Raw genomic sequence first — 131,308 nt, forward strand, 5'->3', positions numbered from 1 at the left:
TGGACGTAATTGAATTTGCAATATGCAATCCAGGACATGACTACTTCTCTTTAGCACCATATATTTACGTGAATGCAACATAGTTTTCAGCAATATGAATCCTCCACTCTTGGAGTCTCGGATACCTTTGATCAGGTTTGAGGAGAATCAAGGGTGGTGTTGGTTGTTTTATGAGCTCTATAAACTCGAATGCCTTCGCCTCAAAACCTGATGAAATTAAAATTCCAGGAACAGCCGGATGAAGAAGCCATTCTTGATAAGCACAAGGCGAGTGATCGGCCGGCCTACTCTTATTTGAACTCCATATATGAGTTCCCGAATGTATGCCTATGAACTCCCCCTAAACACCTTCGAATTTAAGAATAATGCAGCAAAGGTTATTAGAGGCTTCCTTCTACGTTCAAAACTTTGCATCATGTTTTGGCAAAAAGTGATCCGAAAATCCAAAATAATCAGTAATGGCACTTGCGGCAGTCTATCTTTCTAATGCGACTCCAGGAATGAAGACATGAAAAACGATCTTGTTCTTGCCGGAGAGCTGAATTGGAAGCGAGTCACTAACATTCATTATGGTTGAGGGTCTACTACTATTGTAAAACACCCAACATGCTTCGTTATCATGTTTCGCGGATAAAGACCCCAAAAGTGAGCAATAGCTCTGCTTTTGTTTTCCTCTAATCTTCTCTCATCAGGACTTTCATCAGTTTTCAAGATCATTATTACAGCATATACTCTTTTTATACAGTGCAATTGATGCAAGTCTAGTTATGCATCATCTGACAGTAGCTCAAATATGTAAAGCTATCAAATAAGCAAATGTATCAACTGATGAACTTGAAAAGAAAAGAAAAAATGAAAGTCAGAGTTTCAAGTGTCTGACCAATTTTAGAATAATGGGATGATAAAACGTCCAAAAAATTCGAATAACTCATTGTTTACCAACTGCAGCATCAGTACAACACAGTTTAGCTCGCTGGATTGTCAAACGGAGGCAAACCCCACTCACTTGGGTTTAAATCCAACAAGGACCCCAGAACTTGGTCTGCAGCATCATGAAAAGAGCTGTCCAACCTTGGATCTGGAACCATTACAACAGACCTACAGTCATATGTGAACATATTAGCAACTAAGAAGAAATTAAGGTCAAATCAAAGACCCATATGTTTTTTATTTCCTAGACAGATTTATCAGGCAAAAAAGTGTTGCTGTTCTGGGTAAGTGGGGAGAATAGAAGAACAGGCAAAACAGGTTTTAAGTGTTAACTGACAATCTGACATAAAGCTCAGTTTACTTATATTGGTGCGTAGCAATTCTAAATTCTATCTCTTCTCAAAAGTTTGATACCAAGAACAATGAAAAGCTGTAGAATCTAATGCGAAGACAAATTGTCTTTAGCATTGATTAAAGATGTTGGTGAGGTTAGTTTTCAATTCCCAAGCATGGTCCTTGTGAATAAAATCATCCATTCATACATGGCCATTCCACCAATTTCTTAAAAAGGGTTTTCCCTGTTAAATTGGAATCAAGCCATTTCTGGGTTTGTTTAAGTGGTTGCCTTATCCAAGTACAATTGAGTGCTACTGTTCTATTTCTTAGACAGAACTTTATCAGGCACTAGTGTTAATGTTCTGGGTGAGAACAGAAAATACAGGCGATAGTGTGTTGTAATTTTAAATGCTACCTCTTCCAAAAGATTTCAAACAATATCAAGAACAGAAGCTGTAGAATCTGTCAATCTAATGCACAAAGGAAAATTTTCTAATATGAAAAGGGTTTTCCGTATGTAATTGGAATCCAGCCATATCTTGTCTCAGAGGTTAACTTATCCAAATCCAAATCCAAGCAGAAATTATCCAAAATTAAGGTCTTCATCTCCTCGAGAAAGATTTTCTCCCCTTCTATTAGCATTTCTTCCCTAAACACCTAAATGAGACCGTGCTTGTCAATACATATGACCCTTCAAAATCTTAAAGATTAAGAAACTTATATCAGATTGTTCACCAATGTAACAGTATAAAAGCAGATAATAGAAGTTTCAAGTTTCAACTCCCATGAAGCTCCAATGACCTCTATTGGTTGCTTTAAATTTTAGACGTTTAATAGAACCAGTCTCTGTTCTACAAGTAAGCATGGACACCAATACAAAAGCCGGATTCTCTATTTGGTTTACTGGATTTATATTGGAATTAACATACCAACGCATGGTTGAGCTTATTCATAGGTCATCTAATCATTTTGCATTCGCAAGCAAAAGCCATCCACTCTATTAGGTCACCTAATCACCTAAGGCGTTTTATACAGTGAGAAAGATTCAAATTCCCTTTAAACAGGTTTTTTTTCTACCTTGAATGATTATTTCTCACTACATAATACCCATCCAAATCTTGACGATTAAGAAACAAAACCTGCGCTAGAGACCAAATGCTGCTTTGTTGCAAATTATACCAATTAAAGTTAATAAATAAAAACTAAAACCATAGAGTTCTATAACACAAATACTATTACTTCCTAATGCATGACTAGTGACACAATAATTCAGGATCAACTCTCTTGCTGTGATAGAAGGGTAGTTAGATGTGACCTAAGTTAGATCTTAGGGCTAAATTCTTGAAATATGGAATTGCTACTATAATTAACAATTTAACATCTAGTTTGCAGGCATCCTCTTTCTTCTTTGACTACTGTAGTATATAAGTTCTAGATTAATTTTACACACAACCCGAAGTGACTATACTTCAAAACAAATCAGCCAACTACTTTCATGGAAAGAACTTACCAAATAAAGACAAATATTTTCAAAGTTGTAATTGTTAATGCATTAGAAGGAACTTTTCAAATGCAAAACAGATAAGAATGACACCAAATCCCTCACTGAGCAGACATCAAATGTAACAATTATTTGTAGCAATATAAACACTTATCAATCAGAACAGCACAGGTAATACTCATTTATGGCAATCCAACACTTATCAATCAAAACAGGAAACATAAAACTCAGTTCTAGTAATAGCGCCATATTTTTATGGTCAATCAACCTTTTACATAATCATCAGAACTGTAGATTTTATATAAAACTTTACCATACAATAAGAAACTCACATTCCTTTAAGTAATATTAATTTCTTCAAAAGCAAATTAACTATTTTGGAAATGTGTAAAAGATTTACAAAAAAGCACTTACATTCCAGCATTCTTAGCTGCATGAACTCCAGAGGGTGCATCTTCAAATACCAGACATTTACTTGGATCTACCTGCCCACCCTGTTTATAGAACATTTCTGGTGAGCTACATCCACATATGATGACTTAAATTATGAACAAGATAAGAAAGTAATAGCTGAAAATTCTGTGTGACTGTGTATAAAATCCACAACAACCCTATTATCATAAATGAATATATGTAACATGATTATACCTCAAAACGTTTGGATGCTGCAAGGAAAATATCTGGTGAGGGTTTGCCTTGTTTAACTTCTGGATCGTCACCGTTGACAACATGATGCATCAATGAAAAAAGTTCACGATGGCTTTGTGTTTTCAATTTGTAATGTCGCTTATTAGAACTGCAAGACATTTTTCAAAAAGTGATCCGTGTGGCCTTATTTATGATGTTACAATTTTTATGATTGCAATCATGGTAACAGAGGTAGGAAGGTTAGAAGTAGATGATCATGCTTAAGAAATGCACAAATCTCCTCCATTTGGAAAAATTGGTTACAAGTACAACACAAAAACTATATGAAGGAACTATACCCTGTTGCCAAGCAAAAGGGTATTGATTTTGCATGCAGATGTCTGATCAACTTGCTGGCTCCTACAAGTTATTACAATAATTAGATTCAAACTAGAAGAAGCTTTCTATAAAAATATTAAGATCCCCGAGTCAAAAGTGATCTGAGAATTAGGCAACAGAAATCATAGCATGCTGATCAATCTGATGAGCATTCATATTACGAACACAGTAGACCAAAAGAGTGAGACCCCATACATATCTAGAAGGCCAAACCAGATACAGTTAAGTTTTTTATAAAGTGTGAAGATTACAAAATCTAAGTGAGCATAAGAGTGCTAATTTTTGTGTTTGCTATACTAAATTGTACCTGGCATCAGCTCACTTGTTGGAAACAATTTCTGCAGCATTGCTTCTCTTTCAACTAGAAAGGCCTCAGGTGTAAGAGAGTCACTAAGTCCGGTCTCTTCAACAAAGACTCGAGCAGCTTCTATTGCTTTCTTTCCCATCATCTTTGCTTTCAAATTCCAATCAAAGGTTTTATTGAACCTAGCAAGTATAATTTCCTGGACTTCAGTATAGAACTTCTCTGTGTCTGAGACAGCAAAAATTACTTCAAACCATCAGTTTCTTTCCTAGAATCTGGAGATAATCTATAAGCCACAAACTCTAAGAACTAAGTTATCGGCAAAACTCATAACAACAATAAAAATGAGAATAGTAGAAATCAACTAAGCAAAACTCATAGCAACAATACAGATTTTTGTACACATAACACAAAAGACATATTGCACTAAACTTGGTCCATACAATAACTGAAAACAAAGACTAACTGAAAATTTGTAATGCTTCTAAATAGATATGATTTTTAAGCAACCATTCTTTGTATTAATTAAGTTGATAGTTCTAAGGACTAGTTCACTTTGTGATCCTTAGTAACACGTCAAGCAAACTTGCAAACCAAATGGTTCTGGTACATGAACTTCCAATGATTAATTCCAGACAACCTAATGCTTATCTATTCAATGCCTCTAACTTTCTTTTTTACTAAGCTGTCACAAATAATAAATCAGTAGCATCCGCCAATGAATAACGATTACCATATCTATTGTGATGCACAATTCAACCACCGAACACAAATGAAAATTTAAATGAATTATTAATTCAAGTCATTCTATTTCAAACCTCAAAAAGGTTCAAACTTGGTAACCAGAGTCTGAAGGAGTCTAATAGAAAGAAATAACTTGTTGAATATGGATCAACTGACTGGACTCTTAACCACCATCCAAGCCCAAGTAGTTAGATTCTTTATGGGCATGCCAGGATTATGTCATGCCAGCATATGTTTCAGGTAGGATTAGTTTGCCGATTTTTTTTTCTAACTTTTTTTTATCACTACAGCATCATAGTGTGTGCTTGCACTATTACTTTGTATACTTGGTGTTTTTATCTACTTATTGTGCAGCAGAGCCTTAACTTTTACTATCAATAATTCGAAAGAGTTCTATTGTTCTCAATAGCCCCAGAGAGCATAAACTGTATTGACATTGTAGAAAAGCTTAGTCATATATAATATTAGCCAATCTCTAATTGCGCAAAGGAAACCCAACAATGATAGTCAATATAACAAGAACAACTTCACACAAAACACATGAACTCAACTTGGTCCATACAAACTATGAGAAACATTATCTAAGTTAAACAACTGAAACACAAAGAATCCCAGATATGTGAGCAGCAGACAAGTTACAGTAAAATGAAGAGAAAGGTGAGAAGAGGGGGCAATGCAGGATGAAATTACCGAGTAAGAGGCCGTCCATATCGAAAATGACATGGGTGATTGATGCTTTGGGTGCAGAGAGATTAGCCATGGCCAGATGAGGTGTTGGGTTTACGGGAAAGTTGAGAGATTTGGTGGAGAAGTGCGGAAAAGGTTTGGGTGAAGTAGTAGCTCTGATGGGAATTGGGAAAGCTAGTCGTTGGCAGCAGAGGAGTCTTGGCATAGAGAGATCACCTGGATCCAAATTGCAAAGGAAGATGGACTGGCGGCGCTTTATATATTTAGTTCACTTTCCCCTTCAAATACGAGAGACAATTAGCAACACAAATCAAAACCCAATGGAAAGGAAAATTCTAATATATGAGTAAAATTAGAAAAATAATATTTATTGTTAATCGTAGATGTAAAATGTATAATATAGATTGATGTATAGTAGATTAATTCTAATGGACAACCTCGAATCATTTTTCCACTAAAATCTTGATCCAAAATAGACAGACATGAAGATTTTCAAAGTGCCTCATTGCCTGTTATAATCTAGAGTTATAAACAACTTATCACCAGAAAGAGTCGAGTTGGAAAGCTTGAATCCCGCCTAAAAAGAAATTGGGGCAAAGGATTATAGGGTTTCTAGACATTTTTTTAAAAGATAATTAAAGAAATATAATTAAAAAAAATTGATTAAATTGAGTACAATATGATTTATGGTCTACATTTATCCCTCTACAGTTTGGTATGATACGGGCTTCAATCTGTTAGACCCCATGAGTTTGGTTTCCACTGTTGTTATTAGAAAGTTTCAGATTGGATTGCCACAAACAGTCTAATGGAGGCCATTCTTGGTTTGTTCTGGCCCTGTGTGGGTAATTAGTTGTTATGTTTCACGTGCACGTCTCAAAGGTTAAGTTGCATGTGAAGTGTCGTACATGAGAGAAGAGATCTTATATCAGTGAGATATTAAAATAGATTTTTTTAGTGAATGAATCATATCCAATTGTATTTAGATCTTTATGATTCAAACCTCACACCTTAGCGTAGCGGGTTAAGTTGAGATGGCATGGGTTGAATGAATTTTCATGGCCACGTTTGTCGGTATGTATTTACCTTGGTGGTAAACAATGGGTGGCTTTTGCCTCTAGGCATTGTATCTCAAAGCTAGGAATTTAATTTCAATAACGACCCGGCGACCCCCTCCATCGATTCGTGAATTCTGCCTGGCCAACTCTTTCTTATGGTCTGTCCGACCTTATGAATTATAGTTTGTAAAGTGGAGAATCGGGGAGTATGTGCCTCATGCATGCATGGACTTTTGTGTTATTTGACTTGTATAAAGTATAAACTACTCATCGACTAGGTCATAATCTTATCTATATTCTCGAGCTTATTAGAAATAACTAAAACCAGAGTACCAGACAATAACATGCATAACTGGAAAATGGTTTTGCCGCTATCGGATTCTATATTTGTCGGTTATATATATGACTTAATAATGAATCCAAGTAAGTCTTCATCATATACAACCCCTAAGTCTAGTTAATTAATCTTTGTGAAACACATAGCTCGATCTATGGATTATACTATCAAGTTGGATCAAATAAATTTGCCTGTAGAATAATGTCCGAATAGCTAAAAAAATTGCCATTGATTGTTCTCTAAGTGTACTCTAGAACATAAACTAGGATCGATATACACCTTTTTTTTGTCTATGAGCCCATGACACAACTTAATTTATGTTTAAATTACGATCAAATATAACCACAATTCAGAAATCCAAACGTAAATTTAAATTCTAAGACTCCTGAGTCCTGAACCTGTTATTATACATATAGATTTTGTATCTCCATCCCATGAAGTTAAAATCTAACCTCATTTTAGTTATTGATCATTCGTAAAAAGATCGACTACCATCCCTAGTCCCATGGCCTCCTGAATGTCGTCCAACACGGAATGGTTGCCCTCAAGAACTACGACTGCAAAGGCTTCACAAATGTGTTACTTTATGTACGTTGGGAATCAAAATAAAACTACGCAAGTAAAAATTATTGAACAATTATAGCCTTATAGGGGAATGCAAATTGTAAAAAGGGGACTGAAAATCGAACCCTAGATAATTTATCATTACATAATTTAAGAATATTTGTAGAGTTTTATGTTGGTGGTGCAATACCTAGCTTAGTACGTATTAATGTTTAGAGAAGAGTTTAATAATATAGACGAGAATAACTTGGCATGCTTAGCTCTGTTTCCGCTAGCACGTTGTGCCATCACTCATCAATATCATGGATAACCACATCTTTTAAATTATGAGCTCCTCCAATTATGCTATATTTTTTTTTTTCATGTTTAAATTGAAGCGATGTCGCAACGGGGTCATGGGTACTACTCTTAACTGGTCGTATGAGTAATGAGTGATGACCTACCCTGTTTTGGTATTCAAAAGCCGCCCTCCCAAGGAAAGACCATTTTCCACTGCAAAACATTTAATCTTTGATGACTTCAACCAAGAACTAGTACCTTATGTCTTGTAATCATTGACTAGCAATGCTAAGCTGCAAGAGGTACCCTAAATCTTCCTCCATCTTCTTTAATTTACCTTTGATAATAAAACACCACACTCCTCTCTAGTTAATGAGATAGGAAATTCTCCATCTTGTTTACTAAGTCTGGTATATATGAGGTTAGCTAGTTAATTACAATATTTGGTAAAGTACTCTCCTCTCCTTTTCTCTTTTGATTAGTCTAGACTCTTTTTCATTTCAAGCGAAGGAAATATTGCCTTTTCTCTATCATCTTATCTCATCTCTTCTGGAAGCTCATAACACCCCAAAATATATGTCGCTTTATAAAACTCCAAGAGATAAAAAAAAATAGCCTTAATAATATTCCAAAGGAATCATCTACATAACACCCCTCTTCCCCCTATTTGTGTATATATATACTCACCTCGGTCTCTCCTCTTTTAACAATTTCAAACCGCATTCTTCTTCTTCTTCTTCTTCTTCTTCTTAGCACTCTCTATTTCTCTCTACAATCTAATCTCCTCAACCTCAACTATGGCCGCCGATAGTACCAACAACGACACTGATTTTCAATTTCAACTAGTCCCCTACGAAGACGAAGAAGCTGAGGAGGCACTTTCTCTCTGCGACCTTCCACTGGACAATGAAGCTCAAGAGTTCCACGAATTGTCGTCCAAGTTCCTAAAGGCTCGCTGCTCGTCCTCCGAGTTCTTTGAGTTCTTCAGCGAGAACAGCTCCGATAGTTTCATGTGTTCCGCCGAAGACATCATCGTATGTGGGAAACTCATACCCTTCAAAGAGAACACACCTACTCCTCAAGCCCCAAAGTCTTCTTCGAATTCCAAGCATGATTATCAGAAGAAACAAACAGGTTTTCGACGACGGTCTGAATCACTTTCCGGGATACAAGGCCCCGTCACGAGATCAAACAGCACTAAAAACAAGATCATGATGACCAACAGCCGATCATTGGATTACAGGAAGCTTCAGCGCCAAAGCTCGATGGTGTCACCGGTGCCGGAGATGGAGCGTAACCCTTCAGTGAGGAGTGTGGGATCGTCAAAGTCCGATAAGAAGAGTACAAGTAGTGGTAAGCCAAAGTGGTCATTTCTCATGTTTGGAATTGTCAAGTTTCCGGCGGAGATGGATCTGAGCGATATCAAGAGCCGGCAGGTGAGGAAAAACCCGTCTACCTCGCTGTTTCCCGATACTTCCGTCGGGAAGTGCTCGTCGGTCAGTCGGAGCAACTCCGGTAACAAGGGCTCTTGGAAGCTTCTCAGGGCATTGAGCTGCAAGGACCATGCGAGTGTATCTGTAACGGCGTCGTATTACGTCGCACAAGTATGAGAGAATGTGTCACGCAGCATTTCTGTGCCTATCACCCATTGTATTATAACCCTAAAGCCCTAGCTAACCCATTAATTTTACTATTGAGTATTGAGTGAGGTATTATTTCCTCATGCTTGTAAGATTTGACAGTGTTATACAATTAAATTTTCGAGTTGGATCTCAACGACGCAATATATTTCAATCAAAAACAATCTAATTTAACAACATGACATTACACCTCGGTTCTTGTTAGATGACCATAATTCACTTGATTTTTCCTAGAATTAGAGGTGTGATAGTGATTATAGTATATTTCAATTAAAATTTAGATTTACAGTTTAACATACATCGCGACATTACATTTCAATTCTTGATGTGGAATGACTATAATCCACTCAATTTTTTTTCTAGAAATAAAATAGAGGTGTGATAGTGAGTTGCATGAGAGCTAGGGAAATATTATGGTTTAAAACTTCTTTGACTTGCTTGGGACGTGAGGATAAATAGATATAGAATCATGAGTTATGACTTTCCGTGAAAGCAAGGATTGTGTACAGTAGCAGAAGCATGGTTGTCGAACTACGATTGTGCCATATTCCTGATCTTTCTGTCTCTCTGGCTCTGAGGTTGAAGCTAGCCGGGCTTGTGTTAGGTGGCCACAGAAATAAGAAATGAATGAAATTCACGAGAATCTTGATTATGTCATTTAATTCTCAATAAGTTGTTTCTATATTATTTGTACCCATTTATCAGTTTCGGATTTTTATTTATTTCATTACATTTAAATATCGATTCACTTTAATTTTCTTGTCATTACTTGTCAGATCAAGACAAGAAATTGATTAAGATTACTTTGTAATAATCTGATGATCAACATTGTAATCACTTATTAATGTTCAATCTCATACCTTTCGGATTTTGAATGGCTCATCAGCACAACAACTACATGAAGCTAAAAGTAAATCATATTAGATGTATTAGATTTAATTCGATCGGGATTGTGGTCGTTATCGACAATGTTAAATTTTAGTGATTAGTGGCTGGCATATGTTATGTCATATGTTTTGATAATGACTAAGAAGTTAGTAAAAAAAAAGAATGTAATTAGATCCAATTAGTATAAATTATGTAAAAAATTATACGATGTTAAGTACATAAATCCACCATTGATTGTCAGCTAGCTAGGTATGAAGGGATATTTTCTTTAATTTTATGTCTCCTTGTTGTGAGCACTGTTAGGCCGACTTTAAGTAAAACCTTACTTAATTAGCAAAAGAAGTACAACATTTGGTTTTAGATCATTGTATATTGAAACCCAAGTTGATTCAATTCCATTTCCAAGTCGATCAGATAATTGATGTTGAATAATAACAAACGAGATCGTTAATCATGTGAGTTGTGGTTTAGGGTTTAAGTAATTGGTCAACATCATTGAGGTTATGAGGTCAAACTTCAAACAACACTGACATACGTAGAAATTGGATAGGTTAATAGATTTTAATAAAATGAAATTTGTTAGAATGAAAAAAACACTAATCATGTGTATCATCTCGCATTATGGAAAGTAAAACAAGGAAGCTTTATTGTCATATAGTCTTTGCGTGCCATGTTTGTTTTAATCAGCGTGTTAAGCTATATGACTCACTAGGAATTAGTAATAAAAACTAAAATATTGGAACAAATTATCAACTGGGATAATGTTAATTATCTGCATCATATGGTATATATCAATATTACATCTTTGAACGAGGCATTGGCTACCCTTCTTTCCAAGTAAACCTGGCATTTTCTCTCACACAGTTTAATATATAATGATGATGTGGGTTTTTCTCAAAAAACAAAAAAATGATTATGTGGGCTATTAGAGGGTGTGATTGCAACTCTTTGCTGTATTTGCAAGTAAACAATTGATTTTTTTTTTGAGAAAAGTAAAACAATTGATTTAACTTCATCATGATGTGTTATAACCAAATACTAGTTGCTGTATCAGCTCCTCATTCTAGAATGTGTACGTCGTATAGCATGTCACATCTTTCTTTCTTTTTTTGGCATTCCGGCCATGAAGGCCTTCAAATTAATGAGTATGTTTCATTTTTCTTCGTTCAACTTCATATGACTTGTCGTCGGCCGTCCTCTCATGGTGGGAGATTTTCTGTATCTGGCCAGCAAAGAAAGCCGGCCAGCGATAGAATTGATGCTCTCAAGCCGATCAGATTGAGCTCAACTGGTGTATATATAGCTTATCATAATTCTCAAGTGTAAAAGTATGATCATCAAATGCAGAAGTATAATATAGAACCCTAACTGTATATAGCTAACTAGGTAATCATTTACCAAGTAGCTAGCAAGACCAAGAGTTAGCTAACATCTTGTATAGAATCACCGGTCAAATGGATCAAAGGAGATGATAATTCTCAGGCAAATTGTGCCAATTGTTCCAACGGATTGGGAAACCAACACCACTCTCATCGATAAAAAACACTTGCAACAGTAAAATCTTAATATATAGCTAGTTTGAAGATTCAGTAGTAAAGAATTCTCAGTTTCGATTAGGGGTGGCAATATTATATAATTTTATTCCAACCAATTCATATATCAACCGTATTAAATATATTGGTATACCACCAAATTGGTATTTGATACACGATACAGTATATCGTACCATACTTCAAAAGATGGTTAGTAGGTGGTACAAATTTTTCATGTACCATGATATGCCGTACCAACCGAAATATAAGTTTTATGAAGAAAAAAAACGTAATATATGCATCCATGGTGAGTCGAATTTGGTCTTCTTCCATGCAAGTTGAAGCCAACTACCACTAGGCTATCATTACAATTACAACAACTCATGCAAAATAATATATATATTCTTAAAAACTATATATATCCATAAATATTTCAGCCGTAGATTTAGTGAAAAATAAATCTCAACCGTAGATTTTTGTTAAATTTATAATTTTTGGACTTTGGCATGTTTAATTTATGACTTTGTACTTAGTAATTTGGTTGAAGTTGTATAAAACTTTGTATTTGTGTTGTTATTTGCTATTACTTATTTGGATTGAACCCTTAAATTTTTGGGTCATAAACATATTGATAGAAGCCCATTACCAACTGTACCAATTAGTTGGTATACCAACGTTATTGGTTGGTTTAAATAGTGAATTTTTCATACCAATTATATGTTTGTTGGTACATGGTATTGGAAAAATGAGGTTGGTATATATACTCACCAATCCATCCCTAATTTCGATGGCTTTATGATAGATTGTCCCATTGAAGAAAAAGCTAATTAAGTGATTCAACTATAACAAAAAAATTCTCCCTCGAATGTCGATAAGCGCTTGGATAAGGTTATTCCCCGGCAGCAAACAATTAACGATATACAACGCAAGAGTAGCTAGGGCTTCTGATCGATCGTTCGGACAGTATTACTGATAGATCATTAATTAAAACGTCTATAATAAACCATGTAAAACATCATCGTTAGTATAGAAGAAACATGGATCGTTCTTTCCGGGGATTTGAAGGGAACTGTAAACTTTTAGTGTTAACAAAAAATGGGTGGTTTGAGATTGATTATTAACTACTAAAACCTAAATTACTATTTACATGATAGTCTTCTCTTTAACAAACTTGAACCAAATTTACCATTACACCACATAATTACAAGTTCGAACCTATCATGCATTCTAACTTGACCAATTACATACTTTTTAGACACCAATACAATTAGAGCCTTAGGGGATCATCTAATCATGCAAGATTTCAATTAACATTTAGATTGACTTAAGATGTAATCTAAATTTGCTTGCAATCGAACTCAATAACACTTAGAGTAGAAATCAAACAAGATTACATTTAAGCACCAAATTTTTATTGGAGACATGTTTCATGTGTGACGTCACCCACCATAGTTACACATGAAAATTTCCAAAATTTTTACCACTTTTAATCAACACAAACCGAACCTACTTAGGGCATGATTCGATTGGTGTCAATATGGGTGATGAATCTAGCACTCAAACACAATTTTAGGGACTACATCCAAGTACTAAATTCATATGCACATATTTGAAAATTATTTAAAAGTATTGGAAAGATGATTAGAACACAACAATAGAAATACAAACTCAATAATTATAGGAAATCATCAATTCGGCAATGATCCAAAAATCCAATAAAATAATTTGAAAATTTCGATTCTTAATACAAAACAATAATCTCACACAAACATCATGCTACAATCTTCATAGACAAAGTATCGTAAAAAATCAAAAACGAACAAACCCGTGGAGATGAGTTCCGAGAATCACACGTTATCGGAACCTTGGAAGTGTGTCTTCAATGGTGATTTCGGTGGAGATGAAATTTGTATATGGGGGAGAATGACCTGCTGTTTTGGTGAATGATGTTTGAGGTAGTATTTTGGTAGAGGTTTGGCTCTTGAATGCAAAGGAGAAGTGGTCTTATTTGAGAGATGAATCCATGTATATAGAGGAAAGAAGGAGGGTAGTTGCATCTTTCCTCATATTATAATGTCATGTTTTAATCTCTTAAATCATGTCAAGTTTTATTCCCTAAATCATGTCATGCTTTAATTTATTTAATCATGCCATGTTTTATTCCCTAAATCATGCCATGTTTTATGTATTTAATGATCATCTTCTATTTAATTGTTGCATGACTTAGCTCCATCTCTTTTTCTTTAATTATCTCTTCAATCCAATCTGAAAATAAGAAAAAAAATCATAAGTAAGAGATAATTAGTTTCAAAACCTAATAAGGATTCCTAATCAAACTAGGACTCTAGACCAATTATGCGTTTTTAACTCATGTAAGCACAAAAAATGCATCTAATACCGCTCAAGACTCTTACTACGACTCAATGACTCAATAGTACAACAATAAGGACTAAAAAAATACAAATTGAGGTAAAAACATGTTAACAACGTCGCACAAAGTGCTCCTATCAATTACCAGCTAACTTCTGTCTAAATTAATTGGTGAAGCCTTAACCTTACGTTTCCTTGCATAGACTTAATGCTTCCAATCAATGCAAAAATGATTATGCATTAGCACGCGAAGAAACTAAGCTAGGGTTAGTACTTTGGCTTGTTTATCGGTTTTAAGCTATATTAATCATTGCCGGAGAATTATGTTGTCAACAGATTCATAATGCTGATCATCATGTATAATGACCATGTTAATGAAAGAAGCTACAAACAAATGAAACCCGATACACGTACCAATTATATGATCACCATCTTGGTTTGATGATCTAGCAGTGCACGATCGATCGATTATATAATATAATCAATATAGATCACAAGGACTTAGCTACACACGCCTCAAATTACTAAATTTTTTATCTTTCTAGTTAAATTTTAGTGTAAAAATGTAAATTTTAAATATTAGTTCATCCTAAATTTTTATATATATTTCATAAATAATCGTAATTTTTTTTCTAGTCCAACCCACTATAAAATTTTGGCTCCGCCCTTGATAGATCGATTGATCATAATAATTGATATTACAACCCTGATAGCTAGGAACTGAATCATTCACATTGGAATATATGTATGCGTAGAAAATTAATCGATATAATTATGGGTAGTTTACGGTTTTGGTTGCATATTGAATAGAATGGATTTAGAGCACCGACGAGCCTTGCACCAGAATAACTGAAGTAGCTAGTCTTTTGGGTTATTAGAAAAAATGTTGGAAACAGATTAGCACATGGATCACTTATTGGTGATGGCATACAATGTACTGATACAAGTGCATTTCAGTACGTACGTACGTAGAAGAATTTTCAGTGCTGAATTAGAATTGTTCCGTATGGCTGATTATGCGAGCTTGTTCTTCATCTATATATCACTGTCGTAAAGCTTGTGATCGAAAGCTAATGAGAAAAATGATCAGGTTAAGGGAAAAGCATGTGCTACATAATTATCAAATAGGTCACAATGTCACATAGACGAAACTTGGTTGTTGTCCATCAGTTAATATCATTATGTATCAATGTATTATGTATTATTAGTCTTATCGTTTGATGATATATATAAATAAAGATGAAAACAAATAGAGTATAAAAGAAGAATTTTAAAGAGACTTCAATATATGCTTTATAAACAACATTTCCGTGAAACATAGGAATAATAGTTCGGATTATAGCATATATCGTACTTATTTTTTTATGCAATTCTCTACTTTGCAGGAAATCGAAGAACGTACCATTAGTAAATTTATTCCAAGTTGAAATTGATTATATATCCATTGTTGTTCAATGATATGAATTGTTGTTACAGGCTCGTTAAACTTCTCAATTCTGTTCTCCATCGTGCTAATTAAACTCCATATATAGGATCATTAGTTAACTTATCCTGAAAAAAATGTCTAATTAGCACATTTCTAAAGAAAAGTCTAATGAGCATAAACCAGCTAGTCCAAAAATTATTTCAACTCTACTAATAATATGAAGTGGGATAGTGACAGCCCCCGACTTAAAAATTAAGTTCAACCAACGATTTTGCAGTCTAAATTCTTCCTCCATGGTACGTGGGTTCGTCTTCATCATCTCCATGCCAATAATGCAAACAAGCTTCAGAATGTTCTTAATTATTTTTTTTTGTTACTTGTTAGGCGGGACTAATTAGAAGGATTGCTACCTGTTCATGTCTCAACTCCCCCCCATGCAATTATGTCGACCATTTTCCTGGCAATTAATTAGAATCTGGGGGATCTGTTTAAGGGCTCTAGTGGACTTTGTGAGAGGTGAAGCCGGCCAATTGATCATTCTGGGGTCCACCTTTTGTGTTTGATAAATTTGATGTTGATCGTATGAGCTCACTAGTGATTCGAAATATATAGTGTTGACTAGCTATATATTCAACACTAAGGGAAAATTTTACAAAGAGTACATGAAATTAGGTCAACTATTAATTACAATACATCAAGTTACAAATTATATACTTTAGTACATAGACTTGGAAACTCAATTCACAATAGATACATGCCGTCAACTCTAATGTTATCAATCAATTGACATAGGGTAATTTAGTAATTTGATGCTCTCTCTCTCTCAGACCTCGGGTTCTTGCACAGACCTCTAACCTCTTCTCCACAAGACCCAGTCTCAATGTCATTCTTCATAAAAATTCAGAATTGATGTTGTGCTCAATGACGCCAATTGGGTATTAGTGTACTATTCATCTTTTGTCAATCTCAATCGATAGTTCAAAACCCATGGCCAATTGGCTATCATTGCATTGTTGCCATTGTCAAAAGCCCATTGTAGACATACCATGAGATTTGCATCAATCGGCATTCGGTGCACCTTCTACCTGCTCATTCCCTCTGTGCTTCCACTATAATCTAGGGATGTTAATCGGTTTCGGTTCCTTGGAATTTAACCAATAAATCCTAGTTCAGTTCGGTTTGTAGGGAAAAAATGAAGGTATAATAGTAGAACCGTATCGTTTGAAAACAGTTCGGTTCGGTTCTAAATTCTCAAATGCATAGGAACCGTTGGATTCTAAGTATAACAAATAATAACCGTTAGATCTTAATCAGACCCACTTTCCCTTCACTCTTCACTTACCCAGTTACCCTAATCGAGTAGTCGCAGCCTCAAGCCTGCACTCCCGCAGTCTCCCCCCGCAGTCTCTACTCTCTAACTCTCTATCTGAGTATATGTCTCTCTCACTCTCGAAGTCTCAATCTCATTCCAAAATCCAAACTATCAGCCCTCTACAGAGATTGCAGTCTGCCCATAGCCACGAAGACCCAAACTCTCAGTCCTCTGCCGCCCAGTTGCACCGGCCAAAGGACCGCTCAGTACGCACCGCCAGATTGACTCTGAGTTCTCCACCTCCCTCATCCGCCCCCACCTCCCTCATCCACCTCCACCCTTTGGACAAGATTTAACCTTCCACAAACAAACATTCTCTGCTCATTTTGAAGGTAATCCACGAGTGAATACCTATTTCTAGTCTCTTTACTATGATGCTGGAGCTGTTTGATTCGCAAGATTGCTACTTTTGTTTGATTTACTTGTTGAAACTGAGCCCACCAAATGTTCCCTTAGGTTGAAATTTGATGTGATTGCAAGATGAAATGATGTTAATTATGATATAACATAAACAACGTTGGGAATTGTTGGGACTATCTGATGCCCTGGACTTGTTGGAGAGAGGGAGGGAGTTTCAGGCCAGTGGTGACTTTCACCAAGCTCTTCTTAGCTTTACTCAGGTAAACCCATTTTATGTTTTGCATTCAATTTAAGTTTGAAGTGTTTGTTTGGTTGAGTTGGGTCTTGTTTGGATAGATGGGTTATCAAATAACTACTGAGATTTTATCATGTTTGTGGTAACTTAATTTAATCTTCTCTTAACTAATTAGTAATTCATAGTTGTTTTGATGTTTAACCTTCTTGAGGATTATTACACTAAAAGAAACTATGGAAGCTAATCTACACCTTGAAGTTTATGTATTTTGAACTCGTTTTGTTTTGCAATCATTTGCTTACTTTTGTGTGATAAGTTGAGGGGTTGAAGGTGGGGAGAGGGGGGAGGTAAAACCTATTAAAATACCCAGTGAAGAGGAGGATTGGGGGATTTTAAACTGGTGGAAGGTGAATGGAGATAAATATCCAAACTTGCAATCACTTGCAAGAGATGTACTTGCAGTACAAGTGTCTACAGTTGCAAGTGAGTCAAGTTTCAGTACCGGAAAAATGGTGATAGATCCGTATCGAGCCTCTCTACTACCTAAGACTGTTGAAAATCTTATTTGCCTTCAAAATTGGCTGAAGTCTGATGCAATTATGGGGCTGAAATACGTTCCAGAACCAGGGGAAATGGAGACATATCAAGCCCTTGAAGCTGGTATTATTCTGATTTGTATTCTTAACAATTTAAAGAACAACTTTATTTATTTAATGTCTTGAAGTTGATATGTATTTAGTATTTACATTCTTCATTCTTCTCATTAATGTGTTTTTTCTTGGTGTAGAACATATAAAATAGGCTTTTAACAAGGCAACTACTCCAACTAGTGCTGCTTGTGCATCTACATCCGCACCAAGTGTGAGAACTACCAAAAGTTCGGAGGCTTCAGTTTCAACCTCTACACCTACCAACATTAGGAAGAAAAGGCAAAAAAAAAATTAAATGCGGAGAATCATAAGCATTTGGGAAGGTATGAACTGAAGATGTTATAGATGATTAACATTGTAATTTGCTATGCTTTCTTGACTCTTTGATGAATTTGGTACTGTGGTTTGTTATTTTGTAATCTGGTGAGTCTCCTTAGTTTACCACTGAGACTTGACTATTTGATGAGTTTGGTACTTTATGAAGAAAACTTGAATGTTGATTGAATGATTGTAAATTTGTAATCATGAAGCAAATTACTCTAGATAGTAGCAGTATTAGTTGTATTAGTTGATTTACTTTGTTACAGACTTCCACAATTGCATATTGCCAATATCATCAAGAAACATTGATGTTTCATTGTTTATACAGAGTTTCAGCTACAGGTTTTTTTTGGAACCGTTTGGAACCGTTTCGGGACCGGAACCGTAATGGAACCGTTAGGAACCGAACCAAACGGTTCCTATTATGAAAAATACAAAAACCGAACCGTTTAAATAACACGGTTCGGTTTACGATTCCACATATTTTTGATTGTTTTGGAACCGTTTACAGCCCTACTATAATCGGTATATTTAAAAATCCTTTCTGTTTTCGATCTGGAGCTGAACTTGCTGAAGTGGCCGTAGTGGTCGCAATCGATTTGGATGTCAATGATTCTATCTCAATCAGTTTGGGAATTTGGATGATTTAGCTCTATAGAGAAGTTCCAGAAAATAAGCTCTACAGTTGTCGCAATCCTCTTCATCCTTTGCACCGACTCACCCCTCCTCACCTCGCCCAACCACGTCGCCGCCACCATCTTTGCCACCGACGATATGTCGTCCAACACTGCCACCGACCCTACAGGCGGCTACGACTCCTTCCCTTTCTCTCGCTCTCTACTGCTCCTGCTTGTGCGACATACCAACTGGTGCGTCAAGTTGATTGAGCAGCTGGAGAGAGATCTAGGTTCTCACAGCAGGAGAAGCTCTTGAGACTCTCTGAGTAAACAGGCAGAAAACTAATGAGACCAAATTACCCTTTCAATCATGACATCTTTTAATAAACTAACGGTGTGAATGACGTCATGTATGGTTGTCGGCTTGATATTGAAATCTGATGTAGGCCTCATCATTTAGCCCGCGGACCCGAAAAGCCCGCGGAGGCCCGCAAGCCCGACGGGCTTTTACCCGGCCCGCGAGAAAGCCCGCTTCCGTGGGTAGATGGCCGGGCTTAAATTAAAGGTGTGAAACCCGGCCCGGCCCGTCAAAAGCCCGCAAGGCCCGTGAGGCCCGGCCCACCAAAAGCCCGCAAGGCCTGGCCCGTAAAAGCCCGCCAAATAATAAAATATTATACATACATATTTTATTAGGTTTAGAATAAAACTATTCCATTATGAAGCAACTATATTAAGGAAACTTCTTGGGATCGATCGACACCAGTAGATATGATCGGTATATATATTTAGTGACCCTGTAAAAATTTCATCTAATTCGGAACTCGTTTGACCATCGAAATTTCCGGTAAACCGAAAACAACACTAATATGTCATAAGGGAAGACCCATTACCAAAATGCGAACACCAAAAGTCGTTTGCATATCTGAAATCACCTAATTTTTGTCACCGATTGTGTGTGGTCGCACCAAGGAAACCAATTTGGCAAAGCCCCGGTCAAAGAGGATTTTAATATGTCAAAACGCCTTTTTCTTTGTTAATCGTAGGTACGGACGGTCAAACAATATCCAAAACGGACGAAATTTTTACGGGTTCCCTAAATATATATACCGATCACATCTACTGGTGTCGATCGACCATATTTCGAACTAGAGCTATTGATCGCCGAAGCGTCAACTAATATATCATACCCTTTATATTAGGTTTATATTAAAACTAACGCATTATGAAGCGACTATATGAAAGAAACTTGTCGGGATCGATCGACACCATCCGATGTGATTGGTATATATATTTAGTGACCCTGTAAAAATTTCATCCAATTCGGTCTTCGTTTGACCGTTGGAATTTTTGGTAAATCGAAAACACCACTATTATGCCCTAAGCGAGGACCTATTACAAATATGTGAATGCTGAAAGCCGTTTGCATATATGAAATCACCTAATTTTTGTTACCTATCATGCGCGGTCGAACTGAATAATTCTATTTGGCAAAGCCCCGGTCAATGAGGTTTAAATATGTCAAAACGCCTCTTTTTTAGTTGACCGTTGGTACGAACGGTCAAACCATGTCCAAAACGGATGAAATTTTTACATGTTCCCTAAATATATATACCGATCACATCTACTGGTGTCGATCGACCATATTTTGAATTTGAGTTGTCGATCGCCGAAGTGTCCACTAATGTATTATAACCTTGTATTAGGTTTATAATAAAACTATCACATTATGAAGCGACTATAAGAAGGAAACTTCTCGGAATCGATCGACACCATCCGATGTGATCAATATATATATTTAATGATCATTTTAAAATTTCATGCAATTCGGACCTCGTTTAACCGTCGGAATTTCCGGTAAACCAAAAACAACACTAATATGCCCTAAGGGGGGACTAATTACCAAGATGCGAATGTGGAAATTTGTTTACATATTTGAAATCACCTAATTTTTGTTACCTATCGTGCGCGGTCGAACTGAATAAATCTATTTGGCAAAGTCCCGGTCAATGAGGTTTAAATATGTCAAAACACCTCTTTTTTAGTTGACCGTTGGTACGAACGGTCAAACTATATCCAAAACGGACGAAATTTTTACGGGTTCCCTAAATATATATACCGATCACATCTACTGGTGTCGATCGACCATATTTTGAATTTGAGTTGTCGATTGCCGAAGTGTCCACTAATGTATTATAACCTTATATTAGGTTTATAATAAAACTATCACATTATGAAGCGACTATATGAAGGAAACTTCTCGGAATCGATCGACACCATCCGATGTGATCAATATATATATTTAATGATCATTTTAAAATTTCATGCAATTCGGACTTTGTTTAACCGTCGGAATTTCCAGTAAACCAAAAACAACACTAATATGCCCTAAAGGAGGACCAATTACCAAGATGCGAATGTGGAAATTTGTTTACATATTTGAAATCACCTAATTTTTGTGACCTATCGTGAGCGGTCGAACTGAAGAAATCTATTTGGCAAAGCCCCGGTAAATGAGATTTTATTATGTGAAAACGCATTTTTTTTGTTGACCGAAAATTCCGACGGTTAAACAAGGTCCGAATTGGATGAAATTTTTACACGGTCCCTAAATATATGTATCGATCACATCTGTCGATCGACAATATTCGAAACTAGAATTTATTTGTGACTTTTGTTTTAGAATGTTTTCTAACAATTCTTTTATTGTTTCAAACCCTTAAATTAGAGTATTATATTATTTTTCTAATACAAGCCCGTAAGGCCCGGCCCGTAAAAACCTGCAAGGCCCGGCCCAACCCGGCCCGCAAAAACCCGCCTTAGGTGGGCGGGCTTGGATGTTCGTATTTTTGAAAATACCCGGCCCGCCACTTATTGAAATTTATTAAGGCCCGGCACTCACGGGCCGGGCCGGGTCGAACCCGGCCTGTTGACGAGCCCTAATCTGATGTACCAATGGTTATGTTTGAAACTTCGTATTCATAGTGGCCTATAGGCTATAGTTGATGTACTCTTACTAAAATCTTACTGTAAAATGCGAGCATTCTCGAACATTATGTTTTCCTGTATGTGATGCCTCGATCATTCCATGCCCTAACAAAAGAAAGAATAAGATCTATTGTTACTAGTGATGAAGATAGCTCATTACCTTGATTTAGATTTGTCCGAATAGAATACGTGACGGTGATGTGTCTATTAGATAAAATTGCGTTCAAGAGCTAGAAGTTGTCCAAATTCCCAGTCTTTAGCTTAATTCTTTGGCTTGTCGGGTTCATCTTCATTTATGTACCCAATTATGTACAAATGCTTCTATTCTATTTCTTTCCTTTTCAATTTTTTCCCCAAGTGTTCATTAGCTTATCTAATTATAAGCACACTTGTCCAATTGTTCTAAATATCTATCGGTGGAGGAAATTGTAAGCAACCATCTAATTATTTATGTTTGGGACTGAATAATGGCTGCTGCTACTTGTTTATGTCTCAACTCTCATATACAATCTTCTAAAATTTCTTGGGAACCAATGAAAGCATGAAAATTTAATCGAAAAGAACTAGAGCACTAGCAGTTTGTCAAAGGATATAGTGGACTTAGCGAAAGTAAAAGGCTTGTTCTTCAATCTGTAATTTTGTTCTTATTTAATTTGCTGCTTATTAGTTTATATACAGTTGATTGATTGATCATATTCATTGGGTTGACTATAATTAGCTGGTTTTGGATATTATTTGTACGAAAATATTTGTGTACATACAGGTATGAACGCACTCGTCCACACCCTCTCTTATTTTAATACTTTTAATAGTGTAATTTCATAATGTTAACCATTCAAAAATTTAATGAATCAGATCATCTCTGTAAAATATGAATTGAAATAAAAATCGTTTGTTAAGTCGATTACATCAAACAAATAAACGGTACGTGTGAAAGTTAGTAGTCTCATAACCAGCTGTCTGTTTGTTTGATACAATTGGCTAAACAAACGATATTTGTTTAGATTGATTTTTTTACAAAAGTGATATTTATTGATTAATAAAACTTTTGAACGATTAAAATTTTGTATTAACACTATCAGATGTATAGAAATAAGAGGAGTTTGGACGCACACGTCCATACCGGTATAACTACAAGTACTATGGACGTGTGCGTCTAAACTCTTCTTATTTCTATACATCTGGTAGTGTGAATGCAAAATTTTAACCGTTCAAAAGTTTTGTTAATCAATAAATATCACTTTTATAAAAAAATCAATGTAAATAAATATCATTTGCTTAACCAAATGTATCAAATAAACAGATGGTTGATTATGAGACTACTAACTTTCACAATTACCATTTATTTGTTTGATATAATCGACTTAGCAAACGATTTTTGTTTCAATTCATATTTTACAGAGATGATTTGATCGATTAAACTTTTGAACAGTTAATATTATGGAATCACACTACTAAAAATATAAAAATAAGAGAGGGTATGGACATGTGCATCCATACTGGTATGGATACAAGTATTTTCCTTAAAATGTAAGGACGTTTCTCATGAACTTCTTTGTCAGACATTTTAAATTTCTTTCCAATGAAGTCAATGTTGTTTTATCTACAGAGGAAACCAAGAGCAGGTCGTCGGATAAGAACATCATGGCTAGTGTCACACGGGCACAGTCGATACCAAAACATTTTCCCTATGTGATGGCGCTAAGCAACCCACACTACCTAGCCAGCCTACCCACTTCTCTCACTCAATTGTCTATTGCATAACAGAAACTATCTAATAAGCGACGATGAGCATACAAGCCACACACACACACACAACACAAGTGTTTACGGGAGTCCGCTCCCAACCTTTAACTCATTTAAAGGATCAAGAAGATTACAACGAGTACAAAGAGTGTTTTCAGCCTTGATCTAAACAAACCCAATATGCCTAGCCACTCACTTAGTGCGCCTACACTAATCACTCAACCTAAGGGTACAATGAAGCTTACAGCCATCACAATTTCGACATACCCTATCTACCTAGCTCTCTATTATGTTTCCCTCACCCTTACAATTGTTCTCTCGCTTGTGTTATCACACTCTCGATTGATTGTGATGACACCTCTCGTCTTACCAATGACAACCCCATTGGCCTAGGTTATGTTGCACTGCAATTGTGCATGGCGGTTGACACCCCCAACCGCTCTAGGGTGATGTGGCAGCCTGCATGCTTGCAAAGCAAGCCTAATAACTTCCATGACATAGTCCACTAACCTCACTACCTTGCATGAGTAACTACTGGTCCTATCTTCAAGCATGGGTAACCACCTTGCATGAGTAACCACCCACTAACTTGGATAACTGCACACTGCTTTGGTAACTGTTTTGGATAACTTCCCACTACTTGGTAACTTCCTTGCATGCTTGATAACCTCCCATTACATGCTTGCTAACTGCCCACTACTTGTGAACTGCTTAGTAACTGTCGTGTATGAGTCATGCATGCCCCTGCACGCCAAGTATCGCAACCACTACCGTCGATTTGTATGAACGTTGCACGCGCATGCTTTCTTGCTGCATGTGCTTATCTGCCACCGTACCCTCCCATGCGTGCTGCTGTTTTGCATCCACGCCTATGATCAGTGCTAGCGAGGCTAATCTCTAGCATATAAGTCTGCCTGCTCTGTGCTAGCGAGGCTAAGATCTAGCCAACTACCTGCCTAGTGCTTGCCGAGGTCTGCTGGCGAGGCTAATCCCCCTGCCGTGTTAGATCTGCCCACTTCCTTACTAGTGAGGCTAATATCCAGCCTACAGGTCTGCTAGCGACGCTAATCTGCCTGCATCTGCTAGCGAGACTAATCTCCAGCCTAGCCCTTGCACTTGTCTCCGCATCTGCCTTGCATGCTAGCGAGGCTAATATGCCTGCATCTGTCGAGGCTAATAACTCCGCATCATTTGCATTGCTTGGCACCTGACTCCGTGTTTGCTAGGCTCCTGCTAGTGAGGCTAATACTCCGCTACTGATCTGCCTTGCTTCTTGCATGCATTTCCTTACATGTGTGAGCCTCACTGAGTCACGGCCCGAGGCACGGCCCAAGGCTCATGCCATGCCCAGCCTATCAGGCTCTAAGGTTGTAACAGCTAGCCACTATCATTGGTCTTTTCTGTAGGAGCAGACATAGATTGACTCTAGCTAGGCTCTCGTTGGCAGCGATTTTTTACCCCAGAAGGATGCTATTACTTTGGACTTGAGCTATGATTGGTATGGCAAGGATTGCAGCCTATGTAACTTGGTTGTTTGCTACTTGTTTGTAGATCATTACAACGGTATCAGGAGTTCAGGACATGAGTTCAGTAAATTTATTTGTAGGGTTCAGTCTGTTTAGTATCGCATAATTGCTAACAGCCGAAATTACTTGTTGCCTCTTGTGTAGTAGTATCTAGAAAAAGATGATGTACGTTTTGTCATTCTCTAATGTAGTTTACAAGACATGTCCCTCTTTCCCTAAATAATGCCTAAATGAACAAGTTTAGGCAATCTTTGGATGCCTGACAATATCACTGAAAATTAGAGGCTCAGTTTTGAAGAGTTCTCAAAGGAGAGAAAGATGGGACTTCCAGCTTGATAATACATCTGATTATAACCACATCTATATACAATGGCAACTACCCAGTTGAGTCTAATAAAGAGGAAAATATCATCACGATTAATATAGCTAATGTATCTGTCTGTTGGTCCATGGTGTTTTGCATAAGTAGCTGTTGTAGAGAGGGAAAGCGAAGTAGGATAAATGTCACCCCTCTACCATGAAAAATCTCATTTTATGAGAGCTAGGAATAGAGTTTCCACCTAGCTAGTTCCAGTCATCTTTTCAAGCTGAGGGCTGTGATTAGTTGAAGAAAGTATCAAGTAGGTAAAGAATGATGGTTTTCATTTTCAGAATGTAGAACAAATATCATGTGAAATACTGAAAGCAACTTCTAACAACAAAAAATGGCACCAAACTAAACTCTGCAGTACAGAAAAGTATCAGTAATAAGTGTTGCCCCATAACAACAGCCATTCCCAGCTTTGATTTGAAGAACATTGAATGCTGCATTCACATCACCATCTCTTTATCATGATCAATCTACAATGCAACATCTTATAAACACACAATGCCACAATAGGTAGCTAGCTCATACCCTCCCAGTTGGGTAATTGCAAACAGCAAAGTACCTAACAAGCAACATCTTATAATTGATGTTCCGATAAATCTACTTAATGTTCCAACAAATCAACAAATGTTCAAGCTGCTTTGCAGCATACATTTAATAGGAAAGGAGGGTATTATAACAGATATAATATGTTATATATATTGCTATTGTAATATGGCCAACAGATATAATAGATAGAAGTTTGCAATGTGATGGAAACTGAAATTGCAGAGCTTTAATCGAAATAAAGCCCGAAACAGTGTACATAGCAGATCAAGTCTAGTTCAAAACAGATTAATAATACAATGTATGAAAGTGCTTGACTGATCAGTATCAATAACAAAGAGAAAACGAATGATCATTCTCCCAACCTAATAGTTTCTCATCCTCAAAATATAAGAAAACCATCTGAAATACATATAATCATTTCTTGTTCATGACCAAATATATAAATTCATTCCGCAAGAACCTCTAGCATAAAAGAGGACCGGTGACTCAGCTTCACCTGGGAACTCTGGGTGTAAACAACTTTCTCTTTTCTATGCAGGTGAAAAAAAATCATCCTTTATACCCATCGGATTCACAATTTCTTCTGGTCTAAGATTTGCATATCAGATGCAACTACAGTACCACCCATCAGATTTCCAACTTCATTTAATCTAAGATTTGCATATCAAAACAAACTACAGTCATTGACCAAGAAAAGAAAACTATAGTCCAAAATCCTGTTCCCAGTGAAAGCAATTTTTTTTGCTTCACTTTAGAGGCTCCAGAGCCCAAAAGATAACAGTAACACTGTAACCAAAAGTCATTTCTAACATGTGAATTATTACTCCCAACTATTAATAAGGACTCTATCTATGAACAGATCATTACAGGACTCTATCCAATTTTAATGAAAAGTTAGACTTCCCGATGTAGCACAGATTCATTAAAATTGCTGATGAAATGAACTTACACCAGTTGCGCAGAAGATCTAAAAATTGCCAAGAGAATGTATAAAACCTGGTTTCCTAAAGTCCTACATTTTGATTCTGTTAAAATTTAGATATCCCCTGTCAAATCATTTACTTTCTTATTATTTGTAGATACATATATATTAAAACGAGATCCATGCAAATAATCCCAGTCCAGACACAAACCAAAACGGCTTATCTGGAATTCAATGCAAGAGAAACGATGTTGGAGAAAAATTGGTCCTCATCCAACATCATATCGGAGCTAATTCATATGTTAAGATGGAGAATCGTCAGCAAAAGCAACAGTTTGACGAACTAAAAACTTCAAATCGCTAAAAGTTAAACATTTCCTGGCTAGACAGACAATATTCAAAACATGATACTACAAAGCTGAAGTCTAAAGATCTCAAAGTGGAAATTAAGTTTGCAGGATATCAATATTCCACTTGATTTATGAAACCATATGGATTTCCATCCTTTAAAGAAATTAAATCTATTTAACAACCAAAATTGTCACCAAATTTGCTGGATTCAAAAACAAGAATTCTATCAGCATTTGAGACACTATACACAACTGCAGCAACCATGTATCCCTACATGCCTTATCAAGGAAAACTGGAAAAGCAGACTGGGAGTGTGGGACTTGACTCAAGCTGCTAGCATGCTAATCTTGATATGTGTAATGAGTTACAAAAGGAGCACTACAAAATAGAACATTTAGAGTACCCTAGTTTGGCCTAAGAAAAAAGAATGGATAAAACATTCACTTGTAACATGAATAGCACAGCATGTACAATAGACAAAGCGGTCATTCAGAGATTACACAATCCCCTGTCAAGCAAAAAAAAAACATTTTCTTTTTTTAGACTGCAGTTACAACCTTTTTTCAAAAGAATAAGACTTCTCAACCCTCATAATTTCTGCTAACTAAATTATGTGCTAGCCTGATTCCCACTTATTCCAGCAAACACTTGAGCTACCATATTGGCTACAAATATAACCACACTCAAGATGAAAGAGGTTCACCAAATAACATTCCAATTGCAAGCAGACAATATGAAATCACTCTAGATAGAACTTAACAACAAAGCCAAAAAAAAAAAGGATACATAATGTCTCTATAGAAATACAACATACGAAATAACGTAAACAATAAGTTACAAGAAGACCAATATTTACTAATGAACCTACTCTTTGCTGTCTTTGGCCTTAAAGTAAACAGAGCAGAACGCTCCGTCCGTAGAGAAAATATTGAGGTAGAGGCAATAACTATCAGATTTCATTTTACTATGACAATCAAGTTTTCTTCTAATGCTAAGTGAAAACTTGGATCCAATTGGTTACCTGCTTGTCTTAAACTCCTTATAAGTATGTTTTTTTTTTTTGCAGAAAAAAAGATATTAAAGCCTCTCCAGGAGAAACAGCATCAGTGGTAACATAGAATGAGTTAAAAAAGAACTGCAAATTAGAACATAAAAAGTACCCTATTTTGGCATAAGAAAAAAGAGTGAACATACAAAGTGGTCATTTTCAGATTACAAAATGCCCCGTCAAGAAAAAAGAAAAAAAAAACACTTTCTTTTTCAAACTGCAGTTACAACCTATTTCAAAAGAAGAAAAAACAACCAGATTTGCGAACCCTCATAAGATGTTAACTGCAAACTAAATTCTGTCCTAGACTGATTTCCACTAATTCCAGCAAACACTCGAGACACCCTATTGGCTACAAATAAAGCTGCACAACACTCAAGATGCAAGAGGTTCACCAACTAACATTCCAATTGCCAGCAGACAATATGTATTCATTATTAAATAGAACATAACAGCAAAGCCAGAAAAATGATACATTATGTCTTCAAAGAAATATAACACAAGAGATAACTTGAATAATGAGTTACAAGCAGACCGAATGTACCAATGAACCTGTTAGTTATCAAAAGAAAGAAATCTCTGGCATCTTTAATCCTTTCTCAGCCCTGACATCCCAAGGAACAATAATCACTCTTAGAAACATTCTATCGGATCATTCCAAAAGTGAAGTAACCTGTAACCTAAAATGATGAGAAGTGAAGCTTCTTCTGGTAAGCACAGACTTCTTTCCCCTGCCTTTTCCCTTAAATAAATAAATAAAACAGAACGCTCCGTCTATAGGGAAAATATTGACGAAGAGGCAATAACTATCTAATTCCCTTTTACTTTGCTAATCAAAATTTTCATTGATGTATGCCAAGTCCAATTGGTTGCCTGCTTGTCTTACAGTACGCTTTTTGCAGACAAAAGATAGTAAAGCCTCTCTAAGAGAAACAGCACCACTATCACCAGGTAGTCAGGCACATTTCTAACATATGACTAACTTTCCAAGAAATTGAATGATGATCTTATTTTAAAGTTGAACCTGACTAAAGACTTAACATAACCCAACTCTCAAAGACCTCGAATACTACATCTATACAATGTAAAATCAAACATCGAATAAGCTTCTACCTGTTTGCAGTAAAACATACAGACAGCACAACCCAAATAAATTTCGCTCGCATAATAATTTATTGCAGCATATATGATGCAACAGAAGATTGGATATATGGTAGCCTCAATGGTGCACATCTAACATCCATTTCAGAGCTGATTCATCTGTTAGAAAGCTTTAATTCAAAAATGTGTATTTCATTGCTAGAAAGAAAATATTTTCAAGTTATATACTATAAAGTCTCTCTGAATCTCAGATGCTGACAAGCTGAAATGAGGTTGAATGAAAATACAATTCATGCAAGTGCATCAACTGATAAAAGCCTTTGGCATAGTTAGACAGACAAAAGCTTAAACTTATTTTACGCATAATACACACCACTGAGTTCCTAGATTCCTTTGTTTCACCAAGGAAAAGGCATACATACAGGAAGCTATAGTTTTAAAATGCCTATTTTACATTTCTAAAGAGCAAACACTTTCAAATTACTACACCAAAAATGTCAAACTCTGAATTTCAGATGCTGAAAGTTTAAGCATAATATAGACCACTGAGTTCCTAGATTCCTTTGTACCAAGAAAGGAAGGCATACAGGAAGCTATAGTTTAAAAATGCCTATTTTCCATTTCTAAAGAGCAAACACTTTCCAGTTACAACACCAAAAAGTCAAACTCTGAATTTCAGATGCTGAAAGTTGTACTAACTTTGAACGAAAATACAATGCATACATGTCATAAAAGCCTTTCAAATGTTTTGTTGTCAAAATTTTAATCTATTAAGCAAAGAATAAACAAATGAGTCCATATGTACCTTTGTTTCACTGTGAAAGAGGGGAAATACATTACTTTGTCACTGTGCTTCTGCATTTTACTTAAATTACAATATAATAAATGAAGCTTGTACTTGCAAAAATCAGGTAGTTTATATATGCAATTGTACAGAAACATGGTAACATTCAATGTAAAAAATCTATAACTTGATAAGTAAAACTTTACTTGTAAGGAACTTCATATCCCTAACTTATGAGCCATCTATGCTGTCAGGCGTCAGCCATGCCAATAAGTTAAGATTTAGAAGATTGAATCCTTATGCTCACCTAGTTATATACAGATATATTACAGTACAAGGCTCATGTAGATTTCTTGATAATTATTGCCCAAGCCACAGTTATATATGAAATTAACTCATTCATGGTTTCTTGGATCACCTACAAGTCCATGAAATAATAATAACAAAATAAAGCGCAAAGAAGAAAATTAGAGATATTCATATATCCATTCATGAAAATGAATAGCAGATACAGAAGACACAGCTTTCTCACGGAGGAAAACCTAGGCTACAAGCTCAATGTAAAAAAAAAAAAGCTACAATCACAACCAATCGACAATCTATCAAAACAGAGGGAAAAAAACAGATACAAATTCTCTACAAGTTACAATGTAAAAGTGATTTCATCATGGGTCAATTGCACATATATACCCCACTCTCATACCTGTGATTAACCTCATAAAAGTCTGCCACACCCTCAGAAGCTGGCCGCAGAGAAACTCCAGATAATGATCTGTTTCCTTGCCAAGAAAACTTCACATAGGCAACAACTTCAATCTCCTCACCACCATCTTCTTCATTAGAATCTACAGGCATCCTTACCCTCAACCGACCAGATGGTCCATTCAATGGAATTTCAGGCACATGCCATTTCAGTTCTTTTTCAGACCGATTTAATACAGCTTTCGGTGAGACCTTCAACAATGTAGGATCAAGGGGTAGTTGCACAACAAATGTCACATCAGTCAAAGGTGCTGGCAACTCAGGGTTCGACACATATTGTATCATCACTGACAGCAAGCTCCCCGTGTGACGTTGCACAAGACGAACTCTCAAAGGCAATGGGGTCAACCTAGGTTGCAGACTATACTTCAATATGGGTAGAGGCTCATCAGAAGCAGCGGTCCTCACATGAAACATGCCATTGCCTAGATTACTAATCCGAGAATTCTGCATAATAAACCTCTTAACTGCGCTGGTTCCCTCAACCTTAAAGGAAAACTCGGTTTCCTTATCCCCACTAGTTTTGGTCGGCAGAGTTTTCAAATAAACAACACCCTTCAACGCTACTCTAGCAAGTAATGACTCCCTAAACTCCACGCTGATCTCTTCCACAATGTTCATCTCAGGACCCTTCATTTCAGTTTTCCCCACAAGCTCCTCGAGAGGAGTACCTGCCGCAGCAGCCTTAGGAGGATCCGGTCCGGTCTGCAACAATTCCAGGCCACCAAGCCCTTCTGATTTCTTCTCCTTCTTCGTCCCAACAAACTCAGAAGCATCCAGACCACCACCCCAAGCATCAGAGAACCCTTCGAAAGCCTCATTCAAAGAAGCCTGCTTCTCATCTAGAAACTCAATGCCACCATACTTGCCTTCAAACCCTTCGACGGCAATGTGAGTGGACTGCGTGGCCTCTGCAGGGGGCAATTGAGTCATGTCAAGGGTAGCCAGAGCCAGCTGTAAGTCGGCGGCCGAAGGATCCTTGTTCTTCTTGAAACCATCCACCAATTCTGGAGGCTGATTAATCTTCTCGCTAGCTGCGAATGGATCCTTCTCGGCTTCAATCTCTTCCTCCACCTCCTTCTGATCCCTCTCGTCGCCCTGCACAGCCGGCGCCAGGCTCGCCGCCACCTCGTCCCCGGCGGCGATTGTCTCCGGCGGCAATTCGAAGGCTGTGCTGTTGAAGGCGGCAATGGCGACGTCGTGGTCGACGGCGAGGACCTCGAGGCCTCTCCAGCTCTCGGCGCCGCGGATCTTGTTCTCGGTGTCGACGGCGGAGTGGACCATCTTGGCAATGCCGTCGCCGTGCATGGCGGAGAGCATGGCGGCGAGGCGGATGTTGCTGACGCCGCGGAGGACGATGTCGAGGGCCATGTAGACCTCGGCGTACTTGCGGGCGAGCTTCTCGGGGGTGACGTCGACGCCGCGGCAGGCGGTGACGACGACGCTGACGGCCTGGTTGACGATGTGGATGCACTCGAAGACGTTGATGGAGTTGTCGTGGTCGGCGGTGGTGATGCCGAGGACGTAGATCGAGTTGACGAGGCGGTAGACGACGCGGAAGCGGCTCTCGACGCCGACGATGAGCTGGCCGGAGGAGGCGGCGAGGGGGTCGTCGCCGAGGGAGGCGATGGAGTCGGCGGAGGAGGAGGTGGTCTGGTGGTGGTGTTTGGAGGCGGCGAAGGCGAGGCGGGTTTCGCGGAAGGAGGAGACGGCGACGAGGGCGCAAGCGGGAGGGAACCATTCTCGGGTTTGGAGGAGGATGTCGGATCCATTGGCGGGTTGGAGAGAGAGGGCTAAGCAAGACATGGTGGATCAGAATTTCAGATCTGATCCAGAGACCGAGATGGAGTTGCAGAGAGAGAGAGAGAGAGAGAGAGAGAGAGAGAGAGAGGAGGATGACTCGGGTTAGACTCCGATGGGAATTTCTTCTTCTACGGAAAAAGAGTAGCTGAGGGGAAAGTGGGGGTGTGTGGATCCCAACTCAAATTTTAACGGGGCATCTAACATCAACATAATCAAATTACACGACTCAGTACGATTTAAACAGTGAGTTTATGACTCGATCCAAATTATTGGAAGAAAATTAACGCACACACAAGCACGAAATGAACTCGCTCTTTTTTGATTCAAAATCGAAATATTTTAAATTAATTAGCAACAAGTACATATTGAAAATAGCATCAATCGCACTCTTATCATCTATAGAGAAAATTACTTATTGGTACTAGATCAAATTTAAATTAATTAAAAACTCATTTTTTATAATTTTTATATAAATTAGGACATAAGTTCAAACTAAAAAAATAAGTAAAACAAAACTGATTAATTAATTATGTAAAAATATCCAAAATACTCTTATTTTCGTGAAAATTACCAAATGTCACTCCTAGATCTAACAAATTTCTCTCTCATCATTTTTTAGTTTTTTTTTCGACAAATTTAAGTTATCCAGTTAAACTACCAGCAATTTGAAGATGAGCTAATATATAAAGTTGTTCTTTATGTAGTTATGTCATATGATTTTATTTAAGTACCATATTGCATATATTTTGAGAAATTTTAAAATTTTGAAATTTACTTACCAAAAACCACAGTACTAGTTAGTTTCTCAGTCGACAGTAGCAACTAGATTTATAGTTGACAGTAGCAGATACCTTCCAAGTCGACAGTAGCAGTTAGATTTATAGTTGACAGTAGCATGTACCTTCCAAGTCGACAGTAGCAGCTGATTTTTAATCCGACAGTAGCAGTTAATTTTTATAGTCGATAGTAGCAGTTAATTTTTATAATCGACAGTAGCAGATAACCTCTTCATTGATGGTAGCAAACACTATGGGTCAAAGGGATAAAAAAAGTAAAATATTTTATGACATGTGACAACTTGTCATCATTTGGTCTTTATTTAAATTTTTGTCTTTATTTGTTCTTTCAAATTAAGTAGTTAGTTATTTATAAACTAAATTGTTGTGTGATACATTTGAGTTATTTGTTTTAATTTATATAACATAAGTGTAGACATGGGCAGAATGTCAAAACTAATCAAAAATATTGGGCCCAGCACACCCAACGCAAATAGTCTAGGCCCAAAAACCTTGGTCCCAGTCCAAACCCGAGAGACCCAACACCACCAGGAGAACGCCTGCCACCAACTTCCGGCGCTCCAACCAATCCACCCTTCAATCGGAGGAGATCTGACCTTTTCTGCACCACCATTCTCCAGACTATATTTAGGGTTTAGCCTAGCACAATAAGCCTTCAACCATCCAATATAGCATGTAATTGTTCAAAGATCGAGTCGAATTCACTCTTTCTTATATGAAACTGTTGTTATATATATCGACATATGCGACTCGTGTCAAAAAGTAATATTGTATGTATATATGATTCTGCCATTCAGGTGTGCTCTCTATCTAACTTCGTTAACACTTCATTTCCTTATTTGGACTTTATGATTCGATACTCTACATTCAAAGTTAAACCTCAATTTCAATTACGTATGTCTTGAGAGATTTTGATTTTATGATTGTGTTATATTCAAAGATGTCAATGGCTAAGCTTAGAAAAGTGAAGAAAATGCTAGAGAAGCCATGAAATGTAAAATCATAAATAATTTTATCACATATAAATACTATTTCAATACATGAACTAGGAGACTCACATACAATTCAAGCTTCATAGCTATTGGAAACCTAACATTAAAACATATGTTGAATTTCTAATAAACCAAAACGAATATCTTCATTGTCTTACAATCTTGTAACTTGAAAATATAGAAGTATAGAGCATGTTTACACTTCTAAAGAGACCTGAACAACAGTAAGACTCATCTCATATATGGTAGAAGATGATGTAAGTCACTGAAGGGATATCTCATATGTTCCGGAACTTGCTTCGGAGCTTTTGAGACTTGCACAAACTTGACTTCATATTCGTCTTCTTCTGTGGTTTAGTCAAGCTTAATTAGATCAGGTTGATCAATTGTAGCTTGAAAACTAATTAGCTTTACTTCGTCCATTGGTGTTAACTTAAAAAAGCTCCCACTAGCAGATTTGTCTAAAATGTTCTTCTCACAATCTAGTAGCCCAAGATAAAAGTCTTATTTGTGACTTCAAGTGCACTATAGATTGAAATCTCTTAAAAGTAATTCAAATAAAGTTCATCAACTCATTGCCTTATGGAGTTAATAATCATTTTTCGTTTGATTCGTCGTATTTGAAATCTGTATAGAAAGTGTTTCCCCAAAGGTTTCCAAGAAGTTATAAAATCATTTGAAAGAGATAGAAACGACTTGTTGGCTACTTGGCTTCGTCCATTAATGAGTATGGGAAAAACATTTAAGCTTCATGAGCACAATGTCCACGTTAGAGCGCACCAAATTAGTGAGACACATTCCAATCTCTTCAAATGTAGGATGTGATCTTCTTCTCTAAGCCCAGGAAACACAGATAAGTGCTTTATGATGTAGCTTTCCAACCCGATGACAATTTTTTCAAGTGCAAGGTACACGTAAGTTTATGCATCATGGGCGGAATTCCGAACTCATCCTTCTGATTTGAATATCATCATGAGCTATTTAAAAATCTGCATGATAATGGAAGCATGTAATTGACATACAGTATATTTGGATAATTAAGAATTATGAAATATATGATATTAAAAATAAGAAAATGAAAGCTTAAAACTAAGACATGCTTGATTGCTCTAGAAAACTAAACAAATACTTAATTTGCATATAACTCTAAAATTCAAATGAAAAAGAAACCGTATTGAAAAGAATAATATTATTAATACTAACAAGTATTGGATTCGACAATAAACATGGATGCGACTATTGTTACCACACAGTCCACTTTATTCACCCCACAACCTATTGATTTATTGAAAGACTGTAATACCATGATGTAAAATTACTGTAATAGACAATAATTTATTAAATTTGTAATTCATTTTTGTTATTTCACAAAACACACATCTATTAAATAGTTAAAATTAAAACTAATGAAAAAGATCGAAATTCTTATACTTATGCGATATTGTTAAATTGAAGAGCGTGTTCTTGTTTTTTTTCGTTGGGATTTAGATTTCAATGTGATCAAATTTGTTTTCTTAGCTAATATTTTTAACTTTAACTAAATCATACTATTGATATAAGTACAAAGGAGAAAACTACAGTACGTGACCCCATTTTATATTTACAAAACCTAGTTATATACAGTAGTAATTGCAAGCTTTTTTCTTAATAGAGATTGTCAAAATAAATCTGAACAAAGTATGTTTAGAAATGAAAAAAATTATGAAATGTAAGAAGAGAATGTAGGATGAACAAAACAAGCTTAAAATTGAAGAACTAAGGTTGAGTTATTGAAAAATGGACAATTTAGGTATTATAAATTAGGTGAACAAAGTAATTTAAAAATAGACAAAGATATACGTGAGGTGAAGAGAGAATGTGGAGTGAACAAAATAGACTATGGGTGTCAATAGCTGCACCTAATAAACATATATATAAGGTTTATGGTTATAAAAAGATAAGAAAACTTGAACAAAAATTAGAGGAATAGGTTGCGCGCGACAATGGATGATGGATGGAGTTTACGTGTGAATTCAAAGTTTGAAGGTTGAAGGATGAAGAATTTAGAGAAATAAGAGGTAGGTATATGGGTTTAAACTTTGTTTTAGGATTTGTAAGATGAATACATTGTACCATAATCCCTCCAATATATATAGGAGATGAAGGGGGTACTCTAATAGTCAATTTGGGTAAAAATGTAAGGGTGATTTTAAGGTGGATAAAAGTAACTGTTCAATTTTAATGACGTGTCGCATTACTATACGCTCTTAGTGACATAACATGCACCGGCACCTAGCAGATCATTTGTTCCTTCAACCACTCTAGTCTCACGCGCATGCAATTCCTAGAAGAACACAAAACTCGAAATCTAGTTTTTTTGCTGGTTGCGGTAGGGAGAATGCCTTCTCCTCATGTAACAAATAGTAATGAAAATCTCCTTGAGTCTTATTGTTGCTCAGATATTTCGTTTGAGTTGATTTCTTTGAATCTAGTTTGTGGTGAATTTGAACTTTATTGAGTTTCAAATCCAGGTTGATTTTGATGCTATGGTTGACGCTTTGAAGCCACTGCTTTTGTGTTGAGAAAGCAGTGGCTGCCTAATACAAGGCTGATGGATACATGATTATTTCAGGATCTGACTTTTTCCACTTCTGGTGTGATTAGCGGAAATAGCAACAAAAAAGACACGATATTTAACGAGGTTCGGCAAATAAGCCTACGTCCTCGGGGCAGCAGTAGTACTTTCTTCCACTATACTAAATAATGAGATTACAAGAAACAACTCACTCTAGACTAACTAAAGTGGCAACACACCTCTCTCTCTCAAAAGGAATTTTCTTCTCACTAATTGAGACACTCTTTATTTCAATCTATCTAACTGAGGATCACACTACTACACATACAGTCTAAGGTTTGTATCTCTGCCTTTTGTGATTTATTTGCTGCAATATTCATGCCTTTATATAGGCAAATGGCTTCATGCACCATGTTATGCAACTCATGCAAGTAACATGCAATTGGAAGCAAAGTCAAATGTCTTCTTCATTTCATGGTTCAATGTTTGCATGCTCATTAATGCATACTTCTTCCATCTTCGAAATTGTTGCCACTTTCCTCCATCTTCAAAAATTGCTGCCACATTCTCACATATGTTTATAGGTTTGTTTCTTCATTTTCAAACTAAGCTGCACCCCCATGCTATATGAATAGAAAGCTAGCCTTGTGTAAGTCAATGATCATCAAGGCTCTTGCAACACATGCTTATCTCATGTAGTAAATCACCACACGAATTTCTTCCTCCAATTAAGGAGGGACTGACCCATCATTTTGTCCATGCTCGAGAAAGCCAAGTGGCCACAATCCAGCAGTTTTGTCTTCACATGCTGAGGCACTGGGAATGCAGCGAGGCAATCGTACACGGAGTCGATGGTACCAAAAAGAGCTTTTGTATTGATACAGTGGTCAGCTAGCTCAATATACTGGCAGAGGTCAGTTTCTTAACACTGCTTTCTAAACATCATTAACCTTAATTGTGAGCCCCTTAAACTTTTCATCATTTTCTAACAGTTAGAACACAGTAACCGATATTTTTCTAAGATGTTATATATGTAGTTTAATATTTTTATGTTAAACTATACTTTGCCAAAAGCGCGGCAGTATTTGCGGAATATTTTTTCAACACTCGATTTGTTTTCTTTGATTTCACCAAGTTTTACGGCTTTTGAATGTTTTAGTTGTGTTTTCAGAAATTCCTTTATTTCAATTTTAAATCTGATCGTTGGTTCATTTTCTCTTCTTTTAATATTAGTCGTCCATTTTCTTTTTCAAGGGCCCAAGCCCATTTCTCTTCTTCCTCCCTCACCCCGACATCTCTCCCGGAACCGAAGCACAACACAGGCGGACTGTCGCTGCCTTGCGCCTCTGCTGTCCAGCCACAATTTGCCATGGGACCACAACCAAAATCTCTATTTCCTTCTTCTCTTTAAAACCCATGCCTTGCATGTAGGATTTAACTATCTATTTTTTTTCAATCGAAGTTAGTAGTAGGGCAAGCAACCAAAGGATCTTCACAATGAATCGGAGCTCCGGTCACCTCTCTTTCTTCCTCCATGGTAACTCCATCTTCCTTGGTCAGTTTCTAAGTTCTTTTCCCTTTCATTTGTCGAGAGCCCAGCCCTGATGACATTCTCTTCTTCTATGTTTCGTCTCCGCCTGACTTCATTGAACGCCAGTGACATCCATCCCTGATCATAGACGACAAGATGAGTTTGGAAGAAGACATGCAACTTTTGGGCAGTAGCACATACAGGGCACCGAGGAGCCTTGGACAAGCAACAACAACTCAGAGACGACGATGGTAGCCATTGCAACCATTGTTCTCGTTTTTATGATTCATCGAGGATATCACATACGTTTGGAGCATGTGGATCGGGATATGGAGCACGTTGACTCCAATTCGACATATCAGGTAATGGGTGACCCGCTCGCTAGAGTGAGTTGTTACCTTTCTGAGTTAGTGACGTTTTTAATTGTGGTGCTTAGTTTTATTTCATTTATTTACTTTCTTGCCATCATTTTTATTATTCATGCATTTCTTTAGTCGACGTCTTGAGCACTTCACTCGAGTTAGATAGTAAATTTATTTGGATACTTTATAAACGGTTAATCCAGTCTATGTCTCGAGCCATCCACTTGAGACTAGATAATATAGTTATAAATTTAAGATTTTATTTATGAGTTCTACACGTTGTCCTGATTTTCGGTATCGTTACTCATAATTAACTAGTAGTTAGTACTCAGTTCACCTGAGCAGGTGAACCGTGGCACCTGTCACTAGGGATTACATACTATATTTATCCATACACTATATGTTTCTGTTACTCATAAATCGGTGAGTCTGTTGTCCTAATGTTCGGCACCAAGTATACTTTATCTATAGTGATTCTGTTGTCCTGATATCTGGTACCATGCTTTGTTATCAGTGATTATGTCGTCCTAATATCCGGCACCGTATCTTATTTAGTATTGGTGATTTTGTTGTTCTGATGTTCGACAACATATTGTATTGTCGGTGATTCCATTGTTCTGATAGCCGGCATTGACTATATTTATCTACGGTGATTCTGTTGTACATATATCTAGCACCGTATATTTAATCGTGAGTGGTGCCGTTATCCTGATGTCCCAGTACCGTGACTCATGATTAGATAGTACTTGACACTAGGTTCACGGATCACCATTCACCTGAACGTGAACTGAGGCGCTGATTACTAGGGGTGTTGATGTCCCTGTGATTTTCGTTAGTTTATTCCCTAACAGTGGCATTAGCCCTTTTTCACATATAAATATCAATAACCAAACATTGTTTTGCTTATCCCCTTATCACGATTTTTTTCACTTTCTACTCGAGCGCTCATTTATATGTTTTTTTTACATATGAGCATTGCACCCTTATTTTATTTTCTTTCGTTTTCAAACCCTACCTCAGTAGGGTATCGACCCCAAAATGGGTTAGAGAGGACGAGTGCTCACCCCTCGTTTTGCAGGTACGTAGTGGCGTTGGTTTGGAGATTAGCAGCTTGGTGGTTCGTCGATCACTTTTGGTTTCCGGGGATCTTCTCATCTTATGGTGTTTCAACGTTCTGATCTCTGAGTTGGTTTCGAATGACGCATTTAGGTATACTCTGGTGATTCTTGTCTTTCGCCTTGTTACTAGTTATTCTTTGGCCCGTGCTTGACTTTGAGACTGAGACATGTCTTTTCTTTGATTGTCTGAGTCTCCTCTACTACCTTCTGCATTTGTATTTGTTTGCATCTATATTTCAATTGCTCCTCATTTTTTTTTGGTTTGTTCATATTTTATCCAAAGCATTGTATTTTCGAGTCAATAGGTGATTGACATGTCGGTTGCTTATTAACTCGGGGCTACTGTTGCATTCTAGTCTAAGAAATGGTCCGAGGGTGTGATATTGATCTTCTATATATCGCAGTTCCGGGTGATATATTCTATAATGTAATCACTGATAAGAACTTCAATACAGGAGATGGTTGATCTTATGATGCACGACGAGCCTATATTTCAGGACAATCTTAGAGCTACATGATATAAGTAAATTCTGTTCTCTAACACACATAGGATTAATAGGCATATCATATAGATTTGATTCACATACACATTCGTTACGGTGTCATTTTTAGTGATAGCCTTGTTGTCATCGAGACACTGGATAAGTGCCTGCAAGATCAAGAATGAATGGACTGCTCAATTGAACCAGTTGTGCAGTCTCATGATAGTTCCGGAGCTTACATCACTTGGTGAGCATGCTGCAATTGACACTTTGATTTGTAGTTACCAATCGAAATGGTGTTTATTTATTTTTTATTTTTTGTAATGAAATATCTAATGATCATAAGTTAAGACCAATTAATATTAACCTATCTCATGTTTGATATAGATCACCAGATGACTTTAACTTCGTTATTCCCACCCGACATGTCCGCATTCATCCATATATATGGAGATAATATCTGTGAAATACTAGGCGATATGTGGTTTATGTTTGTCCGCAAGGTTTTGGAGTTAATTTACACATATGGTTCATGATCAATCCAAACGATCTAAAGCTATTCTATACCATTTAGTAACAATTTGGCCCCTTTTTACCCATTTGAATGACACATTCATTTCAACAGAAGGTTTCATACAATTAAACTAAATCACCACATCCCCACAAAATATATACATTTTACCCTTATACCTATTAAAGAGAGACTTTGGCAGTCAACGATCGCTGGAGTTTGGTCACCGATTGCCGGACTCCAGTTGCCCAACTTTAAGCTCCATGAGCACAGTATCCACGTTGTTGGTAATGCAAGACATATTCAAATTGCTTCAAATGTAGGATTGGATCTTCTTCTGTAAGCCCAGCCCATGAAACACAGGTAAGTGTTTTATGATATCACTTTACCTCTTGATTTCAGTTTTCCAGGTATTTTACAATGAAGGTGTAAGTAACTCAATATTAAGACCTTAAGACCTATACAAAGGGTTATTGATCAACACTAGGAATAGAGATCCATTACTGGTAGCTGAACACTATTAAGAGCTAAGAACACAATCAATAGACGTTAAGACCATATAAAATATATATTTATTAATTAAAGCTACGATAATTCTTTTTAATCATCATAAATCAATGCTAAATTTTCCCCGAGTGGTTACAGGTTTTCAACTTTAGCTACAATTAAGCTTTACACAAAGTAAGTTGTTGATCAACTTCATGATTGGTAAACCCAGCATTCTTTCTCTATTTAAAGATTTTCAGCGACATGAATTGATGTTTTTTTCTTTTCAGATTTGTAATGAGGTTGCTCCTTTTATTCACGGAAAGGTACGAAATTTCAGTTTGTTTAGTCTATGTTGGAAACCTTTTTATGGTGATTATCTCATACTTAATGTCTCTGATTCAGATCGGTTAAGGAATTTTTCTTTCTTTCTGTAGGATAGAATCAGTTTCTATGCGCTATTATCTTCTAGAGTGAATTACTTTCCTATCGGAATTGATGTTTCCCTAAATAGGGTAACTTCCCTTTGTTGTGCGTATATGTAGTTACTGTATGTACATAGGTCTGCATAAGTCCCTGTTAGAAGAAAAAAAGTAAACATACGTCCCAATACAATTCTTGGCAGTCGCCTGAGATCAGACTTCCGAAACAAACAAACGAATCAGGTATCAAGAGCTTGAAAAGCTAAGGGCTCAATATGAAACCATGACCATGGCAGATGAAGAATGCATTGATGATTTTTACCCTAGGCTCATAAAAGTTACAAATGCATTTGCCAGACTGGGTAACCAATTGCTGAACAAGAAATTGTGAAGAAATTTCTGAGAGTCTTGCCTTCGAGTTTTGGAATCAAAGTTACTTGCATTAAGGAAAACAAAGATTTGGACACTTACCCTCTGGATGAACTTCTTGCGAATCTTCAAACTGAAGAAACGGAAATCTGGCCAGAAAGGAGAGTGAGATCTCTTCTTGAGATGACTTTCAAAGGAAATGAAAGAGTCAGGAATCATAAGATTTGGATAGTTGATGCTGAATATGAAACCTTGTTCATGACAGATGATGAATGCATTGATGAGTTTTATTGTAGGCTTATGAGAGTTACAAATGCGTTTGCCAAACTGGGGAAACCAAAAGCCGAACACGATACTGTGATGAAATTTCTTAGAGTCTTACCTTCGAGTTTTCGCATCAAAGTTATGAACATTATGGAAAACCAAGATTTAGACACCTACCGTCTGGATGAACTTCTTGCGAATCTTCAAGCTTATGAAGCAGATATCAGGCATGAAAAGAAAGTGAGATATGAATCCTTGAGTGTGGTGAGGAATGAGGAAGAGAAGTTCACTAGGTCTAGGAAGTCCTCCCAAGATCATAAAAGCTCCTCCAACACAAGTTCTAGAAGAGACCAGGGTAGTAACTTCACCATTGAAGAACATACAAAACAAAGGTTTGCCCAAAAGAAGCTCACCAAGTGTTTTGAATGTGAGGGAGTTGGTCATGAAGCTGCTGATTGTGCGAACCGAAAGCTCCAAGCTCGCTCAAACGAGGCAATGATGAAACATGGAGTGCTTCTGAGTCTGACACTGACTCAGATGGTGGGGATGACAATGTGACTTCAGCTGCTGCTCTGGTTCAAATGATAAAGATGATGAGATTGAAGAAATGTTGATCTTTTTTTCTATTTTGTTTTAGCTTTTAAGAATGTTGATTATTTTCTCAGTCTGTATTGCACCAAACAGAAACTACTGTGATGGTGTGACATTTGAATTTTCCATGCCAGTCTCTGGTCATGTAGAAGTGCTGATCTTTTGAATAATAAAAAGGCTTGTAATTTAAGCTGTAAGGAATAAACAAAAGGTTTTCCGTAATTTGGGGCTGAATCTCAATCTAGACATCCCCAATTTTAGAGTGCAATCCATGTAGAAAAGCAGGCAGACTCAAAGTTCAAAGAATGTGTAGCTTAAGCCACAAAAGAAATGGGAGCCTAGCAAGCAAGAGTAATTGAAATAACTGCGAGCCTATAATTGTTCTCAAACCTGGTCTATACATGTAATTGTAAAATGCATAGAATTGTTGTACAAATGCAACATGTCCCAGCAACATTTAAAAGAGTATCGTATACAATACACCACAGATTTATTCTCTGCTAAATTTCAAATAATGTATAAATAATAACATGACAGGTTCGGGAGAACATTGTGGAGGTGGTTTGATTTTATGCTTTAGCTGTCATGTTTGTTACACAACCTTATGATTTCTACTGCAAAGAGTGTGATGGAACAGACACAATGTGAAAATGATGGCACCAAAAAGATGCATGCACACAAAGAAGGAAAAAAATTAAGCACCTGGCAAGGAAGCGTATACATGATAGTAGGCATTGACGATATTCATTAGGGGACTTTAAAGCCAGCAAAGAAACCAGCTGAGCTACCAAATGAGCACGAGTCTGTACTTCATCATCAGTCACTCTACAAGAAATCCCATGGAATCAATTCTAACGTCTAAGACTGATATAGTGGACTGAAATATCATAGGTCAGTAGGTCACTAGTGATATTTTCTCCAAATTTTCATATTTGTAATTATTTCTTAACATCAACCTGCAAACCAGCCAACTCACCACTCTGAGTCAAACCCAAACGCCAGGAGCTTGCAAAATTTGACCCAGAAGAGCAATCATCTGCAACCCTAAGCCAACACTTCAGTCACATGTCAAAAAGGAAGGCATGGCTAGTGGTGAGTACATCAAGAGGGATCCCAATCAAAGTGTTTGCAACTCCTTGTGCAGGTGACTTCTGTTTCTTTCATGATCAATGCATTTCCCAAGTTAATAATGTCAAGGGGCTGTCCACTGCCAAACTCAGTGGTTCCTGAACCTGGCGTCTTCTCATCAATTAGAATCACTTGATCATCAGATCCTGATGCAAGATACCAACCATGCTTGGCCCACCAAACATAATTCACAGAACCAAAGTGATCACAGAGGGTTGGGATAGCCTCTGGGCTGATTCTTCATTTGAAAAATTCCTTCCCAGGGATTTCATGTTCCAAACGCACACCTGTAATTGGTAAAGCACTTCCATATTTTAATATAGCAAATCATGCCAAGGGATTTCATGTTCCAAACGCGCACCTGTAATTGGTAAAGCACTTCCATATTTTAATATAGCAAATCATGCCTCACACATTGATGTGATAAATGTGACCCAGAAACTGTGAGAGAAATGAACAGATTATTGCTCAATGAGTACGTGATGAATTGTAAAGAGAGAATGAAACGAATGACATAATTCAATAGTTGAGAAGACCTTATAGATATAACAGAAAATTTACTTTAATTCCGTGATTTTTCAACTACAATGAAACATATATTGTATAAGGGTCTCACTAATCTACAGAATCAGAAGTGACAGATGCACAAAACTAGCGGCATCCTGGTAGCATAACAAGAACAACCCTAGAAAACAGAACAATTCAATAAACCATCTGGTTAAGCTTTGATCACCATACACCGAAATAAAACACACCCCCTAGAATCAAATGATGCCCAACAAAATACTGAGAATTCAAAATCTAAGCACAAAACTAGACATACAAATTCCAACATATTTCCTAAACCCTGGTCAATGCAGAAGATGGAAAAAAAAAACACAAAAGATTCATGCAATTGATACAAAATTTCATAAAGAAAAAATTCAATTAAAGGAGCTAAATATGCCGCCCGATTAATAACTATTTTTTCTTCCAATCTACCTCACTCCTCTCTTCAAATTTCCAAGTTCCCAACTTACTTGACTCAGGAAAAAAAATCCAATAAAAAATAACGATAAGCCAGATTCGGATGCGGAATAGTACCGTCATCTGCCAACTCCAAACACCCCATCCTCTGTGATTACAAACTCACACGACACTGGCCCCAAATGTGGAGCAAAAACAACATCAATTCGCCTCTTTGTCTCCCTAATCAACTCACCATTTCCCCTCTCAACAATCTCCTCATTTCTAGACAAAAACAGCCTCGAATTCACGCAATTCGACCAGGCTAATCCCAAAGCAGGACAAACCCTTCTCCCTGATGAACACAACTCCCTCAAATTCCCAACTCTCACTCCATTAATCCCCTCCACTTCCCCCATAAAATCAACCACCTGATTAGTCACCACCACCGCCACCCCATACTTCCTCGCCAGCAGCTTCAACATCCCCGAAATCTCGAAAAACAAGAAGGACCTCTTCTTAAGATCAGACGCATTGTTCCCAAACTCGCTCCGAAACAACGCTGCAACTGAATCAATGACAATCAGCCTCACCGGCAGCCGGGTTTTCCCGCCGGCGACGAGGGTCTCTATCTTGGGCATTAAGTCGAGCAGTTCGCGTGCGTCGTTTACGGCCCGGACGTAGACGTTGTCGTAAGGGTTGGTGAGGGTGAGATTAGGGTGGGAGGAGAGGAAGGAGCGGGAGAGGTGGCGGAGGCGGCGGAAGGGGAAAGGGAATTCGGAGTGGAGGTAGAGAGAGGAGGCGGAGAGGCCGCCGTGGGAAGGAGGGAGCTGGGCGGAGAGAGAGAGCTGGAGGCAGAGTTGGGTTTTGCCCGAACCGCTCTCGGCGACGAGCTCGGTGAGGGAGCTGCAGGGAATGCCGCCGCCGAGGGAGCGGTCGAGGAGTGGACAGCCCAGGGTTAGAGTCTCGGTGGGGAGGAGCTTTGAGGGCTTCATTGCGTTTGGGTCTCTTCAAATTCAAAGGCCGGCATTCTGCCACTTCTTATGTATTTAAAAATAAATAAAAATCAATTGAAGTCTAGAACCAGTTCGGACTTGACTTCTAACCTATAATAGAAGCATAGATTTCCCAGATGGTTTCAGAAGCATAGGAGCTAGAGGCTTGTGATCCAATACTAGTTGCCATTGAATTGAAGCAAATAGTTAGGATGTAACTCTGGTATTTCTTTATGTGCAATCTTGAACGAATGTTTTGAATATAACTAGATAAGGTATATATATATGCAGAGATAGTGAAAGGGATCTATTTCATAGATGCAATTGTCATCATCACCCATGAGAAGTTGTATGCGTATCAGTATGCATGTATAAGAGCTTTATGTTTTCTTGGGGGATTGCATCAAGGATAAAAATGTGTATCGTAATTTCGAGGATAAAAGTTTGCTGCAGTGATTTGTGCATCATTGTGATTATATATTATTGTGAGAAGTAACAAGTCCTAACGAAGATCAATCTTCGACTCATGGTTTCTCCTCCGCTCAATTTTTCTCATATATAGTTTAGATTTGTTTCCATCCTGGATTGCAATTTGGTTCCACTTTGTATCTAATAATGCATAAAGCTAATCGTTATACACATAGCTAGGCATCATTCAATTATCCCTTCAATTATTATTACTTTTTTAGGGAAAACAAAATGAAGGCAATGCATCTAGTCAAAATGGGGATGGATTGGAGTCTACAGAAGACTACACCAATGAATTCACTACTACTCAGGTGAGTGTTTAATATTACTAATAATTATATATGGAAAAGTTTGGAATATATATATATATATATATAATGACTTGGATTGAGAATTGTATGGAAAAATCCGAAGATAATAATATACATGTGGTTTGTGCAGATTTTCGAGAGTACAAATGAATTAATTTAATGGGTTCGATATGTTGGTAGGAAGAATAATATGGTGATTATCATTCGTAGATTTGACACAGGTGCTATTGGGAATAAGAAAAAAAGACCTAAATTGAGATTTTGCTGTGAAAGAGGTGGTGACTACAAGTGTGTTGTGAAATCAAGCACTAATACTAAAATGTCAAATGCAGAGAGTAAGGAAACTACAGAAGGATCTGGTAAAAACAAAGAACGTCCAAGGGCTAGTGGTACGAAAAAATGTGGATGTCCATTCGCATTGAGAGCATAAATTTGGTTGGAGATGAATGGAAATTACATGTGACATGTGGTGTTCATAGCATCCTCCTTCTCAATGACTTTATGGTCATTCTTATGCAGGGAGATTATCAAATGATGAACATGCACTATTAGTGGATATGACAAATAGCCTTATGAAACCAAAGAACATTTTGACATCTTTGAAGAAACGAGATCCAGAGAATGTGACAACCATAAAGACGATATACAATGTGAGGAAAGTGCATAGGATGAAGTTGATGGCCGGACGATGGCAAATGCAAAGTTTGCTACATAAGTTGTCAAAACACAATTATGTTGAGCACCATAGGAGCGAAGGTAATATTGTTACTGATATATTTTGGTGTCATCCTTACAGTCTTCAGATTTTACGTGTGTTTCCTCATGTTCTTATAATGGATTGTACCTATAAGACCAACATATATCGTTTTCCACCTTTTGAAATTGTGGGGGTGACATCTACTGAGATGACGTTTAATGTTGCATTTGTCTACATCTCAAGAGAGCAGAGGACCATTACACATGGGCTTTGAGTAGATTGAGAACTCTTCTAGATACCCCAGGAGTTTTTGTGACAGACCGTGAGTTAGCATTAATGAGTAGCATAGGAAAAATATTTCCTAACTCGCGACATCTCTTGTGTAAATGGCACATCAACTGAAACGTGATGAAGGAGTGCAAGAAAAAATTTGCAACTACTGAAATGTGGAATAGGTTTCTAGCAATTTGGAACACTGTTGTTGAATCTACAACTGAAATAGAGTACTTGGTGAATCTCAAGCAGTTCGAATCGGAATTTAGTACATATCCTGATCAACTTCGTTACTTGTAGAGAACTTGGTTAGACAATTATAAAGAGCGATTCGTCGTTGCATGGGCGAATACTTGCATGCATATTGGTACTACTACTTCAAATAGGTAAATTTTATGTCCCTTTCTACTTACATTAATTCGTGTCAATTCTATTGTATGTGCATCGTTAACTTTGAAATTTTTATTTTGAGTAGGGTGAAAAGTGCACATGCAAAGTTAAAGAGGCAGCTGAACACTAGCCAGTTGGATTTTAATAATTCATGGGATCATATACACTCACTGATGGAGTTGCATCATACTGAAATCAAGGCATCTTTTGAGAAAAGTAGGTGTTTTTTGCAGCATGATTTTAAGCATGACTACTTAAAGGAGCTAATAAGCTACGTGTCTATCAATGCCTTGAACAAAATAGTATGTTAAGCTAACAGGTAAACTTATCTTTACATGTGCACACACACTACATATATTTAATTTTAATTATATACTAACTCAAATTAAATTTTATTAAATGTAGGGATGATTCAATTAAGAAAGATGTAGCATGTTGTGGTTGTGGGATACGTGTTACACACGGTCTACCTTGTGCGCATGAGATTGCAGAGTACAAACACTCTAATAGACCAATTCCCATTGATGCAGTCCATAGTCATTGGAGATAATTGGGTATCAACGAAGCCATGCATACCAGTAACACCCAAGAAAAAGTTATGGTAAAGCAACATATACAACGATTAGAGACATGGATTTCACAACAAAATGATGAAGATACCAGCCAATTATTGATGAAGATTGATGAGTTGATAAATCCAGGTGTACTTTCCTAAAAGAGCCTATAGAAAAAGCGAAAACGAAAGGGCGTCCACAAAAGATTGACACTAGTCCTCGTCGCTTGCCATCTGGTTTTGAGATCGATAATACTATTTCCAGTCTTGATAGTCACTCACAAGCACTTAATGTTTATGAAGTAAGTCAGAATGTTCCCTATGGTCCTATCATTCCTACTCATAATACTCCATCAAGTAAGAAGGTCAAGGATTGCACAACTACAGTTAAGGTACATTTGATTTCTTACTTCTTTTTTCCATCAGAGTTCACTTGCATCCTAACAAAAATATTTGTTTGCACTTTGTAGAGCCAAGAAGAAACTAAAAATCCCTTGACATGAAAATATAATTTGCAATTTCGACTTGGGATGCAACCTTATATTGAAGGTGCATATGATGTTTATTATGATGGAAATTGCGGATACAGAGTTGTGGCTTTAGCAATGGGTTTCGGTCAAAAATCATGGCGCAAGGTTCGTAAGGATTTAATGAATGAGTTGCAAAGTATGCAACAATTGTATGAGATTATCTTTGGTGAAACTAAAGAGATTGAAATTTCTCAAAACACGCTTCAACATTCATACTCTGGATTTCCATCAAAAAAATACTGGATGTATTTTCCAGAGATGGGGCATTTGATTGCAACATGTTATGGTGTTATAGTGATATATATATCAGACGGGCAATGCCTAACATTCTTCCCCTTAGTTGACCATGAAATTGCATCGTTCAGTAATAATGAGCTTAAAGGAATTGGAATTGGCTTTGTGAATGGGAATCATTTTGTGCATGTAAGTCATATTTCTCTACTATATAATTTTTGCTTATTCTACATTTCTACTATATATATTGTAATTTACGTACTCATTATCTTGTCAATTGTTTACAGTTAAAATTGTCTGTTGGACACCCATTGCCGAATGTTGTACCGAATTGGGAAAGAAATGTTGATATCAGAGTTCGACATTTGTTCTCTACATATCGAGACCGACTTGATCGTTTCAATGAAATTTGTCCAAGAACTATATATCCAAAATTATTCACAATTGATAATTAAGTAAAATTTGTCATTTTGAAAGGTTATATAACTTGTAGGCAGTGACTGATGTATTTTTTAAAATATGATGCTCTCGCACTCAGTTGTTTTATTTTATGGTTTTTAACTTCTAATTACAGTAAGTTAATTTCGATTCCACCACATTTTTCATCAATGATGAGATTAAAGAACTTGGAGATAAATATATTTAATGATGTACAGTAATCTAAACAAACATGCTAAAGTCTCGACAAAAGTTAAGGATTTATTGAAAAAAAAAATATCATTGTCAAATGTTCAAAATTAAAGGAGGTCCAATCAACAATTTTATAGGTCTAAATAACATTTTATTCATTTAATTAGACTATGGGCATTTTGGAAAACAATTAGATGTCTAAATAGCATTTCACTATATTGAAAAAGCAAATTGGAGGTCCACTCATTAAGGAGGTCTAGGTGCCAATTTAGGAGGTTTGAATAGAAGCTCCCTTGTTGCAATCAAAATTTACACAAAAGGTTCATGTTGAACATATCTATGAGAATGAAGTTTGGAGACGTTAAAACCATGAATGAGAGAATGCGAGAGAGAGTGTTTGATACTTTGGAGGTATGAGAGTGTTTGATACTTTAATGCATCTACACTGAATTAGTATATTTTGATTATATCGTAAATCGTAACACATACACATTCATTTCCATTGAGGCACAAAATGTCACGTTTATTGATGATCATCATTACAGTACGTTCAAACTTTAGATAGCTAAACCTTGCTGACAGACATATAAGCATGTCATCTCAATGGCCTTCAAAATTAGCAGCATTGATTGTATTAAAATAAAAAAGCTAGCACATCCAATTGTCAAGCTAATTCAGGATCAGATAGCAAATAGGCCGCTATCAAAGAACAAGAAAAAACAGTCTCAGCTATCCTTAATTAACAATACATAACAATAGCTTCAAGATGACTAGATTGTCAAGCAACAGCTGGAGCTGAATAAAGATCAAGTTTCATACCGTCTATCCTAAGCTTCACTCCTATTATTTTATGATCAAAATTAGTTATCTTTGAAAGTTTCTAGTAAATGTTGTCAACAGAACTACATAAGTTACAGATCTATTGCTCTCCAATCTCCACCATTTGACTAACATTCTTAAGCAGAAATTATCAACACGATCTGAGATGAATTCAGTAGAAAATAGATATTGAACGATCTTAACATACAATTGATGAAGTTTAGTCTTCTAATTGATCATGGCCGGAGTGGGATTTAGCTAATGCAGGGTCTCATGTCAGTTGTATCATTTGAACCTATGTAGCACGAACACCGACACGGATACCGCGACACCGACACGGCGCGACACCGCACGGCAAATCTAAAAAACTTAGATCCCGACACGGCGTCGACACGGTAATTTATATATAATTTAATATATTTATCAATGCGTAAAAAATATATATAACACATGAAATAATATCAAATTAAAATTTTAAGTTCATTCCATTGTATAACAATTCAAAAAAAATAAATATCAAGAAAGAAGAAAGGGAAAACGATAGAACTAAAACAAAATTTGGGTTTTTTGTTTTGTTTAGTTTTCGTTTTTCTAATTTTTGTTATCTAAAATGATGATATGCCGTCTTGGAATTATGATGTGGAGTGTCAGGAAAGTGTCGGAAAAGTCAATATTACTGACACGCCACTTGGCATGTTGGACACGATGTCGGGAAGTGTCGGAGTGTTAGGAAGTGTCGGACACTTCGACACGCCAACCTTAGAAGTGTCTGTGCTACATAGATTAGAACAGTTTATACATAAATGTGGCTAAGCAGAAGAGGGACTACAATATAAAAAAATCACTCGATAAGTCGAGGGGAAAAAAAAACAAGTGTGCAAGATCACAAACCATGATACCAGATCATAACGATGCCCTTAAAAATAAACTATTATGTCATGGAGAAGACAGACCTCACAAGCGCCTGAGAGCTGCGACAAGATCTTCCAGTCAACCAAGAGATGAACCCCAAGCCTTGGACTTAGTATTTGAAATGTCATGAGTTCAGACTGGTTTTTATGATTTTCACATTTGCACCGAGATGTCAAATTGCTTGGGTTCTGTTGAATAGAGAAAAATAAATCAAAGGAGAAGAAATTGCATATGCATATGATCAGACTTAATAAAGCTACCTCACGTTAATTCGTATTGATCGAAGGTGTTGCAGAGTAACTAAAATATAGAAAACGAAATTATATGTCCATCAAAGTCAAAATGGCGTCGAAATTGACATGATTTCCTTTTACTAAAGTTTAACATGTGATTACAGATTTATGTCTCAAATTTATTGATACTTGAAGTAAAGAAATCAAATTAAATGACAAAGAACAGAGGAAAAGAAAGTACTAATCATAAAGGTCTTTATCAGCTTCACCAGCATTAGTAGTTGCAAAAGGATCAGATCCAACAGATGTGCCCGAACCAGGGAACCTGTTAAATTATGTGTACCCTCCTCATCCTAGCAGATAAGGAGCAGACAAGGAGGTGATTGCAATAGGTGCTTTACATGGTGTTTATCTTCTTTTCAGAAAACCCTCCTTAAATCATGGTTCCTTAAATCATAGTTGATTTGTAGCAGAGTTGAGTGGATTAGATTTGGCCTAGTCTTAGATATTTTGTTCCATATATATTTTGTATCTGAACTTGTGAAATATGATCAATACAATTCGAAGATGACATTTCTCATCATCGTTTTCTTCATGGTATCAGAGCAGGTCTTGTTCTAGGCCTGTCTCTCTGATTAGTTTTTCTTTCTTATCTCCAAATCTTGTTTGTAATCCTTTTTCATCATGAATGAGTTTGACGTGAATCCATTTTCTAGTGGAGGCAGCGAAAGTGGTGATGGTTATATCCTTGTGCCTATTTCGGGCAAAGGAAGTTTTTCTGGTGGTGATGATCAAAATACCAATCTCAGATTGAGCACTGTCTTGCTCAATGAATTCAACTACTTGCGTTGGTCAAATGCAGTCTATCTTGCTCTGGGAGGAAGGAAAAGGTTCGTGTTTATCAATGGAAAATCCAAAGCTCCCGCAGTGGATGATCCCACCTATGACGATTGGCTGAGCCAAGATCAACTGGTCAGATCATGGACTCTTAACTCCATGGAAGCTCATCTTCAAGAGGTATTCCAATATTCTTTGTCATCTTTTAATCTATGAGTGTCTCTGCGTGAAATGTATGCCAATCAAAATAATACTGCTCGTGTCTATCAACTTATGCTAGAAATTGTCGAGCTTCAACAAGGAGAAAACTCTTTTATTCAAAATTTAGGTTGCCTTAAATCTAAATGGAATGAGCTTAATATTTATCGGCCTCAAACCACTGACCTCAACATTCTGCGAAAAAGAGCTGATGAAGATAAAACATTCAAACTTCTTAGTAGCCTCAGTGATGATTATGAGGATTTGAAGTGTCACTTACTGATGAATCATGAGTTTCCTTCATTCGACACTGTATGTATCACCATTCAACATGAAGAAACACGCAGGAAAGTGATGAGGACTGAGGTGAAGGCTAATGTCAACTCTGGTGAAGCTCGAGCATTTGTTGCTAATCAGAGAAACAAGGGTGGATACAAAAAAAATATGAATGGAAGGAGTGGAATTGTAGTCACTGTGGAGGTACTAATCATCAAAAAGAAAGTTGTTGGATCTTGCATCCTGAACTGAAAGGTAAGTATGAAAAAGAAAAAGAACATAAATCTTTCTCCAAGAACAAGGCTTCATCTTCCTCAGTTGATTCAAAGTCAAATGCATTTGTTGCTTGCTCTAGCTCATATGGAAGCACAATCCCAATTGTGGATTTCACTTCCAACCGTACAGCCTTATTAAATGAATTTGCAAACTACCTGCAGATTAAGAAAATGGAAGGTGGACAGGTGACTGAGGAAAATTCAACTGCCTTACTTGGCAAGTTTGCAGGATTCCTTGCCGATTCTGATCATATCAATGACAATGAGAAACTAGGTATTCTTTAGCATTTGCTACTGCTTTATATACTAGTTTGAATGGTGATATGTGGATTATTGACTCTGGGGCCTCAAACCACATGACTAATGATCAGTCAAAACTTTATGACTTTCATAAGAATGCCTCACCCTCTCATGTTTCTATGGCCAATGGCCAAAGTGTTCCTATTCTTGGTTTAGGAAAAATCAATTTTCTCTCAAATTCTATTATGTCCAGTGTGTTGTTTGTCCCCAGCTTTCCGTTTCAGCTTTTATCAGTCAGCAAGATAACCAAATCTCTCAAGTGTCTAGCCATATTTTCTGAAGATCTTAGTGTTTCAGGATTGAGTCTCATAATAGAAGATTGGTGAGGGTTTTTTACTTGATGATCTGTACTACCTCTCAAAGTCATCTTTTGCAAAAAATCAAGCCCTCAATGTTAGTACAGTTTTAGGTGCTGACCAAAGCTTGTGACACCAGCGTCTTGCTCATCCTTCAAATAAAGTCTTGTCCACTCTATTTCCATTCTTTAGCTATAGTGATCATCTCTTTAAAATTTGTGTAACTTCTAAATTTTCTAGATTACCTTTTGCTACTTCACAGTGTAGAACATCTTAGTGTTTTGAGCTAGTTGACTCTGATATATGGGGACCTGCACCTGTTCAATCTATTAATGGATATAAATATTTTGCTTTGTTCATTGATGATTTCTCTAGAGTTACCTGGTTATATTTGATGAAACTCAAGAGTGGATTAATGGCTGCATTCATTGATTTTCAAAATATTGTGAAAAATCAATTTTCTTCGAGTATTCATGTTTTAAGATCTGACAATGGATCTGAATATACTTCTAATGCTATGCAAAATTATTTGAACTCTCATGGGATCATTCATGAAACCAGTTGTGTAGCTACACCTCAGCAAAATGGTGTAGCTGAAAGAAAAAATCGTGACATATTGGAAAAGACCAGATCTGTGATGTTTCAGATGAATGTTCCAAAATCTTACTAGTCTCATGCAATTCTTACAGCTACTTATATTATAAACAGATTACCAACCAGGGTTTTGAAAGGTAAATCACCTTGGGAAATTTTGAAAAGCAGGGATGTTAATTTGAATCATTTGAGGGTGTTTGGTTGTACTTGTTATGTTAAAATTCATGCTACTCATAGAGATAAACTGGATCCTAAGGCTGAGAAGTGTGTGTTTTTGGGTTATTCTTCCATTCAAAAAGGCTACAAGTGTTACAATCCAAAAACTAGAAAAATGATGATTTCTAGGGATGTCAAATTTGATGAGGTCACCTCTTTTTTCCAGACTCCTCTTAGCAAAGATGATCTGCGTGATTTTAATACTGGAATCTTTCCTATGCCAGTCCTTCCTTCTGAATCAGTTATGCCTAGCTTTAATAACAGTGAAAGAGTGACTAATGTTCCCATCATTTCTGCTCAAAATTTGAATGCAGATAATGGAAATGGAGCTGATTATTCTGGTGCTACTGATTAAGTTGATGATTCTCATGAAGTTGAGCATTCTGGTTCTACTGATCACTCTCATGGCACTCATAATTTAAATGATGAAGTTCATCAGGTTGATCAAGTTCAATCTAGAAGAAATCCTAGTCGAACTAGGAATCTGCCAGTGAGATTCAAAGATTACAAAATGTACACTCCAAAACACCCTATGTCACAGTATATCTGTTATAATCATATGTCTCCCACTCATCAAGCTTTTCTTACCAAGATTTCATGTATTCATGATCCCTGCAATTTTACTGATGTTGTTCAAGATCCAAAATGGAGAGCAGCCATGGTTGAGGAATTCAAAGCCTTAGATGAAAATAATACTTGGAGTGTTGTCCATTTGCCACAGGGAAAAAGGGCTATGGGAAGTAAATGGATCTCCAAAACCAATTTTCTCTCATATGGTACTGTTGAAAGGTCAAAGCTAGATTTGTGGCTCAAGGGTTCACTCAAACTTATGGAGTGGATTACAAGGAGACTTTTGCTCATGTGGCCAAGATGAACACAGTAAGAGTTTTGTTATCTGTTGCAGTTAATCATTCTTTACACTTATTTCAAATGGATGTCAAAAATACATTTTTACATGGAAACCTTGAAGAAGAAGTCTACATGCAACTTCCTCCTGGCCACTCTCAAGCATCTGAACCAGGCTTAGTTTGTAACTTGCATAAAGCTATCTATGGCTTAAAGAAATACCCTAGAGCCTGGTATTCAAAATTGAGTTCAGTTCTTATCAGTGTAGGGTTCAAACGCAGCTACTCTGATTATTCACTATTTGTGAGAAATGGCAAAGAAGGGATTTTAGTTGTCTTGATTTATGTCGATGATCTTATTGTCACTGGTTCTAATCTAGAAGAGATTGATGCTTTAAAGTCTACCTTGAGGAAAAAATTTGCCATCAAGGATCTTGGTGTATTAAAATATTTCCTTGGCATTGAAGTAGCTACCTCTAGGAAGGGATTATTTTTGAACTAAAGGAAGTATACTCTTGATCTTTTGAAAGATGCAAGCATGACTGATTGCAAGCCCTCCAAGACTCCACTAAGTCAAAAACAAAAATTCATTGACAAAGGTGAAGCAGTCAATGACATTACTGCATATCAGCGTCTTGTAGGTAAGTTAATCTATCTTACCATTACTAGACCTGATATCTCATTTGCAGTGAGCTTGATTAGTCAACATATGCATTCTCCCACTTCTGAGCATGTGAAGATGGTTAATAGAGTGCTTAGATACTTGAAAGGTTCTATTGGTCAAGGCATTGTGATGAAAAAGCATGGTCACTGTGATATTTTAGGTTACACTGTTGCAGATTGGGCACAAAATAACTTGGATCGCAAGTCTATTACAGGTTACTGCACTTTTGTTAGAGGCAATGCGGTGACTTGGAAGAGTAAAAAATAAGTTGTTGTGGCTCGATCCAGTGCGGAAGCAGAATATAGAGCTATGGCTTCATTATCTTGTGAATTAATCTGGTTGAAGGCTGTTTTATCTGAGTTGGGCATCAAAAGCTCTAGTCCAATGCTTATGTTTTGTGATAACCAATATGCCATGCACATTGCTGAAAATTCAGTGTTTCATGAGAGAACAAAGCACATAGAGATTGATTGTCACTTTGTACGTGATCAAGTCCAAGCCAAGGTTATTCAGACTGTTTATACATGCAGTGCAGACCAAATTGCAGATATGTTCACCAAAGCTCTTCCCTCTGCATAATTTCAAAGGTTTTGGTCCAAGCTTGGATCAATTAATCTTCTTGAACCAGCTTGAGGGGTGATATTAAATTATGTGTGCCCTCCTCATCCTAGCAGACAAGGAGCAGACAAGGAGGTGATTGCAATAGGTGCTTTACATGGTGTTTATCTTCTTTTTAGGAAAAGCCTCCTTAAATCATGGTTCATTAAATCATGGTTGATTTGTAGCAGATTTTAGGGGATTAGATTCGGCCTAGTCTTAGCTATTTTGTTCCATATATACTTTGTATCTGAACTTGTGAAATATGTTCAATACAATTTAAAGATGACATTTCTCATCATCTTTTTCTTTAGAACCTGAACTCATCTCCAAACCCTCTTGCCTGTTGCAATGTAGTCACAAATGCCTGGTACTTGAGAATAGCAACATCACTGACACTCCTGCAAGCATACTTCATCGATTCCTCAAAATGAGCTGCAGTGATCTCAGAAACTTCATTCTCATCATCATCCATAACCTCAGGATTCTCACTTCTCGTCCTCTCCCTCTTAATATCTTTCTCAATGTTGTCCCTAATGGCGTATTTGCAAGCTCGCTGGCATATTTCTGTGATATCAGCACCACTAAATCCTTGTGTGTGCTTGGCAAGAGCACTAATGTTCACATGTTTTGAAATATGAGACTTCCTCAAGCAAGCCTTGAATATTTGATGCGAGATTTCTCATCAGGCAGAGGGATGTAAAGCAATTGATCCAGACGTCCTGGACGCATAAGTGCAGGGTCTATAATGTCAGGTCTGTTGGTTGCTCCAATAATGAACACAGTTTTCTTGGCAGACACGCCATCCATTTCTGTAAGGAACTGGTTCAAAACCCTATCAGCACCTCCAGAATCACCTGCACTACTACCTCTTTTAGTAGCAATGGAATCGAGCTCATCAAAGAAGAGAACACATGGAGCAGATGCTCGAGCCTTGTCGAATATTTCCCTCACATTGGCCTCACTCTCTCCAAACCACATGGTAAGCAATTCATGTCCCTTGATACTGATGAAATTAGCATGACACTCATTAGCTATAGCATTGGCTAGGAGGATTTTACCGCATCCAGGAGGACCATAGAAAAGAACTCCCTTTAAGGGTGACATGCCGAACTTCTCAAACTTCTCTAGATGCTCAACATGATATTGAACTGTCTCTTGTAGTTCTCTCTTAATATTTTCGAGACCTCCAACTGCATCCCAAGTGACATTGGGAACTTCAACAACTGTTTCACGAAGAGCAGAAGGGTTGCTTGATCCAAGAGCAGTTTGGAAATGTTCGTTTGTTACAGCCATAGAGTTGAGTATCTCAACATCTATGGTCTCATCTTCCACATCAATCACATCCATCTTCTCTCGGATGCATTGAAGTGCAGCCTCAGTAGCTAAAGCTGCTAGATCAGCACCAACATACCCATGAGTATCCTTGGCAACCTTTTCCAAATCGACATCTTCAGCAAGCTTCATGTTCTTGCTATGGATGCGAAGGACCTCAAGACGCCTGACTTCATCTGGAACACCAATATCTATTTCCCTATCAAATCTTCCAAACCTTCTAAGAGCCGGGTCAATACTGTTCGGACGATTAGTAGCTGCCATTACGATTACATGTGCTCGGGACTTTAGGCCATCCATAAGCGTCAACAGTTGGGAAACAATCCTCCTCTCAATTTATTTATAATCCTGTTATTTGTTTTATTTAAGCTTGAATCGCTTGTCTTTTTGTGCAATAACATGTGAGAATTGTATTGTAACTTGAATTATGTTAAAACGTTTTTTTGTCTTCAGACCTGTCTTCGAACGTGTTGGCATTTCGGAACCTAGCCCTGGCCGGGCGACAGTTACGATTCAGTTAGAGCTCTAGTCTGTCTGCCGGTGTACTGGCATGAGAGGTAACAGATGGGTTACCGGCTTATGAGTATCCATATTTTTAGATACTGGGTAACAGATGGTTGCCCATTGTCTGGCGGCGTACTAGATGAGGGGTAACAGATGAGTACCCGGGTCTCATGAGTACCCGTATTATAAATGTATTTGGGTAAACAGATGGGTTGCCTGATTTCTCATGAGCACTTATATTTTCAGATATTATTGGACAACCAAATGGGCCGTCAAATGACTCATGAGTACATTTATAATTAAATGTTTTCAGTATTTTTCTTTTGTATTTATATGCGAGTTATATTGTTGATTTACTCATACGAGCTGCAAAGCTTACCGGGTTTGTGTTTACAATCCCGGTGCACCTATTCGATGATGTAGGGGATAGTTCTGCAGGTGTGGATTAGCAGAATTGAAGGACTACTCTGAAGATTTCGAAGTTCCTTTGTTTTATTTTGTGGTGAGGATTGAGAGGATTTTACACTTCCATTTGATATAATGCTTGAATTATATGTTAGTTTTGTAATATTCAATTTGACTGAGATGCTCTATGAACTCAGTAACGATACGCTGTGACGATAAGATGATTTCGATTTATTGAGATTGTTTAAGAGTTTTTCATGGCTTAGATTTTCAAGTTTCATACTTGAAATTTCGGGGTTGTGACACAATTTCTCCATTAGTCTTGTCTCTCTTGGGAGCAATATAATCTATCTCATCAATAAATATAATTGATGGCGCATTCTTCTCTGCTTCCTCAAAAGCTTTCCTGAGGTTGCTCTCACTCTCTCCAGCCATCTTAGACATGATTTCTGGTCCATTGATGCAGAAAAAGAACGCCCCAGTTTCATTAGCAACAGCTATTGCAATCAAAGTCTTGCCAGTTCCAGGAGGACCATAGAGTAGAATACCCTTTGGTGGTTTAACACCAATTGACTTAAACAGCTGAGGATGCCTCAGAGGCAGCTCAACCAATTCGCGAATCTGAGCCATTTGCTTCCTAACACCACCAATATCATCATAACCTACCTCATCTAATCTTTCCTCATCCTCCCTTCTAACAGGTTCCCCCTCACAGAAAATCTCGGTGTCTGGAGCAACTACACAATACTCAGGAGGATCACTCTCAACAACCTTGAACTCCACACTCATTCCTCCTCTGACTAAGAAAATATCACCTTTCCTCACTGGGCGGTAGGTTTCTTGGAAATATGGCATCAAGTAGGCATCAAACAGATTTCCGGTCATACCTTCAATTGTGTCATCTATAGGAAGAATGTGGATACGCTTTCCATACTTGACATCAGCGCATCGGTGAATGGAAACAACATCACCGAGCCTCACCCTAAGGTTGTTCCTCACACCCTTGTTCATCCTTATCTTTGATCGTTCACAAGTATTATCAGCAAGAACAATACAGATTGTATCTTTCCTCTTCTTTCAGGACTGTGTCGCCGCAAAAAAGCTGGAGCTTCTCCATGGTCTCCGGAGAGAGTTGGATGGTGGAGTTGTCCATGGTACCTTCATCGAAAATAAGGCGATTTGGAGCCTTCTTGCGGTTCAGAATAGCCTTGCTGAAATCTCTCTTATTTGTTCCTTCGGATTGGTTCGTCATTTCGAGTTTGTTAATCGATGAAGAATTTTGTGCGTTATGAGTTGTGACTTGTGAGGCTCTAGGTTAGTACGGGTATTATTTATAGGAGAGGCTTGAGGGCAACTCCCTTTCTGGAGAAGAAAGGAAAAGTATCGACTTTCCATTTGGCTAGAACGTCAGAATCTTACTGTCTCCCATTAGTTTTAGGAAACTCATAAACTCGTTTCATTTTTAGTTTGGACTTTGGAGTTCCTTGTGCCCTTGTAATTAGTTGGGCAGTCCTTTTATCTATTGAATTTGAATCCCAGTTAATCACTACCAGATCAGTATAGATTAGAAAGTAGACAACACTCACAGCAGTAAAAAAAGTGTATGGCTTTACCAGAGTGGATCCTCTTCGATCAGGTCATCCATAGAGAAATAACGATTACAGTCAACGATACATAGTAATTATCATTTATCACAATAATATGGGTCTTTAACAACATCTATCAGTTTTTAGGATAGTGTCAGCATAAATAACTTATAGATTAACAACACACACTCACAACATTGTAGCATAATGTAGGAATTGGAAGTTTCATAATACCACGTACATGCACTAAATACATATATCCAGAAGACATATTTAATACAATACTATACGAAATGTAATGTTTCCATAAGCTAAAGTAGTCGAGTGCCATATGTCTGGTCTACAATATCGTAAAGATCACTAGCTGGCTGAAACTGATCTTACAGTTGCTTGACAGGTTCAGTTGTTCAATATGTGAACAACAATTCTGTTCTCTTTTTGAATCTGAAATTGGCAGACTTCCCACCTTGACTTGGTTAGCATCTGCAAAAGCATGCCACCCTTTAGTCATGAAGGCTGTGTCACGGTAACTTGAAAGCGTCACTTTGAACCATTCTGTTCCCTCTGAATTTTTCAGCATAACATTGTCATAATTTCGTGATGAAAGATTTTCCTCATAGAATGGTTTGCCCACATACTGCATAAGCAACAGAAAATCAAGGTAATAGTGTAATACAAAATAAAAAAAATTCACAGAAAAATAAATTCACATAAGACCTAATTCATTCACATAAATTCACATATGCTTAGCTTGCTCACCACTTGAGTTAGTCTCTGGATCTTGCTTGTAAAATATTGCAATTTGGGTTTCAACAGCTCCCCAGATTCATGGTTGTCATATTCCTCTTCTTTAACCTCTTCGAGGACATCAAGTTCAGATTTTGAAATGTGCTTGCCAGTAGCTTCACATTCAAAATAAATATTGCAGAATTAGAGATGAGTTACAACTCATGATATTCTAGTATGTAAGTATCTGTTTGAATTACCCTAGTCTTTACCCGGGTATTTTCTTGGTTTACCACAAGACCTCTTAATTTTTTCAGAAGTTGTTTCTTTTTGTCTGACAGTAGACCTCTTACAACTCTCAGTAAGCATTTCAGTACTCTTGGAAGTGAATTTTTCTGTATTGTTAATGTAATCTTCTTCCTCCTGTTTAACCTCTTTCAACATATCAGCTTCACAAACATAGATAACATCAAGAACATTATCATGAGTTGGCAATATCCAGTTATAATAATGTATATTCTGACATCCAACCACATATTGACATACCTGGAATAGATTTTCTTGGTCTCCCACGAGGCCTTTTAGTACTCTTACATGAGGTTGTGTTTTGGTGTCTGCTGAAGTCAGGGAAATCCATTCTCTCACACCCATTCTTGTCGAAAACCTTTATGCTGAAATGCATTTTTCCAGTGCATATGAACACTAAAAACTCTTTATCATCCAAGCGGGCGGCTCTCCGAAACTCAAGCCATCCATCTTTCAAATACACATCTTCTCTGGATCTTTTCACTTTAATATTCCATGAATACTCTGAGGAGCGCTTCAATCTTAATTTCGCCTGCTTAGTAAGTCCGTTCACAATGTGCTCTCGAACGAATCTCGGTGGAATCCTCTTCAAGCGGCAACAAAAAGAAAGAAGAAACCAGCCAGTACATATTTCAGATAATGTAATTGATGGATAACTGAACTATGCTACTCTATAACATATAAAATTAAACAGTTGCAGAACACCAACAGAATGTACAGAAATGCACGAAAGATTGATTACCACATGCTCGTTGCTGCGGCCAGGTAGAGTAATCTTGAAGAAGCTAGGCTGCTTCTGCTCAATACCAATGCTGGGTATCCTCACCATTTTCTCTACTTTGTCAAATGAAATGACAGATTTTTAAGTAGAAAACAAAAGTATGAACGAAGGGGAAGCTCCAGCCAGGAGCACAGATAAACTACTCTACTAGTGATCTTTCATGAAATAATTTAGTACTAAAAGGACCTGAAGCTGATCAAAAGAAGCAACAACAAATTTGATTAGAAGATCACTGCAAAGCTATGTATAACTAATTATATGGCTCAAAAGCACCCTAAATGAACCTCAAAATCTGTCAAGAAAACCTTTCCTAGACAGATAATATTGCCTCTTTATAAAGCCATTAATCAATAAGAAAAAAGGTCTTTTTGATGTCATTTTCTTAACCTGAGAGCATAGCAGAATTTCTAAGGACAGATGTCACAAGCATGGGAATCAAAATAGGAAAACCCCAGTTACTCGAGCATAATATCAGTTCCTTCAGAGGAAAAACAGAACCAGAAATATACATTATACTGAAGAATTACATATCTGGGAACAAGATCCACTTGAACATACATAATATTTATGAACTCAAGACCCATATAAGAAATCTGCAGAAAATTTAAGAACTCACCCTACAAGGCTTGAAATCGGAAAAACAGATAGTGAAGGGGATTTTGGAAGTGGCTCTTTTGTTTGCTGAACAATATGTTATGAATTTGAACTTTGATCTATTGGAATGATGGAGACCCCATCAGACTTTAAAGTGATTCTCTTCTTTGTAGAAAAATTCCAAGCCGCTCTATGATTTTGCAGGTGAAGAATGAAAATTGGGGAACATGATCAGTGACCCTTATAAGGAAGCGTTCTGGAATGGTCCAACCCCTTAAGAAGTTACGTTGTTATCGGTCAACACATTTATGGCAGAATTTCCATAAATTCCCATTACCAACCTAAGATTCCAATACATATTTCTGGAAAAAAGTAGTGGGGGTAAATTTAGTGGGACGAAAATGATCACATCTCACATGGGAACACTGTTGCATGATTTTGAGTTTTTGTCCATGCATATGAATTGACATATAATCTGACCAAGTCTGAAATAACACTTATAATCTCATACATTGATACACCTTTTCAACACTAAATACAGCATAATTTACTGCTGATTGTAGAATATCCTCAGTTGTTTCAATTCATTTGTAGAATAGGCTTAACTGCTAATGGTTCCCTAGAGGCCAGGATAAAACTAATGCTCTGTCAAACTTCTTGGATTCAGTATATCTAGACATAATCCGTAGAACTAATTTGGACATATATTTCTAGAGACTCAAGAACAATGCCCAGGTCAAGTTTTTCAATTTTTAAACTAGTGAAAAGGGAAGGGAACCATGCAGACTATTGTAGGCAATTGTAGGAGATAACAGGTGAGGTGGTTTGATGTTCAATAGCAACAAACAACAACCATGAAAAACAACCATGCATGTTAATAAACATAAGATTACACTCTTAAGATTTTCATAAATTGAATATAGAGCGAAGGCTATACAACCAAAAGTAAATGATACCTATACTTGATGCAGTGACTAAAATTCTCTAAAATTCTTTAACAAAGAGTAGTAGCACCTACTTATTTTCTTCCACTTCATTTTTCTTTCCAGAGATTTTCTCGAACACAGAACTCTGTACAGATTTGCAAGTGCATGGCTTTGGCACAACGTTATTATTGTAGAACTGGAGCAAAGATTGATCCCCAATCCTCAATTCCTCAAGTTCTGCCTTTGCTGGCGGGTTGTCGATTAGCATTATTTCAGTGTCGAACTCCTCTCTAACTGGTACTTGTGTTAGTTGTGTAAAAACTGAGGAAGACGCCGAACCGGTGTCCATATTTTCGAGAAGAAAACCTAAAACTACTGATACATTTAGAATTTGTATTGTGTTCAACTTGAGGTATATATAGAGATACAACATGACTTGAATTACAAGCAAAATATAAACTAGAGATTATCTACAAAAATAAGGCAAATCATTCTAGGAGATTGATTCCTAATTAAGGCAGAGAAGAATTGGGATTTAAGTCATTTAACAACTTCATTTATAGTGTCGATCTCTTCTCTAGTGTTGGGTCAGTTCGTACCAAAGGTCTTCCTTCGACTGAGTTCGTAATTCGTACGAGTCTTTCCCATGGCATGCGATTTAGTTTTTATTGATAGCTATTTGCCTCTAATCTTAAAATGCTTTTAGATGATTATGACACTATTAGGCCCAAAATAAACCCTGGAAATTCATAAGATACAAACTTTACAGGAGGAAATAGATCTTAGCCAAGTCTCTTTTACTTGTTGATTAGTGTAATCAGTGTGTTAGTTTAGATTCATGTCATCATAATTTCAAATTATAATTGGGATGAGAAAGACTCATTCACTGCAATTGCTTACTGTTAAAGCTTAGAGAAACTTTAGTAATGCTATAAAAGAAACTCTATAGATATCTAACTTTTAGCTCTGGGTTAAAAACTTTCAGTGATGGATTCTTCTTTCCCCATCTATTTAAGTAATTATGAAAGGCCTGAAAAGGCATCAACTATCTAAGATATAGCAAGTAATCTCAGCAACCAAGGCATTGAATCACACCATTTTGAAACTGATTTTGCAGTCAATGTCAAGAAATTTGAGAAACTTCAAAGAGCAAAGTGGACATGCATGTTCCAAAACAATGAGTCAAAAGCCTAAAGCAGTAGCTAAATAAATACATAACACCTTTGAAGGCACAAGAGCAGAGCAACGGTGAGTAAAAAACCAGTATCAGAAAAGAGGCAACTAATTAAGATGAGACTTAACAATTCGCAACAACTTGGCCCTTCCATGTCACCACAGACATAATATTTTCTTGCCTCATAACATCTCGAATTGGAGTAGCTAACTTTTATGGAGAGTGAAATGGCAAATACTAAATGTAGAAAATGAAATATCGATTTAGATCAAATTGCAGGAAAATGATATGCAGATCAAATAGTAATTCAGAACTCAAATTTTCAGTGTTAATAACTGTGCTCTATTTCAGTTCCAAGGCTCCAACCACATCAACAGCACAAAAAAATGAAGAGCTCTGTATTATTGTTATGATTCAGTTTCTCCCTCAATTGATATAGAGTCAAGTAGCTTTGTGAAATCGTCAATTTTACTGTAGAGTGCATATATATACAATTCTTTAAGAGAGATGGGAACACCAAACCTATGCTTGATGTATAGAGACACAAGTACCTTTTATGACTTATTAAGTTTCAGCAAACAAGCACATACAAAGCAAAGCTACCATTAGAATACAAAGAGCAAACACTCCTCCATTTCAGTTTTGTGAGGCCTGCTGATGCATCTCAGAGTATATCAACCTGTTTTCTTTGTTTCTGGATAATAACTACCAATCCAAAGTAGACTCTCTTCATATTCAATCATATAAATCTGATTCCCCGTAACCACATACCTGCCAACCCTCTCGCCTTCTTTATGATCAATCCTTATCAACTCCAACCCCTCTGCATTGCAAATTGCAGCAACTGTACTACTCTCCACAACCAAAAATTCCCTGTCATATGAGTGCAACTCAGGCCGATCATGAACCCTTAATCTAAACAGCATAGTCCAAGACTCATAATCTCTCATAACCCAAATATCAAAAGAGTCACAAGCACCCTCTGGAAAACGTGAGTACGTGACACACACAGGCACCCTCCACAAACCCCAACATTGCTGAAACTCTTACCATCAGCATCGAAGCTAGGCAGCCGTATTCTCCGGAACACCTCCTCTTCCAAGTTAACAAAAACCATCTCATCCTCGTAACAGTAGTTTAGCCAATGAAGTGCATTATTCCAAAGTATCCCGACACAATCGAGTTCAACATCAGAAACGCCAGGGAACTCAATCCTCTTCCAAACACGAGTCCTCAATGAGAACATCTCCACCTCTAAAGCCGTTCCACGGAAATTAACGGTGGCTACCAAAACTTTGTATTCATCTGTGGCCGACAAATAGCCCACTCCATAAAAAGCTAGTGCATTTCGGTTTGAGGAGAAACCAGGGTCAGATAATTGCTTGAAGAATCCAACTATCCAAGAGATGGGTTCCAGATATAGAAGCATTTATCATCAGAAGCTATAAATACCAGACCATTACAGGAGCCAGAAGCCTAACATAACTGTGCTGGAAAGGGAGAGAGAGCTTTCTAACGGAGGAAGGGTCTTCAAACGACGAAGAATGGTCCATGTGTAGGGACTCGAGTAGAGGGGCGTCGGTGGAGACGAGGAGTCTGCGGATCGGAGAATATAACGAAATGCAGGCGTCTCGAAACGGAGGAGAATCGGATCAGGGACTTGACGGGTAGTCTAGAGAAGATGTTTAATATGATATCTTCGGGTAAGTCTTCTTTTTCGGAAATCGTCATTGGGAAGAACAAGAAGGGAAAGGAGTTCAGACCCTGAAATCTATACTCTCGTGACTACTAAATTCTGGACTACTAAGTCTTTCCCAAACTGTGCTGGTTCAGATTAGTGTATAATAATTCATGACTCATGTTTGGTGTAGTCTCGGACTAACGAACATAATTAGTAGAATAGTCTAATTTTATATATGACGAACCACCAAATTAAATAAGTTTTGTTACTGAATTATTTTTCGAATTATAACAAGTCTTATTCAATAATAACATAATATTTCATTAATAACACATGTCCATATAAACAATCTTACTTCTTAATTTACATATTTCATATAACAATTGGTTTATAATAGAACAACCTTCTCACATTCTTCACCTTATCCACAAGTAAGTAACCCAACTATATGTCAATTAAAATGGCCTTAATGATTATAAGTAAGTCATAAGTTCATACATACGTAAACCACCACAATCAAAATAGAGTAATAGCTTACACATACTAATCCACAACTGGAAGTAAAGAATAAATTCTACACTCCCCGAAGTTACACAGCTTCACCAACAAAAACCGCAACACAAGCACTAGACCCAAGCACCTCTAAACCACATCACTGCCAAGGATGCCACCAGAACATGAAATCCCAGTCGGGAAGCCACCAGGCAAGTGGAGTTTGACGAAGAATTCTTGGTTGAGGGAGCGAGAGGAGGCGAGGGATTGCGCAGTCCGCCCGAATTCAGCACCTCTCCACAGTCCCAAAAATCTCCAACGCACGAATTAAATAATCTCATTTAAGCTAATCCCCGTGTTTTCCCAAACAAAGGTTTCAGACTAACTTCTTGAACTATAGAGTCCAATCCCAACTAATCCGGGATAACATACGTGCCCTTATAGGGGTTAACATACACACCTGAAAATAGTCAAAATACAACAACATCCCTAAATCTTATATTAATTTTAAATAATTTTGAATAATTAAACGGCATCTTGATAAAAATGAAAATAAAGTAATAAAATAAAATAAAAACTTATTTTTCAAATCATTAACTACCTTATCATCAATAATCATTTCATAATCTAGATAGCCTCTCACTTCTTTTTCACTTTTTTCTCATAATTCAAAATATAATTTTAGAAAATATTACACATGCAGAGCATGTAACTAAGACTAGTATGTATAGTGATATATGGTCTTGTTAATCCGACATAGGTACTTTTGTCAAAAGAAATCCGATATAGGTATTTGGTGACTACGAGAGATCATACTTTCGCTTATTTGATGTTTTTGGGGATTCATGAGTCATGAGAATCCAAGACTCATGATAATCTAATTTTTGATAATTATTAAGGTATTTATAATTACAATAACTGTTTTAAATATAAACGGTTCAAATCTAGCATATTTCAATTCGTTTATTGGTTTTAATCTTATTAAATATATATTAACAGTTACCAAATTAGTTGAAAAATAGAGATATAAATCGTTATAACTTAAAGATTGGACAACGGAGATGTAAAAATTCGATCGAAAAGTTGGTTTAAAGATGAAATCTGCATTGTAAGGATACATAAGGACATCCTTAGCCAAGAAAGCCTTATATTATAAACTTCTTTTATCGAAATAAACATTAACTTATTTGTATTTCAACAAGCAGAACCAAGAACAATTGTAATGTTCATGAAGCATAAAACTAATAGCATATATTATAAAATTTTGACGAGGTTCATATTATACTACTCCGGAAGAGGAAATTTTCTCCGCCTCTGCCGACTCTTTTTTAGCTGAACTACATTGTAATACCCGAGATTTTTAATCTCGTTTAACCGACACATTATAACTAATTAATCGACATTTGTCGAATACTATAATTTAATACGTTGATATTAAACTACACATCACTATAAGCGTTTTAACGCTCAAATTTATTTCTACTGACTTTACAAATTATTTTCTTTTATTCTAAAATATTTTACCTAAATTCATTTTACGTGAGTTAATACTAGTGATCGATTTAACATCGTTGCTCTTCAACCGTTGGATCAATTCGTAACAATTGGTAGAGGCTTTAGAAAAAGCCCAACTCATCTCTTCTTGGACAAATGGCCCGAGCCCAAGATTAAGCCCAAATTCTTCTTCCAACTCTCTCTCTCTCTCTCTTTTCTCATTTCCCTCGGCTCGACAACACAGAGAGAACACCTCCCTCCTTCCACTGAATACCGCACCTCCACCGCCAAGTTCACAGGCCGTCGTCCTTGCCATATACCCACATGCACCACCATCATCAAAATCGCCTCTCCTTTCTCTTCAAAACTGTGGTACCAAATCATCTATTGGAATTCAAATTCCACCACCTGGGATTAGAGACTGATGGCAAAGCTTGGAACTTTGGCGAGTTCATTAGCTCTGACGAGTACCTCCACCCTCTCTCAGTAATACCCAGTCCTCCTTCTTTGTCAATTGTTCGATTTGACCATTTGTTCTTCGAATCAAAGACTAATTCGATGGTTTTCTCTTTTCTCGTTAACATCACCGTCATGCTCCACCTTGGTTTGGTTTCTCAACGATGTCATCGAGTCTCCGACGAGCTTCTCAGTTCTTGGTAAGCTCAGTTCGATTCTTTCTTTCCCAAACTAGATTCTCCTTCAATTCATCAGAACCTAGAACTTGATCATATTTGATTTTCGTTGTTCAACGCCGCCTTGCTTCGTCGCTCTAACATCGAGTTGTGGAAAACCAGGTAGCAGCAGCAAAAACAACTTGGAATTGGAGCCGAGAGAAGCAGTCTCATCTTTTCTGTATTTTGGTTCAAAGAGGTAGCTAATTTACCCTTTTTTGGCCTCTGAATTGTATGTTGATTATTGTTGGTATGTTTGAAATTCATAGTCTAAGATTCGGGATTGATTTATTTATTGAATTATTATTAATATATTAAATGCTTGTGAACACTCGAGACTAAACAACTTTTAAGATATGATTGTTTAGAGTGTTTATAGACCTGAGAGTAATGGGGTTCTGGGATATCGGTCCAGGATCCCTCGGTGTCGAAAACGTAAAACCTCTAGAAGGGCAATGTCTATTCCACCTTGTGCGCTATTCATTTATTTTAGGGTATTGTCTTAAATACTCTCATTCACTTATTGTTATTATTAGCAATAAGTGTAGTTGGCCTCTACTTAAGGGGTGACTCTATTCCCACCTAGTTGTTCGGATCGGTCATGCATTCATAATATTTATTACAATCCTATGAAAAAGGGCCCTACTGTTTTAGCATGATATTTGTAAAACGTGCATTGCTTTATTAAATAATTTTACTGGCTTCCAAATAACTTACCCTCAACGTTTTCTAAAACTTATTTTTTATCCTACCTGATTTTGGTTTTCAAACTCATGGGTCGGCTGGTCACTACTGGGCAAGCGAGGACGACGCTCACCTGTACTATAGTGTTCTTGCAGGTTAGGATCTTTATTTTGGAACTAGAAGCATGTTTAGAGAGTCATCATTCACTTACGTCTTCATGCTCATATTCCTCCCATTTGTATCTAATGTTTTTGAGTAAAGTTTCTCCGAGGTTGCTTAGAATATTCAGTCACCTTTATACTTGTTATTTTTATTTGGGTTGTTGTTGTATTTTGTTAAATTTGGGCCGGTGACATTTCACCATCTTCTGTCTGTTTGTTTGTAAACTCTGTGATTTGTAGAATTCGCAGAAATACTTTCAGTTATTTGTTCCTCTTGACATTGTGAAAAAAAAAATTGTTCATAGGTTTACTTCATCTAAGTGAGTGTACAAAACGAACTTCTTCGTTTTGTTTCGCTTGCTAATCTCATTTTAATTCAAATATACTATTTGCATTCCTTTCCAGGATGTAACATACATCATGAAACTGCAATCCAAAGGCCGCTGCTTGCAACTCTTCCCTTGACCCAGTCCAATTACTGATACGGCTAAAATAAGCCTTTTAATTAACCCTACAAAACATTATCATAGAATAAGCAAGAACCGTTCGATGCTAGAGACTGAGAGTATTCAATTTGCACACAAAAGGAAATAATTAAACTAAACTAACTAAACCAATGAATTGGGGGTTTATGATTATAATGAGAAGAAATAAAGGAACAATGATAAACAATTCAAAATAGACTTGATAAAGATCGGATGGAGATGAGATTAGGGACTCAGTTGTCCACCACCAATTATGATTGAACACAACAAGCAACCTAATTCTTTTACTATGTCGTGAGAAAGAAACTAATCAAGAACAAACCGTGAACGCACCGCATAAGTTCTTACTACTTCCCTTGAATTATTTAACGTTGTGAAACACACTTTTCGTTAAAAATATTCTAAGCATGGAATCTCAAAACACTTAGTGAAATACACATAAACAAGTTTATTCGATGGATGCATATATCATTAAAAAGAACATGTGGAAGTTTGAATGGTTATAAAGTTCAAACTAGTATAGAAGCTATCTAGCATGCAACCCTAACTACTTGATTCTTGACTATTGTACTATAGCCTTTACTACTTATGACAAAAGGAAACAAAACGATTAGGTGGATTGTTTAACCTAAGTCTAGCACCGATCACATACAAACATAGGCATGCAAAAGTTATCTATAAACCGAGAAACAATCAATCTCACTGTTGGCATAAAATAAAAATAACTAGGCTAACTTGCAAAAGCGTTCGACATAACTAGGGCATCTAACCTAGCCCTTAACACAAAAGATTTAGCTACCCATAGTTATAAAAATTACACAAAGTAAAATCAACAATTGGAAGCCTTGATGAAATATGGAGGTGAGCTCGTACTTGAGGAAATGAGGAGGCGCCACCTCCATTGTGAGCCATCGTCTAAGCAAAAATCATTGTAAAATCAACAAAGTAATTTAGCTACCCTACCTCCATTGTGAGCCATCGTCTAAGCAAAAACCATAGCTAAAAAGCTTTGCCAAAAATGGTAGTTGACCATCCAAAAACATGGGGAGAAAAGGAGGAGGCGCCACCTTCTAATGCATATTGCAAAGTCAAGATGTGGCTAGGAAGATTTCGTGTCTAGAAACACACAATTTTGAGATATGCCGTCGTCAAACGATGGTACTCTTAGGGTTTTTCGCGAGAGCGAGAGAGAGCATTGTTTTGAAAAAAAAATATTGAATTTTCCCTTACACTTTGTGCATATTATTTGTATGAATCTTATTTTAGTTGCTTATTTTATAGAAAACAACATGATATATTTATTAAATGGGTAAAACGCATTGCAAAACGGATAACCTTTTTAATAAATAGGTTGAGTTTGGGTATAAATCTTTCACACGATTATTAAATGAATTATGTTTGAGTTTATATTTTATAACACACAAGACATTATGACCCGACCCATTGACATCCTTCTAGAGATAGTGGGTTAATACCGTATAATTTTCTCGCACATCTAATTTCATTTTTATTTCTATAATTTAAATGTTTGGTTTACTTTTTTTTTTTCACTTTTTAACAGTATGTATCATATTTGATAGTTTTGAAGTTTTAATCAATTATGGATATAAAAATCTGGTTAGGCAGTTTCATAAGGCTAGTTGCCTTTATTTAAAATAAAGATTAAAATATATGATTCAATTAGTGGGCGCTTGGGGGAACATTCTGTTAAGCGCCTTCGCACCAAGAGCCCAACTACTCTTTGTGGACGGCGTTAGTTTTGTCGTATGCAAAACAGTATCTGCAGTGAAAACGTAGTAGTTATGGGTCCAGAATTTCCAGAAAAATTAGCTGAAGTACAAGCACCTCACATGGTGTTCCGCACGTGTAATCAATGTTGGAAACCCTATATGGTCGTCGTCGCCATGAGGGAAATATGTAATTATTTGTATCCCCATGTTGAAAGAGATATGAGTCGCATAGCCATCTGATCGTGGAAGGCAGTAGGTGAAAAGCACAAAGGGTGAGACCGTGAGAGGAAATATCTGGTTTGTAGTATCAATCCATGGAAAGCTACCCATATCTACGGTGCAGAGCGATGTGGAGGAAAAAACCCAATTCAGATGTCTTATGTCCCGCTGAAGAAAGAAAGACACGCTTGGTTGGGCAATCCAGAAGTAGTGGGTAAGTCGGAATTTAGAATCCCAAAAAGTATTTAATATTTGCATAATAACCCTGATATTGGGTTTGAAAACGACTGCACGTCTATTAGGGGTAATGGGGTAGGGTCTGACGTGGGTCACGCAGGCTCCGATAGAGAGGTATATAAAATTTTGGCGGTTGATTAGCAGAGAGTTTGGATTGTTTAGAAGTATCTGAATATGTAGTATTTTGTTTTCAAATGTATGTTTCTGAATATGCGCAGTATGAAGCTGAGTGATGGTCATGTACTAGTCTCAAGACAACTTTTGATGTACATGTCTTCTAGCCATGGAAATCAATGAAAGTATCTATTTTCTAAAGCATATGAAGCACACGTACGGCCAAACTCAAGTGTATTGTGTGTTAGGCACAGACACATGCATGCCCGGACACGCTGAAATACGCTTAGACACACCTATTTATTTAGATAAGAATTGTACACACACGAGTCTCTTTCCCGTGCTATCAAGATCAGGAGAGAGACTTGTCCAAGCACACAAGCAACGAAGTCTGGACATCTCTAAAATGGATAGCTAGATAGGTTCCCCCGTTGGTGCCTCTCTCTTTGTTCGACACCGTCGGTCCCTCTTCATGTAGTCCCATCTGAGTCGCCAAATGCTTGATTGATTGATAAGATGGGGCTTCAAAGAGAATGAGTCACAAAGTAACAAAATGAAAACATTCATTTTCGGACACGATCTATCAATTTTTCCAATTTTCTCTATTTTCTTCTATGTTTCTTTGATTTTAATTGTTTGGAAAGCAATTTGATTTCTGAAAAATACAATTAATAAACTACAACAATGGGTATGGTTGAAAATAATGAGCTTCCAAATCTGAGAAACTTGAATGGTGAATCAAATTAGGGACAATGAAAAGGGGCTGCTGAGCTAAGTAATGGATGAGGAAATTTGAGAAATTTGAAGGAAGAATCAAACGTTAGCTAGGGACATTGGAAAGGGGTGGAGCTAAGCAATGGATGAGGGAAGAATCGTCGAAGCTTGATGGTGCCGTTGAGATCCATCAATCGGATGGACTACCTCTTTCGATCTATTTGGGAGTCATCTTGAATGTGGGAATTTCTTGTCGAGTTTTGCAATAAGAAGCACAATGAGTAATTTTGTGGTGGTCCGGTAATCTAAGCCAGTTAAACGATGGCTGACACAAGGAAAAAAGGTTTAAGTGGCGTTCTGGTTTCAAAGAGAGAAGAATAGTCTCTAGGAGCAGACCTATATATAAGTTTGAAGATGCCCGGACCCCCCTAGATTCTTCAACATCTGAAGTTTGGTTTCTTATTTAGCTAAATTATCATTAAATAGTTTAATTCTAGCTTAATTCTAACACTAAACCTCCTAGAATTTCTTATAATCAATCCATAACCAATCAATTTTGAATGACAAATTAATTATATTAGGAAATGTATTGATTAATTGATTGGTCTTTGTGTCTTTCCAATCAAAATAGGTAAGTTAATTGATTTTTTTAATTAATAGATAGAAATTCTGTTGAATTTCAGGAATGGTGATTCTAGATACACTTCCATATTTGCTATATATATCTAAGTAATTATTTGAATCCTATTTTACCCCTTTTATAAACTTTGAACTTAATTTTTTTCTAAAAGCTCTCACATTTATGGTTTCACTTCTTCAATCTACCACTGACTTCTATTTTCCATTGAAAAATATTATATTCTGGGAGTTGAATCAAATTCAATTTAAGCTTTGTTATAGTAAAATTGTAGAGTGTCATGTTGAAAAATCTTATTTCTAATTTTTCTATTGTGTTAAAAACCTTATTGTTAATCAATTTTATAAAACCAATATGTATTAATTGTCATATATGAGATCGTTGTTTTAATTTGGAGTGATTAAGTCTTAGGATGGAGTAGAAAAAATGAGAATAACAAATGAACCAATGCCTTTTTAGGTTGAAACATAAGAAGATGAGAATGAAAAAAAAATAGAAGAAGTGTAGATAGAAATTGAAGGGGTAAATTTAGAAAATTTATAATAAAAAAATAATGATGGAGGTTTAGATAGCAATTATGAAGGTGTAATTAGAATCACTCTTTCAGGAAATGAAACATAAAACAACAAAGAAACAAATTACTAGTTCAAGAGATGCACATGTAAAATATAATTAAATGTTTTGCTTCACTTGTACACGAAAAATACACAAACTTTAGTGTTAAGAAAACTTTTTACTAAAATTATGTGTATTATATATAGACCCTCTCATGTTTCAAATCCTGCTTCCGCCACTGATAGTCTCAACCTACATATGGGACTAGCAAAGAAGAAGAAGATGACCACTTTGATGAGTTTTTCTTTGTTACGAAGAAAAAAAATTCATATTACACTAAGCCAAAAGATATAACTAGTTCAGGTCTATACATATATTCAAATGTCGATATCAAGCTAGTTAGCTAGCGTTGATTAAACTTTATCATTAGCTCTTAGAACTAAATGATGTTGGTTGCTGATGGGATTGTTGATACATGGCCGCCATTATGTTGTAAGCATCCATAGTCATTGGCTGCGATTGGAATGTAAGAAATGTTGACAAGGGGTTGGTCATAGTGTCGCTCGACACACCAATAAAAGCAACCCGGCCATGTCGCCTCCTCAAATCTTTTACCGTAAATCAAATCTTACCTTAAACCTTCCGTGGTCCAACTGACAATACCCATAAATAGGAGCACAATCAGAGACAATCTTTACCAACCGTCGTCGAGGCTCTCACCCGCCGCCAAAGTAAGGATGACATCGATGCGCAAAACCATAATCCAACCTAGAGAACGACCTCTATGCTTAAAACTTAGGAATTGAGAGACCCCAAGAAATCCGAAGACCCATTGCAAAGGATTATTTATTGACAGTTTTTAGGAAGAACACAAAATTAAATATTTACGTTACAAAAAATTCAAATATTTTCAAAAACTTATAAGAAAGTGCGAGTCAATCATGAGGATACAACGCAGATATTGTTACCATAAAAAGTAAATTAGTCTGCATCTAGTTAATAAGTTTCTATCATTGCCCCCATTGTTGTTTTATTGAAAGACATCTCTCGGTATTTAAAGGAGACCATATATGTCATTATCTGTTTCATATATTGTCACCAAATTCCTCGTCCTACTCCTACATTGTAAGGAGACTTTTTGTGCTCTTATTCTCACAAAGGTGTTTTCAAGAACCGTACCTTGTCTTTTGGATTTGCAGCCTCAAGTATTTGTCATCATCTCCTCGAGAGGTATTTGTGGTTATTCTCGTTTGGATTTGTATATTATGCTATAGAATTAATGGAAGGCGAAAACAAATTACGATGATACTTTACAAATCTCTAGATATAATTATAAGATAAAACCGTTGTTAGAGTATAACTGTGGCTATTGATGTTAGTGATTTGATGTAGTGGTTCTTTAGAGGATTAGATATGATAATTTTTCTTACATGTGTGATGGTTTTGTAGTTTGATTTTCTATTTTGGTGTACTGGATTTAGATTTGGTTTTGGATTGAGATATGGGCGTACTTTTTGTTGTTTCTCAAGTGCTAGTGTTAATTTGTCATTTCGTTTTCATTAGTTAATCTTTAAATAATTTTAATTTTGAAATTGTACTAGATTTCTTGGTGGATGAATCTCTTCTTGGTAGTCATTTTAATAATTAAGGTTGATGGTGGGAATATCTTCACATAAAAAGATTGTGCTAATTTTCTATAACCTCATTTGGTTCACAGATCCCGCTTCTCTGCTTGGATTTTTCGTGCTTGGATTTGCTTGGATCTTTATATCGATATCCTTTGGATTGAATACGAATGCTATAATTATTGTGTTGCATTGTTTGCATCATTCTTACTCAATCTAAAGGTTGTAGAGTATTCAAGAAAATCCAAGCACAAAAAAAAATCCTAAGTAGAAAAGCCAAATCCTTGGTTTACCGAATGAAAAGAAATGAGATTTAATTTTTATATATATATTTATGACAAAACTTAAGGTTACTTTGGTCCAATTGAATATGATATGGCAAAGTGATACTATTGAGTGTGCGGAGGGAACCACAATCCCATGCGTTGGGAGATATTTTCCCTTCGTTCTTCTTTTTCACGAAAGGAATCACTTTCCGTTCCCAAGACAATATATAATTCCATGAAATAAACATAGCCTATAAGTAGTTGGTCTTTGAATACGAGAATTAATAATACAAGTACTTATCAGTTTTCATAAGAATAATTGCTGTTGAGAGCTTCTTCTCACTGTGATTTTATTTGTAGTGCTCTTACTGTGTTTCCGGAAAGGACTCAATGGCCAGAATAATGAAATCTAGAAGCATCACAGAAGTCTTACCAGACCTCGTGATCAATATGATCATGTGTCTACTGTCCACCAAACTGGCTGCCCGGAGCAGCCTGATTTGCAAGGAGTGGGCAAGCTTTTGGTCTTCAATTACCGTACTAAATTTCGAAGAGGATGATCACCATCAACACGAGCATGGCGATCGAGTTCGCCGGAAAACTTTCATGGCATTCTTAAGAAGATGCTTGAAATGTCGTGACAAAGTGGCATCCATAGAAAAACTCCGATTTCGAATGACCTTCCTTGGAGGAGAAAAAATCATAAACAAGTGGATAAGTTTTGCCCTGGAGAAAAATGTGAGAGAGTTGGACATCAGCTTTATACAGTTTCCCATCCATGGAACTAGATGCAGACACTACATCTTTCCTTGGGCAGTCTTCGATTGTGCAAGATCATTGACCCTTTTGAAGTTGGAATATATGACACTTAAGGACAACTTCACGCCTATCAGCCTTCCATGTTTGAAAACTTTAGCCCTCGACAAAGTGAAGTTGATGAGTAACCTCGTCTTCTCACACTTGATCTCGAGCTGTCCTTCACTTGAAACTCTATCATTGGCCTCATGCGGTAAATGGGACGTCGTACTTAAAAGTTCGACACTCAAATCCTTGAAAATCTTCAGCTGCAACATTAAGATGATGGTGGAAGCACCGAACCTGGAAGCCTTCAAACTCATTGGTCAGAATTTCCGGTTCGAGAAGATGAACATTGAAAACTTTAACATTGCCTCTTGTCGAAAACTGAAGAGTCTGGAGTTCATTAGATCAAGCTTTGCTAAGGGATGGTTTGAAGGACTCAATTCGAGATTTTCACTGCTCGAGAGTTTGATTATACATCACTGCACGCTCAAGGAGTCTATCAAAGTAGTTAGTCAAAGCCTGCAGCACTTTGCCTTCTGCGATTTTGGATGGAAAATGGAGCCTTTTTTCCTAGATGCTCCAAACCTAAAGGAGGCCATCATAGTCCATAAGTACCATTCTCACCTATTTACTTCGTTTCCAATACAATGGTTGATTGGAAACTTCAATGCCTGCGAGAAGATGAATTTGCGTCTTATAAATGACCAGGTATGTACTGTATGTATTGCTTCTTTCTTTTTCCAAATGAATTTTTTTATGTATCTATTTTATGTGAACGTTTGATCCATATTGTGAAAGTGTTTTACTGTTTCAGGCTGAAATAATTCCAGGAAACATCATCTGTTCTCCGCCATTGCCTCGTGTCCGGCTTCTCGAAGTGGAGATCAGTGCTCCCTTAACTGAACAAGTAAAGGAGTTGGAGGAATCCCTAAGGTGGATGGCACCTAAGTTGGAGTGGTTATCTATAACGCACAAGTAGATCGACTAACTAGCAGTGCCTTAATCTGTTGTGGTTGTGTCAAAATTCTGAAGCACATAAATTAATCCGCTTCATACCTACAGTCCAAAGAATTTACTGAGCCCAGAGACTCTTCCTATCTGTTCTGGGTGAGTGAATGAAACATTTCATATGTTCGATGAATAAAACTTTGCAAATGAGTAAAATTGTGCAGTTATCTTAGGAGATAAATTTTCTATATATCATTTTTGTTGGGTAAACTTATGTTCAACTGGTTCAAGCAATTGCGGATACAACCTGGACTCCTATTCCGTTCTTGTACACGCCAAAATCTGACCAACTTTTTTGCCAAAATTATAAAAATGTGACCAATATCTGAAGCTGAATGGAACTATGGAATATCCAGAGCATCAAATATATTAGAACCGGAACATGCAATGGTACCGTTAATCCAATGAGCATCTTAACTATTTTGTATTGCTTTCTAATGACTGTTAACAGGGAGAGCTTTATGAGGAACTATCCAAGAGCTGTCAATTGTGGAGAAAAGTGTAGAATTTCTAAACATAGGCCAAACTGATAGTTAATGCCAGAATGAGATCCCTTGTAAACCAATGTACCTGTTTCAGTACTTACTGAAACTGAAAGTCAGATGCCAGAATGAGATCCCTTGTAACGCAAGTTTTACATGTTTCAGTACTTTTTCTAACTCTTATATTAATGCATTAGCAGTCCCAATCCTTGGACATCGTGAAGAACAGAAATGAGAAAAACAAAGAAAAAATAAAAAAGTCGTGCAAGGTACTTTCATCATCCTTAGTGGCCTTCACCAAAATGTTGGTAGAAAATGAATGAACAAGTTGTGAGAATAGCTTCGTGTTTGCTTTACTATTGTACGTATTTCATGCATTGGTCCAAAGAAGACACCAGAAAAACCATATAGTGCATAGGTGCCTAACTATATATCACAGTTGACAGCTAGTATAGAACAATGTCATCAATGATGTTCGAAGCATATTGGAAGTGTGAAATGTCTACGCTACTGAATATTCATCTTATGTTTAAACCCTAAATGAATTTACATTTACTGGGCATCTGAAATTATAAAAGGATTGCTACCTTGTTCCTGTTGTCTCTTTCACTCATATACATTACTAGAAAGTGGTAGGTTGGCCTATTTCAATGTGCCCTCAAAACAACTGGAGGATGGTAGTTACAAGCATTCCCTTTTAAGACTGCCGTCACCCAGACACAGCTCCAATATCTGCACAATTACATGGAACCTCAAATAACTGTTTTAAGCTCTATATCATTCCAACATAACAAAAGATTATTCCAAAAAAAAAAAACATAACAAAAGATTAAAGATTCATTTGAAAGAAGAAGTTTGACTTATCATCCCTGATATCATTATTTTGAAGAGAATTTTTCAACAAAGAATAGACTAAAAGGGTGGCTGAAATTCATAAATGAAGATCATCCTTAACACGCATTCTAGAACAACCATGGGTTATTTTTTTAAGACCTGGAAAAGTGTATCATATTAAATGAAACTCTTATTATGCATAATATTCAAAGCTAGGCATTTATTAAGAACTAGTAACAATTATTTCTTTATTATTCTTTTGGCATACTACGAAATTCTCAATTCTGATCCTCACTTTGTTCACAAAAATTTATAAAATTATCTAATATGTATTTCAAAAATATATATAAATACCTTTCAGTCTCCATCCTGATCATGTCCATTCTGTATGCTTTATTTCAACCTGAGTAGAACATAAATGGTACTGCAAAGAGAAACCCTCTATGGTTGAGTAATGATACTGAAGATGACAGTAGTAAACTGTTTTAATTGCAGTGGTATACTGGTAATACATAATACAAACTGATATGTGAAATGAGGCCGCATGATGTTAATACAAAGCCAGTCACATACAAAAGCACGATACTTCCCATATATATTTCTTATCACTTCTAAGATATGAGAACGAAACTACACAAATTTTTTTTCTCATTGGCTAAGCTATGCATGATATTCCATTTTTGGACTCTTTCTATACACAATTGTGATAAATTAAACGATCAAGAAATGTTTCCTGAGGATAGTCTACAGAGGTTATCTTACACTACTTCATTCTACTGTGCCATGTTGCTCCAGAGACCATGATTTTAGAGTCTAATCAGTTTTCCATACAGTATGGTATTGCAATGCTTCAAGTTCAAGCAGACTGATAGCTTACCAAGCAGGAAGAAAGTGAGCATTACAGCCAGCGTGACTTGAACAGAACGACCATATTGTAAGCGTAATGGACCATGCCATCGCTTCTGTGGACTTTGTGACTGCTTTTGAGATACACCAACCCTGCCAAACAGCTACAGAAGAAAAAAAAAACAGGAATTACTTTTGGAGCTTCATGGTCATATTTAATCAACTGAGATAAAGTAGAGCAAATGAAAGAATCAGAATCCATTCTTGTTACTTTCTTTCTCCTCACAAAACTTCAGATCAAATTTACAATGAACTTGGGCTTTACAAATAGTTCAAAACACTGACATTTTTGAACAAATTAACTGCTCCCTTTGCTTGATGCAGTTCTCCACATCTTCTCCAAAAGACAAGTTTGGACCCTTTCTCTTTGGGCGTGTCCCCAAAGCTTGGGATTAACTGAGTTCTCTGCTCAGCTTCATCAGGTACAATAATCCTTAATTCACAATTTGAGCTCCATGTTTTCCTTGTATTAGTTGTTCGATCAACATGATAAATTATTTCATCCCTTGATCCTGGCATTTCTTTTCCATTTAGATCCACGGTAAAATTCGGATCCTTAATGTTAATAACAGTCTCTGTAACACCCTTTAATTCAATAAAATTGTCAGAATTGGCAGCATTAGATTTCACATCCAGATCTTTTCTTCTTATAGGCTTTTCCTCAGAGGTTATCCCAGATAGTTCATGTGCTACATATTCTTTTTTGGCACTTGGAGGACAATGAGATGTCCCAGAGAGAAATGCAGCTAAGTCTTCGCATTCTTCTTCATCTAGCTGTACCCAGCGAAGGTGCTTCTTTCCTTCCGCACTAAACGATACACTTAATGCTGTTTCAACATGGGAGATCTGATTTTCAATGGCAGAAATAAATTGTCTATGTCTGGCTGTTGTATGATCATCACCATGCTGGCGATAGCTCAACCTGACAGCCTTCTCAAACTCTTCCAACTGAAAGAATATTTACAAATCAGCAACACATAATTACGGACAGCAAAAGAACAGAAAGTACAGAACATCAATCTAAATATTCGATTAAACTACTGGGAGTCAAAAACCCTATGACAGGCTTCAATTATGCATATAGAGTGGCACTGAAGATATCTTTAGATCCCCATCTTACAATGTTCAAGCAGATATGACTCGTTGACCTTCCAAAGATCAAACTAATAGAAAACATGATTTAAGTCGCTATAAAAAATTTCCTTGATCAACATTCTTAGCAACCAAATGAGTAGTACTGATCACTTAAACAGCATTAAATTTTCAAATCATTGAACTAAAAGAGAGCGAAAGAAATAGATGAAACCTACCTGCCATTTGGCAGTGCCTAAAGCTGTTTGCAACTCCCTACAGAGTTCATCCAAATCTTCCGGTGCTACACTTTCTCTCCTCGCTCGAGCCCATGCTCTATACGTGGATTCCATTCTACAAACCAAAAAATAAAAACATTTAAACAATTACATCTAGTTCAGCCCAGTTCCACACATCCTAGACAGTAACAATGTTACTCAAACAATACTCGGCAGAAAAAAGAAGTTGAGAGTAGGCTCCCTTTGACTGTTGCACAAACTTCAACAAAAAACTACTGCCCAATCCTTGGGATCATTAATTGGCTGAATACAGGTTATGTGACTACTTATTATAGAGTTACTCAAATTTTCATGATGGTGCGTGAAATTGACTTTGGAATTTGGATTGACCATTCCCTATTTGTGGAAACAGTGTGGATCCGATATTTTCCTTTCTTAATTTTTCAAATCCAGACAGGTGTGCAGCAACTAATGAGCTAAAGCACAGCATACATACGCATATGATATGAAAACAAAACAGGCAAAACCTTGTAGACTGTAAATATTATCACTTGTTGAGCGCCATAAGACAACACTTCAGAGAAGTGCCTAGAAGTTGAACTTAATCCTAAAATCAATATCAGCGGCATCATAAGAACTTGATAAACAAATTCAGGTAACCTCACACGCCCCTACAATGAACTGATACTCAAATCCAGCAGCACAATCATGCAATTAAAATCTCCAAACAAATAAAAGAAAACTGCTTGTCCTAAAACAACAGTATCATATTCACTTCAGAAAATCCCACAAACCCAGAACCAGATAACACCCACCAACAAACTCCAAACAAAACAAAGAAACTAATCAAAAGTTCAAAACTGCTAAAAGCAAAGCAACATACATGTCAGCTGATTCTTGCACCTCCTCAGCTGCAGGAAAGAACACATCTTTCTTCCAAAGATCGAAACTGTTGGCCACCAACATCTTCACCAAATCCAAAAAAAAAAAACACCAAACTTTCTCAACCAAAACCAATACTTGCCTCCAAGCCTAAAACCCAACAAAAAAAAAAAGCTTCAAACTTTCTCGGAGAAACGTGTAAACTTCTACTAGTACGAGATGGGTTCTTCCTGTTGAGGCCTTTCCTGCCCTCACTTCTCTTCGTTGCTAAGAAGAAGCAAAGAAGAAAGCAAAGGAGAAGTGCAAGGCAACGTCGTCTTTAAACTTTCTCACTCCATATCGCTGCGCTGTGTGTTTTTCTTCTATTTTTAGGAACACACAAATATAAAACAGACGCAATCGGCTACGGCAGACAAGAAGACAAGTTGCGAACAGAACACGAATTTGGGTTTGGAAAGGCTTTTGCTTTGAGAAGTGGGGAACTGTATGTAGTTTTCTATTGGAGGAGAGGAGGTGGGGGGTTGGGTGGAATTGGAGAGACGAGAAAACGTCGGCTGTTGGCAAAAAAGCAAAGGTAGGTGGCGGAATGGGGAGGCCTACTTGAACACGGTCAATGTATTGGTATTTATGTTGTGTTTTTCATTGGGGGTATTTATCCAGCTAGACATCTACTAATTATTAATGGGTGATGAGTCACATTTTCTTATACCTTCCTATCTTCCAATCCATAATTTTTATGGAAATACTTGTCAAAGCACATTAACGGATTAACAATACTTTGTGTTATAAGGAATGTTGGTGATGCTCTTGGAGTCCTCGGTGGCCACCCCTGCTTGCATTGTCACCTCTAGCTAGTAGCTAGTGAAGGATTCCCCACTGGCTTCCAAGTTCCGAGCTCGAGAGGCCACCTCCAACGCCCCTGAAACCCCTACCTGAAACAATTGGTTCTGAAACCTTATTCAGTATCTCACCTTTATAAGACTATTTCTCAAGTTATGCAACAATCAGAGATCACCTGCCGAGTTTTGGAAGAAACTTCGACTGAAGACTACTGATGCCGAGAGAACAAGTGTCTCTAAGGGCCGTTTGTGAGCTCTGATTGATTCGAAACTCTCATAGCCATAGTGAAATCTTTTTGGTAGTTCTGGTGACCATTCTTATAATTGGCTTTTAGGTACATAAACGAGTAGGGCATTTTTACATCACTGATATATCCCTCCGGGGTTATTATAATAGATTTTCTTTTTTCAAAGAAAATAAATTATGTTTATTTTATTTGAACTTATGTTTCTAACCTTACGAACCACCACTAAAGACTATCGCAACTGCATCTCTGTAATGACAGTATTCAAAGCCCCAATTAGTTTAGTTGGTTTCTTTGTTTAGAACAATTAGCTAAACTTTCCATTTCCCTCACCCACTTTTCATCTTAATAATTAAAATAATTATCTTATGTTTTATTTAAAATGATAGTAATAAAAAAAGCTAGGTTGAAGATGCTTCACCAAATAAAAGTAGGTGGAAGAATCATTTCAATGGAGGGTGCACAACTGCACATGGAACTGCCCAATTAGTTTCCAAGATTAACATGTTTTTAAGTGGTCATGATGGAAAATGTCATTCTTAATGAAAACTGTGGATGTATATTGGGTGCAATTATAATGGAAATGATGATGATCATCATCATATAAATGCTAGAGAAGAAACATGTAACATCATTCTTATAACAAGTCATAACCTCCGATTTAACTTTATTTGGCTAAAATATCTTTCTATCGACCTACATACTCCAGAAATTGACCTTATTGGTCTGTATCCCAAAATGAATTAGAAATCTCAATTGTTATTGACAGATGCATGTTGTCCGGCTATTCGGTCTAGAAGTGAAAAAGAGTACCTAGATGGCTCGATCAGTACCAAATCCTATTTGTAGGTAAATGCTCGAGTCACAGCGTGGAACTGAAGTGATAATGTAATCCAAGTGATCTCCATAATAGGGTTATGTTATTTTTTGGAGAAAAAAAATTATTTGCAAGCTTTGATTTTTCGATCTTTTTAGACTAGCTTATTGGGTTTATTTACTAGCTTCATAATTCGGGGTTTAAAAGTCGAGTATCCATTTGTGATGAGCGATTGTTAGACTTTAGTTTATCTCAAGATTGTCCGGAAGTATTTATCAAAAAGAATTAGAAAGAAAAAATGGCACAATTAACGCAAGTTTGATTTGACTGAAATTTCAGATAATTCAATACGGCTAGTGATTTTCAGTTCTAAGATACCACCCTAGTGTGTTCCTAATCACTAACACATCGTGTGTGAATGTATTACAATATAAGAATAAGGGTAATGTTGCAGTCAACTAATGACAATTGTTAGAATCATCTTTGTGTAGAGTTGGTTCTGGTGTCCTGGTAGAATGTAACATATACTAGGATTTGGTGTGACCAGATTTAGATAACAAATGAACTTAAAATATTTAGGTCAGTAAAAGCCGACAATTATACGCACCAAATAGATGCCTAGTTTCATTGCGAAAATGGGGCATTGCATGAGGGATGTATTTCTTTTCTTTTTTCTTGGCCTTCACATGTAAAGACATCAGCTGTTTTTCTATTGGCATAAGCTAATCAACAAATTCCATTTTAATTTTCGAAGGAGCAATCATTGAATTCATCTTAACATCATACGGTACAAAAATACAAAATGGAACTACTACAGCCATCTCCACCAAGGTGCCACAAAATCAATGATGTTGCACTAATCCAACCTTGAGCAAACTCCAAGAACATTATGTTACGGAATAGAGATCAATTTTGGTAAAGATATTAGTAATCCACTTAATATTTGAGTTAGTTTATTAATCCAATTCATGGCTCAAAGTCAAATGGTAGCAATTATCTCATTTCTATTCTATTTAACAAAATCATCATCCTCCCTACGATAATTAAAAATTCACTAGAAAGTCCACATTGAGGCAAAAGGCATGCCTCACGTTTTTAATGGCCATTTGAAAATGCGAAATGTGTAGACTTCGACATTATAATAAAAAAAGGCAGCTTAAGTCGCTTTAGGAATGGAATTTTCATCACTAATGAACTATTCTATGCTCATGCGGCTCGCAACATACAAGGAGGAAAAACAAAGACGTTTCACAAGTAGATATACCTTGTGGTGATCACTAGTTTGGTATATACTCCACAGGAATCAAATTGTGCCCTCTAAAAGTTCTATTCTATGCTAAAATGCTTAACATATAGTTTCGTTGAACCACTGCTCCAACTAAGAGCACCCTCAGGCCCTCAGACATGCATTTTAGACAGTTCGTGTTTCACCAAATCGAGACCTTTATGACATGACGTTAAAATCGAAGATACAATACCTCTTTGTAGAAATTTGAAGTCCACTGCCAGCTTTACATCCCAATTAGTGTTTTTTCTGCAAATAAGGAACATAAATATTACATCTTCAATAATGGAATGTTTAAGCTGCTTCCATTGATATACAATTATACATGTAGGGAAACTTTGTACCTGTCATCAAGGTCTGCATCACCAGGGCTATCCATCATGTCATTGAAGATTGCGAGACGATCTTCGAGGATTTCAATTTCATTCTTCAAGTTTTCTGGCAGCTGTAAAATAATGAAAATATTTAATATCTCTGGATTAACATTAAAGCCGAAGAAGGGTTGAAATTTCAAACTGAAGCTGCCTAAGATATAAAAAAAAAAACAACAACAACAACAATTTTTATCCTTAAAGACAAAAGACCAATGAAAAAAGAAAATTGTTGTCAATTGAAAAAACAAAAACAAGAGTTCACCAACACCAGAATAATAAAGCCATTCATAATGAAATGAGAAAATGAACATTACGTTAACTACATTCATAGAAATAATAGGACAGAAAATTACAAGGCTCTTGGTCAGCAGCATGGGACTCCGAGCTCTCCTTAGGCAGTCCAAAAAGGGGAGGTCAGGCCGTAATAGAAAATATTCCAGTTATTTGAGAACCAAGTACCTCGCACCATGTGATTTGTCCATTCAGATGTCGAGCCATCTTCAGTAGAATCATCTTTGGCACAACCAATATCTGGAATAGAAAAGTATTAATAAATATCTGCAGCACAATCCACAGCAAAGTTTAAACAATAATATAGTGTGAAATAATAGTATTCAGTATGTGTTTGAGTGCTGCTTGATTATTTGTCATATGTGCATGACTGCAATGTGAAAGAGCAATAAACTCACCAAGTGGAATCACATCATAAGGGTTGTATGCTTGTGGTAAGAAGCCATAAAAGGTAACTAGATGAGAAGTGGAGAGGTTTCCGTAGCTAAGGCAACATTCTTGTCCAGCACTGCAAGGTTTTGACAGACGGAATTTTATGGTATTGGTTGCAGAATCTACATGTGGGTATATCTGCGATAAAGAATAAGTCATGGGCGTGACAACACGTATCATGTTGCTTTGTTGGATATGAATACTTTTTTACTTTCAACCAAACAAGGTCGTCAACACACAAAGTCATTACCCTGATCACAAGATTATTTTCAATCAGTATAAGAATAAATATTGGAATGCGGAAACCAATTTAGAAAGAGCATATTGGGAAAAACTTTATGACAGTTGGTGTTAGTAATCCAACCACCTATGTTTGTCAGCAGTGAGGGTAATAATTTTAAACTCAACCATAACAACATAAAGTATGAGATAAGAGAATCGATGACATACCGAATGGTATTCAGTATGTGTTTGAGTGCTGCTTGATTATTTGTCATATGTGCATGACTGCAATGTGAAAGAGCAATAAACTCACCAAGTGGAATCACATCATAAGGGTTGTATGCTTGTGGTAAGAAGCCATAAAAGGTAACTAGATGAGAAGTGGAGAGGTTTCCGTAGCTAAGGCAACATTCTTGTCCAGCACTGCAAGGTTTTGACAGACGGAATTTCATGGTATTGGTTGCAGAATCTACATGTGGGTATATCTGCGATAAAGAATAAGTCATGAGCGTGACAACACGTATCATATTGCACTAATTTGTTGGATATGAATACTTTTTTACTTTCAACCAAAAAAGGTCGTCAACACACAAAGTCATTACCCTGATCACAAGATTATTTTCAATCAGTATAAGAATAAATATTGGAATGCGAAAACCAATTTAGAAAGAGCATATTGGGCAAAACTTTATGACAGTTGGTGTTAGTAATCCAACCACCTATGTTTGTCAGCAGTGAGGGTAATAATTTTAAACTCAACCATAACAACATAAAGTATGGGATAAGAGAATCGATGACATACCGAATGGTATTCAGTATGTGTTTGAGTGCTGCTTGATTATTTGTCATATGTGCATGACTGCAATATGAAAGAGCAATAAACTCACCAAGTGGAATCACATCATAAGGGTTGTATGCTTGTGGTAAGAAGCCATAAAAGGTAACTAGATGAGAAGTGGAGAGGTTTCCGTAGCTAAGGCAACATTCTTGTCCAGCACTGCAAGGTTTTGACAGACGGAATTTCATGGTATTGGTTGCAGAATCTACATGTGGGTATATCTGCGATAAAGAAATACAGATGGCTAACTTGCCTAGTTCTCCTATAATGTACTAATTTCCAGAGTTTACCTGAGTCACTAAATATTGGGCAGCTTAAATCAAAACAACTTTACAGAATTTGAAAACTTTTAAACCTTTATGCTAGGTCCATATCTTCCTGACATCAAATTGTTTCTATCCAATCAAGATACATCATATTCATAAAATGGAAGTTAGAAGCCAAGTACAGCTTCAGTTTGGATAACAATTGGAGTTGCAGTAAACTAACATTTAACGTGTTCGGTAGAGAAAGTCACAAGAACTCTGAGTACCAGTATGAAAATCCTCTGGCAGTGTGTCAAAGTAGATCTTGTATTGTGAATCAGTATTGTGCCTCTCCTTCATGCCCCACAACAACAACATAGTCTCAGAGGCAATGTTGTCCAGCTTCTCTAATATCTGATACTGCATAAAAATAAGTAAATAAAAGGTCAATAGAATAATAGTAGTAACATTAGTAGTAATGATAATAATAAAAAATAAACTGGTGGATTAGTTTTGTTGGTCTGAATGCCGTAACTACACATGGGCTCCGGTGGGCTGTAGCACACCTCAAATTTTGGAAAAATAAAAAATTTAATTTACAGTTCAATTAAAAATAATGATAATAATATTAAACAGTATCCCAGTCCAAATTTCTAAGTTATTCCACATGTTCCTAAGTATCTTAGTTATCCCACTGCATTCAAACCCTTGCTAGTTGGTCATATGCTATGCCTTTATTAATCCCCCATCATGACACCATCACAATAAGACCATGGGGTAAGTATTTATCTACCCAACAGAGATTTTTCAAGAACATTACATACCAAAACATACAGAAATGAGACCAATTTCAAAGTCTCAATGAGCTTTCGTTTTCCCTTCATTTAATACAGAAAAAAGCTTCAGAAAGGAGTTTTAAGTGTTAGATTAGACCCACCATAAACTCAATTAGTATGACGGGAAATGGCATCTGCCGAATAGACCACAGTTCTTTGAAGTGACTAAACCCCCAGGGTCATTGCAGGCTACATATGTATTACACACCAAACCCGACCTGGTGTGTAATACTTATGTCTCCTACTTCAGGCATTAGATGCACATATTTCTCCTTGGATTTATATCCACCAAACTATGCCAGACAAGTAAGTTGGGTGAGTAATTTAGCCTGGTCTCTGCTTCCCCATACTTTCTGGAAAGGTTCTTATCTGACCACATAATTTATTTACTACTAGCTATTAACGATTCAAGCAACATTCAGGTTTTCCGTGAGATAAAACATACCATGTCAGTTTTCTGGACAAGCTCCTCAGAAATTATTAACGATGTCGGGATCTCCAAAGCAGTATCTCCAACTTTTAGATCTTCTCTAGCTCTAGCTCCTCTATCAGCCCCTTCAACATCTATTATGACGAATGAGATACAGAAAATAATATAAATTAATATATGATTCAGTCAACTTATACAAGGATTTTCCTATTTTTCATTTGGGTTCCTTTCTCTTTCAATGTTTGATGTTTTGATTAATCCCATACGTATAAGTGAAAAGAAATTGAAAAAAAAATCAGAAATTGCATCAAAAGTGGGAAGAAAAGAACCCGATAAAACTTACAAGCTATCTGCAACCTTGTCTTGACACCATAGGTTTCACCCCATTGCAGCAATTGCTTTTCTTTATCAGAGTTCTGGCCTTCTACAATTGTAGTCTTCAAACTGTTTCTTCAGCAAACTGACAAATCTTATCAACAGTACTATCACGTAATTCTTGCAGGATATCCTTTTGCATTTCACATGCATCAGAGATTGAACTTTCCACAAGCTGAAGAATAGAATTGAGGGTTTTCCAGCTCATTCCTGGGACTATATGAGTCCATCTGTTCTTCTCCCCCAAAATAAAGCTCTACCTGCAACCCATTTAGGACATTGTTCAACTATTATACAGTTCAGTCAAGTCTCCAAGGCAGTATTAACGTCAATTTTCACCACATGTGCCTAACAAATTCAGGAAGCTCACAGAATTTTAACATGGACAAAGCCGAAACATTTGGCAGGAGATCGATCATATTTTCAGGACTCATATATCATGAAGCAATGAGTTCTGATTTGTTCAACAGTAATCTATGTAATTGGCGTTCAATATATACTATTATTCTTTGGCTCAAGTGAGGCGCACTAGATAATTTTTTTTTTTTTTAAAGTCTAAAAAGTTACCTCGTCAAGTTTTATGATCCGTGCTATCCGAAGCATTAGTGTCAAGGAGGTACTGAGCCAATTAGGATCTGATGACCTGTTTACGCATACTCGTTCCTTCGGATTAAATCTGTTATCTTGTAGCAGTTTCTGCCGCGCAATAAATGAAAAAAAAATAAACAAAAAGATTGTGCACATACCCTAAAAGAAGCTTAAATAAAGCAGAAGCATATGCCTAACCACTAGAAAAGGACTAGTATTAACTAAAAACTATTAACAGCAACACCTATTAAAGTTAGTAATAACATTATGGACAATTGGTGCTCTTTTTATTTATACTACCTAACTGACAAGAATTAAAGATGAAATCAGTAGGATTTAATTTGACATTTCTTATATTTATTTGATGCTACCCTACATTAGTACAAATAAGTCATTGTATCACACTATGGTTCACACAACAAAGATCGGTCCTCTATCATATTATTTCTTCCATTCTCACAATTCTATAATTAGGTAGCATCAAGAGCTACTATGACATCCTATAAATCACCACTGATACAAAAAACATTGTAAATGATCCCATATATCCTTACCTTCTTTTTGTTAAAAAGAGGGTCACTTTCCGCTAGCTCAAGTAGAATTGAGCACTCCTTATCCAACTCATCAGATGACGAGGGCTGCAGGCATTAAAAAGTATCGATCAGGTGGATAACAAATGATTCAATCACCACAACAGAATGTCAAAAACACGATTGCAAGACATTAAAAAGTACACCAAACAGTCCCGCACTACCAATAACTGAACTAACAAGGTAACACACATTCACATAGTACTTGGTAACATCTTTTCCCTAAAAAAAATTAAGTTTCACTCTGCTTACACACAAAATTAGCAGTTAAAAATACATTCGATATATGATTGGAATTCGAAAACAAATCGTTGCTATAGGAATGCATCCAAGTATTCTCATCCTAGCTCAAAACTCACATTTTTATACATTTCACAGGTGTACTCTACCATACGATAACCGAAACCGAACTACTTTACCATGCTATAGACCATCCGTTCATAATTTAACCTACAAAACTATTATATCAAATTGGGGAGCAGTATGAAACTAACAATTGAAGCTTGAGTTTGAGTGAACAAATTAGGTTAAAATTGAAAGCCTATAAGGCTTTACTTGTTCCTCTTGAAATTTCTGGGAACCTATACGAACATTAACGAAGGCAGCGAGATTGGAGTGGAGTGTGCAATTTACAGAAATAATACTCAACGAGAAGAAGAGAATGAGAGAGAGAGAGAGAGAGAGAGAGAGAGAGAGAAGATTTAGGGTTTACTTGATGGACCTCCATTGAAGCCAGACAGAGCGAGAGAGTGTTGAGAGTGTTTGGCGGCAAGGACAGTGTGAGTAGAGTGGGCACAAATGAGTGAATGACTCGACTTCCGATCCAAGTTTTTTTTTCTTTTTTCTTTTGTTTTTGGAACCCTGAGCTTGACAACCGATTAATCGATTTCATTATCTCTGCTGCTATATAAAAAATAAGTATATTGTATATGGAATTAGTGAGAGTTTTAAAGAAATTTATGAAATTTAAAAGTTTAAGTGTATTTACTATAGACTTTTAATTATCAATACAAGTCTAGGTGTATTCAATTATGATTTTAAAAATCATTATGGAATCCATGAAATTCTGGGGGTATTTAATCCAGACTTTTAAAAATGAATAAAATTCTATAGGTATTCAAAATATCATTCATACTTATGAAATTATAAACTCATGAAATCTCATAAATTTTGTAGTGTTAATTATACACACCATAATCCAAAAATTGTCTAGCCTTTAGACCAAAGATTTTCATGAACTTTATCATTGTATTTAAAGACGTTCATTCTTCACTTTTTTTTTTTTCGTCTTTTTTTTACCGATTCATTTTCCTACAACCTAACATATTTATGCCCAAGTTTATTCATATGATCTCATGATTTTTTTTTCTTATGACTTTGAATTTTTGTAATAGACATAACCAATAAATTTGCTTAGAAAAAAATTATTCTGTATAAAATTTTCTAAGTTGCATTAATTTCCGTCCAATAGCACCCTAGTCTGCCGGGAGGATAGCAAGGAGCTCCCGGTATACTTTAGCGGCAAGGGATTGAACGACGCCGAGACCAGATATCCAGAGATCGAGAAACTCACCCTGGCTTTGATCACCGCAGCACGACGGCTTTGCAATACTTTCAGGCCCACACTATCCATGTTCTAACAAATCAGCCACTCCGACAAGTCCACAAAAAACTAGAGACCTCGGGCCGGTTGGTAAAATAGACCATCGAGCTTGGAGAATTTGATAACAGTGCAAAAGGGACAAGTAGCATCAGATTTCATAGTTGTATTTATTCCACCGGGAGGGGGCCCGGTAGAGACCACCACCGAGGTCAATAACTCGGCGTCCAGAAGGGAACGAGTGTAATAACCCAATTATTCATTTCCATTTCTTGTAATTCTCGGAGTTTAATGGAATGAATAAAGTGGTTATAATTTTGTTCTACGTCTTTAAATAGCCTTTGTTCAAAGTACAAATTCAGTTTCGAAAACGAAAAGTGTGTTAAGTGATTAAATTCATTAGACCAATGAGTTCACTTTTAATCCATCGCTCGTTTCAGTAAACTTCTTCACGAAAATCATAGAGTTCGTCAATACGAATTTGTAGACACACGACAAGCTTTAATCAGATGTCGTATGTAGAAGTTGTTAGTAACGAAAGTTTGGTTTTTGATTTGGAAATAGTATAAAAAGCAAAGTGAGAGAAATACTAACCTCACAAATATCATTTCAGCCTAATCCATTTTTTTCCTCTCTTTTTCTCGCGCCTCTCTCTCCTTCAGAAACAAATATCTTCGTCTGACCCAACCCAGACCCGGCCAACCCGACCCGACTTTTCCGGCCGACTCCGGCGGTTTTCGGTGACGGGGCCAGCCCATATCGCTTCGTCTCCCCCTTGCGCGCCTCCCTGTGGTGGTGGATCATTGAGTAGCACGCCGGTTTGCACGCATCGAAGCCTGAAAGTCGACCCTGAAACTCAACTGTGACCCGGTTTGTGTTCTTCGATTTTCCGACAAGCTCCGATGAGATTAGGGTATGCCACCAGTCTTAATCTCTTTGCCTCAACATTATCGACAACCCCTCCAAAGTAATTGAGCTAAATCGAAGGGTAAGAACTCGAACCAAGAAATTTAAATTCTAAGGTTTCTTGATTTGTGGTTTTTTGGAAATTCAGAAATTAGAGGTTTTATGCTTTGTTTTAGACTTTGTGGTCAACTAGGTTGTTGGAAATATTTTTTAGGTTCTGGTGGTGTAGTTTGCTGATCATTGGTGGTCACCAGAATTAGTGGCGGTGCCGCCACTGTCAGCGGCATGTGGCGGTGTGTTGGGTCATGTTTATCGTCGATACGAGTGTCTACATAGGTTATGTGCTTATGTTAGATGAATTCGTTGAATGTTATTTGTTGTCTGACGTTGGATTCTTATTGTGTTTTGTGTTGTTGTTGAGAGATTGGAGGAAGCGGTGGCCGGTGGTAGTTGCCACTGTGTTTGGCAGTGAGTTTGGGGATTCTTTTAAAGTTTGGGTGAGAGGCCGAGAGGTTGTTTTTTGTGTGAAGTTTGCGTAGTTGGATGGGTGTTGAGATTTTTGGTAAACCAAGTGAACTTGGAAAGGGTTGAGTGGTTTCCTTTAGTTTTTGACTAACACAAATTCTTGTAAGAGAGAGTTTATTAGTCAAAGTACAATGGTTTAGTTTTGGTTACTAAGTGATGTTTATGTCGCATAGGTTCATGGAAGCAAGTGAGTGATCTCAATTAAGGTGAGTAAACCTCACCTTTTTCAACGTCACCCTTGGATGTGACAAAGTTACTCATGCTTGTTATTTAAGTTTAATATTTGCCTTTATTTATTTCGAGATTGTAAATATATTGGTGATAGATATATGTATATATAAATGGTAAAAATGATATGCATATATTATCATTGAACATATATGGTTACGTTATTGTGCAATTCGTTGGATTATATTGATTGTGGAGGATGAGACCGAGAGGTAATAAAATGTATCTCTCGGTAAATTGGAGGTTTGAGGATGCAATAATTGTATAGTTGAAGTGTTGTTTGGTTGTTTGGCCGGACGAGAATACAATGTACCTTCCGGTAGTATTGATGTTGTGCTTCTGTGGTTTCGTCAAATTGGCATGTGGTGAGTGATAGTGTTTTGCCTTAAGTAGCGTTTTTTTTTTGTTTTTTTGCAAAATGAATGAGAGTGTCATTTGCATTGGTGCGGCCCAAGGGGGGAAAATGGAATTGTTTGTGGATGTTTGACATTGTTGTGAGATTTTGTGATGTTAGTAATGATGTGCATGTTAGCGTGGTTTTGATCCATCAACCTTAAAATCATTCTAAAAATATAAATGTTTTGAAAATACATGGACTTGATCGTCAACGGTCTAAGGGTAAGTAAAACTCGAATTTTAATAAAATGGTTTGAAAAGTTGTTGGATAGGAGGGCCATGTCAAAGGTGTATTGATTTATATTATTTATTATTTGTGGCAATAAGGATGTTAACATAGTCCAGGACCATTAACCAACTAAATCTTGTTAAAATATGTTTGTTTTCAAAATATATGGACTTGATCGACAATAGTTCATGGGTAAGTAAAACGATATTTTATTGATATGGTTTGAAAATGGTTAATGGTTAAGGACTATGTTAAATGTTGTAATGTAGGATTCGGGTTTCTTATTTCTTAGATTTGTCTGTATGTTAAGTGATTTCTTGAACTACGTTATTCTGCATGAATCACTAATTGTTCTTATGTGCTATGTAATCTCTTGAACTAAACTTATTGCATGGATTACACTTATCTTATCTTATTTCTTGTGATGTGAATTCTTGAACTACGCTGTCATGCAGGATTCACTATTTGTTTTCTCGTATATATGTTCTTTCTGGTGTGAGTGAAGTGGTGTTGGGTTGAGTTGTGTGGAATTGTGTTGAGTTGGGTTGTGTTACGTTGTTCATGTTGTTTTAGCATGAGTGTTATGTCAAATGGGATGTTTGTTCTGGGGAGTGACTTCGGGTTACCGTAACCTCAAGAATAGCTTTGTGTGTGTTGTGTGAGTGTTGTCTATACTAGAGAGTGACTTCGAGTTGCCGTAACCTCAACTATAGATTGGAGTGAGTGGATTGGTCGTTGGTCTGTTCTGGGGAGTGACTTTGGGTTGTCGTAACCTCAGGAATAGAGTTTTTTGTGTGGGAAGTGGTTGTCGTAGTTGTGGAGTGGTGTTTCTTTTACTGCTTGTGATTGTTATTGTCTACTTATCTTTTGTATTTTATTGTATGTTTAAGTGGTTTTCTGAACTATGCTATTATGCGAGAATCACACATATTTCTTCTGTGCTTTTCTTCTTCTGATACGTGAATTCCTGAACTATGCTTTCCTGCATGATTCACTAATTGTTTTCTTGTTTAGCCGTATGAGTTGGACCTTGAGTTGAGTTGGATAGGATGTTTTATGTGTGGTGGGCGTGCTATTATTGTTGTTAATTTACTGTGGAATATTCAATTTTAGTTTACTCATACTAGCTTTGAGGCTGACCGGGTTTGTGTTAGCAATCCCGGTGTACCAATTAATGATGCAGGAGGCAGTGTTGCATGTAGTACGTAGTTGCAGTTGGAGAGTCGAGTAGCTGTCAGCAGTATGCTGTTTTGATTTCAATTCTTTTAGTTTTGGTGAAGCTCAAGTGGAATCCTACAACTGTATTTATTTAGTTAATGTAAACAGTGAGTTTGGAATCAAGTTGTAACTGAGTTGTTTGTTTGAACTCAATCAATATTCAACAGATGTATTGTAATTTCAATTATATTGAGATTATTTTAAAGTGTTAGCATCCTTAAATTTTGAATTTTTACTGTTCAAATTTTAAGGATGCTACAACGAATATCCATATGTCATACGATTTGGCTTCTTGACATCCAACAATACCACTGAATATGAGGTCCTAATTGCCAGGATCCAGCTGTTTTGCGAGCTAGGAGCGGCAAATGTCTACGTTTTCAGTGACTCACAGTTAGTGGTTAATCAAGTCATCGGGAATTATCTCTCCAACCATCCACATCTTGTCTCCTATCAAAATTTCGCCGGGTCATTGCTCCAGAAGTTTGACTCCTTCAAGCTCAACCTGATACCCCGGGCCAAGAATTCTAGGGCGGATGCATTGGCGCGGTTAGCCACATCAGACCCCAGCTCCATTCCTCCATACGTCCTTGTTGAAACCTTGGAAAAGCCCAACATCTCGAAGCTTTACTCTGAGATATTTGTAGTTAAACAGCTTCAGCCAACATCATGGATGGACCCTTTCATTGAGTATTTAACAAAGGGGGACCTTGCCCGAGGAAACATCCGAGGCCAGACGTCTGCGGCACAAGTTCGCTCTCTATATGGACCAGTGAAAGGAGCATAAAGTGTGACGTTCTTAATGTTTATATGCCTTATTCTTATGTTTTGTTACTTCTTATTTAGTTTTTTTAGGTTCATGTTTAGGTACAGAATGAGCATGTTCCTTACTTGTTTGAATTCATGTAACATATGTGAGTTTCGAGCCATATATGTGCCTTTCTTTGGAGAGTTTATTCTATCGTTTCTTGGCATTATAACCTCATTACATCTATGTTGATCAATTCATATGGCATAGAATTGCAATGAACTAGAGAATGCTAGAACTTACTTTGTAAAACTTTCGAAACTTTTATCATAATATACTCTGATTTTGAAAATGATTGTTGGATCTTTTTAGGATTTCCACCACTTCATGCCAAAAAGCCTTATATCCCTATATGAGCCCTGCTTGGGACACCTTAGTTTTAACCTTTTGAGCCTACGTTAAGCCTTTTCTTTCATTACCAACATGTGATATCCTTGCTTAGTATAGTTATATCTCTACCTTGCCTTTGAGGCTTGGCAGAGCCGATTCTTGGTGTTAATATGGAGTGATGATTGATTCAAGTGTGGGGTTATGCTAATGTATGTAAGTATGCCGTGAAAAGAGTATGAAAAAGAAAATGAAATGACTGATGCCGTGTGAAAAGAAGAAGAAAGAGAGACATGATACACGGCTTGAAAAAAAAAAGATTGAATGAAGAGATGTCACGGCATGTCACTTGTGCATGTGAATTTGTAGTTGTGATGTATTTGTTGAAGGCTCAATAATGTTATACTTTAGCTTTTATTCGTTTTCATAATGTTTATAGTGAAGAATGGGTCCAACATGATGATATTTGGCCCTTGTTTTATGGGGTATGGCGACATAAGGTAGATGTTTTACTCTGCTAAGTCTTGAGGATGACCTTTGTGATTCCTTTTGCCTGAAAAATATATCCATGCCGAGCATAAGCCTACCATTTTCTAAAGATCTGCATGATTCTTAAAATGAGTAGTTCTTGATCTGTGGAGTTTGTTTCATGAGTAAGCATATAGTTTGGGTTCATTTGTGCATATAATTGGTATCTTTCATGAGGTTTTCGATTTCACTATGTGTTTATGACTCTTGTGTGTGAAAATCTTTTAAGCGTATGCCATGTTCTTGAGAGAAAAGATTTGGAGAGCATATCCTTTGTGAGTTGAATTTGAACTTGTTTTGAACATGTCGAGCTTAATATCACCTATGTTTCTTCCATGTCTTACTTGTTAAACGAAATCTCGTGTTTATTAACCATTGAATTCATCATATCTTTTTCGATTGAGTGTTATTCTTGATGCTATGAGTTTGAAGATCTTTGAGATAAAATGTTGAATGCATTATAGGTTGTGTCGTTAGTTTTAGTTGTTTTGGTCTTTGTTTTATGTTTTGATTTGTTTTTTAGTGTTTGCTAAGAGATTAGCAAAGTTTAAGTGTGGGGTTGTTGATAGAAGCACAAAGTGTGACGTTCTTAATGTTTATATGTCATATTCTTATACTTTGTTACTTCTTATTTAGTTGTTTTAGGTTCATATTTGTCATTGTGAGTTTTAGTAGAGCTATGCCGATTTTGAGTGATTTAATGATGAAATTGTGCCAAGTGTTAGAACTCTTTATTGAGCTGGGATTCCTTACTCGACTAGGATTCTACTTTCCTATTTTTATTCTTTCTTATTCCTTAATCGTCGAATTCTTTTCAGGAAAGACAAATCCTATTTGGACAAGGAGTAGTGATGCTGTGATGCATTCCTAGTGAGACAAGAAAGTCATGTCCGAGTCGGTTGAGGAGAGAATAGGCCGGCCTAGCTATTCCTAGTTGAAGAAGGAGAGATGCCGTGCAGCCTATGTGTTTCCCAATTGGATTTGGTTTCCTACATCGAGTTGGATTTGGAGTACATGAATCAAAGTCCATATTAAAGAAGATTTTAGCTTCCCAATCCAATTATATCTCCTACAAGGGACGGCAAGACTATGTTTTTAACTCCTATATATAGAGGCAGCCTCACCAATCAAGCATCATCAACCTTGCACACAAGCACAAGCTCTGCCGAATCAGTCATTCATCCACCAAGAAACCTAAAAACCGAAATTCATTCTTTTTCATCCTTTGGATCAGAAGCAAGTAGCCTAGGATCTTCGTTGCTTGGAATAAACCCCGTAGGAATATTTCAAAGTGTAACTCTATGATCTTCATGTTTTATTTCGGTTTTCTATGTTCTTGTTCTTGGATGATTTCTGTTTTTGTTTTGTTAAAGTTTAATCCGATCTTGTCTATGAGATAGTTGTGACTTTCGAATTGTGTAATGATATGAAGTTTTCGATTTCTATTCAGTTAGGTTTTATACCGTGAGTTCTTGTTCATGTTCTTGATTAATTTTCGGTGTGTTCTTATATTGCATGTATGATTAAAATAAGTAGTTGATGTTGCATATGTTAATCATTCAAAGCTAGTAACGATTATGATACAAGTAGTGGATTAATTGTTCTTTGTTATCTCACCGATTATTTTCTTAAGTTTGACATTGGATAAATGCTTTAACATGTTGATTTCTCTATGTGATACATAATTGCATGATGAATTGGTATGTAAGATTTCGTTGCAAGACAATTAGTTAAGCTCGAATATATCCATGTATTAGGAACCAAGTAGGAACTTGATGCATGATCGAACTTAAGATGAACCTTGATACTTACGGCATAAACATGATTGAGAATAGATTTCGATAGCTTTGTTCTTACATGATTTGTTTGGTGATTGCTTATGTGTTGGTTTGTTGATCACATATATATAATAGTTTAGGTTTTATTTTATGTTTTGATTCCGATCCTACGATACCCTCTTACTTTATAATACTTACGATGCTTACATGGTTAAATATTGATGTCGAGTAATCGAGCTAATGAACCAAGACAGCCGCCTCTTCCGGAGATGACAGTCATTCCCCCAGCTTAAGTGCCTTATAGGGTTAAATATTGGCGTCTGCGGCAATCATGCCGGAGCAAGAAACCTGGCCTTCAAGACACTCCGGACCGGATACTACTATCCCACCATGGAAGCAGATTCAAAGGTTATAGTCAGTTCGTGCATGAAATGTCATCAATACACCAACTATAACAACAAGCCTTCTGTCCCCATCTCCATCATTGTTTCTCCGGTTCATTTCAGTGGGGACTAGATCTGATTGGGGAATTACCAACCGCCTTAGAGCAATTCCGGTACGCCATCGTCGCGGTCGACTACCACACCAAGTGGATTGAATCCGAGCCCATGGCCAAAATTACTACGGACAAGGTGATAAGTTTCCTATGGCGCTCCATCTATTGCCGTTTCGGCGTTCTCCAGGCATTTATCACAGACAATGGTCTGCAGTTCAATTATGACATGTTTCGCCAATTTGCCTAGGAAAATGGCACCACCATCTTATATGCTTCCCCGACACATTCCTAGTCCAACAGTCACGAAGACGCCATTAACTAATTCATCAAGCGGAATTTGAAGAAGCGGCTGGACTCTGCCACAGGTTTGTGGGCCAAGAAACTTCCTGAGGTCTTATGGGCATTCCGGACCAGTCCCACGGAGGCAACCGGAAAATTTCCATTTCTCTTGGCCTTTGGAATAGAAGCGGTGATTCCAGTGGAGACGGAGGTTCCCATGGAGCGAGTCGCTGCCTAGAACCCCAGACACAAACACAACCGGTCTCTAGCTTAACATGGATTTTCTAGAGGAACACCGGGAAGGGGCACACCTCTAAAACGTAAACAATAAGTATCGCATTGCCAGACATTACAACATAAAGATACTGCCGCAGAATTTCGCCACAGGTGATTGGGTCATGAAACGGTCATCCCCAAACTACTGTGACTCATGCCCAAGTGTGAAGACCCTTTCGAGATTGTCAGTTGTGCTAGGCCGGTCATGTTTTATTTCCGGGACACTAATGGCCACGACCTCCCCAATCCTTGGATGCCCAGCACCTCCATCTCTTCCTCAAATAATAATTGTCTGGATGGGAATATGCCAAGTTTGTTATTCACCAAGTTTATTTTCTCCAATGTGATCATCATTATACTATTTATCTTATGGACGTAGTCAATTATTAACATTTTGAATAACATTGTCCGCCAAGTTTATTTTTTCCTAACTTATTGCCAAGTTCGTTAATTTTTCGCCCCGGAACCGAGACAACCATAATTTCAATCTCTGGTAAATCGATCACCACTTGGAATGCAACTATGGGACCAAACCAAAAGGAATAACAGTGACAAAATAAACAAACAGATTGTTCATTAAATTACCCGGTCAAACCGAAATTAGTTAAAATAAAAAAAATAAAAAAATCAAGTGTTCCCCCTCTAACTCCGTCAATATCCCTAGCTAGCTAAACACCCCTGCTCCTTTCTCACCTAATTCCCCGCCCCGCCGCCATCTTCAGCCGCACAAGTGGACCAGCTATTCCCCATTGACCCCCTGCTCTGGTGGTTGCAGATGGTGACAGTGTTGAAGCTTGAGCAAGCCATGCCCTCGCCCCGTTGTAAGGGCACTATCCTAGGAGACGCTCCTAGGCAGCAGCATGGGCAGGTTACGGCTAGACCTAGAGCCAAAGCTGGATGCTCGGTCTTAGGGCTTCTTCTTCTCCTCCCCCCGAGCCACTACCTCGTCAAGGTAAAGTTGTCCTTTGACTGCATCAACAAAGCCCAGCTCCACCCCAATCTTATAAAACTTGTCGCGCCCGAGGGCCACTCCTTGGTGAAAAGCCTTCCTCCTCGCCCACTCAAACTCAGGGGACTGCCGGTAAGCAATCACGGCGTCTTCTCTCTCTGCCTTCAGTCTCCTGTGAAAATCCCTCTCTCGGGCGTCCCATTTGATCTGCATGCTTCGCTGCTCCTCCCCCAACCGGGTCTGCAACATCCTATCTGCGGGAAGCTCTAGCTGAGACTTCATTCCATCCACCTCATCATTGTAGTCCCTCTCCAGCTTGGCTACATCCACCTTATATTTCTCCACTAGCTCAATCTCCTTCTTCTTCACTCATTCGTCCGCCCACTGTCGTACAGAGGCCTCTAACTTCCGCAGTTTTTCGTTTTCGGCCACCAATGCTGCCATTTCCTTCTACTTTTTCACCATCTCCTCTTCCAGGCGTGCTAGTTCCGAATCATTGGCGGATAATGACTCCCGGCTCTTCTTGGCCATGCTACGCATCTCATCAACCGCCCCCTCTGCCTCGTCAATCCACCACAATCGTCGCATCGGGACCTCGCCCCAGAGTGGCCACCTCCATCACTACCTCTTCCTGGAACACTCCCCCTTCCTCTAGCGCCTCCTCCTGGTCCTCCCCCACACCTCCACAAGAATATATTCTCGTCTTTCTTCCTCCTCCAGATCAACCTCCTTGTTCGGCTCCTCAACCTCCACTCTCTCCTCTTCCTCCTCGACAATAATCAGGGCTTCCAAGGACTCCCCAGTAGGAGTAGCTCCCCAATATATAGTCACCTCGACCGGAAGTACGCCATACTCCTCCCGGAGAAGAATAGTCCGGAAGAACCCAGCCTCATCTTGTTATTTCGGCGGTGGCACAATCCCCTTTCCGGTCGTCGGATCAATATCCTCACTCTGCACCACACTGACTTCCTGCTTTAGCACCCGGATAACTTCCTCATCCGGGATGTTATCATACATCCCCAGTTTTTTTCTCTGTGGCATTGCGCCCTTTACCAGAGCCGCTGCAAAAGAAACTCTTGGGTAACCTGGGGCTAACTCTGAAAACAACGAATAGGTTTCAACAAAAAACCTACCAGGCATCACCCTTATCCGGTAGTGTTCATACACCGTAAAACGGCATAGCTGGTATGAACACTAGGCAGTGGTGTGAGGCGGGTAACCACAAACACTGCAATAGCTAACATGCATTGGTCAAATACAAAACAAAACAAAAACACTGACGACCAGGGGAAGTGCACCAGATAAACACTTACCAATAGGCTGAAAATTCCTGGGGACTTCAAAGCAGGTGTTTCCCCCTTGCCACGAACTTTCCACGACAAACACCCAGTCCCGCTACTGATCCGAGGTATAGCTGGGATAGACGTTCACAAGGGGTGAATATTTCCTCATCCGGGGAATAAGCTTCACATAGCCTCGGCTCCCTGCCTTGCCGTTGTATTTAAGCATCCCAACACGACATGAACTCCTGCGAACACGACATCTTCTGCCTCACTGCCAAAAAAATCATGCCATATCTGAGCAGCTGCATCTACATATTTAGTGTTACCAACCCCGGCGCCACATTCAGACATGAAAGCATGAAATGAATGAAGATGGGTAGCGGGAACGTCAGTCCGCACACCATGGCGTAATCTGATACGTAGCAAGACCTCGACATCGGGTCATAAGCCATCTCGCCCTCCACCAACGGGCTCAAGATAATCTCCTCTGGCACTTTGAGCAAAGTCTGAATCGCTACTAGCTCCTCAGGGTTAGCGCAGGCCCTGGGTGGCTCAGTCACTTAGTCACCTAAGTATTATTGATTCTTTGCTCCACTCCACTCGCCTTGGCTTCCGCATCTCTTCTTTCCGCCATATCTTCTATAACCTGGACAAAAAGACCCCACGGGTTATTGGCCGAGCCCGCATCACTTAGCATGGACAAACTCCACGAATCGCCCCCTCCCAAAGTAACAACCCGATCCAGCGTGCTCGAACCCAGAACAGTCGAAGTCGAAACTTCAACTCCCACATTCCGAAACACTCCGACCAACTTTTTTATTGCTACAAACCCCCCCCCCCCCTAATATACACAGTTAGCCCATAACAATCGAAATCTGGCTCGGTCAAATATACAAACCCAGAAAGAGATCGGAATATACCTTGAATGGTTAGAATCAGAGTACCTTGTGCTTCCGATTTCACAAACCCACACGATGGATGCGCGCGCAAGCCCCTATAAAACCCTAACGTTTCAACACCCACTTGGTTCGCTAGACAATAATGACTGATAACATCACCAACACCTCAGTTTTCTTAGGCCTACCAGTCTGTCCCTCGCATTAAGTTCTAGGCATCCGTGATGAGCTAGCCACTCCTTGTGGTTTGCCTCGTTTATTTTTACTCCGGACATTTCTTAGTTGGGGACATTAGAGACTTGCCAGATTGCTTCAGACCCATGAATGCTCTGACTGCTAGTCAGCCTCCAGGCCTAACACTGAGATCCTAGGTAGCTCGCCAGATTGCTCCAGATCCATAGACGCTCCGACTGCTAGTCAGCCTCTGGGTCTAGTACTAAGACCCTAGGTCGCTCGACAATTTGCTCCAGATCCATGAATGCTTTGACTGCTAGTCAGCCTCCGAGCCTAGCATTGAGATCCTAGGTCGCTCGTCAGATTGGTCCGGATCCATGGATGGTTCGACTGCTAGTCAGCCTCCGGGCCTAGCACTGCGATCCTAGGTCGCTCGTCAATTTGCTCCGGATCTATGGATGCTCCGACTACTAGTTAACCTCTGGGCCTAGCATTGAGATCTTATGTCGCTCTAACTTGGGAATCTGCCAGGAATGGTATATTAAACTCCCCACTCAAGAAATCTCCTTTATCGGGGACTTAGGGACTTGTTAACACCTCCATCTAAACGTGGTGATTCCCGGCAACTCAGCAAGGCGAGGCACTAAGCCGATAGGGTAAGTCACACCGCCCAAACTCAGGCGTCGTCGCAAGCAATGCCTAAAGTAGCTCGCCAAAGCAATAAAAACACACTGCATGGGCACTCGTTCCCACATCAGGAACAGGGAAGCATCACTTTCGCCAAGACGCCTATAAAAGCAACCAGAAACCTCCTAAAAAGGGTAACGCATTCCTAAATCATTAACTATCATAACCCCGCAATTTCGAATGATAAAAATTCGAATTCGAAGCCATGAAAACTCTAAAATAATCCCAAAAATATTAAAATCATCTTATAGCAACAGTGTATTGAAACTGAGTTCACAGTAGAACTCAGTCAACTTGAATAATACATAACCAGTTTATACCTCAAGTATTATAACAATTGGAAATGTAATATTCACTCAATCCTCACCACAAACAGAAGAAAGAAACCCTCAGTAATCTTACGAATAAGCTCTCCGAACCTGCTCATTCCCAACTGCAGAACTATTCCCTACACCATCGATTTGGTGCACCGAGATTGTAAACACAAACCCGGTAAGCTTTTCAGCCCGTATGAGTAAACTAACATTATAACATACATCACATACAAAGGAAGCGTAACATATAACATTTTAAGAAATGTGTACTCATGAGACATTGGGCAGCCCATCTGGTTACTCAGTATTATTTTAAAATGTGTTCTCATGATACACTGGGCAGCCCATATGGTTACCCAATATCATTTTTAAAACATGTGTACTCATGAGACCCAAACAATTCATCTGTTACCCCTCATGCAGTACAATGACAGACATACTAGAGTTCTAACAGATCATAACCAACACCCAGCCAAGGCTTGGTTCCGATTTAATGCCAACACAGTTCGAAGACCAGAAAACGTTTTAACAAGACTCAATATTAAAACCATGTACAATATATCAATTCACACATGTTTATGTACTACAACCAAGCGACTCTTGCACAACAATATATATATAGTCACTCCAATAATCTATTATATCAGAAGGTACATTATCTCCCTTCTGGTCTCATCCGCCACAATTAACTGAAAATAATAAAATTTTATAATTTAAATAAAGCCTAACATTATATAATATAGCAACCCATGTATATGTAATATATTTACCATTTTTGTACATATACACAACACACTATATTGTATCGATGTCATAGTTTACTCATTGAAAGAAATCATACATATGAGTAACCGCCAAGGGTAGACTTGTCATAGTGAGATTTACTCATCTTATTTCCCGCGTGCAACTTTACGATACCAAGAGATATTCTCTCACTCGTTTCGTCAGTCACCTAGAGGCATAACAATGTGCTTAGAAATCGACCCGTAGCACAACAGGTGTTGGCATAGGCTTATGCCCGCCATAATCAGCACAACTATCAAGCGCACTAAGGCTAATGTATAGCACAATCTTACAATACTAATAGCAAGTCAGCCATACTAGCTACGCAATGGGCCTCTCCGCGATCCAAACTAACTACGGACGCGCCCTCACGCGCATCTCAAAGGAGATTCCAGAGAACACATTAATCGGACGTCGTCCCACATCGAAAGATAGATAAACGATCTATCCCAACTCAACAATAAAAGGTCAAACTCCTGACCTCATAAGGTAAGTACACTTAGCTCCCTACTGTAACTCTGCATAAATTACCATCACTCTAACTTAAGCGTCGGAGAGTTGAAGACCACGCCGCCGTGGTGTCTACTTTAACGACGTGTGCTACCTGTGACAGGAATGAGACAAGGAATACGGCGTATCATATCCACAAGGAGTACGGCGTAATAAATCGAGTGTAATCACAACATTAACATTGGCGCCGTCTGTGGGAAACCGCAACAAAAAGTCAACAAAAAAGGGGTCACATGCAACACTTAGCCAAATAACTACACTTCGACATGGGCACTATCAATCCCTCCCCCTCCACTCCGGCAGACGATCACATCGAAGACATCACAGACCTCAGCCTCAACCACCCCTACCCTCTGCCAACAACCCTATCATCCTCACACCTACACCCGGAACAGTCGTCAGCACTAACGCGACTCCGGATCCGGTAACCGCCGCAAGAATGGAAAACATGGCCCGAGATCTAGACGAATGCCAGCAGCGCGAGGCACTTGAACGCGAAAAGGCAGCAGCTCTGTAGAGCGAGCTCGATAGGATGTGGGCACAGCTCGAGCGGACCGAGCGCAGTCATTTACATGGTGAATCAAATCGTGAGGCAGCGCGCAAACGAGAGGACGAGAACAAGTTCACTTAAGCATCAGCTTGACTCCCTCCGAACTCGCCAAGAAGCGGCCACCATCGCCACGGCTTATTCGCAACCGTGAGGAAGGGAGAACGAGCGTCACCTCCCGCTCCAGACCCTACACAACTGCTCACAACAGCGAGTCTGCCACGCTAGCTCTGATCCTGCAGCGACTAACCGCAATAGAAAAACGGGATGCCAATCCACAGTGCCAACCAGTGTTCGCAGCCAGGCCGGGCCCATTCACTACGCGAATAATGAACACCGTGCGTCCTTCTCAATCCAAGAGCCCAAAAATCACGTCGTACACAGGCGAAGGCGATCCATTCCAGCACATTGATAACTTCAAGAAAGTCACTGCCAGTAGAGAATTCGACGACGCCGCCTTGTGCCACCTGTTCAGCGAAACACTAGATGGGGATGCCATGAATTGGTTCTTCGAACAACCGGCGAACTCTATGGATTCTTTCGCGCAGTTGACCACAACATTTCTTAATCGGTTTATCCTCATAGCCGGAGCCGCCCACACAACTGATGGCCTATTTCAAGTAAAACAAGAGAGCAGGGAAACATTGGGCACCTTCGTCATGCGATGGCAGACAGCAGCATCCAAATGTCGAAACCCAAACAAAACGCTCGCCTTGACCGCTTTTAAGGAAGGACTACGGTCAGAGAACTTCTTGTTCCATATCAATGGGGACCCTCGAATGCGCGGCGCCACATATGATGATATCATGACTGAAGCAGTACGATACGCTCAGGCAGAATACGTCACATACGGGGAGAAGCGAACCCCAGTACCATCAGACAAAACTACTACGCCACAGACATCTGTACACACAATCCCCCTCCAGCGTGAGCTCTTCCCTAACACAGAAGACAATAGCAAAGGCATGAAAAGAGAGTGGCATCAGGCAAATTACCGTGTCGCGCGCAACAACGATCGACACAGGGGCCGGGACAAGAACACGAGACTTGGCCATGAACGTCGCGACAACAGAGACCCTCGCCAAGTTAACGCGATGGGACGCCGTAGGGACCACACACCGCCTAGGGAAGAGACCCTGGAAGACTTTTTCCACAAGCATCAGGGTACGCTGAGGAAACCAGCAAGACCACTACGCCCCCAAACCGAAGCAGAAACTGGCAAGTGGTGCAGATTTCATGAAAATGGAAGTCATAACACGAATGATTGCCGCACCCTCCGCATACTAAGAGCCAATGGCGATACGGGGGTTCACCCGGCGCAGCAAAGGGTACAGCAGAACGTAGTCGCCGTAGTTGAGAACCTGCGCCGCATCAACGTCATAGAGGGAGGAGCCCCGAAGACAAACATGTCTAACCGAGCAAAAAAGCGCTTTGACCGCAGCAATCACCCAAGGCAGGTGTAGGCCATCACAAGAGAAAACGCTAAGCGACAGAAGGAAGGGTGGAAGCCGATCACCTTCACTGAGGAAGAGGAAATTGACATCTCCTTACCCAATGACGACGCTTTCCTTATAGACGCAGTCTTGGGCGGACAATGGGATGTAGGGAAGATGATGATCGACACGGGATCCGTAGTCAACATCCTACACTTAACCGGATGCGAACTTTTATCGCCGGACACATGATGCTCATAAAATTCCCAACTCCGCATGGAACAGGACAGGTCCAGGGTTCACAATCCGTAGCAAAAGATGGTCAAACACACGCGATTCGACAGACGCGCAACCGACACGAAATCTTGGCAGTACATGCCACACTAAACTTGACCGACAAGGTCGTCGACGCACGAGATGGTGAAACGTCGAAGGGCAAGAGCAAGCAGAAGGCTACGCCATATGAGGCCAAAACACCGGCAAACCCTGAATCTTCATTGAAAAGCATTACGCCATTCCCACACCATCCGGAGCGCAAGATCAAAGTCAGCGCAACTCTCAGTCACACTGTTGAGAGAGATTTAACAAGTTTCTTGGGCGACAACATGGAAGTCTTTGCATGGTCCTATGAGGACATGCCCGGCATCTCGCCCGACATCATCATGCATGAATTGCACATCAAACCTTCCGCACACCCAATTAAAGAAAAGCGCCGAAGCTTCGACGACGAAAAGAGCACGGCAATACGCCAAGAAGTTGACAAATTGAAAGGCATGAAGTTCGTCCGGGAAGTGCAGTACCCTGAATGGATCTCAAACTGCGTTATGGTCCGTAAAGCTAATGGTAAATGGCGAATGTGTGTGGATTAAAAGAACGTAAACAAAGCATGCCCAAAAGACATTTTCCCCCTACCGAGAATTGATCAGCTAATCGACGCAACGGCAGGTCATGAGTTGCTAAGCTTGATGGACGCCTACTCCGAATACAATCAGATACGCATGAACCCGGCGGATCAGGAAGCTACGACCTTCGTCACTGATAGAGGCATGTACTGTTATAACGTCATGCCCTTCGGATTAAAAAATGCGGGTGCTACGTATGTGCGTTGCGTCACCAAATGTTTGACCAACACATCGGTCGGGAAATTGAGGTGTACGTCGATGACATGCTGGCCAAAAGCATAAAGGTGGAAGACCACGTAACCAACCTCCGAACCATCTTCAATGTGCTCAAAAAATACAAGATGCGATTGAACCCGGAGAAATGTTTTTTCGGCGTAACAACAAGTAAGTTCCTAGGCTACATCGTCAGTCAACGCGGCATAGAGGCAAATCCCGAAAAGATACAAGCCATCCTGGATATGGCGCAGCCAGTACTCAAGAAAGACGTAGAAACCCTCCAAGGCAGACTCGTGGCACTATCTCGATTCATATCAAGACTGACTGAGAAGTGTGAGCCGTTCTTCAAACTGTTAAGGCGTTCCAAGAGCAAATTGATCGAATGGACACCGGACTGCCAGGAGACCTTTCAGGGATTAAAAGACTACCTCGCCGCAGTACCATTACTGTAGACCCCACAGCCGGGCGAACCCCTGTACCTTTACCTCGCAGTATCCGCAACCGCAGTCAGCAGTGCCTTAGTTCGCCGTGATGGAACTAAAGAATTGCCAGTTTTCTACGCAGGAAGGGCCATGAACGGCCCAGAGACAAGATACCCAACACTGGAACAATTAGCCCTTGCGCTCATCGTAGCAGCCAGACGACTGCGTCACTACTTCCAAGCTCATAGCATCCACGTACTTACAAACCAGCCTCTCAAACAAGTACTAGAGAATCCAGAACACTCCTGGCGACTCAGCAAGTGGGCTATCGAGCTGATAGAATTCAACATCGAATACAAGCCACGGCCCGCCATAAAAGGACAAGCCGTAGCTGATTTCATTGCAAAAATGATTCCCCGAGATACGACGGAAGTGGTACCAAATGATGTCATAAACCCCATCAAGATTTCGCCATGGAACTTACATGTAGATGGCTCCAGCTGTGCCAAATCTAGCGGAGCGGGGATCATCTTGAGCGGATCGGAGGGACTCGAACTCGAGTATGCTCTAAAATTCAACTTCGATGCCTCCAACAATGTAGCAGAGTACGAAGCACTGATTGCAGGACTACAATTGGCCCTCAGCACGGGTGCCACCAGCATCAATATGTTTAGCGACTCTCAGCTCATGGTCAATCAAATCACCGGGTCCTTCACTACCAAAGATGAGCAAATATCAGCCTACCTGGCGTACGCCACAACGCTGTTAAAGCGATTTGAATTCTACCACATCAATCAAATACCAAGGGCCAATAGCGCAAGAGCGAACTCCTTAGCAAGACTCGCCACGGCGTAACCACACCAATGCCAAAAGGATATCAGGGTCGAAATTCTCCACCATCCTTCAATTTACCAGACCTTGCAACAGATATGCCAGGTAGAGAGCGACCAAGCCTCATGGATGGATGAGATAATAGCATTCAAGCGTAACGGCAGGCTACCCGAAGACGAGACTATGGTAAAGCAACTAAGGAGGCGAGCGGTAAGATACTACTTGCGGAACAACACGCTCTATCGCCAAGGTCTGCTAAACGCCGACCTTAGATGCGTCACAGCCAAAGAAGGAAAGCAGATCTTGAACGAAATCCACAGCGGTGATTGTGGCAACCATTACGGCAGCCGCGCATTGGTTGCAAAGACACTCCGCACAGGATATTATTGGCCCACACTAGCCTCCGATGCACAGGAGCTCGCCATATCTTGCCACAAATGTCAAATTCATGGACCCATACCACACCAGCCCTCAAAACCGCTATCATACATAGTCAGCCCGTGGATCAACTGCCTTTAGGGAATGGATCTAATTGGCCCACTTCCCGTCAGAAAATGTCAATTCAAGTGGGTCATTGTGTGCATCGATTATCATTCGAAATAGATTGAGGCTGCGCCCCTGACGGCCATTACAACCGAGAAGGTCCAAAACTTCCTGCAACGCAACATCTTCTACCGCCATGGTACGCCGGAGTCTATCATTACAGATAACGGCACGCAATTCAACAACGATCACCTCATCACATGGTGCAAGGCAAGAGGGACTAAGCTCGAATTCGCATCCGTAGCACATCCAAAAACCAACGGGCAAGTAGAAGCCGCTAACAAGCTGATCAAAGGCCTTCTCAGAAAAAAGCTGGATGAAGCCAAATGACTTTGGCCCGAAAAACTCGACGAAGTGCTATGGGCAATCCGTACCACACCAACAGAAGCCACGGGCGAAACTCCTTTTTGCTTAATGTACGGCACAGAAGCAGTCCTACCCATCGGAGTAATTCAGCCAACACGAGTTTCGCTGTTTGACCCCGATACCAATTCGGAAAATATGCAACTTGATAAAGATCTCTTGGAAGAGAAACGCATCACAGCGCACCGCCATAACATCCAGAAAAAACAGCGCGTGGCACGCTTCTATAACTCCAGAGTCAAGAGCAGGACACTACAACTAGGTGACTGGGTCCTAAAGAAGGTCCAAACAAAGGTCACTGGACTACGCCCGAGATGGGATGGACCGTACAAAGTCGTCGAAATCGTGGCACCAAACACATATTGCCTAGAAGACAAGTACGGAGAGAGATTAACCCATCCTTGGAACATGGAACAGCTTAAGTACTATTACAAGTAGAGGTCCGCGCGTAGCGCAAGACAAGGACTCAGACTGTTTGAGTACTTTCGGCACACTGCTAAAGCTATCTTTGTACAAAATGGCTACGGCCAGGCTATCAATGAAATGAGGAATTTTTCAAACCATTGATCCTTACTACGCTAGCGTACTATGGCAATTAAATTCCTTCGACAGACTATTTCATTGTGCGCACAACAAAGATAGCATTAAGCATACAGCCAAAAGTATAAGATAACAATCACATAATATTGCTACGGCAATAATATAAACAATCACTTGGGTCAAAAGAACTTCTATTCATCAAAAGATAGCGAGTTCGGCACAAAGGCCGTTACAGAAGAAAATGCAAAAAAAAAAATAACAGAAGGGAAAATAAAGCACTACGGCGACGAGAGACGCATTACAAAAATCTTATCACCCTATCCTACTCCTCCCCCGCAGTTTGATATGCCAACGTCGCTCAGACCGCATCGCTGGTACTCGCAGCTTCTAGCCCCGCCGCTTCCCCCGATTCGCCTTGCGGCGGTTGTGCATCCTGATGCTCTGAGAAGGAGGAGTAGGAGAAGGAGTCTCCGGATTAGAATCAGACATGTCATTATCACAAGATAAACCAGAAGAAGAAGAGTCAGAAATTTTCTTACCATCTTCGGCCTCCGCAGTAGGAGCAGGCTGCGAAAAGGGCGGAGTCACCTCATATGGCATGGGCGGCGCCTCCAAGCCCTTCTCCGCCAGCTGGACCTCGTAGTCCGCGGGATCCAGCATCTCCAGCTCCTGGAACTGCGCTATCATGTCACCCACGGCCGTGACGTAGTACCCTTCCAAGTACTTGGTCATTTCCGTGGAGGATTTGAAGGCAGCCACGGCGCTGGACGCAGCCTCCTCCGCTACGAGGGTTTTCTCAGCCTCCGCCTCCTCGCTCATCCGCCTGACGAGCTCCTCAGCATCCGCAAGAGCAGTTTGTGCCGCATCCCTCTCCGCAGCCATCTCTTGAGCAAGCGACTCCGCCACCTCCCGACGGGCAACCTCCTGCCGAAGGTCCTCCTGGAGGTTCGCCGCATTTTCCAACTTGGCCTTAGCATTGGCCAAGTCGTTCTCCAACAGCAACACCCTTGTCGCGTAAGTGTTGTCCCGTTCAACCACTTCGGCGAGATGGCGCTGCGCCTCCAGAGCATCCCGCTCCGCATCAAGCAGGTTAAACACCATATTTGCCGTCCTCGTGGTAGCTAGACCGAGCGGACTCCGCAGGTCCAGACCAGACCCTTCAGGCCGCCTCAAGCCCCCGAGCCCGGTGCGCTGGCTAAGTAAAACCAGCTTCTTCAGTTCCGGAGCTCCTAGTTGGCTCAAAGGACTGCGGTCCAACGCGGACAGATCCTCGAATACCCGAGATTCTGTGAAGGTGAGGGGTGCCAGTTGCGTAGTCCTCTGTCTCTTAGGAGGCGGAGCTTCCAACGTCGCATCCTCCACATCTTCGGGAGCAGCAGAGGACTTCGTTTCCTCGAAGACACGCCCGCCTTCTGCACCTTCTTCTTCCTTCCGGTCTCGTGGGACACCGCCGGATCAGCCAGATGCGGATTGGCATCAATACGGCCCACTCCTTCCGCATCGCTGCGGCGCGGCAATCCCTGCTCGTTTGGCAGGCTCGCGTGCGAGGGAATCGGCAGATCCACGACCGCAAAGGAATCCTCGGCCCGCTTCGCCGAGGCATTCACCTTCTTCGTAGATGCCGCCACCTTCTTGGACATGACGCGTCACAACATCGTCACCGCTAGTCCTTCAGTATCCGGCGTTACGTCAGGATCTTCCTGCTGCAGAAATCTGGCGTAACAGATGCGCTCCGATTTCTCAAAATTCCTGTTCACCGAGAGCGTCGTAGCTACACATATAACATCATATTAGTACGCCATAAACAAAGAATAGAAGATTGAAGAGCGTAGCACTTCTACTTACGATGGCGACAGAGTAATCCTTGCTAGAACAGGAGGTACGGGTTCGTCAATACCTTCAAATCGTGGACTAAGTCCTCACCTTCAAATCGTGGACTAAGTCCTCACACGATTTACTCGATCAACCTCTCGCTCAGACAACACCAATCTCCTTCCAGCTACGCAACAAAAAAAAGAAGAAGGTAGCGTCAGCAAACAGTTATTCCGTAGCAACAAAATTTAGTACAGCATCGAAACCTACAATTAATGGCCTGAAACCGCGAGGGAATATACTTCCCTGGGAGATACTCTACCCCGTTAATGCGCCCATACTCCCACCCCTTCTCTACCACGAAGCTGTTTTTTCTCCAGTTCACCTCCGAGGTGGGCCAGTTCTCTAAAACCTGGTACTCACTGCGCTCATCCCGCCTCACAAATCGCGCGGTCCCTCCATTACCATTGCGCTGGTTATAGTCCACCTTGAAGAAATGGAGTACTTCCGCCGCAGTAGGAGCCGAACACCCCGAAAGGTGGAATAGTGAGCAGAGACCAAGAAGGACTCACCACATGTTATAGTTAACTTGGCCAAAAGCCAAGCCAAACTCCGCCACAAGACACTGCAGGCGGGGGTCTAACGGCAACTCCACCCCAAGTCGTAGTACGGAGGGACTTACTAGCGCGTACCTATTCGGCAACATTGAACCAAACTCATCACGCCGAATCGCACGGGCGACGATCGTGGTAGGCAACTTAAATTCCTCCACGTAGCCATTCACTGCGGCGGAGTCAGCTCCATGTGGTTCTTCCACCTCCGACCTCTGCACCCCGCCATCTAACCAACGCCTTACAGGCGCTGGGCTCAGTGTTGGGCCTGAAGTGCTAGTCCCCGAGGCACTTGCGATACGCTCTAACACACCTTGTCCCAGAGCGAGATCCACTTCACTTTCTCCAATCTCTTCACGTTGTGACTCCATGGTGCTTGACGACTCACTCGTGTCCCAGTTCGCTAGCACTCTTGCAAAGACAGCAGAACGATCTTTGCGACGCAAGTCGTTTCCACCGCTACGCGGCACCAAATCCAAGTAGTTGGCCTCCAATTCACTTGTCGACGACCAAGAGGATGACGACGCGGACCAACTTCCTTCTGCAGACGCGGAATCGTTGTTAGTTAGTATATTTATCCTAGGCATTACGCCACAGCAAGCAACACCGAAGTCAAAAGCGAACAACCTAAAACTAGAAGTCAGAAAGTCAGTGAGATCTATCCTACGAACCTCGCAAGAACGAGTTTGAAGAACATGAAGAACACGAAGAACATGAAGAACACCAAACCCAGTTAACGATGAAAACCCATCCGCACCGCCCGTATAAACACCCCACTTTGCCGGAAAACACCCATCCAAAGATCAAATAGACCCAAAACCCACAAATCTGCCGGAAAAACAAAAACCCAAAACCACTGATTTGCCCTATAAACACAAATCTACCAACAAATAACAAGCCACAAGTCGTATATAGAAGATTCAGATCAGAAAACATACCTCAAAAAGCCGATTCACACAAAAATCCCGATGAGTTCACGCTTGGAAGAAAAGGGAGCAGACGAGAGCAAAAGAGAGGGAATGAGAGAATTTAGATTTCGAAAACTTGGATCTGTCAATAGTGACAGCCATTATGTCCCTTTCACTCTTTTATAGTGAACTCCATCTCACATCCAGCCCATTGATTCCTCAAACGCGCTCCTTAACCGTCAAATTCAGAAAACCGTTACTCGTATCCTAGCCGTCGACCCAAGAGACATCGCTCCAGATCTCGCCACGTGGCCTGAGTTACCGAGACAACGTTTCGGTTACACACGCCTTAATTACATGCAATAACTGTCTTTTCATGATAACGTCACCCCACGAATTTGAAACGTTCACGAAACATCCGCCCAATGCATGTATGACACGTGCTGCCCACAGCACGAATGGCGCTGCTCTCAACCTATAAACACTACGCTCAAAGATAGCGATAAAAAACGTCCTACGCGTCAGAACTTACTACGCTATAACGGACGCACAACGCTCAAAGATAGCGATAAAAGACGTCCTACGCGTAAGAACTTACTACGCGATGACGGACGCACTACGCTCAAAGATAGCGATAAAAAACGTCCTACGCGTAAGAACTTACTACGCCATGACGGACGCACTACGCTCAAAGATAGCGATAAAAAGACGTCCTACGCGTAAGAACTTACTACGCCATGACGGACGCACTACGCTCAAAGATAGCGATAAAAAACGTCCTACGCGTAAGAACTTACTACGCCATGACGGACGCACTACGCTCAAAGATAGCGATAAAAGACGTATTACGCGTAAGAACTTACTACGCCATGACGGACGCACTACGCTCAAAGATAGCGATAAAAGACGTCCTATGCGTAAGAACTTACTACGCCATGACGGACGCACTACGCTCAAAGATAGCGATAAAAGACGTCCTACGCGTAAGAACTTACTACGCCATGACGGATGCACTACGCTCAAAGATAGCGATAAAAGACGTCCTACGCGTAAGAACTTATTACGCCATGACGGACGCACTACGCTCAAAGATAGCGATGAGACGTCCTACGCGTAAAAATTTACTACGCCATAACGGATACACCACGCTCAAAGATAGCGATGAAAGACGTCCCACGCGTAAGAATTCACTACGCTATGACGGACGCACTACAAAGAGAGCGATCAAACGTACTCTACAACACAACTTGGCATTCCTTAACCAGGGAGTGAGGGGACTACGAGAGGGTCAGTGAGACCCATTGCTGATTATGGCAAAACGCTCAAATATTAACTCCCCAGTCAAGAAATCACCTCCCTAGACTGGGAACTTGGGGGGACTTGTTGGCATAGGCTTATGCCCGCCATAATCAGCACAACTATCAAGCGCATTAAGGCTAATGTATTGCACAGTCTTACAATACTAATAGCAAGTCAGCCGTACTAGCTACGCAATGGGCCTCTCCGCGATCCAAACTGACTACGGACGCGCCCTCACGCGCATCTCAAAGGAGACTCCAGAGAACACCTTAATCGGACGTCGTCCCACATCGAAAGATAGATAAACGGTCTATCCCAACTCAACAATAAAATGTCAAACTCCTGACCTCATAAGGTAAGTACACTTAGCTCCCTACTGTAACTCTGCATAAATTACCATCACTCTAACTTAAGCGTCGGAGAGTTGAAGACCACGCCGCCGTGGTCTCTACTTTGACGACGTGTGCTACCTATGACAGGAAGGAGACAAGGAATACAGCGTATCATATCCACAAGGAGTACGGCGTAATAAATCGAGTGTAATCACAACATTAACAACAGGTGAATATTAATTACTGTTTTTTTTTAAATACTGTTCAAACAACATTGTTCACTAAACTCCGGCAGCCACGTGTAGCGCTTACGCGCCACCCAAAGTACGCGCCATCCAAGTAGCCGCACGTGACCTCACTCTCAGCCCCTAAAACCCAGTGATTTCCTTCCTACACCGTTCTAGGCTTATATGTAATCCATGCCGCCCTCACCTGCTCTCACGAACCGCACTAGACTGTGGCACGCGCACCACCACCAACTCCACCCAAACTTCATCGAATCAACAAACTTCCAACATAAAAAACGTAAATCACAAGGTGGAGATCATAACCATACTTGCAGTTAGCTCGGATTCAGCCGGAAATTGCCAGAAACGCCGTCGCAAGAGATTGTATTGGAGGTTGGAAATCGGGATTGAACCGGCTCGATTCGAGCTTCAAATCACCTGGGATCAGAGGTAGGAGGGACTAGGAGGGAAGTGTCGCAAGCTCCGATGTCGCCGGAGATGGAGACGCCGATCGACAGTGGAGATTGCCGAGTTTGTTGCTCCGCGCTCAGTGGTTTACTCGCCGTGGGCCGTGGCTCAATCGAGAGAGAAGGGAGAGGCGGAGAGAATTGCACCAGTGACCCTCCGATCGGCGGCCGGACAGCTGAGTTCCAAGCTGGAGAAAGTTTCTGGAAACAAAACCGGGGTCGGGGTCGCGCGGCTCGGCCTGGTTTCTATTTTTGGTTTTATGATTTAGAATTTCCAAAAAAAAAGTCCTTTTATAGCGTTCCAAAATCGGAAACCAAACTTATGTTCCTAACAACTTTCACATGCAAATCCGATTAAGGTGTTGCGTGTCCACAAACTCGTATCGACGAGCTCTACAACTTTCGTGAATGAAGTTTTCCAAGATGAGCGATGGGTTAAAAATCAACTCTTGAGTCACTGAAACGTAACATTTTTCGACCTTAAATTTCCGAAATCACTTTCATTTCGTAAAGACATCGACGAGAAGGCATAAAAATGTGATTTTACTCGAATTACCAAGATTAATATTTTACAAGAAAAATTAAAGGGTTTAAACTCGAAAATTCGGGTTATTACATTAACCTACGAACTTAAGCTTTAGAGAGTCATAGGCCGGCGCACCACTGGCCCTTGACCTTAACCTGGTTTTTGTGGAGGTTATACGGACCATAGGTTAAATACCAGCTGCGTGAACAAGACCCCTAGATTTTATACTCGCAACATAAACAACAAACCCGGTGAGCTTATAAAGCTTGGATGAGTAAACCTGACTCAAGAAACTCATTCTTTTAATTCTTCAATATAAGCAACCTCACTTGACTTCACAAAACGCACTCACAAAAAATGCATAATAAAAATTAGTGATTCCTGCATAAAAATATAGTTCAAGAATTCACAAGTGAAAGCAAATAACATAAGTGTAATCCATGCATATAGTTTAGTTCAGAAGATCACATGCATATAAAAAGAAAGCACAGAAGAACAAGTTAACAACTCAAAAGTCCTAGAAGATATCACAATTAAATTCTCTTTTACAAAAACATACACTCATGAGCAGATAACCCCTCTTGGTTATCCACATGTCGTGCTAGGCAGACAAACTAGAGCTCTAATTGATCGTAACCAAGACCCGGCCAAAGGCTTGGTTTCTGATTTAATTGTCACTGTCACTATTGTGACCGTCCGAAGACAAAAACATTTGTAACAAGACTCAATGTTAATTCACACTTACAACATATCAATCCAACCATGATAATGTTGTATTTAAAACCAAACGACTTTCACTTACAACCATATCAATCCAACCATGATAATATTGTATTTAAAACCAAACGACTCACACAATCACATAATATGAACAATCATACCATAAACTAATTTACTAGAATGTACATTTCTTCCCTTGCAGTCTCATCTGCCAACACTAACAAATTGCCACATTTATCAATCCAATATACCATAAGGTACATTTTCTTCCCTTCCAGTCCCTTCCTCCACATCAAAATGTAAACACATTTAAGAATATAAGATATAATATAGCAATGTATATATGTACATTATTATTACCATTAAATATACATATATAAATAGACTAAATCATATCAATATCCACATGCATAAACCAATTTCATTCTCAACCAATAACCATAGTCCATCATCGCCAACACCTTTAAAAATCATTTTATTTAAAAATATAATTTTACTTATGAATCGTAGACAATCAAGTTTACATAATTTAAAACCAAAACATATTTCTAGAAACAGGTTTACATGTTAATGATGCATGGACTATGTTAAAAATCAATTTAAATTTGAAACAAGTGAGGTTTACTCACCTTAAATTTCCCCTGCGTCTTCTACGATAACAAGATAAGAACAAGTCCCACTAAATCACCTAAGTGATTCAATTCAAACTTAGTAATTACTTAAAATGGTAAAATAATACTAGTACATGACGCTCCTATCTTAACCCGAAAGTTTTCCGACACAAGGCAATCCTCCTCCAAGACCTCCCAAGGTCTCCTAATTATCTAATTATCCATACTATAGCTCTACATAATGACACCCTAAACATCCATGTTTCCCCCATAATGTGAAATCGTACAAACAACACTATAAAAGAGTTTAACTTGTTCATACGAAGTCCAAAATTTACAAACCGAACACCCACATTCTCGTATCAACAAGCATGGGGTAATGGGACACCCCAAATGTCCCAAATTCCGTCCAAACATGTTGCCATGCGTCGCCCAAGGTGGTTGCTCATTGATAGGAGCACAAAGTGTGACGTTCTTAATGTATATATGTCATATTCTTGTTCTTTATTATCTCTTATTTAGTTATTTTTGCTCATTTTTGTTATTTGTATCGAAAAGATGAGTTTTGATGATGAAATTGTGCCAAGTATTAGAAATCTTTATTAAGCTATGATTCCTTACTCGACTAGGATTCTACTTTCCTATTTTCATTCGTTACTATTTCTTATTTGTCGAGTTCTTTTTAGGAAAGACAAATCCTATATGGACAAGAAGTAGTGAAGCCGTAATGCATTCCTAGTTTGACAAGGAGATCATGTTCGAGTTGGATAAGGATTGAAGAGGCCGGCCTAACATTTCATAGCTCAAGAATGAGAGTTGTCGTGCAGCCCTTAGTTATTTCCCATTTGGATTTGGTTTCCTACATCAAGTTGGATTTGGAGTTCAAGAATCAAAGTCCATATAAAAAAAGATATCAACATCCAAATCCGATTCTATCTCCTTATTGGGACGGCAATACTATGTTTTGACTCATATATATAGAGAGGCTCGGCATTGAGACAAATCATCAACAACCTTATGTAATTACTAGCCAAAGTTCTGTCCGAATTCCATACCTACTATCCAAGTGTCACGACCCCAAATTTTCGAGTATGAAACTCAAATTTCGAAGTCATGAAAACTCTAAAACAATCTCAATAAATTGAAATCATTTTAAATGTCACAGCGGATCATTTCTAAGTTCAAAATACAACTCAGTCAAACCGATTATTACAAACCAAATTTATAATTCGACATTATAACAAATGGAAATGTATGAATCCTCACAAAATTCTCACATAAATCCACACAAAATCCTCACCACAAGATGGAAATAAACGACTTCGAGTCTTCAGAGTTGTCCTTCGATTACCACTAATCGACACATGCGGAATTATCCCCTACACCATCGAATAGGTGCACCGGGATTATAAACACAAACCCGGTAAGCTTTGCAGCTCGTATGAGTAAAATAACAAATACAACTCGCATAACAATATATACGAAAATCCACAAATCAACAATTATAAATGCACTCATGACTCATTAGACGGCCCATCTGGTTGTCTAATAATGTGAAAATATATGTACTCATGAGAGTTGGGCAACTCCTCTGTTTACCCAAATGCATTTATAATACGGGTACTCATGAGCGCTGGTACACCTCTGTTACCCCTTATGTAGTACACCGCCGACATTGGACAACCATCTGTCATCCAATATCAAAATATATATGGGTACTCAAAAGCCGATAACCCATCTGTTACATCATATGTAGTACCCCGGCGGACAGACTAGAGCTCTGACATGCCAAACACATCTGAAGACTGGTCCGAAGACATAAACATGTCCGAAGACAAAATACGTCCGAAGACAACACACGTCCGAAGACATAAAACACGTCCGAAGACATAACTCGTCCGAAGACATAAAACATGTCCGAAGACATAAACTCGTCTGAAGACAATCACGTTTTAACAAAACTCAATGTTAAAACCACGTACAATAATCATCATGTCATATTGTACAAATCAAATCACATACTCGATGTATAAATCTCATCACCAAAATGAACATATTCACCACGAAATCATGACAATATATAATATAGGAAACTATATATATATACATATTTACCATTTATACAAATATATATTCCACTATATCATATACATGTCAAATTTCATTCTTTTAAAATTCTGCATAATCTTGAATCTCCGTAAGGGTAGATTCATAAATGTGAGATTTTACTCACCTTATATCTCGAGTGTAATTCCACGATTCCGAAAGTAAATCTTTTACTTGAATTATCGATCACCATGAAAAAATAAGAAAATAATTTAGAATCGTTACGTAAACCTTAAATGCCGAAACAGTAATATTATTTTATTGTTCAGCAATTTCTGGTTTTACGAAATTACTGTTCACATATTTACTATTCACATATTACTGTACAATACATATCGATTACGTATTCATGTACGCAAACATACTGTTTACGTATTTCTGTCTGTATGCATACTATTCAATCGTAAATACTGTCTCAGTAAATAATAATTACCAATTTACCCTTCTGAAATTACTTTTACATTTACTGAACGTAATTTACATTTACATTTACCGTACGTAAAATAAATTTACATTTACAGTACGTAAATCACTCTTTACATCCACCGAACGTAAAAATAAATGTTGACAAAATTACTGTTTGAATTCACTATTCACGCACCGTCGCACATGGCGGCGCGTTGGGTACACGCGCCACCTTCGTCGACCGCGCGTGGCGCTTACGCACCACTCACTGTTTGTTTTTTTTTTGTTTTGAGTCCTAGGTATGCCTTTAACTGTCTAGGATGAGTTGGTCTTTGAATTTATGGTTGATAGATGACAACGATATTGAATTGAACTTCATTGTTATATGATGGTTAATCGATGTGCAGATTTTGTACGAACATGTAGTAGATGAGGGCGAGATCGCCGGTGAAGGGTTTTTCGGAGGGAGAGAAGGCTCGGGGTGGGAGAGAGAGAAGGAGGGAGGCGCGGGGGTGAGGGAAGAAGTGGGTTTCCGAAAATGGAAACCCTACTTCAGAAAAGTTTCATTTTATACCCACCTCCAAAATCGGAAACTAACTTCCATCATTAATAAATTTCACGTATGAAGTCCGATTAGAACGCGTGACGTGTCCACGAACTCGTATCGATGAGCTCTACAACTTCTGTGAAGGAAGTTTTTACAAACGAGCAACAGAGCAAAAGTCAATTCACATCGCAGAAACGTAACATTTTTCTAAATAAACGTTCCGAGAACGTTTCCACTTTCGTTTCGCAACGTCGCAAGCAACCAAATGTCATTTGATGAATTTCACAAACTTTATAAATTTAAATCAATCCAATAAATCATTCCGAAAAAAAATAGGGTTATTACACCAAGAAACCTAAATCCGATTTCACCCTTCACCATCCCTTGCATGATTGTGAAGAAGTTCTATTCCCTTAGAAGCCACGGCTATACTTTGTGAAATCGCTTGATTGATAAAGTATAACCATGATACTCTCTATGTTAATTTTGGTTTTAGGTTTTTCTTGTTCTTGGTAGTGTAGGTGATTTGATCATTGTAAAGTCGTTTCGATTTTGTCTATGGAGTAGCTACTTGTTTCAAATTATATAAAGTTGTGAATTTTGGTTTTTAGTTTTATGGTTTTAGTTCATGTCGTGAGCTATTCTTGGTTGGTTTTGATATCTATATGTTATGTATACGCTTGTAGCATGATATTTAGGTTGTTGGATTAAATACTTGTGTTGTGAACATGTTTATCTTTGCTATGTAGTTTCGAAATTGCATGATTGTTGGTTAATGAATAAATATGCGTGGCTTTGGAGTTGAATGGTAGGATAACTATGTTAGATTTTGATGAAACTGATTGGCAAGACTTGAATGTGTTAAGTGTCTATGTCTTTAGGTTACTGATTTGGAACCTAGATTGCATGATCCAACCTTAGTTGTTCATAATGGTATCTCGGCATGATTCTTGAAGGATAACTAGAATATGATTTTTGTTGCTTTATATGATTTGGTTTGGTGATATTTTTTGTAAGTGTTGATCGATCACTTGTATATATTGCTTAGGTTTTATTTTCTGTTTTTATCTTTGAATCCGAAACTTATCACAAATATTTATATCTCTTTGTGAATTCGTTGTTCAATGTTTGTGATTCTTGCCCTGACTAGATCCCCGGTTTGTGAACGATATCGTCTTGCTTTATACTGCTAACGAGGCTTACATGATTAATATTGATGTCGAATTATCGAACATATCATGCATATCCCCCACAGCCGCTATCCAAACCTCACCAACAGAACACAACCATGACAGTAAACTTGTAGATCACAACCTAAGAAACACATTTTATACCTACAACCAAGAACAATTCGGCTAGATTAGCCTGCTATGCCGCCCGGAAAGATCTTGTCACACCCACTTTAATCCTTCAAAATAGACCTCAAGGTTAGTATAATTGACTTTAGAAGAAGGGAAACGCCATGATAAAAGTAATTTCACGTCGGCTTACTCTCAGATTGTTGGAATTTGAAGTCGGGTTGCCGCCAGGTTGCCAAGTCACTTCAAGCCTTCGATTCACGAAGCACAAAGTGAATTGATGCAAGTCACCATCGTAGGGAGGTGCGCATGGGGAAAACGAGAAATTATGGGTTGGTCTGGTCGCCTGAAACAGCTGGAGCTCTCCAGAAAATCCAGGTCGAGTCGGCCGAGTTCGGGTCTGGTTAGTTGAAGAATTTTAATTCTTCAAAGGCACGGCGCGCAGAGAGAGAGAAGAGGAAATTGATGTTTTGCAAAAATTATGAGGAAAACCTAAGGAAAAAAATTTCTATTTATAATTAAAATTTCTATTGATTCTTACTTTTTCATACGATCTTCAAATTACACATGTTGCGTGTCTACGAACTAATATCGACAAGTTCTACGACTTTTATGAAGGAAATTTTTTTAAGAAAACTAACAAGTAAAAAAGTCAACTCTTGACCCCTCGTTGATGTTTCCGAGTAATCAATTGCTCGAGCAGTTTCGTCTTCACCCTCATACTATAAAATCGTACCACCACCAATTGTAAATTTCCGGAAAATACTTAGAAATTAATTATAAATTTTCAGAATATTACACTTGAATCCGGAGCTATTAACATAAGTGTCGCCATAGGAAACCCAAGATGTAATCACGAGATAGTATGGAGCGGGGCAACAATGGCAGCTGGGTCTGGGGCTTGTCGTTGAAGCATTCTGCCTCCCAAATCGAATATTGCAAAAGCTTTTCGAGTATAAGGACGTGCCAGAAAAATTTGATCGCTGGAAGGATCCACAGCGTTGGCTAGGAAGAGGCAGATAAGTGAGGCCGGGTTTGGAGGCTTGAATACAGCCTTGGCTGGCTCAAACCCAAGATGATCTCGGAGCTTGGATATTTGGGTTTGAGTTCAAAGTATAACCAGGTTGCAGCTGTGGGTGATATGTTGGCCTGCCCTGTTGCTAAGGCAAGGATGCGACATAGCTAGGTCTCATTGAACACAGGCATGGCCAAGTCTGAAGTGTTTGCTTGTGACGGTGCCAGCATTGTGTATGCACTATGCATTTTGGATCATAGACACGTATTCTCGAGGCTATATATAGCCTCTTCTGTTATCTTTTGTTCTTTTGTTTAAAAAACAAAAGAGAACAGATAGAAGAGGTTGGATATGTTGGAACGTACTTAATGAATTAATGTCATATACAGTCAAGGAACTCGATCATGGATAATATGATCGAGTCTAAATCGAGATGCTGTGTCTATCTGCTAGCTATCTTCTGGTCTGATATGTATTCAATTATCTGATAACGACAATTCACAATAATTCCACCACTTGGTGCAACTTAATTATCATAAAGTGCAAACAAATGGCCATCCTTGTTCCCATACCAAAATTTGATATGGAATTTAGTTCAAGTTGCAAAGCTTAAATCTTTGCTGTAAGATTGTTGTGTCCTCTCATGTCCAAAATCGATCTTAAACTCTAAACACTTTGTCTAGAACTAGGCGGACAAAACTCTGATATAAGATATATTAATTTGCAATATAAATCCTTAAAACTTTGCTGTAAGATCGATTTTGATCTTAACAATTCATGCAACAAGCAATTGGAATTCATTTGAATTATTACTCTAACCAAAAACAAGGATATGGAGCTTATTAATAGATTAGTCTTCGTTTCTAGTTAAGGTCATTTGCTTCACAAGCTAGCACTAGTACGTGTATAAGGAATTAATATCAGTAATGCTCCTGTATTTTTAGTATATCATCAGACATAACAATGTTAATTAGCTTATAATAGCATCTTTCATAGATAAAGAATCTCATTCAACCAACATCAGATTATTTTTCTTCATGAGTGGTTCTAATTTAGATTCTCATATTTGAAATGTAACGTACTAGCTATTATTTCTTCTCATAAGCTGCGCATCGTTGAATTTATTCCCGTGCATAATTTTTTCATAAAAGGGAATTTCAGTTGGACTACCTGTTGGACAAAATGCACACCGTACTTTATAAATTTTCCTGGTGAGACAAGTACATGGCTCAATGCGAAGCAATAGGAATAAGTATCTAGGTATATAAGTAATTGATTTTCAAGCAAGAGAAATATAAATAGACATAAACATCGCCATCCATGTTAACTAGGATTAGGCCTCATCATTTAGCCTGCGGAGACCCGCAAGCCCGATGAGTTTTTACCCGGCCCGGCCCGCGAGAAAGCCCGCCAAAGCCCGCTTCCGTGGGTAGAGGGCCGGGCTTAAATTAGAGATGTGAAACCCGGCCCGGCCCGTAAAAGCCCGCCAAATAATAAAATATTATACATACATATTTTATTAGGTTTAGAATAAAACTATTGCATTATGAAGCAACTATATTAAGGAAACTTCTTGATATCGATCGACACCAATAGATATGATCGGTATATATATTTAGTGACCCTGTAAAAATTTCATCCAATTCGGAACTCGTTTGACCGTCGGAATTTCCGGTAAACCGAAAACAACACTAATATGTTATAAGGGAATACCCATTACCAAAATGCGAACACCAAAAATCGTTTGCATATCTGAAATCACCTAATTTTTGTCACCGATTCTGTGTGGTCACACCAATGAAACCAATTTGGCAAAGTCCCGGTCAATGAGGATTTTAATATGTCAAAACGCCTTTTTTTTGTTGACCGTAGGTACGAACGGTCAAACAATATCCAAAACGGACGAAATTTTTACGGGTTCCCTAAATATATATATACCGATCACATCTACTGGTGTCGATCAACCATGTTTCGAACTAGAGTTATTGATCGCCGAAGTGTCCACTAATGTATTATAACCTTTATATTAGGTTTATATTAAAACTAACGCATTATGAAGCGACTATATGAAAGAACTTTTCGGGATCAATCGAAACCATTCGATGTGATCAATATATATATTTAATGATCATTTTAAAATTTCATCCAATTCGGACCTCGTTTAACTGTTGAAATTTCCTATAAACCAAAAACAACACTAATATACCTTAAGGGGGGACCAATTACCAAAATGCGAATGTGGAAATTTGTTTACATATTTGAAATCACCTAATTTTTGTTACCTGTCGTGCGCGGTCGAACTGAAGAAATCTATTTGGCAAAGCCCCGGTCAATGAAGTTTAAATATGTCAAAACACTTCTTTTTTAGTTGACCGTTGGTACGAACGATCAAACCATGTCCAAAACAGACTAAATTTTTACGGGTTCCCTAAATATATATACCGATCACATCTACTGGTGTCGTTCGACCATATTTTGAATTTGAGTTGCCGATCGCCGAAGTGTCCACTAATGTATTATAACCTTATATTAGGTTTATAATAAAACTATCACATTATGAAGCAACTATATGAAGAAAACTTCTCGGAATCGATCGACACCATACGATGTGATCAATATATATATTTAATGATCATTTTAAAATTTCATCCAATTCGGAACTCGTTTAACCATCGAAATTTCCGGTAAACCAAAAACAACATTAATATGCCCTAAGGGGGGACCAATTACCAAGATGCGAATGTGGAAATTTGTTTACATTTTTGAAATCACTTAATTTTTGTTTACCTATCGTGTGTGGTCGAACTGAAGAAATCTATTTGGCAAAGCCCCGGTCAATGAGGTTTAAATATGTCGAAACACCTCTTTTTTAGTTGACCGTTGGTACGAACGGTCAAACCATGTCCAAAACGGACGAAATTTTTACGGGTTCCTTAAATATATATACCGATCACATCTACTGGTGTCGATCGACCATATTTTGAATTTGAGTTGTCGATCGCCGAAATGTCCACTAATGTATTATAACCTTATATTAGGTTTATAATAAAACTATCACATTATGAAGCGATTATATGAAGGAAACTTCTTGGAATCGATCGACACTATCCGATATGATCAATATATATATATTTAATGATCATTTTAAAATTTCATTTAATTCGGACTTCGTTTAACCGTCGGAATTTCCGTTAAACCAAAAACAACACTAATAAGCCCTAAGGGGGGACCAATTAACAAGATGCGAATGTGGAAATTTGTTTACATATTTGAAATCACCTAATTTTTGTTACCTATCGTGCGCGATCGAACTGAAGAAATCTATTTGGCAAAGCCCCGGTCAATGAGGTTTAAATATGTCAAAACGCCTATTTTTTAGTTGACCGTTGGTACGAACGGTCAAACCATGTCCAAAACGGACGTAATTTTTACGGGTTTCCTAAATATATATACCGATCACATCTACTGGTGTCGATCGACCATATTTTGAATTTGAGTTGTCGATCGCCGAAGTGTCCACTAATGTATTATAACCTTATATTAGGTTTATAATAAAACTATCACATTATGAAGTGACTATATGAAGGAAACTTCTCGGAATCGATCGACACCATCCGATGTGATCAATATATATATTTAATGATCATTTTAAAATTTCATCCAATTCAGACCTCGTTTAACCGTCGAAATTTCCGGTAAACCAAAAACAACACTAATATGCAATAAGGGGGGACCAATTAACAAGATGCGAATGTGGAAATTTGTTTACATATTTGAAATCACCTAATTTTTGTTACCTATCGTGCGCGGTCGAATTGAAGAAATCTATTTGGCAAAGCCCCGGTCAATGAGATTTTATTATGTGAAAACGCATCTTTTTTTTGTTGACCGAAATTTCCGACGGTTAAATGAGGTCCGAATTAGATGAAATTTTTACACGGTCCGTAAATATATATATATCGATCACATCTATTGGTGTTGATCGACAATATTTCGAAATTAGAATTTTATTTGTGACTTTTGTTTTAGAATATTTTCTAATAATTCTTTTATTGTTTCAAACCCTTAAATTAGAGTATTATATTGTTTTTCTAATACAAGCCCGTAAGGCCCGGCCCGCAAAGCCCGTCTTAGGTAGGCATGCTTGGATCTTCGTATTTTTGAAAATACCCGGTCTGATCCGGCCCTGACCCGTCACTCACGGGCCGAGCCCGGCCCGTTGACGAGCCCTAACCAGGATGGTGATGTCTAAGAATGGAGAGGCTCTGCATTTCCAGCTTCTGTTTGGACGTCTCAGACACTTAGTAGGGTCATCACGAGGACGTCTGAGCATGCATATTGTTCTTTTCTGTAGATTACTGATATTAATCGAATATCATCGGCGCTTCATCGACTACCTCTATCAATCTAGTTTTTTACACAATGTAAGATCAATATATAATCAAGAGTCTGAATTCAAAGTTTAATTTCTTCTCCTTCAACTCTTGAAGATCAAAGAGAAGAGAGTAGTGTTTAGATTTTTTTTTTACTGTAATCATATAAGCTATGTTGTCCCACTACTATTAATCTAAAGCACATACATTCGATTTATTCGAAGAAAGTTGACCTCCCATAACTTCTTTTCCCATTTTAAAATTTAAGAGAATCTGCAAGTTCCACCACACTACTTTTGAACTTTTCTGTAAGGGAAGGAAACACAGTTTTTTTTATGATAATAACCTTTGACTCTACTATATGCTTAATTCTTAATGACTACTAATTCCATGTATGCAGCAGGTCGTCCTTAATTTATAAACCTTTGGACTAATTACATTTACATATGCAATGCATGCCTCTCGATCCATTGCTTTGCTATTTATCTTACCTTACATTTTGCAGCTTCCTTTTGT

The 131,308-nt window shown here is 38.4% G+C and overlaps 8 protein-coding genes and 2 pseudogenes across 11 annotated transcripts; 2 read left to right on the plus strand and 8 right to left on the minus strand.

Moving 5' to 3' along the window:
* Window positions 1–648: 648 nt before the first annotated feature.
* On the minus strand, window positions 649–5,768 carry LOC126791128 ((DL)-glycerol-3-phosphatase 2). Its single transcript, XM_050517535.1, has 6 exons — window positions 5,532–5,768; window positions 4,101–4,325; window positions 3,754–3,814; window positions 3,416–3,563; window positions 3,182–3,261; window positions 649–1,098 (listed from the first exon to the last, which is right to left on the minus strand). Exons 1-6 carry the CDS (start codon window positions 5,731–5,733, stop codon window positions 966–968), a joined length of 849 nt encoding a protein of 282 aa, XP_050373492.1. The 5' UTR covers window positions 5,734–5,768; the 3' UTR covers window positions 649–965.
* Window positions 5,769–8,563: 2,795 nt separating this feature from the next.
* On the plus strand, window positions 8,564–9,376 carry LOC126792106 (uncharacterized). The gene has a single exon (XM_050518595.1). It carries the CDS (start codon window positions 8,564–8,566, stop codon window positions 9,374–9,376), a length of 813 nt encoding a protein of 270 aa, XP_050374552.1.
* Window positions 9,377–31,120: 21,744 nt separating this feature from the next.
* LOC126792809 (uncharacterized) lies at window positions 31,121–33,271 on the minus strand. The gene has a single exon (XM_050519290.1). It carries the CDS (start codon window positions 33,122–33,124, stop codon window positions 31,229–31,231), a length of 1,896 nt encoding a protein of 631 aa, XP_050375247.1. The 5' UTR covers window positions 33,125–33,271; the 3' UTR covers window positions 31,121–31,228.
* A 9,997-nt stretch (window positions 33,272–43,268) lies between these two features.
* On the minus strand, window positions 43,269–46,844 carry LOC126792822 (DNA repair protein XRCC3 homolog). Of its 4 annotated transcripts, XM_050519300.1 has the most exons (4): window positions 45,812–46,844; window positions 44,577–45,015; window positions 44,303–44,425; window positions 43,269–43,576 (listed from the first exon to the last, which is right to left on the minus strand). In XM_050519300.1, exon 1 carries the CDS (start codon window positions 46,666–46,668, stop codon window positions 45,814–45,816), a length of 855 nt encoding a protein of 284 aa, XP_050375257.1. In that variant the 5' UTR covers window positions 46,669–46,844; the 3' UTR covers window positions 43,269–43,576; window positions 44,303–44,425; window positions 44,577–45,015; window positions 45,812–45,813. The 4 variants fall into 4 exon arrangements, with proteins under 4 accessions (XP_050375257.1, XP_050375255.1, XP_050375256.1 ...); XM_050519298.1 differs by having other exon boundaries at window positions 44,303–45,015; XM_050519299.1 differs by having other exon boundaries at window positions 43,269–43,581; window positions 44,303–45,015.
* A 6,114-nt stretch (window positions 46,845–52,958) lies between these two features.
* On the minus strand, window positions 52,959–61,312 carry LOC126792807 (cell division cycle protein 48 homolog; annotated as a pseudogene).
* A 500-nt stretch (window positions 61,313–61,812) lies between these two features.
* Window positions 61,813–64,340, minus strand: LOC126792816 (B3 domain-containing protein REM23-like). The gene is given in 6 exon segments (XM_050519294.1): window positions 61,813–62,103; window positions 62,105–62,283; window positions 62,406–62,548; window positions 62,645–62,821; window positions 62,919–63,264; window positions 63,421–64,340. Coding segments are annotated over 6 exon segments (990 nt in total). The 5' UTR covers window positions 63,508–64,340; the 3' UTR covers window positions 61,813–62,045.
* Window positions 64,341–66,632: 2,292 nt separating this feature from the next.
* LOC126792814 (F-box protein CPR1-like) lies at window positions 66,633–67,891 on the minus strand (annotated as a pseudogene).
* A 12,726-nt stretch (window positions 67,892–80,617) lies between these two features.
* LOC126792815 (uncharacterized) lies at window positions 80,618–84,712 on the minus strand. Its single transcript, XM_050519293.1, has 6 exons — window positions 84,143–84,712; window positions 83,260–83,374; window positions 82,235–82,897; window positions 81,921–82,053; window positions 81,398–81,467; window positions 80,618–80,941 (listed from the first exon to the last, which is right to left on the minus strand). The coding sequence occupies exons 1-5, from the start codon at window positions 84,223–84,225 to the stop codon at window positions 81,442–81,444; spliced, it is 1,020 nt and encodes a 339-aa protein (XP_050375250.1). The 5' UTR covers window positions 84,226–84,712; the 3' UTR covers window positions 80,618–80,941; window positions 81,398–81,441.
* Window positions 84,713–87,083: 2,371 nt separating this feature from the next.
* LOC126792107 (uncharacterized) lies at window positions 87,084–93,344 on the minus strand. The gene is given in 13 exon segments (XM_050518596.1): window positions 87,084–87,576; window positions 87,672–87,772; window positions 88,055–88,107; window positions 88,110–88,232; window positions 88,960–89,115; window positions 90,017–90,149; window positions 91,011–91,129; window positions 91,339–91,446; window positions 91,449–91,566; window positions 91,568–91,630; window positions 91,938–92,066; window positions 92,513–92,596; window positions 93,261–93,344. Coding segments are annotated over 13 exon segments (1,338 nt in total). The 5' UTR covers window positions 93,276–93,344; the 3' UTR covers window positions 87,084–87,440.
* A 15,270-nt stretch (window positions 93,345–108,614) lies between these two features.
* Window positions 108,615–109,748, plus strand: LOC126792108 (uncharacterized). The gene has a single exon (XM_050518597.1). It carries the CDS (start codon window positions 108,615–108,617, stop codon window positions 109,746–109,748), a length of 1,134 nt encoding a protein of 377 aa, XP_050374554.1.
* The last annotated feature ends 21,560 nt before the right edge of the window (window positions 109,749–131,308 follow it).

The sequence above is a fragment of the Argentina anserina genome, chromosome 4 (assembly GCF_933775445.1).
Source record: "Argentina anserina chromosome 4, drPotAnse1.1, whole genome shotgun sequence".
Lineage (NCBI taxonomy): Eukaryota > Viridiplantae > Streptophyta > Magnoliopsida > Rosales > Rosaceae > Argentina > Argentina anserina.

Coding starts and splice junctions, on each gene's coding strand:
- LOC126792108 (XM_050518597.1), top strand. CDS start 108,615: ATGAACACCGTGCGTCCTTCTCAATCCAAGAGCCCAAAAATCACGTCG.
- LOC126792106 (XM_050518595.1), top strand. CDS start 8,564: ATGGCCGCCGATAGTACCAACAACGACACTGATTTTCAATTTCAACTA.
- LOC126791128 (XM_050517535.1), bottom strand. CDS start 5,733: ATGCCAAGACTCCTCTGCTGCCAACGACTAGCTTTCCCAATTCCCATC. Junction 4,326..5,531: donor TATGGACGGCCTCTTACTCG/GTAATTTCATCC, acceptor TTGCTGTCTCAG/ACACAGAGAAGTTCTATACT. Junction 3,815..4,100: donor AACAAGTGAGCTGATGCCAG/GTACAATTTAGT, acceptor AATAACTTGTAG/GAGCCAGCAAGTTGATCAGA.
- LOC126792809 (XM_050519290.1), bottom strand. CDS start 33,124: ATGTCTTGCTTAGCCCTCTCTCTCCAACCCGCCAATGGATCCGACATC.
- LOC126792822 (XM_050519300.1), bottom strand. CDS start 46,668: ATGAAGCCCTCAAAGCTCCTCCCCACCGAGACTCTAACCCTGGGCTGT.
- LOC126792815 (XM_050519293.1), bottom strand. CDS start 84,225: ATGTTGGTGGCCAACAGTTTCGATCTTTGGAAGAAAGATGTGTTCTTT. Junction 82,054..82,234: donor CAGTTAATTTGTTCAAAAAT/GTCAGTGTTTTG, acceptor TTTCTTCTGTAG/CTGTTTGGCAGGGTTGGTGT. Junction 81,468..81,920: donor GCTCACTTTCTTCCTGCTTG/GTAAGCTATCAG, acceptor TTCTCTTTGCAG/TACCATTTATGTTCTACTCA.